This window comes from Bos grunniens, chromosome 3, assembly GCF_055505025.1.
Source record: "Bos grunniens cultivar Pamir isolate PY7600 chromosome 3, Bosgru_T2T1.0, whole genome shotgun sequence".
Taxonomy (NCBI): Eukaryota; Metazoa; Chordata; class Mammalia; order Artiodactyla; family Bovidae; genus Bos; species Bos grunniens.
Genome location: NC_141167.1, coordinates 111,093,104 through 111,212,662, shown reverse-complemented (window position 1 = coordinate 111,212,662; position 119,559 = coordinate 111,093,104). Strand labels below are relative to the sequence as shown.

The 119,559-nt window shown below is 39.6% G+C and overlaps 1 protein-coding gene across 4 annotated transcripts; it reads left to right on the top strand.

Annotated features, from left to right (window-relative positions):
* Positions 1 to 3,272: 3,272 nt before the first annotated feature.
* Positions 3,273 to 116,195, top strand: LOC147376807 (interferon-activable protein 203-like). Of its 4 annotated transcripts, none has more exons than XM_086393518.1 (9): positions 3,273 to 3,642; positions 90,300 to 90,584; positions 91,494 to 91,621; positions 94,231 to 94,392; positions 95,875 to 96,042; positions 100,303 to 100,497; positions 106,527 to 106,943; positions 108,544 to 108,735; positions 115,895 to 116,195. In XM_086393518.1, the coding sequence occupies exons 2-9, from the start codon at positions 90,320 to 90,322 to the stop codon at positions 115,931 to 115,933; spliced, it is 1,566 nt and encodes a 521-aa protein (XP_086249644.1). In that variant the 5' UTR covers positions 3,273 to 3,642; positions 90,300 to 90,319; the 3' UTR covers positions 115,934 to 116,195. The 4 variants fall into 4 exon arrangements, with proteins under 4 accessions (XP_086249644.1, XP_086249643.1, XP_086249645.1 ...); XM_086393517.1 differs by lacking the exon at positions 3,273 to 3,642 and adding an exon at positions 71,402 to 71,685; XM_086393519.1 differs by lacking the exons at positions 3,273 to 3,642; positions 106,527 to 106,943; positions 108,544 to 108,735; positions 115,895 to 116,195 and adding an exon at positions 71,423 to 71,685 and having other exon boundaries at positions 96,483 to 100,336.
* Positions 116,196 to 119,559: the final 3,364 nt, after the last annotated feature.

Sequence of the window (119,559 nt, the reverse complement as noted above, 5' to 3'; positions counted from 1 at the left end):
CTGGACATATAATAATGCTCAAGGCCACACCTCCCAGACAGCTTCACCTGGTACCCTAGCAGGGATGAGTCCAGAGAAAGGGAATAGAGAGTCAATGAAAGTTGTGGGGGTTGGGGTAGAGAAGGAATTTCCCTTTAATACTCATCAGACAGTAGCTTCATCCCTAGAGTCTGTGTTCCTGGAGATCTGGTAGCTCCATAAAGTACATCCCAGATAAGAAACGTTCTGTTCTTAAGAAGGAATGAGATAAATGGTCAGGTTCAGGCCTACTCATCCTTCCTTTCAACGTTCTTAAGACCATGGCTTTGGATACTAGTTTGTAACTATAGATCCCATGTAAAGTGGGATTTCAAGCCATTGGAAATACTTTCTATATCCATCCTGTTCGTTGGGGTCAGCCACCTACTGAGCCCATTCGCACACTACAGGGTCCATCCCTCTGAGATCATACATGTAGCACTCCATGTGAATGAACTTTCATCTATCGTATGACTTCTTTTTGAACTTCGACATCCTGGCTAAAACCCTATGCCAAGTTCATCTCCTAGCACTCCATGCTCTGGAGCTTCACCAGATTCACTGTTATCAGTATTATCTATTGTCACAGTCAGCCACCCTTCTTGTTTTATAGGTATCTGGGTATTAACAAGTCATATTATTACTCAAGGGAGAGGTCTTCTCACAACAGGATGTAGACTTACCCTCACTTTAGATTGTGGCTGTGCCTTTGATTATGTGCAGTGTTTATTCTTGGAACCAGAAGAAGGGCTCTCCTGGGATTATATAGATAAGAATGTTTAATCTTAAAACAGATTTGTGTGCCTCAACTAATCCTGCTGGGATTGCTGAGCTCCTCATGAAGAAGAAGGATGGAAGTTCAAACCATGATAGTATTGCTCTAGCCTTATATGATGACAATATGTGCCCACTGTCCATTTTCACCCATTGGGCTTTTATAGCTGTGAGGCTGGAGTATTCATGAAGTTCAGTCTTGTGGAGGAAAACAGCCAATTAAAAGTGGGATAATGGCATAGGTAAAGCCTTCCAGACACTCTTAGGGACACAGAAATATTAAGTAATGTGTTTCTTTTCAGGACGGAACTTCAGTATCTTAGCAGCTAATAAGTGTGACTTTTCATAATCCAGTAGATTGAGTGACTGTTATCCAGAAGATCTATCAAAAACTCCTCACACTGTACCTCACTTACCCAGGCCTTGGTCTGTTTGGGGCTGGGCCAACTAGCACAGCACACATTCTGTGAGAGCTTAGAGGCCTCACTTCTGGGTGTTATATTCTCCAAACAGGTTTATCTCTATAATGTAAGATGATATATCTTCTATATTTAATGGTAAGCCCCCAAGACTAAGGAGTATAACTCCTTTGGGAGTTCAAAGGCACTCCTAGAAGATCAAATCCCTTTAATCACTTCATTATCCATTCTCCAATTTCCTTAAGAAAGGTCAGGTTTACCTGAAACTTGGCTGAAGCTTCTGTCCATGCTCAGTCATGTCAGCTCTTTGTGACCCCATGGACTGTAGCCCACCAGGCTCCTCTGTCCATGAAATTCTTCAGGTAACAATACTGGAGTGGGTTGCCATTTATTCCTCCAGGGAAACTTGGCTACACACCAGCTTTTTTTTTTTTTTTTTCTTTTTCAGGATATCTTCCTTCTCAGATCTTAGCTTAACTCAGTACATCATGTCCTCTCTAATTCTTAAAGACAGATATCACACTAGTAAAGTGGCTAAATTTACATTTATCTCTTTCAAGATAATGCCACTGCGAGACCGCTACCCTCAAACTTACTTGTTCATCTGGTTTTCCCAGGGTCATCTACTCAGGATGGGAAAATAACTGCTTACTTTTAAATTGGCATAGAGACTCTTACCTTGAGGGGTCTGCATTCATAACCCTGAGGCATGATCACTATAGTGGCCAAGAAAAGCTCAGTTCCTCCCAGATGTGATATTATTTTTTTAATAGGGATTTTAATTCCAGATAATGTACATATATGTGGCCCAAATGTCAAGATCCATAGTGCTATGACAATCCAAGTGCTAGTACTCAATGCCTAGCAGCATAACTCAGCTTATATAATAATATAACCTCATTGCATTCATTAGATTCATTGAATTCATTACAGTTGATAGAATTCACTCAAAAGCAATGTTAAAATATGCCTAGGTCATGGGACTTCCCTGGTGGTCCAGTGGCTTAGACTCTGTGCTCCCAAAGCAGGGGGCCGGGATTCAATCCCTGGTCAGGGTACTAGATGCCACATGCTGTAACTAAGAATTCATGTGCCACAACTAAAAAAAGATCCCACATGCTGCAAATAAGACCCGGTGCAGCCAAATAAATTAAAAAATATGTATCTAGTTTAGCACTCTCTAAAAGAACCATAATTGCCTCCAAGAAATTTCTGAAGAATGGAGAGGTCACTATAACAGTTTAGCTACTTAAATTTTTAAAAATGACTATATGACAAAAAATGGCTATATGCAAATACTATAGCAGTTCAGCTACTTAAAATGTGTTTGAGCACACAGATGCTCAACGAACATACTTTGAATGAGTGCATAGATAAATGAATAAATAAGAGCTGATTTGTAGGTCTTCTGCTTCTTCCAGGTGTCAGCCTGGTGACCACCCCCTCCCAATGCTAATTTCCTATCCTTCATGTGGTCTGTCAGATCTTCTTGTACCTTGTATCTGAGCTGATACTGTGTTAGACATCATTGCATGAAAGCTCCACTACTGGTGTTGGGAGTGGTCCTAGGGGAACCAAGATATTACTACTTTATTTGCTACCAGCCCTGGAGCTGAGAGATTATCTAGATTCCATAGTAGACCTGCCCATGCCTGCTCCAAGAGCCTCAGTGGGGTACTAATGTGACTGTGCTTCTACTAATATCTCTTCCAGTCACTTCCACTGCCCTGCTTCTCTGGCAGGATTTATCTGCTCATTCACCTCTCTACTTGGCAGTCTGGTTAAAACTGCAACCTGAACCTCACCCAAGGCTATAGGAATTTATTGGCCCACCTGGCAGACGGTTAGACAGGAATGGTCTGAGTAATGGTTTTCAAAATTTATTGTACATCAGAGTCACCCTGGAGAGCTTGTTCAGACACAGCCTGCTCATGTCACCCCTCAGAGTTTCAGGTTTATTTGATCTGGCTTGAGGCCCAAGAATTTGCATTTCTAACAAGTTTCCAGGTGATGTAGATGTTGCCAGGCCAAGGGCCACACTTGGAGACTCACTACTCCAGGTGTGAATTCCTTGAAATCAGGAAACAAAGGAAGACCTTTTCGCTTTCATTTCCCTCTACCTAAAATATCTTTGGCTGATTTCTCAAATGGGTAGAAAAACTATTCAGATTTGACTGAAAAAGGAAAGAGAAAACTCAATAGTGCCTTTTCTTTCCAGGGGCTTAGCACCCAGGTGACAGCAAGGGCCGCTCCAGTTTCTAAGTGAAAGTGGCCAGGGGCACTTTTCCTTGTTACCTTTTAAATCTTCTTCTTATCATGTTAATACATGAAGAAATTTACTTGCTGTATCTTTCTACCCTAAGAAGACTAACAGTCATCCCTGCAACTTTGACTCAAGGACTAGTTTGTTGTGGAAATAGATTGCAATGAGGTAAGGCTTGTGTGAATTTTTCTTGAAAAAGCTCAGGCAGAACCACTTGCTCATCGAAAAACTAGAAAGAAACAATGGTTGTGGGTTTCTGCGGTGGGAAACGCGGTGGTATTGACAATATTCCAGAAAAAGAAAATCTGTGGGTAGTTTGATTCTAAACCTCCAGTTGACTGAGGGAACAGAAGTTAGCTTTTATTTCACCACAACTGAGATTTTAACAAAAGGAAATGCATTTGGCTGTGGCAGGAATTAGAATGTATTGTGCAGGAGGTTGACCCAGACTGAGTCTAAAAGGGATTCTGATTTTCTGGGTGTGTTGGTCTGCAGGTGTCTTATTGATGTGAGTTTATTTTTAGAGGCTTTTGATTTCTGGCCAAAGGAGGGAGAAACTTTAGGGCTGGGGATCTGTTTCTAAGAAAAAGACGAGAACAATGGCATGACAAAATGCCTATGATGTAATATTAGGTTAAAAACATCAGATTACGAAACTGCATTATGTATTATTCCTGAGGTTAAAAAAGTACCTAGGAGATAAACTCTTCATAGATTCAGAAGGGCAAGAGTATATAGCCTTTAAACTTTTTTTTTCTATTGCACATTTTAATTTCTATTTCTTGTAGTATTACATGACAGAATATTTGTTTCCGTTCACTTAAGATTGAACCCCCTTTCCTCTGCATTCACAGCTAGATTCTTTGAGTTTGAGGACTAAATTAGATTCATGTGACAACTATTCTTTAAAATAGGTTGAGACATCTCTTATAGCCTTATTAAATATATAATAAACATTTCTAAATGTCCCATCAGATGAAAGTTGTTAATTGTGTTATTCAGCACTTCTATATTTTTGCTGAATTGTTTTGGTTGCTTGAATCATAATTTATTGAAAAAAACATGTGCTATAATCTCCCACCATCATGGTGATTTTTCAGTTTATTTCTGCAGGTCTTTTGACTTTTGTTTATGTCTACTGAGTCTACCTATTTAATAATACATCTACATGTTTAGAATTGTTATGTTGCTTTAGTTACTTTAATTTTTAATCATTGTATAGAAACTCTGTTTAATGATATTATTTGTCTTAAAGTCTTCTTTGACTGATTTTAATTTATCTATAATGGCTGTCTCTTAGCATTTGACGTATTACTTCTCATTCTTTTCAACTTTTCATTATTTTCATGCTGTAGGTGTGTCTTTTGTAAGAAGCACAGAAGTCGGATTGTGTTGTAATCCAACCTGATATTCTCTTTTAACTGACAAGTTTGATTTACATGTGTTGAGATAATTGATATATTTGGATTTGGTACAATTAATTTTATTTTCATATTATACTTCTTTTATGTTTGCTTTCTCCTTTTTAAACATCTTTTTTTTAGGATGAATATTTATATATTTCCCTTCATTTAAAAAAAAAGTATTTATTTTTAATTGAAAGATAATTGCTTTGCAGTATTGCATTGTTCTCTTGCTTCTTGTTTCATAAGTCCTATGTCATTAAGTCTGTGAGGACAAGGCATTTTCTTAGAGTCCAGGTAAATTGCTACCAGATGTTTTCTCACTCCTTTTAAAAAATGGAGGTGAAATTCACGTAACATAAAATTAACCAGTTTAAAGTGAACAATTCTGCAGCTTCTACAATGTTCATAATGAGTATGCAAGCACAAGTCTATCTAGTTCCAAAATATAACAAGGTCTCTTTTGCTTTGCTCTGCAAGATGTTTTATTAGACCTCAGGCCAGGTTGTTTTACTTTTCTTGTAAGAAAGAGTTCTTTCTATGTACCTCCTGTGCTGTGCTGTGCTTACTTTCTCTGTCGTGTCCAAATCTTTGCGGATTCCATGGACTGCAGCCTGCCGAGCTCCTCTGTCCATGGGATTCTCCCTGAAAGAAAACTGGAGTGGGTTACCATGCCCTCCTCCAGAGGATCTTTCTGACGCAGGGATCGAACCCACATCTCCTGCATTTCTGGTGGATTCTTTACCTCTGAGCCACCAAGTAAGCCTCTATGCACCTTCAGTTCAGTTCAGTTCAGTCGCTCAGTCGTGTCCGACTCTTTGTGACCCCATGAACTGCAGCACTCCAGGCCTCCCTGTTCATCACCAACTCCCGGAGTTTACCCAAACTCATGGCCATTGAGTCCGTGATGCCATCCAACTGTCTCATCCTCTGTCGTCCCCTCCTCCTCCTGCCCCCAATCCCTCCTAGCATCAGGGTCTTTTCAAATGAGTCGACTCTTCGCATCAGGTGGCCAAAGTATTGGATTTTCAGCTTCAACATCAGTCCTTCCAGTGAACAACCAGGACTGATCTCCTTTAGAATGGACTGGTTGGATCTCCTTGCAGTCCAAGGGACTCTCAAGAGTCTTCTCCAACACCACAGTTCAAAAGTTCAATTTCACCATAGTTCAATTTTTCAGCACTCAGCTTTCTTTATAGTCCAACTCTCACATGCATACATGACTACTGGAAAAACCATAGCCTTGACTAGAGGGACCTTTGTTGACAAAGTAATGTCTCTGCTTTTTAATACGCTGTCTAGATTGGTCATAACTTTCCTTCCAAGGAGCAAGTGTCTTTTAATTTCATGGCTGCAATCACCATCTGCAGTGATTTTGGAGCCCCCCAAAATAGTCAGCCACTGTTTCCACTGTTTCCCCATCTATTTCCCATGAAGGTATGGGACCAGATGCCATGATCTTAGTTTTCTGAATATTGAACTTTAAGCCAAGTTTTTCACTCTGGTCTCTCACTTTCATCAAGAGGCTCTTTAGTTCTTCTTCACTTTCTGCCATAAGGGTGGTGTCATCTGCATATATGAGGTTATTGATATACACCATCAGCACCTTCCAAAGCATACATGGACTGCCCTCAGCCTCATTCTCTGTCCACTCTGCTATTAGAGTGATCATTAGATCTGATTAGACAGATGATCTGTTAGACTGATGATCAGTCTAATAGCAGAGTGGAAGGGACCGAGGCTGCAGGCATTCCACATCTGCTTTGGAAGGTGCTGAAGGTATATAGAGGCTTACCTGGTGGCTCAGAGGTAAGAATCCACCAGCAATGCAGGAGACGTGGGTTCAATCCCTGTGTCAGAAAGATCCTCTGGAGGAGGGCATAGTCACCCACGACAGTTTTCTTGTAGGGAGAATCCCATGGACAGAGGAGCCTGGCAGGCTGCAGTCCATTGTGTGGCTTCTAATTGATCAGGCTTCCCTTGTGGCTCAGCTGGTAGAGAATCCGCCTGCAATGTGGGATACCTGGGTTCAATCCCTGGGCTGGGAAGATCCCCTGGAGAAGGGAAAGGCTACCCACTCCAGTATTCTGGCCTTCCATGGATTGTACAGTCCATGGAGTAGCAAAGAGTCAGACATGACTGAGCGACTTTCACTTTCACTTCTAATTGATCTGAATCTTGTCCTACTGTTTATTTATTCATTTATTATTTTTTTTAATTCAGATATAGTTGACATATAACGTTATATTAGTTGCAGGTGTACTGACTATTTATTTTAGATGCTGAACGCTGGATTACAAGGAAACCCCAATCCCTAGTAAGGATTGTTTGCTAGGGCTCTACCTGACTCTACCCACCTACACAGCGGGTTATAGTGAGAATGTAACATTCCCTGGACCACTAATGGAATGGAATATTGCCACAGCACCCCTACCCTCACCCCAAATTTTCCTTGATGTTTTCTAGATGTTGTAATTCCTGAATGTATGTTGAAAGAAGGAGGATGAGAACAGATAACACTTTGGCCACTAAAATATCAATATGCATGCAGAGAAGGGTTTGATCTCAGTTTTCTACTTGGCACAGACTCAATTTCTCTAATCCAGAGGGGCAACATTGCAGAAGGGACAAAGTGTCTCCACACTTTTTGGTTTTAGGTGGACAGGTTTTGTGTAGCAAGGTATATTAAGGCTACTGATTGCACTTACCAAGCAATTACCATCAGCTTTTCACATTAGGCTAATAGGTTGACTGATGGTGGTGTAAGATTTTTCTTTTTTCTTTGTAAATCTTCACATCTATCTTTGTCTTCATAGATAATTCGCTGGAAAGTCAGGAACATCTGCTTTGGAAAATCTTCACTGTTTTTTTTTTTTTTAATGACATTTTGGGGTTCATAGGCCCTCATATACCAAGGGCAGAGGAAGAACATCTGAGAAAACATAGAATTTGAGTCTTTTGTGCATAAATGGCACCTCCCAATTTGGTGACACTTAAGATTCTAGTTCTCAGAGTTCTCATCAAATAAGATATTATAAAAGGACTCCTGAAGCAAGTTTTATGTGGAAGTAGGGCCATGGTCTCGGAGAAGGCAATGGCACCCCACTCCAGTACTCTTGCCTGGAAAATCTTATGGACGGAGGAGCCTGGTGGGCTGCAGTCCATGGGGTCATGAAGAGTTGGACACGACTGAGTGACTCCACTTTCACTTTTCACTTTTACGCATTGGAGAAGGAGATGGCAACCCACTCTAGTGTTCTTGCCTGGAGAATGCCAGGGACAGGGAAGCCTGGTGGGCTGCCGTCTCTGGGGTTGCACAGAGTCAGACACGACTGAAGTGACTTAGCAGCAGCAGCAGCAGCAGGGCCATGGTCTTGGTCTCAACCATACTCAGGGATCAGGGAAGAGGCTGAAGGGAAACCCCCTCACTGCCTCAGCCTTGTCCTGTGAGCTGGTTACAGACAACTCTCTCCCATGGCTTTACAAAGACACCTGCCCTCGAGACACCTTGAGGTCCTGAAATTCTGTCTCCTTCATACCTTCTCTAATATGATTTCCTTCCTTGTTCTTCATGGGAGAATTTAGAGCAGCAGATTTGAATGACTTTCCTGGGTCTGCTTTGAGGCAATTTGGTATAGCATTGACTTTGATAAAACATAACAAAACAAAAAGTTGGTAAAACATAACTCACATGACCTGAGTTTAATGTCTGGCTCCATCATTTAGAAGCTCAATCATTTTCTTTACTTCATTTGTTTTTCATTGATGTGATCACTACTTGACACATATTTTTATTTGTTTGTCCCACTAGTGCATAAACCCAATGTGGGCATGGAATTTTTCTTTGAACTGTATCTCTACTGCTTCGTATACAGGCTAGCACACTGTCATTAATATTTATTGCATTAGGCTTGTTCCCTTTTTTTTTTCTTTTGCAATCCTAAGTAACTCTGAAATGAGCATCTTCAAGTTTTCATCATATGTAACTCTGATGTGGAATCTTTTTTTGAATTATTTCGCAAGATACATCACAAGTGCAATTGTTAAGTCAAAGTCATAACTATTTTTTGACTCAATATGTATTAACAAATTGCTTTCTAAGATGTCCTGCAAGTTTATCAGAGTTTCCATAAATAAATGTTACTAATTTAATAGGCATAGAATGGTAGAAATTAATTAAATTTAATTTATTTGATGAAGTTTCTATACTTCCTATAATGTACCCTAGTCTATCATAGGAGAAGAATCGTGTCACTTCCTTTTTTCTATGCTTAATTAAGAAGCACTAGGTATCATTAAGCTTCCCTGGTGGCTCTGAGAGTAAAATCATCTGCTTGCAATGCTGGAGACCTGGGTTCAATCCGTGGGTCGGGAAGATCCCCTGAAGAAGGAAACAGCAACCCACTCCAGTACTCTTGCCTGGAAAATTCCATGGATGGAGGAACCTCATAGGCTACCGTCCATGGGGTCACAAAGAGTCAGACACGACTGAGTGACTTTGCTTTTGCTAGGTATCTTGAGTATGTTGAGAAGATATTTGGCTGTTAAAGAAAAACTGTGGCATCTGGTTAAAAGGGAAAAATAAAGCAAACAGGGACTTATTTATGACATTTTCTCATTTTTTTCTGTTATCTTTCATGTATCTCATTTTTTTTTCTTGAAGCCTGGGTGAGATTACAATCACTCAAGTATGAATATGAAGAAATTTTGATGATTTTTTCTTTTCACCCTTTGTTTTGCCAAAAGTTTTCACTTTTGTCTCAGGTTCAAAGGATTTATTAACAAAATAAGCCACTTGTTATATAAAAATAAATAATATAGATATTTATTAGAGAATTATCTGCTTACTTTCAACATATTAACATTAAAAGAAAAGAAAAATAGAAAGAGCAGAGAATACATTACCAAATTGGGTTTTGACCAACATCCAGGCTTAATCAGTGCTGGGATGTCCCCGAGTCACAGCACACCTGGAACCCCAGTTGGTAAAGGGTCTCAGGCAGCAAGTCTGCTCCGTGGGTGAGACTTCAAAGACTGCAGTTCAGGGTTCCTGTTTATAATCCCAGGACAGAAGCAAACTGATACCATCATCAATCTGTGACCAAATTGCAAGCCTGGTTTCATGTTAATACTGTTTGTTTTGTCTTATAAAACTTGGAATGTTGCTAAGTGTGGGGCTTGGCTGACCAGGCCCCCTTCAGGGCCTCAACAATCTCAAGATTCCTCTCCCATCTTATTTAAGGTGTTGCAAGTCTTGCACTGTCAGCAGGCGGGTTAGAAGCAAGGTCAGAGACCTGCTCTGCTTTATCTCTGAAGCCTAAAAAAGACTATTCATTTAATTTCTGTAACACCCTCAAATCCTGCCTCTCTTCAGGTCACTAACCAGTTCTAGAGCATTGAACATTTTCTGGAAAGAAAAGGATTAAGGAGGTTTCTAGGGAAGATACAAGAACTAACTGACTGAGGCTCAGACATTTGGAAGTAGAGCAGTTGTGTGTGCTGGTGTGTCTGCGTGTGTGGGTGGGGTGGGGATGCTGGTAGGAAGCTAGGTTGAAGGGACCCTCTGGCAGCTTTGTGTGACACAGGAGAATAAGTAAACACAGTGTTATATTCCATCCTTTGTATCCACTCTTTCCCCTCTCTGCTCCATTTCCTGCGTTCATTTCTTCAATCTCATGTTCACCTTGATGTGGGAGTGTTGGGGGAGGGTTAGGAAATAATCTTGTCGAAAGATAGGTATGTGTTTACAAGCCCATTTATCCATGAAAATACCTTATGATATTAAAGAAAATCTTTTGAAAAATTTTTTTAAAGGGAGGTAATTTATGTGGCTAGTTTACTCATTTTCAAGAGGTGTGATTAGCATCTTTATCTGTGTACATTTTTTTGTAGAAAAATAATACTGCCTATTAGAAATGGTCAGGATACAACTGGAGAGTGTGGTCCACTTTGCTATTGGTTGGCACAGACTATATTAAAGCAACAATGATCCCATGAGAAAGAAGTTTTTTTTTTTTTTGTATTCAATTGAAAGGCACAGAGACTTGAATAAACAAAAAATGAAACAACATTGACTTAAACAGACATTTAATCCAAAGCTTTATTTTTATGTCTGCTAGTGAACCACCCAGGGCTGGTGTAGCAGCTTTGCAAAGCCATATGGGACTTAAGGCATGTCTTTTTTTTCTACTTAGTCACACATAGAGTGTGCTTGTCACCTTATGGCCACAAAATGGCTCTTTCAATTCCGTGTTAGTGTCCTATTTGAAGCAGTAGAAATGGGTGGGGAAAGGCATGAGTATGCCTCCCCTCCCACTTGTTCACAAGCTCTGCTGTGAGGTCCTCCCCACAGCTTTTGCTTCGTAAATATTGTGTCATATGGCTCTCCTTATGCATTGTGGAGGCTGGGGAAGGTGGGAGCTGTGGCGTGTTTTTCTTTCTCTTTGCTTGCTTGTAAACTGGGCACAACTGAGAGCACATGGGATGCTTTTAGAAAACGGAGTGATGATTTAACACTGAGTAACATTCCGTAACAGGCTCCCAGGTGGCGCTAGTGGCAAAGAATCCACCTGTCAATGCAGGAGATGCAGGTTTGATCCCTGGTTTGGGAAGGTCCCCTGGAGGAGGGCATGGCAACCCACTCCAATATTCTTGCCAGGAAAACTCCATAGACAGTGGAACCTGGTGGGCTACAATCCATAGGTCACAAAGAGTCGGACACAACTGAAGTGACTAACACACATACAAATACAACATTCAGTAACATTGAGCTGCCCTAGAACCTGAACACTTGGCCTTCAGAAGTATGAGTTTGTCAGCCATGTGATCTTCATCATCACTGGGATTTAAGTGAGAGATAATCATGGGTTTGTGGGTTTGTAATTCATGGGTACAGATGTGAGAGTTGGACCATAAAGAAGGTGGAGAGCTGAAGAATTGATGTTTTTGAACTGTGGTGCTGGAGAAGACTCTTAAGAGTCCCTTGGACAGCAAGGAGAGCAAGCCAGTCAATCCAAAAGGAAATCAATCCTGAATATTCATTGTAAGACTGACGCTGAAGCTGAAGTTCCAATATTTTGGCCACCTGATGCAAAGAGCCAGCTCCTTGGAAAAGACCCTGATGCAGGGAAAGATTGAAGGCAGAAGGAGAGAGGGTGACAGAGGACAGATGGTTGAATGGCATCACTGATTCAATGGACATGAACTCACACCATCTGGGAGATGGTGACAGACAGGGAAGCCTGGCGTGTTGCAGTCCTTGGAGTCGCAAAGAGTTGGACATGACTTGGTGACTCAATAACAACAACAACAACAATCATGAATTTAGAATAAACATCAAAAATAAAAAGGCAGGACTTCCCTGGTGGTCCAGTGGCTAAGAATCCAGCTTGTAATGCAGGGGATGCCAGTTTGATTCTTGGTCATGGAACGAAGATCCCATATGCCACGAGTGACTAAGCCCATGCACCGCAACTAGAAAGCCCATGCACTGCAATGAGAAGATCCTTTGTGACTCAATAAAGATGTTGTGTGCCACAGCTAAGACCTGAGGCAGCCAAAAGAAAAGAAAGCAATGGGAGTTCAGGTGATGAAAATATTTTGGTTATAAGTAGTGGTGACACATAAAATTGTGAGTGTATTTAATGCTGTTGAATTATAGACTTAGAAATGGTTAAAATGATAAATATTATGTCATACACATTTTATCACAGTAAAAATATGCAACAAGAGGGATGGCCATTAGACTGGGGGAGAGTTCTAAACTTCTCTGGGTGGAACAGAAGTGGAGGACCTAAAATGTAATATTAAATAAGATGGTTCTTTGAGGAGGGTTGACCATGATAGCAGTGAGGAAATAGTCTAAGAAAGAGTAAACAATGATTTCCTCTGCCCGTCTACTATTTCTTCTTGTTCCTCTTTCACAGGGCTGTCTAGCAGGCATCGCCTTCTTCCACATTTGCTGCAGCCTGCAGGCTCACCCTTCCTGCTCTGAGGAGTCATTTGCCAACTGTGTCAAGCAGTGTCTTCCCACTCACATCTGGAGGAAACCTGGCACACGATCAGTATTGACAGGAAAAGCAGAGGCTTTTGGAGTTGGAATTGGCTAAGTGTTAAGTTTCTCAAGACTGTTTTTCATCTAAATTACAAATTATCGCCCAGTTTCAACTTCAGGGCACACTGCTTTCTTACATATACCCCTTTCTTTTTATTTCTTTTTTTAAAAGATAAATTTATTTATTTTAATTGGAGGCTAATTACAATACCTTTCTTTTTATTTCTATTGGAGTATAATTGCTGTACAATCTTATGTTAATTTCTTCTGTACAATGAAGTGAATCAGCTATATGTATACACATATCCCCTCCTTCTTGGGCCTCTCTCCCACCCCTCTAGGTCATCACAGAGCACCAGGCTGAGCTCCCTGTGTTATACAGCAACTTCCCACCAGCGCTGTATTTTATACATGGCAATAGCACCTCCTGGGAAGCCCCAAATATGTATATGTCAATCCTATCCTCCCAATCGGGCCCATTCTCCCCTTCACCCTTGTGACCACATGTCTGTTCTCTATTTCTGAGTCTATATTCCTGCCCTGGAAATCCATTCATTTGTACCATGTTTCTAGATTCACATATACAATATTTTTCTGTTTCTGACTTCCTCTTTCTTGAGAGTTTCTCTCTCTAAACACTTGGTGTGGTTTCTGAATGTAGGATATAACTTCTCTAGATGTGATTTCCCATTTGCTTCAAAATAAAAGCCTGAGACCAGACAGCAGCTTAACAATTGGGCTACCAAGCATCCTGTTTTGTCTGGTTTGTGATTTTTGCTCCGGTATAATTATTAGTAACACCTTTTTTACTCTTACATGGGTTCCTGTCTGGACAATAAATTATATGGTCCTTCTACCTGTAAGGCTCTGCATGGTCTATCTCACTCTCAACATACATCTCTGACCTCACCTTGATTTACCTCCCTGCTTCTTGCTCTGAATTGCAGACTTACAAATGGATAAAATGATAAATATTATGTCATATGCATATTGTCACAGTATAAATAAGCAACAAGAGTGATAACTATTAGACTGGCTCCTCACTGACTCTTGAACTCATGTGTGTGCTCCTGCCCTAGAACCTTCACATGAGCTTTCTCTTTCTGGAATGCTCTTCCCCAGAGATCTATGTGGTCACCTCTTTCATGTCTTTGCTTAAATTTTACCTTCTCAAGGAGACAAACTGGTCACCCAGTTTATTGGGTTGGCCAAAAAGTTTCGTTCGGGTTTTTCCACATGAATGTATGGAAACATGCCATCACTCACTTCTGCTGCATCCCTGGGCCCCATTATTCTGCCCTGGTGTTTCGTAGAAGTATTCTATCTCACTTGGGGGCTTTCCGGGTGGTGCAGTGGTAAAGAATCTGCCTGCCAATGCAGGAAATGCAAGAGACATAGATTCGATCCCTGGATTGGGAAGATCCTTGGAGTAGGACATGGTAACCTGCTTCAGTATTCTTGCCTGGAAAATCCCATGGACAGAGGAGCCTGGCAGGCTACAGTCCATAGTTTTGTTAAGAGTCGGACATGACTGAATACGGCACACACACATTCTATCTCACTTACATATATTTGATATTTATACTGTCTCAGTTACAAATCTATTATGTTTATTGCTCCTCTCCCCTAGCTAGAATATGAGCTTCTCCAGGGCAGGGACCTTGTCTCATACGTAGTAGACACTCCATATATATTTGTTGAATGAATGAGAGAAGTAATAAGTGAAAAGAGATATGATTTGTGGCTCGTTTCCTCAAAATCTTGCAGGGTGACTTGATAGCTATAAAGAGCCTTGGTGTTAATAGCTGATGGTTTTGTGACTCATTAGTTTATTCCTAAACTGGATAACTTTTCATTTTCTTTTCCCAAAATAGTATTGGAAATTGTATGGCAAAGGGTTTGACCATTTTATCACAAATCAGTTTAGGGGTAATTTGGAAGATGGGTAGGTCTTCAGGATCCTTAGAAATAATCCCAGAGAAGCAACTATTTGTTTTGTCTAAGAGAAAGGCTAATTCTGCAGTAATGATTATGAAAGTAAAAATAAATTGATATTGGCACAATACTCTGTAGTTTATAGAGCTCTCTCAATCTTACTATCTTATTTAATCCTCATAATAACACTTTGTATTATCCCTATTAAATTTATGGGGAAACAGAGCCCAGAGAAATTAATGTCTTTCTGAAAGATAGATGGCTAATTTAGTGGCAGAGTGGTTAAGTGGCAAAGTGCCTTCACACTCCTAGTTTAGTGACACATTTTTTCTAATATCCCTCTCTAAGTTTTATCAGGACACTTTGATTTGTTGTGTCTTTTGGCATCCGGTGGGGAAGTAGACAAGAGACAGAGAACATCATAACCCATAGCCTAGGAGAGGATGTCCTCAGGTCCTAATGTGCAGCTGGACACTATGACATCCGGGCCATGGGCATTTTTCACCCAGATCCAAATGGACATTTTATACAAGGCTTTCATAAGACACAGGAAAAGACTTTCTTCATGATATTTTATAGTCTCCTCCCAGTTTTTTTCTTCTCTCCTCACTGTAACAACTATAGGCATAATAATAGGAACAATTGTTACTATATATTAAGCACACCATGTGTCCTGAGCTATTCTAAGTGTATTACATATGTTAATTCACTTGCATCTCATATCATTTCTGTGTAGCAGTTAGCAGCCTATTTTTCATAAATGGTCCTGAAGCACATTTGAGCTCATTTCATAGATAGAAAGTGGAAGAAATAAAATTTAAACTTATGTCCATGCTCCAGAAAAGTGCTAGCCAGTAGAGATATAATATGAGACACATGTAATTTTAAATTTTCTAGTACTTACATTAAAAAAGTAAAAAGAAAGAAATGAAGTAAATTTTAATAATGTGTTTGATTTAACTGAGTATATCCCATGTATTAACACTTCACCATGTAATCACTGTAAAATTAATACAAATTTCACTTTTTTTGTACTGTTTTCTAAATATGGTATATGTTTTATTTTAAAAAAATATTTATTTATTTGTTTTTTGGCTGTGGTGGGTCTGTTGCTGCACGAAGGCTTTCTCTAGTTGCAGCAGGTGGCGGCTGCTTTTCATTGTGGTGGCTTCTCATATTGCGGAGTACTGGCTCCAGGCACAGGCTTCCATAGTTGGCAGCACATGAGATCAGTAGTGTGGCTCATGGGCTTGTTGCTTAGTGGCATGTGGGATCTTTCTGGACCAGGGGTTAAACTGATGTCCTTTGCTTTGCAAGGCAGATCCTCCTTAACCACTAGACCACCAGGGAAGCACTGTACTTGCTCTTATAGCACATCTTGACTTGGATGCTAAATTTTAATCAGAAATACTTAATTTGCACTTATATTTCATACAATTTATAGCTGAAAAAGTAGATTTACATATCAGAGTTATTTCAATCATACTTAAGTTTTCCAATAGCTGAGTTGAATATGAATTTTTAAATTAAAATAAATACAGTGTAAAATTCATTCCTCTGTGGCACATTTTGAATGCTCCTTCACTACTATGGTTGTAGCTGCTGTTTTGGGCAGAGTGGCTCTGGAGCCCATGCCCATAACCACAACACCATATGACTTTGATTGTTAGGGGAGACAGTCCCAGAAAGAGCCCATCAATGTTCCTCTCTAATGTCTAGGTTCCTGAACTATGGATCTATTCTATGTCATGTTTAACAGCCTTTTTAAAATGTTTAGAAAACCTAGAGTTAAAAAATGGATTCTCCCATGTTGATGTTTTATATAGTAATTTAGGAACATTGACACAGCTGCAGGGTCATCTAACATGGTAGCAGTTCTGATTTGATTAAAGTTATTACCATGTACATTTATACCACAAAAGCAGTATACTGGGTTGGGTAAGTACACTTTCTACCCTAGAATGAGATTTTTAAAATTTCCTCTTGGCTTTGCATCATGTCCAAAGGGGTACTTTTGGGCAAAAAAGAGGGAAAAGCCTTTTTTTTTTTTTTGATACTTCAAAAGAGAAAGGGCTGAGAAACAATGGCCAATCCCTGATAGGAGGGGTCAGAGGTGTGTGTGTGTGCTGTGTGCTCAGCCACTCAGTTGTGTCTGACACGTTGCCACCCCATAGACTAGTCTGCCAGGCTCCTCCATCCATGGGATTATCCAGGCAAGAATACTGGAGTGGGTTGCCACTTCCTCTGCCCAGGGATCTTCCCGACCTAGGGATCGAACCCACATCTCCTATGTCTCTTGCATTGGCAGGCAGATTCTTTACCATACCCATGATGAAATGCTGTTACCCTTATGTTTATCCCAAATCTCTGGCTTCTCCATTCATTGACTTTGTTTGATTGACTCTCACTTCCCTTGAAGATTTAGTTAAGTTCAACCATATTCTGTCAACCTCCCCAGTTTCAGTGGAGTCTTTTATTTCTGGTTCATTATAACAAGAAATTGTCTCTCAATTTTTTAAAAAAAGCACTCCCAAACAAAAACCACTCTCCTTGCCAGAGAAGCCTTCCTGACACTGTGGTAATTTCTTTCTATCTTCTCCTCCTCAGCTTTTTAGATCTTATGACATTCAGCCCATAATCTTCACATTTAGCTTTGACATTCAAATGCCCTGAATGACACAAATCCTACATCCTACTTGGGGTATGGTGAGAAATTTTATGAAACAAAAAGAATATGTAGGTTTTTTTCTGCTCTGCTTAATATCTAAGAAAATTCAGGAAAAGGTAAGGCTATCTCTTACCAACTGTGGGAGGAAATAATAGCTAGAATAGACTTCATGTCAGACCCCCATTGCTTAATTGGGTTTCAAAATAGCTCCTTTGCATCCTTTTGGTTTTGGTGTGTGTGAATTTGGGAGAGGGAGATGATTGGTAAGAAATGGAAAAGTGAAAGCTACATCTAGAATTTCCTTTCATGTTTCAGAACTGACCTTCAGAGAAGACATTTTTGCCTCTCTTCAGCCAAGAAAAGAAAAGTATCTGTAAGGCAAATGAAAGGGGAAGGTTTTCTTCTCTCACATTTTAGTCAGGGAAGGGGGGGGACACTAAGTTAGGACTCTAGAAAATGTTAGCACAGTTGCCTTACTCACTTGTGCCAGGCCCAGAGCCACGAAGTTATGAACTAAGCAAACCTGCCTCCATCTTTTCTTCTCCAATTCTGAACTTGGTGAGGTAGAGAGAGATGGCTTTCTCTCTTTGACCAGGACAGGCTTGCTGCAGTGATGGACAGTCTCTCTGAGATGAACACTAAGCTGATGATTTTCATAAGCCCAACACTGTAGACTGGGAAAAGAAAATATGGTAAAAGTATGAGTATATGTGATATTCTCTAGCTAATGTATCATAAAAGCAAAGTACAGACCCTCTGCTGCACGTGGGTGAGACAGCCTATGACAGTCAGAATACACTTTGGCCTGGGGCAAGTTAGGCCTGGAAACCAAGTGGCGACAGTCAAGGATCTCATCCATTTCCGGTGCCCTTTAGATTTTACCAATATTTCAGTTCAGTTACCTCACTTAAGCATGGGTCACAGAGTAGATGTTAACAGCCTGACTCAGATTCAGAGGGGTTAGAGAGCTCAGGCTGGGCCACAGAGCCAGGAACCAGGTCATTGACGTCAGCCCCTTCTGTACCAACCACCCTGCCTTCTCTATAGCTAAAACCTAAGAAGAAGAGTGCATGTCTCCTGATTGATTGTTGTAAAGGAATATTCTATATTGGTCTAGAGCTTAGGCATGAACACAAGCTTAAGGAAGGGCCTTACAGGCATGTTTCTGCTTATTCCTGCCTCGCCCTTCGGTTACAGGAACATCCAACTTATCTCTAGCCTCAGTGTTTTTCTCCTTCCTAATTCATATATTCCTTCTTCTCTCTTTCCCTTTTCTTCTTTCCTCCCTTACGCCTTTATTAAGCATATTCTTTGTATTAGGCATTACCTAATGCTTTAGTTATCAGGAAAACAAAGGTGAATAAAATATTGTTCTTTGTTTCAAGAAATATGTGGTTTATAATGGGAAACAGATTAGAAAACAAATTGCAGTAAAAATAAACAGTGGTGGCCTGACGGTGAGAATGTTTTATGCAGGAAGATGGGGGAAGGTTTGTAAAGGTTTAATGAACATGGAAAGTCAATTAAGTGGGGTCCACAGGGGTAAGTCGGAGAAGGCAATGGCACCCCACTCCAGTACTCTTGCCTGGAAAATCCCATGGACGGAGGAGCCTGGTAGGCTGCAGTCCATGGGGTTACTAGAGTCGGACACGACTGAGCGACTTCACTTTCACCTTTCACTTTCATGCATTGGAGAAGGAAATGGCAACCCGCTCCAGTGTTCTTGCCTGGAGAATCCCAGCGATGGCGGAGCCTGGCGGGCTGCCGTCTATGGGGTTGCACAGAGTCGGACATGACTGAAGCGACTTAGCAGCAGCAGCAGCAGCACTGGGGTAAGTAGGAGTATCTCAGACATTATAAGATGTAGAGAGGACAATCTATGTTTCTGTAAAAAGTTTACCTAGAGTGATGCATTTTAACTTTTACCAGGTTTTATCTATCAATTTGGGGCTTTCCAGGTGGCACTAGTGGTAAAGAACTGCCTGCTAATGCAGGAGACACAAGAGACCTGGGTTCAATTCCTGGGTAAGAAAGATCCCTTGGAGGAGGGCATGGCAACCCACTCCAGTATTCTTGCCTGGAGAATCCCATGGACAGAGGAGCCTGGCTGGCTACAGTCCATCGTGTCGTGCAGAATCAGACATGACTGAAATGACTTAGCACACACACATGCATCTACCAATTCACTTTTTATATATTGCGGACGTGTGGTAAGTATTCATAATTTGATTTCAGAGTGTAGATCCATGGTAGAAGTCAATATAAACAGTTAAAACTGGGAGTAAGCATTACACTCTGCTCTTGTTTTATAAGCCCAAAGAAGGCAATTATTAAGGTCAATGTGTAAATAAATGTCAACACTGGTGGGGATATCAGTTGAGACTTGTGTACTTCTTTGCCATTGCTTAAATCAGTCTCCCTTAGTTCAGCTTAACCTTGTTTCTAAAGTTGTACTTATTGGTTGCCAGGTTAGAATTCTACTTAAGGCACACGAGGCTAAGATTAAGTGATCCTCTGACTTTTCTAGGGAAAGTGGGAGGAACCCAGAGCTGCAGGAAGTCCTTTACTAAGGAAAATCAATGTAGAACATGCCATGAGGACCTGGTGCACCAGACAGGTGTGGTTGTGTCCTTATTCTGTGTGTGTGTCTGTGTGTGTGTGTATGTGAGTGTGTGCATTTTGTCCTTGCTCTTGATTCAAGTAGATGATCTGAAAAAAAGAAAAGCAGTTAATATAATCAGATACAGTGTGATATAGGAGATCTAGCAGTTTGGGGGAGGAAAAAGAAAGCCAAAGCAGGTCTATGACAACCTCATGGAACATGGTTGTGAGCTGTACATCGTCAAGGTGAGTCAGAGTTTTGGATTCTATGTATTTCATCTATGTCATCTTTCACCTGTATTCTATTGTGTCCATCTGGTTTTATGGCCATTCCTATAGAGACCTTTTTTTTTTTTTCCTCTGAATAATAAAATTTAAACATTTTCTTCTGACCAAAACTTGATGTCTCTCTATCCTTGAAACTCTATTACCCAGTTGTCCCTGCCCTCTGTCTCCTTCTGATTCATCCAGATTTCCAATTTTGGGCCTATTTTCTCAGTGTCTATTAATCCCACCTCTTCAATGCTTTTTTCTTCATTTGAATTTTTGGTTGTGCTGGGCCTTTATTGCTGCATGGACTTTTTTTCTAGTTACGATGAGTAGGGTCTACTCTTGCGCTGCATGGTCTTCTCTTGTTGCATGGGCCCTCCAGTGCAAGGGCTTCAGTACTTGTGGCTCCTGGGCTGTAGAGCAGAGTCTAAGTGGTTGTGGTGCATGGACTCAGTTGCTCCACAGCCCTGGTCAGAGATGGAGCCCGTGTCTCCTGCATTGGCAAGTGTATTTTTTTTTCTTTTAATTATTGTTATTTTTAAAATTTTATTTTATTTAACTTTACAATATTGTATTGGTTTTGCCATATATCAAAATGTATCTGCCACAGGTATACATGTGTTTCCCATCCTGAACCCTCCTCCCTCCCCATACCATCCCTCTGGGTCGTCCCAGTGCACCAGGCCCAAGCATCCAGTATCGTGCATCGAACCTGGACTGGCGACTCATTTCACATATGATATTATACATATTTCCATGCCATTCTCCCAAATCATCCCATCCTCTCCCTCTCCCACAGAGTCCAGAAGACTGTTCTATACATCAGTGTCTCTTTTGCTGTCTCGTACAAAGGGTTATTGTTACCATCTTTCTAAATTCTATATATATATGCGTTAGTATACTGTATTGGTGTTTTTCTGGCTTACTTCGCTCTGTATAATAGGCTCCAGTTTCATCCACCTCATTAGAACTGATTCAAATGTATTCTTTTTAATGGCTGAGTAATACTCCATTGTGTATATGTACCACAGCTTTCTTATCCATTCATCTGCTGATGGACATCTAGGTTGCTTCCATGTCCTGGCTATTATAAACAATGCTGCTATGAACATTGGGGTACACGTCTCTTTCCCTTCTGGTTTCCTCAGTGTGTATGCCCAGCAGTGGGATTTCTGGATCATAAGGCAGTTCTATTTCCAGTTTTTTAAGAAATCTCCACACTGTTCTCCATAGTGGCTGTACTAGTTTGCATTACCACCAACAGTGTAAGAGGGTTTCTTTTTCTCCACACCCTCTCCAGCATTTATTGCTTGTAGACATTTGGATTGCAGCCATTTTGACTGGCGTGAAATGGTATCTCATTGTAGTTTTGATTTGCATTTCTCTGATAATGAGTGATGTTGAGCATCTTTTCATGTGTTTGTTAGCCATCTGTATGTCTTCTTTGGAGAAATGTCTATATAGTTCTTTGGCCCATTTTTTGATTGGGTCATTTATTTTTCTGGAATTGAGCTGTAAGAGTTGCTTGTATATTTTTGAGATTAGTTGTTTGTCTGTTGCTTCATTTGCTATTATTTTCTCCCATTCTGAAGGCTGTCTTTTCACCTTGCATATAGTTTCCTTTGTTGTGCAGAAGCTTTTAAGTTTACTTAGGTCCCATTTGTTTATTTTTGCTTTTATTTCCAATATTCTGGGAGGTGGGTCATAGAGGATCCTGCTGTGATGTATGTCGGAGAGTGTTTTGCCTATGTTCTCCTCTAGGAGTTTTATAGTTTCTGGTCTTACATTTAGATCTTTAATCCATTTTGAGTTTACTTTTCTGTATGGTGTTAGAAAGTACTCTAGTTTCATTTTTTACAAGTGGTTGACCAGTTTTCCTAGCACCACTTGTTAAAGAAATTGTCTTTAATCCATTGTATATATTCTTGCCTCCTTTGTCAAAGATAAGGTGTCCATATGTGCATGGATTTATCTCTGGGCTTTCTATTTTGTTCCATTGATCTATATTTCTGTCTTTGTGCCAGTACCATACTGTCTTGATGACTGTGGCTTTGTAGTAGAGCCTGAAGTCAGGCAAGTTGATTCCTCCAGTTCCATTCTTCTTTCTCAAGATCGCTTTGGCTATTCGAGGTTTTTTGTATTTCCATACAAATTGTGAAATTATTTGTTCTAGCTCTGTGAAGAATACCATTGGTAGCTTAATAGGGATTGCATTGAATCTATAGATTGCTTTGCGTAGTATACTCATTTTCACTATATTGATTCTTCCAATCCATGAACATGGTATATTTCTCCATCTATTAGTGTCCTCTTTGATTTCTTTCACCAGTGTTTTATAGTTTTCTATATATAGGTCTTTAGTTTCTTTAGGTAGATATATTCCTAAGTATTTTATTCTTTTCTTTGCAATGGTGAATGGAATTGTTTCCTTAATTTCTCTTTCTATTTTCTCATTATTAGTGTATAGGAATGCAAGGGATTTCTGTGTGTTGATTTTATATCCTGCAACTTTACTATATTCATTGATTAGTTCTAGCAATTTTCTGGTGGAGTCTTTAGGGTTTTCTATGTAGAGGATCATGTCATCTGCAAACAGTGAGAGTTTTACTTCTTTTTTTCCAATTTGAATTCCTTTTATTTCTTTTTCTGCTCTGATTGCTGTGGCCAAAACTTCCAAAACTATGTTGAATAGTAATAGTGAAAGTGGGAACCCTTGTCTTGTTCCTGACTTTAGAGGAAATGCTTTCAATTTTTCACCATTGAGGATAATGTTTGCTGTGGGTTTGTCATATATAGCTTTTATTATGTTGAGGTATGTTCCTTCTATTCCTGCTTTCTGGAGAGTTTTTATCATAAATGGATGTTGAATTTTGTCAAAGGCTTTCTCTGCATCTATTGAGATAATCATATGGTTTTTATTTTTCAATTTGTTAATGTGGTGTATTACATTGATTGATTTGTGGATATTGAAGAATCCTTGCATCCCTGGGATAAAGCCCACTTGGTCCTGGTGTATGATCTTTTTAATGTGTTGTTGGATTCTGACTGCTAGAATTTTGTTAAGGATTTTTGCATCTATGTTCATCAGTGATATTGGCCTGCAGTTTTCTTTTTTTGTGGCATTTTTGGCAGGTTTTGGTATTAGGGTGATGGTGGCCTCATACAATGAGTTTGGAAGTTTACCTTCCTCTGCAATTTTCTGGAAGAGTTTGAGTAGGATAGGTGTTAGCTCTTCTCTGAATTTTTGGTAGAATTCAGCTGTGAAGCCGTCTGGACCTGGGCTTTTGTTTGCTGGAAGATTTCTGATTACAGTTTCAATTTCCGTGCTTGTGATGGGTCTGTTAAGATTTTCTATTTCTTCCTGGTCCAGTTTTGGAAAGTTGTACTTTTCTAAGAATTTGTCCATTTCTTTCACGTTGTCCATTTTATTGCCATATAATTGCTGATAGTAGTCTCTTATGATCCTTTGTATTTCTGTGTTGTCTGTTGTGATCTCTCCATTTTCATTTCTAATTTTATTGATTTGATTTTTCTCCCTTTGTTTCTTGATGAGTCTGGCTAATGGTCTGTCAGTTTTATTTATCCTTTCAAAGAACCAGCTTTTGGCTTTGTTGATTTTTGCTATGGTCTCTTTTGTTTCTTTTGCATTTATTTCTGCCCTAATTTTTAAGATTTCTTTCCTTCTACTAATCCTGGGGTTCTTCATTTCTTCCTTTTCTAGTCGCTTTAGGTGTAGAGTTAGATTATTTGACTTTTTTCTTGTTTCTTGAGGTGTGCCTGTATTGCTATGAACTTTCCCCTTAGGACTGCTTTTACCGTGTCCCACAGGTTTTGGGTTGTTGTGTTTTCATTTTCATTCATTTATATGCAAATTGATTTCTTTTTTTATTTCTTCTGTGATTTGTTGGTTATTCAGCAGCGTGTTGTTCAGCCTCCATATGTTGGAATTTTTAATAGTTTTTCTCCTGTAATTGAGATCTAATCTTACTGCATTGTGGTCAGAAAAGATGCTTGGAATGATTTCAATTTTTCTCAATTTACCAAGGCTAGATTTATGGCCCAGGATGTGATCTATCCTGGAGAAGGTTCCATGTACACTTGAGAAAAAGGTGAAATTCATTGTTTTGGGATGAAATGTCCTATAGATATAAATTAGGTCTAACTGGTCTATTGTATCGTTTAAAGTTTGTGATTCCTTGTTAATTTTCTGTTTAGTTGATCTATCCATAGGTTTGAGTGGGGTGTTAAAATCTCCCACTATTATTGTGTTATTGTAAATTTCTCCTTTCATACTTGTTAGTATTTGTCTTACATATTGTGGTGCTCCTATGTTGGGTGCATATATATTTATAATTGTTATATCTTCTTCTTAGATTGATCCTTTGATCATTATGTAGTGACCTTCTTTGTCTCTTTTCACAGCCTTTGTTTTAAAGTCTATTTTATCTGATATGAGTATTGCTACTCCTGCTTTCTTTTGGTCCCTATTTGCATGGAAAATCTTTTTCCAGCCCTTCACTTTCAGTCTGTATGTGTCCCCTGTTTTGAGGTGGGTGTCTTGTAGACAACATATGTAGGGGTCTTGTTTTTGTATCCATTCAGCTAGTCTTTGTCTTTTGGTTGGGGAATTCAACCCATTTACGTTTAAGGTAATTACTGATAAGTATAATCCCATTGCCATTTACTTTATTGTTTTGGGTTCGAATTTATACACCATTTTTGTGTTTCCTGTCTAGAGAATATCCTTTAGTATTTGTTGGAGAGCTGGTTTGGTGGTGCTGAATTCTCTCAGCTTTTGCTTGTCTGTAAAGCTTTTGATTTCTCCTTCATATTTAAATGAGATCCTTGTTGGGTACAATAATCTGGGCTGTAGGTTATTTTCTTTCATCATTTTAAGTATGTCTTGCCATGCCCTCCTGGCTTGGAGAGTTTCTATTGAAAGACCAGCTATTATCCTTATGGGAATTCCCTTGTGTGTCATTTGTTGTTTTCCCCTTGTTGCTTTTAATATTTGTTCTTTGTGTTTGATCTTTGTTAATATGATTAATATGTGTCTTTGGGTGTTTCACCTTGGGTTTATCCTGTTTGGGACTCTCTGGGTTTCTTGGACTTGAGTTATTATTTCCTTCCCCATTTTAGGGAAGTTTTCAACTATTATCTCCTCAAGTATTTTCTCATGGTCTTTTTTTGTCTTCTTCTTCTGGGACCCCTATGATTCGAATGTTGTAGCATTTAATATTGTCCTGGAGGTCTCTGAGATTGTCCTCATTTCTTTTAATTTGTTTTTCTTTTTTTCCTCTGATTCATTTATTTCTACCATTCTATCTTCTAATTCACTAATCCTATCTTCTGCCTCTATTATTCTACTCTTTGTTGCCTCCAGAGTGTTTTTGATCTCATTTATTACATTATTCATTATATATTGACTCTTTTTTATTTCTTCTAGGTCCTTGTTAAACCTTTCTTGCATCTTCTCAGTCCTTGTCTCCAGGCTATTTATCTGTGATTCCATTTTGATTTCAAGATTTTGGATCAATTTCACTATCATTATTCGGAATTCTTTATCAGGTAGATTCCCTATCTCTTCCTCTTTTGTTTGGTTTGGTGGGCATTTATCCTGTTCCTTTACCTGCTGGGTATTCCTCTGTCTCTTCATCTTGTTTAAATTGCTGAGTTTGGGGTGTCCTTTCTGTATTCTGGCAGTTTGTGGAGTTCTCTTTATTGTGGCATTTCCTCACTGTGTGTGGGTTTGTACAGGTGGCTTGTCAAGGTTTCTTGGTTAGGGAAGCTTGTGTTGGTGTTCTGGTGGGTGGAGCTGGATTTCTTCTCTCTGGAGTGCAATGAAGTGTCCAGTAATGAGTTATGAGATGTCTATGGTTTTGGGGTGACTTTGGGCAGCCTGTATATTGGAGCTCAGGGCTGTGTTCCTGTGTTGCTGGAGAATTTGCTTGGGATGTCTTGCCCTGGAACTTTTTGGCCCTTGTGTGGTGCTTGGTTTCAGTGTAGGTATGGAGGCATTTGATGAGTTCTTGTCAATTAATGTTCCTTGGAGTCAGGGTTTGGACTTAAGCCTCCTGCTTCCAGTTATCGGTCTTATTTTTACAGTAGTCTCAAAACTTCTCCTTCTATACAGCACCATTGATAAAACATCTAGGTTAAAGATGAAAAGTTTCTCCACTGTGAGGGTCACCCAGAGAGGTTCACAGCGTTACATGGAGAAGAGAAGAGGGAGAAGGGAGTTAGAGGTGACCCGAATGAGATGAGGTGGAATCAATAGAGGAGAGAGCGGGCTAACCAGTAATCACTTCCTTATGTGCACTCCACAACTGGACCTCTCAGAGATGTTCACGGAGTTATACAGAGAAGAGAAGAGAGAGGAAGGAGACAGAGGTGGCCAGGAGGATAAAAGGGGGGGAATGAAAAGGAGAGAGACAGATCCAGCCAGTAATCAGTTCCCTAAGTGTTCTCCACCGTCTGGAACACACAGAAATTCACAGAGTTGGGTAGAGTAGAGAGAGGTTAGGGAGGAGACACAGGCAACCTGGTGGAAAAAAAAAGGAGAGTCCGAAGGGGGAGAGAGCAGTCAAGCCAGTAATTTCACTCTCTAGTAAAAAAATGGGTACTGAAGATTGGGTTCTTAAAGGTACAATATTGGTAACAAATACCTAAAAGCAAAAATTAAAAATCTAGAGTAGAGTTTGGAATTTCAAAAATACAATGTTAAAGAAAAGAAGAAGGAAAAGAGAGAAAAAGAAAAAAGAAAGAAAGAAAAAAAAACAAAGTCACAAATTATAAAGAAAATATAGGTACAAAATTGATAACAAATACCAAAAAGCAAAAGTTAAAAATCTAGAGTAGAGTTTGGAATTTCAAAAATACAATGTTAAAGAAAAGAAGAAGAAAAAGAAAGAGAGAAAAAAAAAGTCACAAAAGTTATAAAAAATATATATAGGTACAAAACTGATAACAAATACCAAAAAGCTAAAATTAAAAATCTACAGCAAAGTTTGGAATTTCAAAAATACAATGTTAAAGAAAAGAAGAAAAAAAAAAAAAAAAAGAAAGAGAAAAAGGAAAAAAAAAAACAAAACAAGGTCACAAAAGTTATAAAAAAAAAATATATATGAAGTTTGCTTTTTTAAAAAAAGGGTCTTTTTTTTTTTGCAAAGTAATAGTAGATCATAAAAGTGAAAATTAAAGGAGTAATAGAGGACTTAAAATTTTTTAAAAAGTTAAAAAAAGAAAGAAAGAAACAATGATCGTAAAAATAGTAAAAAAATATATAGGACTTTCTCTGATGTTATTGTGGGTATTGTGGGTTCAGTTCATTTTCAGCTAGTTCCTTGTTCCGGCTTGTATTTCTCAAGATCTATAGGCCCCTTCCTATGTAGTCGGTACTAACCATGGGGTTTTAATCTATTGCCTGTTGCTTCCAAGGCGGTTCCCTCTGTTATAGCTTCTTCTGTTTGCTGGTCTCTTCAGTGTCTGGTTTCTGCCCTGATACAAAGGGGGCCATGGTGGACACCTTTTTTTTTTTTTTTTTAAGGCTCACTTGTTCAGTCCTGCTGTGGGGAGGGAGGGACGCTGCAAATAAATAAGACTGGCGTGTGCTTGCAGTGCCTCAGCCACACTGGGCCTGCCCCCGCTCACGGCGCGTGTAGCCTCCCTGCCCACACTGCTCAGGCTCTAGATTGCTCCACTGGGAAAAATCCGTGGCCAGCCCTGGGCTGCTTGCACCTCCCAGGTCTAAGCCGCTCAGGTTCAGGCACTTGGGTAGTCCTCAGAGGCACAGACTCAGTTGGGCCTGCGTTTTGTGCCCTTCCCAGGTCCGAGCAGCTCAGGTGATGAGGTGTTTGGCGAGTGCGGTTGCTGCGACTTATCACCTCCCCGCCGCTCGGTTATCTGGGTGTATAACCGGCACACCTTCTCAGGTGGATGTTGACTGTCCAGAACCCCAAGAAGTCTTAGTTAGCAAAGAAGCCTGCTTACAGCTTTGTAGATATTGTCTCTCTGGGGCTGTGATTGCCCCCTTCCGGCTCTAGCTGCCTGTCACCAGAGGGGGACGGTCTGCAGCCGGCTATCTCTGTACAGTCCTTTGTTCTGTGCGTGGGCCTGGCAGTGTCTTAGGTTAGGGCTGGCTTTTCGCGTGGTAGATATCTCACAGTCTGGTTTGCTGGCCCAAATTATTTCACTCAGGTAGCGCTTGGGGTATTCAGGCCAGATCTTTACTCTAAGCGATGCAGCCTGCACCGTGCCTCCCTGCCCAGCCCCCGCTTGCTAATGGCGGATGCAGGCGTCTGCGCTGCTTCTCCGCTGGGGGAGTTACCCTAGGGCTCGCAATGTGCGGGTTTTAATTGTTTATTTATTTTTCCTCCCTGTTATGTTGCCCTTTGTGCTTCCAAGGCTCGGCACAGACTCGGCAGTGAGAAGGTTTCCTGGTGTTTGGAAACTTCTCTCTTTTTAAGACTCCCTTCCCGGGATGGAGCTCTGTCCCTCCCTCTTTTGTCACTTTTTTTGTCTTTTATATTTTTTTCTACCTCCTTTCAAAGACAATGGGTTGCTTTTCTGGGTGCCTAATGTCCTCTGCCAGCATTCAGAAGTTGTTTTGCGGAATTTACTCCACGTTTAAATGTTATTTTGATGAATTTGTGGGGGAGAAAATGTTCTCCCCATTCTATTCCTCCGCCATCTTAGCTCCTCCTCGGCAGGTGTATTCTTTACCAAGAATCTTTACCAAGGAAGCCCTTTCACTGCTTTTTCTATAAACTTGAACTGCATGGTCAGAAACTTCAATAACCTTCCCTTTATCCTGAATTCTATTGTCATCTGTCTATTCTATAATCATCCTGTGCTGCAATATCCCAGCTGTCTGCTTTTTTTGAAACTACTCTTGGGTTGCTGAGCACTGGTTAAAAAAGATGATATATTTAAGTTTCTCAAACAACTGGATTTTCACTTCTCAACAAACTGAAGTATCCTCTGTTTTTTTTTTTTTTCCTGCATAGCTTGTGTCACAGACAGAAATTTTTTGCAGAGTATATTTGTTTATTGATTGTCTTCATTAAGGTTCTGTGAAAAAGAGTCTCTGTTTATATTGCATGCTCCTCTACTCCTGGTACTTGATAAACGCTTGTTAAATAGATGAACATGTCTCAGCTTGGATGTCACTATCTCTAAAAATTGTTCCAGCATCAATATTTCCTATCGGTCTGAGTTAGGGATTATCCCCTTAAGTATCCTATTTCTGTTACAGCATTTTCTGTGCCATATTCCCTTTGCATGTTCAGCACCTTCCAATAGGACTTTTCACAAGGATGCTGCTGCTAAGTCACTTCAGTCGTGTCCGACTCTGTGCGACCCCATAGACGGCAGCCCACCAGGCTCCCCTGTCCCTGGGATTCTCCAGGCAAGAACACTGGAGTGGGTTGCCATTTCCTTCTCCAATGCATGAGAGTGAAAAGTGAAAGTGAAGTTGCTCAGTTGTGTCCGACCCTAAGCGACCCCATGGACTGCAGCCTACCAGGCTCCTCCATCCATGGGATTTTCCAGGCAAGAGTACTGGAGTGGGGTGCCATCACCTTCTCCATTCACAAGGATAGGTATAGTCTATAGTCTATCTCTGTGTTTTCCAGTGCAGTACCTACTAAGTATATGTGACTACTTAACACTTAGAAAGTGGCTAAGGACTTTCATGTTGGTCCAGTGCTTCTGACTCTGAGCTTTCACTGCTGAGGGTCTGGGTTTGATCCCTGGTTGGAAAACTAAGATCCCACAAGCTGCATGGCATGGCAAAAAAAAAAAAAAAATGTGGCTACTATGACTCAGGAAATACACTTTCATTTGATTATAAATAATTTTAAATTTAAATAGTCATACATGCTTTATGGCAGCCACATTGGAGAGCACATACAACTCTAAATTTTAAACTTTATGAGCTGAGGGAATGTATTTGTCTCATTTTCTGTTACAAGCATTCAATAAAAGGGCATATAATCTAGATTGTGTGTCTAGATCATAGATTGTGTGTCACTTGGGGGTTGATGCCTTCTATGTTGAGAGTGAGGGGGAATGTGAGAAAATTCTGTTTCAGAAAGGCTTGGATATCTGTGCTGATGATTTTAAGAGATTAAGTTCTTATTATTGTGTGTAGCTCACTTTAAAAGTGAGCTAGCAATGGTGGCTAGGCTTCAAGTAGCTGGATTTGTGATAGAATTGCTTATTCTGTCTCAGTGCTGAACTAGACCATAGAGACTTTTAACAGATGTATTTTCATAAATTGTCTGAAGATCCACAAAATCAGAAAAATGAAGGTGATCCCTCCTGGGAATGAAAGACTACCTCAGAACAAAGTGAGTATCTTTTATTTCTCTTTTATGAGTGAGTGGTTGTAGCACTTGCTCTTCTTTTCTTTAAATAAATATTTACTCTTTTAATTTTTAATTATCATTTTTAAATTTTGGCTGCACTGGGTCTTCCTTGTGGCATGTGGGCTGTTCATGTGCACTTATCTGCCTCACAGCATGTACGATTTTAGTTCCCCCACCAGGCATTGAACCCACGTCCCCTCCATTAGAAGGTGGATTCTTAACCACTGGACCACCAGGAAAGTCCCACACCTGCAATTCTTGAGTTCTAAAATTGATTTGCTGACTTAGTGATGTGAGCTAATAATTTGTGTCATATACCAAGCACTAACCTGTTTTCTATGCATTGATTTATGTGATAACCAAGTACTACTCTCGACTTTAGAGACAAGAAAGTTAAAGCATAAGATTAGTGACTTACCCAGTGTTAGTTCAGTGGGGAAAGGAGGATTTGAACACAAGCACTCAGTTTCAGAATCCACTCTCACCTGTATTGCCTCTTGTATAATCATTTGTGTCTCTCTATACTTCTGTGTTCTTACTTATGGAGTTTTGGGAAAATATCACTCACCTCATTTGGTTATTAAAATTACATGTACTATGTATTTGAAAGGGCTTTGTAAAGTATAACAGACTTCATCAGTTTGGGTGCCCAAGAATCTAAAATATCAGCACAGTGACCTTTAAGAAATGCCAGCTCTCAGAGATAACACAGCTATAAGATTTAGTGGTTTGCCTAAGAACTGGGGAGAATTTTCATTTTCCTACATCCTGTAGTTCAAGGATTTTTGCTTTTGGAGTGTAAGAGGCCTGACAGCTTTCCTGCAATTCCAAGTTTTCAGTGTCTTAGAGTTGCTTCAGTCCTAGAACAACCTAATGTCTTTGAAATCACAAGTAGGAAAGGGATTCAAGGATGAAGAGAGGTAGTGGTGTGTGTATGTGTGTGTGTGTGTGCATGTGTGTGTGTGTGTGTGTGTGTATGACTAAAGGCCAATGCAGAACATTTATAGACCCTCCAGGAGGTGAAATCTTCAAGCAGCACATTTATATATACCCCTACTCTCATGGCTGCTAATACTTACAAAGATTTACATGCATTCTTGGCTGGTTCCAGCTGTGACAATTTAGTGAGTAGTACTCTGTCGCCATGACCTGTTTGCCTGAGAGTCTGCTTGTTGTTCTGATTGGATTCATACTTCGAGGTGCCAGTATCCATGCATGTGTGTATATTAAGTTGCTTCAGTCATGTCCGACTTTGTGACCCTGCAGGCTCCTCTCTCCATGGGATTCAGATTCTCCAAGCAAGAATACTGGAGTGGATTGCTATTCCCTTCTCCAGGGGATCTTCCAAATGCAGAGATTGAACCCATGTCTCATATGTCTCCTGCATTGGCCGGCAGGTTCTTTGCCACTAGTGCCACCTGGGAAGCCCATTAGTAGGCCATGCTGCTGCTGCTAAGTTGCTTCAGTCATGTCTAACTCTGTGCGACCCCATAGATGGCAGCCCACCAGGCTCCCTTGTCCCTGAGATTCTCCAGGCAAGAACACTGGAGTGGATTTCCATTTCCTTCTCCAATGCATGAAAGTGAAAAGTGAAAGTGAAGTCACTCAGTCATGTCTGACTCCTAGCGACCCCATGGACTGCAGCCTACCAGGTTCCTCCATCCATGGGATTCTCCAGGCAAGAGTACTGGAGTGGGGTGCCATTGCCTTCTCTGTTAGTAGGCCATAGAAGTCAGGAAATTTTAGAGAGGCTGTCTTAGGAAGCAATAGTTTTAAAATGTCTCTTAAAGGTGGAAAGGAAGACTGGATAAATAGCATCAAAATCCATTAATTTTTTTAAAATAAAAGTAAATGGTAATTTATTTATTAGATCAGTTCAGTTCAGTTCAGTTCAGTCGCTCGGTCGTGTCCGACTCTTTGTGACTCCATGAAGTGCAGCACCCCAGGCCTCCCTGGAGTCCACCCAAACCCATGTCCATTGTGTTGGTGATGCCGCCTAACCATCTCATCCTCTGTCGTCCCCTTCTTCTCCTGCCCTCTATCTTTCCCAGCATCAGGGTCTTTTCAAATGAGTCAGCTCTCCTCATCAGGTGGCCAAAGTATTGGAGTTTCAGCTTCAACATCAGTCCCTCCAGTGAACACCAAGGACTGATCTCCTTTAGGATGGACTGGTTGGATCTCCTTGCAGTCCAAGGGACTCTCAAGAGTCTTCTCCAACACCACAGTTCAAAAGCATCAATTCTTCTGCACTCAGCTTTCTTTATAGTCCAACTCTCACATCCATACATGACTACATCTAGCCTTGACTAGATGGACCTTTGTTGACAAAGTAATGTCTCAGCTTTTTAATATGCTGTCTAGGTTGGTCATAACTTTCCTTTCAAGGATCAAGCATGTTTTCATGGCTGCAATCACCATCTGCAATGATTTTGGAGCCCAGAAAAATAAAATCAGCCACTGTTTCTACTGTTTCCCCATCTATTTCCCATGAAGTGATGGGACTGGATGCCATGATCTTAGTTTTCTGAATGTTGAGCTTTAAGCCAACTTTTTCACTCTCCTCTTTCACTTTCATCAAGAGGCTCTTTAGTTCCTCTTCATTTTCTGCCATAAGGGTGGTGTCATCTGCATATCTGAGGTCATTGATATTTCTCCTGGCAATCTTGATTCCAGCTTGTGCTTCCTCCAGCCCAGCGTTTCTCATGATGTACTCTACATAGAAGTTAAATAAGCAGGGTGACAATATGCAGCCTTGACATACTCCTTTTCCTATTCGGAACCAGTCTGTTGTTGATACTTGATTATTATTCCCCTGATATACACAGTATAGCTGACTTTGATTGAACTCATACCACTTTAACTTTACCATCACTTTATACTTTCTTTCACTTTATTATTATAACAGCCTTGACTTGAAAATGAACACCTATGGTGCAGAATAAAGTACAAATTGAAGCTTAATGCTTTCCTTTCAGTGCTCCTACCTCCTTCATAGGGAATACTTGTTAGTACACAGTGTATGTTATGCCAATTAAGTTATGAAAATTTTAAATGCATCTAGCCATTTTAGATTTCCATCATCCATTAAGATATTTTAAGCATAGCTTTTCCACTTCAAAGAAAGTGTGGTACCTTAAGATCTCAATTTACATACACTTTCAATATTACACACAGTAAACTAGGTAATTTCAATATAGGCTACTAAGGAGGAAGACAAAGAAAGGTGCAGAATATAGTAGAGATTATTCTAGAGCACCTGATTGGGAAGATAGAGCTGGCCAAGAAAACTGTCAGATAAACAGAGAGGCCCTGGAGGCTGGGATGGCAGACACTGGGCGTGGGTGCTTCTTCCTCCTTTCTTCCTAAGCTCTTGGCACAGACAGAGTTCACAGCTTAGCTCCATTCGCATAAAGTCTCTCAAAACAGAGCTCACACAGCCACCAACAACTAACTGATCTGATCGGTGCTGACACTCATATAATGAACGCTGTTCTTTATCCAGCCTCTGTGATTTTTATTGCCTTGAGGGAAGGATTCAGAGTTTTCTGCTCTCTGATGTGGATTGACTAAATTATGGTAGATTATAAAACACGTATAAAAAAAGTACTACTCTTTCCATTATTGTAGTAACTCAAAGCCAGCAAGGAAAGTGATCTGAAAGAATTTTCACAGATGTGTCAGGAGTGCTTGCCTCTCTGGGTTTATGAAGGATTTTTTTTTTTTTTTTTTTTTGGTCTACTTTTGGTTGGCTACATTTTCTGATGTTTCAGTAATGACTTAAATTGTTCTATCACAGTAACAAAAAGATAAAACAACTGGAGCTTAATCAAGGAAATAGTAAAATGTATATTTTTTATAGTCAGGTTGTTTTTTTTTTTTTGCTAGCATAAGCAGCCTAGAATGAGAATAGCACTGAAAATAAATTAGACACACAAAATGAAAAGGTAGACCAAAATCCTCAATTTTGGAAAAATTATTGTAAAACTTTAAAACACCATAAACAATTGTAAAAGAGCTTCAGGGTGTGCCTAGTTAGCCATACCAAAAAAAAAAAAAAAAAAAAAAATTCACTGAGAACACTTGATGTCTTGAAATTAACTATTGCATAGATACACAAAACAGTATTTATAAGCACATGTTTAAGATACAGACATATAAAAGCACAATAAATACCTGTGTGCTTACCACCCAATTAATTTATGAAATAGAATATGATCATTATTTCCAAAGCCCCCATGTACCTCTCCAGTCTCATCCACTTTTCACTCCCCTCAAGCAACTACTCTTCTGAATTTAAGGGCTGTATCCCTTTGCTTTTCTTTTAAGTTTTATACCAATAAATAATAATTGTTTAATGTGTACATTTTATGCTTTAAATACATGAAATCATATTATGTATATTATGTAACTTGCTAAGATTCTTTCATGTTATTATTTTAACTGTAGTTCAATTTTGAAGTTGTATAATATTCCACTATATGAATACACAACAATTTATTTTTACATCCATTTTACATTTGGTCACTTTTGATTTCTTTACTTCTTTTTATTTTTTCTTTTTGCTTGAACAAACAGTGCTCCTAAGAAGTTTATCTAGCATGGGGCATGCTGTATCATAGGATATATATATCTCTTCAAAAATAATACTAGTGCCACATTATGATCCAAACAACTTATACCTCTTTATGTTTTTACAGTGAATAAAATTACTTTCCAGAGGACTTCCCTGGAGGTACAGTGGTTAAGACTTCCAATGCAGGGAGTGTGGGTTTAATCCCTAGTTGGGGAACTAAAAGCCCCCCATTCCGTGTGGCATGGCTAAAAACAATAAATAAATAAACAAATAATTTCAAAAAGACTGTAAAAATGAAAGTGTTAGTCGCTCAGTTGTGTCCACCTCTTTGCAACCCAATGGACTGTAGCCCATCAGGCTCCTCTGTCCATGGAATTCTCGAGGCAAGAATACTGGAGTGGGTTGCCATTCCCTTCTCCAGGGGATTTTCCCGACCCAGGGGCTGAACCCATATCTCTTGTGTCTCCCGCATTGGCAGGTGGATTCTTTACCACTAGTGCCACTTTCCATTTATCCATGTCGTCACTAATATTTGCGTTTGTCAGATTTCGACATTTGCTTTTCTGGTGGTGGTGCAGTAGCACCTCTGTGGCTTAAAATTTCATTTCTCTGGTTACCATTGATAAATGTAAGCACCTTTTGCACGTATTAGTTTGCCAGTTGTGTTTCTTCACATAGAAAGTGCTGCTCTCACCTGTGCTCATAAATCTACTGGGTTGTTTGTTTATTTCTTATGGGTTTACAGAACTTCTTTGATTGTTCTGGATTAAACTTCTATTGGTTATACGGGCCTTTGTACATCTTCTCCCAGTTTTTAGCTTGTTTCCCCACTTTCTCTGATGTTTTAGTCAACAGAAGGTCTCAATTTTAATACAATGTACTTTGTCAACTTTTTCTCTCATGATTTTCATTGTGTACCTTTTACAACTCCTTCATAGTGAATTTATTGTTATATGTGTTCTTCTTAGAGCTTTAATAATATTTTCTTTCTCATTTAAGTTTTCGATCCACTTGAAGCTGATTTATGTATAATGTTTTTTCATTTCATATGAAAGTATGAGAATGACTATTAATGTAGTTCCCTCCTGTCAAATATACATTTATACATTTGATGTTTTCTCTCTATATTCCAAAGCTTAAATTTATGAAAACTGACTTCGAAAATTTATTCTGCATATTTTTCTGGTTGTCTGATAGCTCAGTTGGTAAAGAATCTGCCTGCAATTCAGGAGACCCTGGTTCTATTCCTTGTTTTTGAAGATCCACTGGAGAAGGGATAAGCTACCTACTCCAGTATTCTTGGGCTTCCCTTGTGCCTCAGCTGGTAAAGAATCCACCTGCAATGCAGGAGACCTGGGTTTGACCCCTGGGTTGGGAAGATCCCCTGGAGAAGGGAAAGGCTACCCACGCCAGTATTCTGGCCTGGAGAATTCCATGGATTATAGTCCATGGGATCGCAAAGAGTCGGACACGACTGAGCAACTTTTACTTTCTTTCTTTTAGGCTGTGTAAGATATCTATTATGTTAACCAATAGATGTAACCTTTCCCTTGATTCTTTGTGCTTTCAAAAAATCTAGTATTTTCTCTGCTTCCAAGTGAATGATAAAAAAGCTCTGCAGAACAGAATCCCGAGGCATGTCTCTCCAGATTGTTCTTCCAACTGAATTCTGTTCACAAATCAAAATTCTAGAAATGCACCTTTTAAAGCAGCTACAAATCCACCAATAAATATTATCAACTTATTCTTTCCAGGTAATCTGTTTTTGTTATCATGGTTATTCAGTTGCTAAGTCATGTCTGACTCTGCGACCCCATGTACTATAGCCCACCAGGCTTCTTAGACCTCCATTATCTAAAGGAATTTCCTGAAATTCACGTCCATTGAATTGGTATCTTCTGTCACCCACTTCTTCTTTTGTCTCCAATCTTTCCCAGCATCAGGGTCTTTTCCAACAAGTCAACTCATCACATCAAGTGGTCAAAATACTGGGACTTCAGCTCTAGCAACAGTCCTTCCAATAAATATTCAGGGTTGATTTCCTTTAGGATTGACTGGTTTGATCTCCTTGCTGTCCAAGGGACTCTCAAGAGTCTTCTCCAGTACCCCAATTCAAAAGCATCAATTCTTCAGTGCTCAGCCTTCTTCATGGTCCAACTCTAACATATGTACATGACTACTGGAAAAACTATAGCTTTGACAATATGGACCTTTGTCAGCAAAGTGATATCTTTGCTTTTTAATACACTGTCTAGGTTTGTCATCATTTTCTTTCCAAGGAGCAAGTGTCTTTTAATTAGCAAATATTAAATTCATTCACCCTCCCTAGAATCTAATGTGTCTGGCTACACACCTCCACTGACCCTGGGGAAATTTGAATATCCTTTAATATTATATATAGAAAGCAAAGAGGAACTAAAAAGCCTCTTGATGAAAGTGAAAGAGGAGAGTGAAAAAGCTGGCTTAAAACTCAACATTCAAAAAGCGAAGATCATGGCATCTAGTCCCATCACTTCATGGCAAATAGATGGGGAAACAATGGAAACAGTGATAGACTTTATTTTTTTGGGCTCCAAAATCATGGCAGACGGTGACTGCAGCCATGAAATTAAAAGACACTTACTCCTTGGAAGAAAAGCTATGACCAACCTAGACAGCATATTAAAGAGCAGAGATATTACTTTGCTGACAAAGGTCCATATGGACAAAGCTATGGTTTTTCCAGTAGTCATGTATGGATGTGAGAGTTGGACCATAAAGATGTTCGAGCGCCGAAGAACTGATGCTTTTGAACTGTGGTGTTGGAGAAGACTCTTTAGGGTCCCTTGGACTGGAAGAAGATCAAACTAGTCAATCCTAAAGGAAATCAGTCCTGAATATTCATTGGAAGGACTGATGCTGAAACTGAAGCTCCAATACTTTGTCCACTTGATGCAAAGAACTGACTCACTGGAAAAGACCCTGATTCTGGAAAAGATTGAAGGCAGGAGGAGAAGGGGATAACAGAGGAGGAGATGGTTGGATGAAATCACCAACTCAACGGACATGAGTTTGAGAAAGCTCCAGGAGTTGGTGATGGACAGAGAGGCCTGACATGCTGCAGCAGTCCATGGGGTTGCAAAGAGTCAGACATGACTGAGTGACTGAACTGAATGGAACTGATAGCCAAGGAGGTGAATTGAAATAACATGTTAGACCTTGTGGAATTATATATGCCATCAATAATACTCCCTCTATTTGTGAATGTCATGAAGCTATGTGTGTGAGTGTATGTGTGTGTGTTAATGTCTTTCCAGTAATTTATTTATGCAGAAGCAAATTGATATTTGGTTAAAATTTTAGGCTCTAGAGAATGATTACCTAGGATCAAATTCTTACACCGTACTCATATCTTTGTAACCTCAGGAAAGTTACCTATCCTCTTTATATCTTAGCATCTCAGTCTGGACATAGACACTATGATTGTTTCTATCCTTAGGGCTGTGGTTGGGCCTGGAGAACACAGGGACATGAAGATACACCTTTCCCCTCTCAGCTGCTTGCACGGGGCTGTATTCTCACTCCTCATCCCCCCTTCACTGTGTTCTGCCCCTCCCCCAGATTAGAGCTTCAGCCTGCTTCAGTCTGATAATGTGGGGTAGGCAGAGAGTGGGAGCCAATCTCTGATCTATATGATTGTGGGGCATGTTTTGTGGGGCTTGACTCATGCCTAGTTAGGGCTAAAACTGTTACATGCCATCACAAACTCCAGCTGCACATATGTTCATGAAATTTGGTACTTGTATATATTATGTAGTATTTTTCAGATAGCACAACATGGTGAACCGTTTCCTATGTTATATTTTTCAATAGCAGTCTGATGACTGGTCTCTTAGTTTTGTTCAGAAAATATTTTTGTATTTTACTGTTAAAACTGTGTTAGGATGAATAGTCATTTCTTTAGATCTTTAAAGATTCACATTTTTTGTTTCTTAAGGTGAATTTTAGAAAGTGGATTGCTAGATTATAATTATTTGCTCTTTTTTGTCAAGAATCTTTAATTCATTGTAAAATGCAGACTGACCTAATTGTTGTGGCCTAACAATTTCACCTTTTAATTGTTTCCTTCCTTAATTTGAATGAAAGGAAAAGGGCTATCTTTAGGGTGAGCATCTGTAGACAAATCACCCTCTTTACTTATTGTTATCTTGTGTAACATCAGGGATGCCATTCACTTTCTCTTCTTTGTGTCCTTGAAGCCACTGCATGACAGAACACTTATTTTTTTTTAATATAAATTTATTTATTTTAATTGGAGGTTAATTACTTTACAATATTGTATTGGTTTTGCCATACATCAACATGAATCTGCCACAGGTATACACGTGTTCCCCATCCTGAACCCCCCCTCCCTCCTCCCTCCCCGTACCATCCCTCTGGGTCATCCCAGTGCACCAGCCCCAAGCATCCTGTATCCTGCATCGAACCTGGACTGACGATTCATTTCATATATGATATTATACATATTTCCATGCCATTCTCCCAAATCACCCCACCCTCGCCCTCTCCCACAGAGTCCAAAAGACTGTTCTATACATCTGTGTCTCTTTTGCTGTCTCCCATACAGGGTTATCATTTCCATCTTTCTAAATTCCATATATATGTGTTAGTATACTGTATTGGTGTTTTTCTTTCTGGCTTACTTCACTCTGTATAATAGGTTCCAGTTTCATCCACCTCATTAGAACTGATTCAAATGTATTCTTTTTAATGGCTGAGTAATACTCCATTGTGTATATGTACCACAGCTTTCTTATCCATTCATCTGCTGATGGACATCTAGGTTGCTTCCATGTCCTGGTATAAACAGTGCTGTGATGAACATTGGGGTACACGTGTCTCTTTCAATTCTGGTTTCCTTGGTGTGTATGCCCAGCAGTGGGATTGCTGGATCATAAGGCAGTTCTATTTCCAGTTTTTTAAGGAATCTCCACACTGTTCTCCATAGTGGCTGTACTAGTTTGCATTACCACCAACAGTGTAAGAGGGTTCCTTTTTCTCCACACCCCGTCCAGCATTTATTGCTTGTAGACTTTTGGATTGCAGCCATTCTGACTGGAGTGAAATGGTACCTCATTGTGGTTTTGATTTGCATTTCTCTGATAATGAGTGATGTTGAGCATCTTTTCATGTGTTTGTTATCCATCTGTATGTCTTCTTTGGAGAAATGTCTATATAGTTCTTTGGCCCATTTTTTGATTGGGTTGTTTATTTTTCTGGAACTGAGCTGCAGGAGTTGCTTATATATTTTTGAGATTAGTTGTTTGTCAGTTGCTTCATTTGCTATCATTCTCTCCCACTCTGAAGGCTGTCTTTTCACCTTGCTTATAGTTTCCTTTGTTGTGCAGAAGCTTTTAAGTTTAATTAGGTCCCATTTGTTTATTTTTGCTTTTATTTCCAATATTCTGGGAGGTGGGTCATAGAGGATCCTGCTGTGATGTATGTTGGAGAGTGTTTTGCCTATGTTCTCCTCTAGGAGTTTTATAGTTTCTGGTCTTACATAAACCCTAGTGAAAGGAATCAAAGAGGACATTAATAGATGGAGAAATATACCATGTTCATGCATCATAAGAATCAACATAGTGAAAATGAGTATACTATGCAAAGCAATCTATAGATTCCATGCAATCCCTATCAAGCTACCGATGCTATTTTTCACAGAGCTAGAACAAATAACTTCGCAATTTGTATGGAAATACAGAAAACCTCGAATAGCCAAAGCAATCTTGAGAAAGAAGAATGGAACTGGAGGAATCAACCTGCCTGACTTTAGGTTCTACTACAAAGCCACAGTCATCAAGACAGTATGGTACTGGCACAAAGACAGAAATATAGATCAATGGAACAAAATAGAAAGCCCAGAGATAAATCCATGCACCTATGGCCACCTTATCTTTGACAAAGGAGGCAAGAATATACAATGGATTAAAGACAATCTCTTTAACAAGTGGTGCTGGGAAAACTGATCAACGACTTGTAAAAGAATGAAACTAGAACACTTTCTAACACCATACACAAAAATAAACTTGAAATGGATTAAAGATCTAAATGTAAGACAGAATACTTTTAGAGGTAACATCAGTTTAATTGGAGAAGGAAATGGCAGCCCACTCCACTGTTCTTGCCTGGAGAATCCCATGGACAGAGGAACTTGGCAGGCTACAGTCCATGGTGTCGCAAGAGTTGGGCACGATTTAGTGCCTAAACCACCACCACAACCAGTTTAATGGTCACCTCTTAAAGAGGGTATTTTCAACGGAGAGGGACAAAGCCACTTTTGTTTTGGCAGTTACTGGCATTTGATGAACACACACACACATACACATTTGCACATCATTTATTGGATATCTCTTATACTTCACAGGGTTTCTCTGGTGGCTCAGACTATGAAGAATCCGCCTGCAATGCAGAAGACCTGGGCTTGATCCCTGTGTTAGGAAGATCCCCTGGAGGAGGGTGTGGCAATCCACTCCAGTATTCTTGCCTGGAGAATCCCCATGGACAGAGAAGCCTGCGGGCTACAAAAAATCAGACACAACTGAGCGACTAACACACACACACACACACACACACACACACTTATACTTCAGCCTCCTAAGTTACTTTCCAAATAAAAGGGTGTCTGGAGAGGAAAGCCTTGATCTGGTTGCTTTGGTTCATGCTATCCAGGTTGCTCCAAAAATGGAGATAATCAGGATACAAGTAATGATTTTGTTTTATAAGTATATAATTTTATTCATGCTTCCCACCCTCAGGCATATATGATGGTACTGTAATTTGTGAATCTTTAAGGATCACAATTCTTCCTCTTCTTCCCTTATGGGATCAGTGAAAGGCCCTTAGTAATATGAAAAAGGAAAGATGGAACACAGGAAGGCATACCATGAGGAGCATGTCACTGTGGACTGATTCTGCCCTGCTTTTTTCAGGGGTCACAACAACGCATAGTATTAATCTGACTGAAGAAAAAATTTTCTATCCTCCTCATCCATGAGACCAAGAATGTCTGAATATAGAAACTTTAACCTCTATCCCATCATTCTTTTCTCTGTGTTATTTAAGTTACTTAATCTTTTGTTAATTATTGTTATTATTATTATTTTTACTGTCTTCCTAAGTTTAACATTTCCTTAGGACAACACAAACTAAGCCCTATAAGTTTAACATTGGTGTTGAGGTTTCTCACTTAACAGTGATTTATCTTTCCTGATGACAGTCTGTATCTTTACTCTCATGTTTTCAATTAAAGAAGAGACTAAAACAGAAAGAAGGTCAATAAGAAGTTCCTGAATAACAGGGATCCCAGGAGGAGTTTGGGCTTGAGTTTTTGAGACTGAGACACTTTATGCTAATGTGGTTAATTAAAGTGAGTTTCTCCTAGTGAAAAATTTTATCATCAACTTAAAAGAGAATTTTACCCCAAAGTGGGATCAAAAGCTGTTGTCCCAATGGTTTTCTAAAGTTGAACCATGTGTAGCACATGTCTGATGTTGATACTGATCGAAAAAGACCTCTGTCTAATCAACATATCAGAACACTAGATGAGTAGCTCAAGGTCAAAACAAAAACAAAACTTTCAATCACAACCTTGTAAGAAAGACTAACTATTTTCACTATGAAGATTTCAGGTAAAATTTTGGCCTTGGTCTAAAGGAGTGAAAGGAAACATCTAATTAAGTCTTATTAGAGATTAAAATACAAAACTGAAGGGCAGGGAATTTTTATGGTGTGATGACAATTACAAAGTTATGAAATGTGAAGTGGTCACACACTTTAGCAGCATATGACAACAGATTGATTGATTCCCAATTCACATATGACTTTTACTTCCTGGTGTTTTTCTGAACTGTATATCCATATGCTTCGCTGATATATATCTTTGCACTCTTGCATGTTATTTAAAGTGACAATGTTTCTGGTGAATTTGAAGTTCTTGCTTTGTCATGAAAGAATTCAGAGATGAAGTGATAGGTAATAAGTGGATTTATATAGAGAGAAACACACTTCACAGACAGAGTGTAGGCTATCTCAGAAGGAGACAGAGTACAAGAGTCCTGAAATATGGGGTGGTTAGTTTTTATAGGCTGAGTAATCTCATAGACTAATAGGTGGGAGGATTATTCCAATTGTTTTGGGAGAAGGGTTGGGGATTTTCAGGAATTGGGCTACAGCTCACTTTTTGACCTTTCATAGTTGGCCTCAGAACTGTCATGGTGGGAATCTACTGCCATCCTGGACCTAGTTGCTTCTAAACAGTCTTTGTCATGTCCTATGCACCGGTGGCTCAGCAGTAAAGAATCCACCTGCCAATGCAGGAGGTGCAAGAGACACGGGTTCAGTTCCTGGGTTGGGAAGATCCCTTGGAGAAGGAAATGGCAACCCACTCCAGCATTCTTGCCAGGAAAATCACATGGACAGAGCATCCTGACAGACTCCAGAGTCAGAGACAACTTAGCAACTAAGCAACAACAGCAGCAACAACAACAATGGCTATGTCATTCTTTTAAAGGTTGTGCACTAACCCCTTCCCTTCTGTTTCAACAGTATCTGTGAATATCACTGACGCTGAGTTGAGTATTGTCTTAGGTTGGGGGTTCCCTGAGAAAGATTCTGAGATTTGCCTGCAGGAGGCTTGTGCAAGGATGTTCTTGTAACTGAGCAGGACCCTATGGGGCCTCCCTAGAACAAGCCTTCCCGCAATATCCTCTGCTTTAGCTCCTCTATTTAGTACCCAGATAATAGTATTTGAGGCACATTTCCTGAGCTGTTTTGCAGATGTGAAATCCCCTCTCCTCTCACAAATGGAAGATGTTAACTGCTCGATGGCCATAAGCATATAGCCCTAGGCCTTCTGGAGCCTAAGAGCTGATAATGTTACCCACGTGACACAACCTGCTACCCCAACATCAGCCAGTCAGAGAATTGTGCACAAGCTGATCACATACCTTCCAAACCCCACCCCACCCCCCAGCTTTTAAAAGTGCTTTGTGGAAACCCTTGGGGAGTTCAGGACCTTTTAGAACAAGAGCCACCTTGTCTCTTTACATTGCCCTGCAATAAACCTTTCTCTGCTCCAAACTGATGTATCCGTTTGTCTGGCTTCACTTTGCTTTGCGGATGGAGCTAGCCGAGCAGTCTGTGCCTGGTTGACCCCAGGCTGGTGGACTCCCTTCTCTGAGCCCCCAACAGCAGCCAGAGTACATTTGGTTCTGGGGGTTTTAGAAGGACTATCCCTGACAGGTGCTGGCTGCCCATGGCATGAAGTTGTTTGGAACCAAGAAACATCTGGAGCTGTGGTCCACATTTGGTATTGTTGGGTGAGTTGCTTTGTTGCAGCAAAAATCTAAATGAAGCTTTTTCTCTCTTGAGAACTAGAAAAGTAAGGGGAACAGTGAACAGGCTAGAGAAGAAACATAATCAGGCCTGAAAAGGTTAATCACTTCTAGTTTCATTTTAACCGTTGCTAATCTGTGGTGTCTGTAACTAGATTTGTCCTTCATGAAGCTAAACTATCACCTCCTCCTAATACTATGTCAACTGTATCTTGCACCTGGTGTTTGCTCTCCTTTCTCTCTCTTGTAGCAATTCACCCCCTATAACTGTTTGTATTTCAGAAATAAGGTCTCAGGCTCTTAACCCAGAGACAAACAGACCCAGTTACTGGGCTGCCAGATGCCAGTTGTGACTGTTTTGAAATAAGGCAGGAAGAGGAAGAATACAAGAAATTCATTACTTTGAGCTATATGATCTGCCTTAGACCACGAGACCCAGGATACATAACATCTCTCAATTCCCCTAGGAAGTGGGCATAGTTCTTGAGTCACTAGCCTGTTTTGTTCTCTCCCCTTGTTCAGGAGACAGAATAAAAGCCACTCTTTCTATTTCTTCCAAATCTGTCTCTGCATTTCTGACATTGGGCAGGGAGCCAAGATTGGCTTGCACAGGCTGGGGATTCTCTGCACTCCATTTGGGAGGCTTCCTTTGCAGTGAGTGAGTCACTCCATCCACTCTTTTGAGAGCTGGGCCGATTTATTTGGAGGCCTCCATCTGGGAGTGGAAATGGGCATTCTAGACTACACCTTCTCTGATTTTCTGTCTGTGTCAGCATAGCTTAGTTGTTGTTTGTGTTTTTCTGTGTATTATGTTGGGGTGGAGACCTCCATTTGCTTGAGGGTATGTCACTCTCCTGAGTACAACCAGGAAAAATTTCCTCTCTCAATTTGGGCTCTCCCTCTATGAGACTAGCCAGTTTGTTGATTGGGGTACCCTGTTGGAGAGGGAAACTGTTGCAGGACTCTACCCATTTTGAGAACGGATTCATTTGCTTCTGTTTTGTGTGCATTTATGTTGGAATTTGTACTTTTAATTGCTATTTGCTTGATATTTAATAATACTGGTCATGAATAATTAAGTGTGGATGATCAGAGCTCTGTTCCATCTTACAGTCCCCTGGGGTACTTTTGCAAAACTGAGAGATCTTTAGCTATGATCTTTCACTAAATGAAAGAAAATACCTCAGTACTCCTGGAGATCTGGAGAGTAAAGTCCCTTGATGGCTCCACTATTTTATTGAGGTGTGCCTTTTGCAATTGCTTTTATCTTGGGGGTATATGTATGTATATGTGAATAGTGTCTTGGTACCTATGTCCAAATCCCTTCCTGATTTGCTTCAAGGGGTGCAAACTAATGTGAGAGGATGATATGTACTATTTTTTGTCTATTACTGTTATTTGTTTGTTTGAACTGAGGTGGATATTTGGGAATGGGAAAAAAGAAAGTTCCCTGAAAATAGCCCAAGATGACTGGATTTTGTATAAGCAGATACAAGAGAAATCTGAGATGTAAATGATCTACTTGGGTTCTCTGGAGCTCACTTAATCAATCTGAGTTGCTTGGACTTGAAGAGTATCTATGGCAAATTTGTTAGCAAGAAATATAACTTGGTATGATGAAATTTTTATGAGTGAACTAAATGCAAATGTGATAAGAGCTTTTAGATAAACTCTATAGTAATAATTATGTTCTGAAAATTATCTAAAATAGCCTCTCGATTTTGATAACAGTTATTTGCCTCTTGGTTTTCACAAAAGTTCCCTGGAGAAGGAAATGGCAGCTCACTCCAGTCCTCTTGCCTGGAAAATCCCGTGGATGGAGGAGCCTGGTAGGCTGCAGTCCATGGGGTGGCCAAGAGTTGGACAAAACCTAGCGACTTCACCTTCATTTTCACTTTTCACTAAAGTTAAGGTTTTAATAGGGATTTTCATTTAAATATATAATTAAAGTTACTGAATAAAACATTTCACTACACAGTAGGAAATTGGGATATATGTTTTGAGTAAAAGGAGTTGTGTGCATGGTCAGGCTGAGACTAAACTTAATTGGTCAAATGGATTCTGTTATTAAAATTAGACTGGTGAAGGACTAGATTTTCTTTCTCTCTGCTAAGAGAACCAGTGTACAAGAATGCTGCTTTTGATAATAGATTGTGTGAACTTTCTTGCCTTTAACTGATCTCTGTGTGCTCAGTCACTTCAGTCCGACTCTTTGTGACCCCTGGACTGTAGCCCACCAGGCTCCTCCATCTGTGGAATTTCCCAGGCAAGAATACTGGAGTGGGTTGCCACGCCCTTCTCCAGGGGATCTTCCTGACCCAGGGATTGAACATGTGACTCCTGTGTCTCCTGGATTGCTGGCAGATTCTTCATCCACTGAGTCACCAATGAGGGTTTAACTGATCTATATTTGTTTTTAAATATTCACAGTGACCTATGTATGATTCTATCTGACCAAATGTTTTTTCTTTTTTAACTTTATGATAATTTTGATGAAAAGTGAAAGTCGCTCAGTCATGTCTGACTCTTTGTGACCCCATGAACTATATAGTCCGTGAAATTCTCCAGGCCAGAATACTGGAGTGGGTAAGCCTTTCCCTTCTCCAGGGGATCTTCCCAACCCAGGGGTCAAACCCAGGTCTCCCACATTGCAGGCGGATTCTTTACCAGCCGAGGCACAAGGGAAGCCCAAGAATACAGGAGTGAGTAGTTTATCCCTTCTCCAGTGGATCTTCCCAACTGAGGAATTGAACCGGGGTCTCCTGCATTGTAGGAGGATTCTTTACCAGCTGAGCTATGAGGGAACTTCCTATCAAATTCTAATTAAAGTTCTTTTGATCTCAGCTGCAGTGTAGGAGACCTGGCTTTGATCTCTGGGTTGGGAAAATCCCCTGGAGAAGGGCATGGAAACACCCTCCAGTATTCTTGCATGGAGAATCCCATGGACAGAGGAGCCTGGTGAGCTACAGTCCAGAGGGTTGTAAAGAGTCAGACATGACTGAGTGACTAAGCACAGCACACACAGCTTTGGCATGCTTCAGCGGGCCTCTGAGGCACCTCAGGGAGAAAAATATATATATATATTACTATTAAACTGACTAGAATTTGTGGGTATTCTAAATTACACAGAAAGCATTGTCAAATGAGTGATAAGCCTCCTCAGATTATACTGTATGAATCAGTTCAATTCAGTTGCTCAGTCATGTCCGACTCTTTGTGACCCCATGAATTGCAGCACGCCAGGCCTCCCTGTCCATCACCAACTCCCAGAGTTCACCCAAACTCATGTCCATCGAGTCGGTGATGCCATCCAGCCATCTCATCCTCTGTCATCCCCTTCTCCTTTGGCCCTCAATTCCTCCCAGCATCACAGTCTTTTCCAATGAGTCAACTCTTCACATGAGGTGGCCGAAGTATTGGAGTTTCAGCTTTAGCATCAGTCCTTCCAATGAACACCCAGGACTGATCTCCTTTAGAATGGACTGGTTGGATCTCCTTGCAGTCCAAGGGACTCTCAAGAGTCTTCTTCGACACCACAGTTCAAAAGCATCAATTCTTTGGCACTCAGCTTTCTTCACAGTCCAACTCTCACATCCAGACATGACCACTGGAAAAATCATAGCCTGGACTAGACAGACCTTTGTTGGCAAAGTAATGTCTCTGCTTTTGAATATGCTATCTAGGTTGGTCATAACTTTCCTTCCAAGGAGTAAGCATCTTTTAATTTCATGGCTGCAATCACCATCTGCAGTGATTTTGGAGCCCAGAAAAATGAAGTTTGACACTGTTTCCACTGTTTCCCCATCTATTTGCCATGAAGTGATGGGACCAGATGCCATGATCTTCGTTTTCTGAATGTTGAACTTTAAGCCAACTTTTCACTCTCCTCTTTTACTTTCATCAAGAGGTTTTTTAGTTCCTCTTCACTTTCTGCCATAAGGGTGGTGTCATCTGCATATCTGAGTTTACTGATATTTCTCCTGGCAATCTTGGTTCCAGCTTCTGCTTCTTCCAGCCCCGCATTTCTCATGATGTACTCTGCATAGAAGTTAAATAAGTAGGGTGGCAATATATAGCCTTGATGTACTCCTTTTCCTATTTGGAATCAGTCTGTTGTTCCATGTCCAGTTCTAACTGCTGCTTCCTGACCTGCATATAGGTTTCTCAAGAGGCAGGTCAGGTGGTCTGGTATTCCCATCTCTTGAAGAATTTTCCACAGTTTATTGTGAAATGTTATTAATATAAGCAATCTAGAACTTTTATAAAGTTTCTGAAGTTTGGATATGTCTTGGTATTATTTTTTACTTTTAGTTGTTATTTTAAAATGCTGTATGTCACAACAACATGGATAAGCTTCTTTGCCAAAAATCAGATCTTTAACCTTGCCTTTTTAAGAACTTTATCATTCATAGGTAGCAAAGGTGATACTTAGCAAAACTACCACATCTTCAAGAAGAGTCATTGAAAGAACATTTTTACAAAAACAGATTTCTGATAACTTTTAAAATATTATTGCTAAACTAGGTAAGATATTTTAAAAGTCTAATGGAAAGAGGGTTATTTTTTACATGTGGTGTATGGGAATCATATAATTAACAAATGTGCATCCAAGTCTTACTAGATTCCAGTCCCAGTGATGATTTTTTTTCTTTCATTTTTTAGACAGGATAGATTCAATTTCTACCCCTATAGAGTTTATATCTCAGTGAAAAAGGCAGATATTAGGCCTCATAAAGCAATATGATGAGAGTGACAATACTGACATTAATAATAATGTACAGTGTTTGCCAAGTGTTTTTTGTCTTTTGTGTCTTTCACTTCACTTCATGCTTTAAATGTGTGAACTCAATTTTCACAGCACCAACATGGACCGGGGTCCTACTGGTCCTCAGTAGGGTAAGAGATATTTCCAAGCTCACACAGGTATTGGAGTAGGGATTTTAAATTTGTGCAGAACCAGAGCCCAGGCACTTCTTTGCACAATGTTAATATGTAGGAAATCCTAAGTTTCATGGGGATTGGCAGTAGGATTACATAACCCAGATTTAGGCTGGGAGGACTTGAAAATAATTTTTGAGGAAGTAAAATATAAAGAAAGACCTGGAGGTGAATAGGAATGAACTAAATGAAGGATGAGGAGGAAATGGAGGGGAGGTATGATAAGGGTAGCCTGAGCTTAGTCTATTGGGGCAGAGAGATATGGGGGAATGCCTGACCACAGAGCATTCTGGATAAGATGGCCAGGAAGAGAATAGAAAGCTGTCCACACACCACAAAGGGCCTGTCTTCATGAGACAGGAAGAGGAGGAGGCACTGAGAATACAGGGGAAAGAATATGATTCAGAAGTTGGAAGAGCATTAGGATCAGTTCTCAAGTTTTTATTGTTGCCTCAGCCATGTTGTATTTTTACCTACTCTGTTTCAGTTTATTGTGACCCAACATAAGAGATCAAACCAGACTAAAGTTATGGAATGAGGGATAAAATTTGGAGGAAATGAATAATTACCTAATAACTGATTCTACAAGGGTCTGCTGGGTCTGAACCCTACCCTTCTTGAAATGTGCTGTGCCTTGTCTTCCAGAACCCCATTAACTGTTGCTTCTTTTCCATTCTGCCCTGACTTTCTTTGTCAGTTCTGTTTGCTGACCCTTCCTCTTCTGCTCAGCTACTTCCTATCTGAGCTCCCTATGGCTCGAAGGCCTACTCTTTCCCCACTCAGCATGCCCTGACTATCTCATCCTGTTCTAGAGGATCAACTGTCATCTGTATTCTGACTCTGTTCACGTTATTATCTAGAGTTCTGACTTTTCATCTAAGCTCCAGGGTCATATATTCAATTAAGCATCTCCATTTATATCTCACAGGAACCTCAAGTTCAACACTTCAAGCATTAAAACTACATCTCTTCACCTATTCTGATGTACTCCTCCTCCAGTGCTCCCGTTCTCTGTAATGGGCCCATCATTTATTCACCTACGATCTTGAGCTAGAAATCTGTGAATGATGTGGCTCCTATGTCTTTTGAATGGGTTTACAGTATAAACCCATTTTTGTCATATTCATGGCTACCCAACATCTTTTAAACAATCCACTTGTAGCAATTCACACCTTCTAACTCAGAAGTCAAACTCTCAAGTTCTGTTGAAATCCAGCTGGATACATGTGGCATAGGTTTGCCCTATCACCTGCTTCCAAGTGAGGTTTGATTTAGACGTCATCAGCAGAAGAACCAAGATATACATGGGGCTTTGGTCTGGTGGATACAGCTGGTGTCAAATATGTGAGGGTATTAGGTAACAGCAGCAATCACAAGGTCAAATTCCCTATATGGAAGTGGCACTAGTACTGCAGATTTAGTGAATAAGGTGAAATCAGGTCTTGACATCTTGTATGCAGTAGCAGTGAAACAACAGACTGGTTCCAAATAGGAAAAGGAGTACGTCAAGGCTGTATATTGTCACCCTGCTTATTTAACTTATATGCAGAATACATCATGAGAAATGCTGGGCTGGAGGAAGCACAATCTGGGTCAAGATTGCCTGGAGAAAGATCAAGAACCTCAGATACCCAGATGACACCACCCTTATAGCAGAAAGCCAAGAAGAACTAAACAGCCTCTTGATGAAAGTGAAAGAAGAGAGTGAAAGTTGGCTTAAAGTTCAACATTCAGAAAACTAAGATCATGGCATCTGGTCCCATCACTTCATGGCAAACAGATAGGGAAATAGTGGAAACAGTGGCTGACTTTATTTTTTGGGCTCCAAAATCACTGCATATCACTGTGATTACAGCTATGAAATTAAAAGATGCTTACTCCTTGGAAAAAAATTTATGACCAACCTACATAGCATATTAAAAAGCAGAGACATTACTTTGCCAACAAAGGTCTGTCTAGTCAAGGCTATGGTTTTTCCAGTAGTCATGTATGGATGTGAGAGTTGGACTATAAAGAAAGCTGAGCACAGAAGAATTGATGCTTTTGAACTGTGGTGTTGGAGAAGACTCTTGAGAGTCCCTTGGACTGCAAGGAGATTCAACCAGTCTATCCTAAAGGAGATCAGTCCTAGGTGTTCATTGGAAGGACTGATGTTGAAGGTGAAACTCCAATACTTTGGCCACTTGAGCAAAGAGCTGACTCATTTGAAAAGACCCTGATGCTGGGAAAGATTGAGGGCAGGAGGAGAAGGGGATGACAGGGGATGAGATGGTTCGATGGCATCACCAACTCAATGGACATGTGTTTGGGTGGACTCCAGGAGTTGGTGATGGACAGGGAGGCCTGGTGTGCTGTGGTTCATGGGGTTGCAAAGAGTTGGACATGACTGAGCGACTGAACTGAACTGAACTGAATGCAGTGGCAGAAGTACTGAGCTTGCTCATTCAGAACAGTTTTGCTGCCTTGTTTGGAGTGTGTGAATGTGGATGGGATGAGGAGGTATGAACCATGGTGGAATTTTTTTGTGTGAGGTTAGACTTATTTATTTATTTACTTTACACTATTGTATTGGTTTTGCCATATGTTGACTTGAATCCACCATGGGTGTACATGTGTTCCCCATCCCAGACCCCGCTCCCACCCCCTCCCATCCCTCTGGGTTATCCCAGTGGACCAGCCCCGAGCACCCTGTATCATGCATCAAACCTGGACTGGCAATTTGTTTCACATATGATAATTTATTTGTTTCAATGCCATTCTCCCAAATCATCCCACCCTCTCCCTCTCCTACAGAGTCCAAAAGACTGTTCTATACATCTGTGTCTCTTTTGCTGTTTCACATACAGGGTTATCATTTCCATCTTTCTAAATCCCTATATATGTGTTAGTATACTGTATTGGTGTTTTTCTTTCTGGCTTACTTCACTCTGTATAATAGGCTCCAGTTTCATCCACCTCATTAGAACTGATTCAAATGTATTCTTTTTAATGGCTGAGTAATATTCCATTGTGTATATGTACCACAGCTTTCTTATCCATTCATCTGCTGATGGGCATCTAGGTTGTTTCCATGTCCTAGCTGTTATAAACATTGCTGTGATGAACATTGGGGTACACGTGTCTCTTTCAATTCTGGTTTCCTCGGTGTGTATGCCCAGTAGTGGGTTTGGTGGGTCATATGGCAGCTCTATTTCCAGTTTTTTAAGGACTCTCCACACTGTTCTCCATAGTGGCTGTACTAGTTTGCATTCCCACAAACAGTGTAAGAGGGTTCCCTTTTCTCCACACCCCGTCCAGCATTTATTACTTATAAACTTTTGGATAGCAGCCATTCTGACTGGCGTGAAATGATACTTCATTGTGGTTTTGATTTGCATTTCTCTGGTAATGAGTGATGTTGAGCATCTTTTCATGTGTTTGTTAGCCATCTGTATGTCTTCTTTGGAGAAATGTCTGTTTAGTTCTTTGGCCCACCTTTTGATTGGGTTGTTTATTTTTCTGGATTGAGCTTCAGGAATTGCTTGTATATTTTTGAGATTAATTCTTTGTCAGTTGCTTCATTTGCTATTATTTTCTCTCATTCTGAAGGCTGTCATTTCACCTTGCTTATAGATTCCTTTGTTGTGCAGAAAGTTTTAATTTTAATTACATCCCATTTGTTTATTTTTGCTTTTATTTCCAATATTCTGGGATGTGGGGCATAGAGGATCCTGCTGTGGTTTATGTGTGAGTTTAGACTTAAAAAGTTTTTTAAAATTTATTTAGGCTGCACTGAGTCTTCGTTGCTGCATGTGGGATTTTTCCTAGTTGCAGCAAGGAGGGGCTTCTTTCTCTTCATTGAGGTCTGCAGCTTTCTTGTTGAAAGCAAGCTTTTCCTATTGAAAAGCACAGTCTCTATAGGGTACAGGGGCTTCACTTGTTGCTGCACGCAGACTCAGTACTTGTGGCAAAGGAATGGGCTAAGTTCCCCTGCTTCATGTGGAGGGATTGAACCCTTGTCCCCTGCATTGCCAGGTGAATTCTTAGCCACTGGACCACCAGGGAAGTCCTGAGTTTAGACTTGATTTTGCTCCTTCAGCTTTTACACAGATCAGAGAGATTAATATCCTTTACTGAAACCCATTTGATTCACTAAATCATTACATTATACAGCAAACTGGAAAAAAACAAAAAAAAAAACAGAAAACACTAGTTACAATTTCCGGTAAGGATCTTGAACAGTCTGAGGTTGTTGCTTCCTCTCCGGTAGAATGTTTATCTCTGTGTTGAGCTGCGTGAAAAATGAAGTGTGGTGAGAAAGGCCTAGAAAGGGTGGATGTGGGTGAATGTGGGTGTTCAGTTCAGTTCAGTTCAGTTGCTCAATCATCTGCAACTCTTTGCAACCCTATGAATTGCAGCACGCCAGGCCTCCCTATCCATCACCAACTCCCGGAGTTCACCCAAACTCATGTCCATCGAGTCGGTGATGCCATCCAGCCATCTCATCCTCTGTCATCCCCTTCTCCTCCTGCCCCCAATCCCTCCTAGCATCAGAGTCTTTTCCAATGAGTCAAGTCTTCGCATGAGGTGGCCAAAGTATTGGAGTTTCAGCTTTAGCATCACTCCTTCCAAAGAACACCCAGGACTGATCTCCTTTAGAACAGACTGGTTGGATCTCCTTGCAGTCCAAGGGATTCTCAAGAGTCTTCTCCAACACCATAGTTCAAAATAATCAATTCTTTGGCGCTCAGCTTTCTTCACAGTCCAACTCTCACATCCATACATGACCACTGGAAAAACCATAGCCTTAACTAGACGGACCTTTGTTGGCAAAGTAATGTCTCTGCTTTTGAATATGCTATCTAGGTTGGTCATAACTTTCCTTCCAAGGAGTAAGCGTCTTTTAATTTCATGGCTGCAGTCACCATTTTTAGTGATTTTGGAGCCCAAGAAAATAAAGTCTGTCACTGTTTCCATTGTTTCCCCATATATTTGCCATGAAGTGATGGAACTGGATGCCATGATCTTTGTTTTTGGTATATTGAGTTTTAAGCCAGCCTTTTCACTCTCCTCTTTCACTTTCATCAAGAGGCTTTTTAGTTCCTCTTTGCTTTCTGTCATAAGAGTGGTGTCACCTGCTTATCTGAAGTTATTGATATATCTCTTGGCAGTCTTGATTCCAGCTTGTGCTTCATCCAGTCTGGCATTTCATATGATATACTCTGCATATAATTTAAATAAGCAGAGTGACAATATACAGCCTTGCTGTACTCCTTTCCCAATTTGGAACCAGTCTGTGTTCCACGTCTGTTTCTAACTGTTGCTTCTCATCCCACATACAGGTGTCACAGGAGGCAGGCAAGGTGGTCTGGTATTCCCATCTTTTTAAAATTTTTCCATAGTTTGTTGTCCTTGAGCAGTTGCATTAACCTTTTTCAATTTCAGTTCCCTTATCGATGAGATGTAGTTAATGTTTAATGTCTTTACCACATAGTATGTTGTGAAGTTACTTGAGAAACTATTTGGAAGGCCCTAGGACTAGATGGGGAAACAGTGGAAACAGTGTCAGACTTGATTTTTCTGGGCTCCAAAATCACTGCAGATGGTGACTGCAGCCATGAAACTAAATGATGCTTACTCCTTGGAAGGAAAGTTATGTCCAACCTAGATAGCATATTCAAAAGCAGAGACATTACTTTGCCAACAAGGGTCCGTCTAGTCAAGGCTATGGTTTTTCCTGTGGTCATGTATGGATGTGAGAGTTGGACTGTGAAGAAGGCTGAGTGCCGAAGAATTGATGCTTTTGAACTGTGGTGTTGGAGAAGACTCTTGAGAGTCCCTTGGACTGCAAGGAGATGCAACCAGTCCATTCTGAAGGAGATCAGCCCTGGGATTTCTTTGGAAGGAATGATACTAAAGCTGAAACTCCAGTACTTTGGCCACCTCATGGAAAGAGTTGACTCATTGGAAAAAACTCTGATGCTGGGAGGGATTGGGGGCAGGAGGAGAAGGGCACGACAGAGGATGAGATGGCTGGATGGCATCACTGACTTGATGGACGTGAGTCTGAGTGAACTCCAGGAGTTGGTGATGGACAGGGAGGCCTGGCGTGCTGTGATTCATGGGGTCACAAAGAGTCGGACATGACTGAATGACTGAACTGAACTGAACTGAGGACTTAGTGGCTAGAGATAAAGTTTAGCTCTCTGTGCCAGAGGCAATCAGAGACTCCAGGATATATATGGCTTATTGACTACTTATTGTAGATAGTCTTTGGAATTGACTATTTTATTCTGTTGACCCGGGATTCCATTTTTTGTATTCCCTCTTACTAAAATATAATTCTTTCTCATAAGACCATTCCAGTGTCTTTTTCCTTAATGGAAGCTTCCCAAATTCTCTTAGTTGTAAGTAATTAAATCTACTTCTGAAATAGTAAGTAATTAAATCTACTTCTGAAATATTATTATGTCTTAATGTAAGTTGTGTTTGAAATTTTGTGTAAAATTAATAGATCCTTAGGATGAGCGAGTGGGAAGGTACTATAATCAGCATCTAGTAGAGCCCATTATGTTTTAGTTTAGTCTTTAAAAAAAATTTGTTATTTTTTAAATTGAAGTATAGTTGATTTTTACTTCCTCTAGATAGTCAAGTTCGACAGTCTTCTCAGCGCTCCGCCAGGGCTGTGGGCCGACCCCGGTGGGGCCGATCCGAGGGCCTCACTAAACCATCCAATCGGTAGTAGCGATGGGCGGTGTATACAAAGGGCAGGGACTTAATCAACACAAGCTTATGACCCGCACTTACTGGGAATTCCTCGTTCATGGGGAGTAATTGTAATCCCCGATCCCCATCACGAATGAGGTTCAACGGGTTACCGGCGCCTGCTGGCGTAGGGTAGGCCCACGCTGAGCCAGTCAGTGTAGCGCGTGTGCAGCCCCGGACATCTAAGGGCATCACAGACCTGTTATTGCTCAATCTCGGGTGGCTGAACACCACTTGTCCCTCTAAGAAGTTGAGGGACGCTGACCGCTCGGGGGTCGCGTAACTAGTTAGCATGCCAGAGTCTCGTTTGTTATCGGAATTAACCAGACAAATTGCTCCACCAACTAAGAAAGGCCTGATGTTCAAGCTGGTTTTAGAAAAGGCAGAGGAACCAGAGATCAAATTGCCAACATCCACTGGATCATGGAAAAAGCAAGAGAGTTCCAGAAAAACATCTATTTCTGCTTTATTGACTATGCCAAAGCCTTTGACTGTGTGGATCACAATAAACTATGGAAAATTCTGAAAGAGATGGGAATACCAGACCACCTGATCTGCCTCTTGAGAAATTTGTATGCAGGTCAGGAAGCAACAGTTAGAACTGGACATGGAACAACAGACTGGTTCCAAATAGGAAAAGGAGTTCATCAAGGCTGTATATTGTCACCCTGTTTATTTAACTTATATGCAGAGTACATCATGAGAAACGCTGGGCTGGAAGAAACACAAGCTGGAATCAAGATTGCTGGGAGAAATATCAATAACCTCAGATATGCAGATGACACCACCCTTATGGCAGAAAGTGAAGAGGAACTCAAAAGCCTCTTGATGAAAGTGAAAGTGGAGAGTGAAAAAGTTGGCTTAAAGCTCAACATTCATAAAACGAAGATCATGGCATCTGGTCCCACCACTTCATGGGAAATAGATGGGGAAACAGTGGAAACAGTGTCAGACTTTATTTTTCTGGGCTCCAAAATCTCTACAGATGGTGACTTCAGCCATGAAATTAAAAGACGCTTACTCCTTGGAAGGAAGGTTATGACCAACCTAGATAGCATATTCAAAAGCAGAGACATTACTTTGCCAACAAAGGTTCATCTAGTTAAGGCTATGGTTTTTCCTGTGGTCATGTATGGATGTGAGAGTTGGACTGTGAAGAAGGCTGAGCACCGAAGAATGATGCTTTTGAACTGTGGTGTTGGAGAAGACTCTTGAGTGTCCCTTGGACTGCAAGGAGATGCAACCAGTCCATTCTGAAGGAGATCAGCCCTGGGAGTTCTTTGGAAGGAATGATGCTAAAGCTGAAACTCCAATACTCTGGCCACCTCATGCGAAGAGTTGACTCATTGGAAAAGACTCTGATGCTGGGAGGGATGGGGGCAGGAGGAGAAGGGGACGACAGAGGATGAGATGGCTGGATGGCATCACCGACTTGATGGACATGAGTCTGAGTGAACTCTGGGAGTTGGTGATGGACAGGGAGGCCTGGCGTGCTGCGATTCATGGGGTCGCAAAGAGTCGGACACGACTGAGCAACTTATCTGATCTGATCTGATAGTTGACTTACATTGTTGCACCAAACTCTGCTGTATAGCAAAGTGACTCAGTTATATACAAATAGAAATTATTTTTAATATTCTTTTCCATAAACAAGAATGAAATAATGTCATCTGTAGCAACATGGATGCAACTAGAGAATATCATATTAAGTGAAGTTAATTTAATGTTTCTTGTCATCAAATGAATGCTACTATGGATCAGATTTCAAACAGTGTTACAGGATGATAAAAAGAATTATGATAGATAGCATTCTTTAGATGGGTTGATACTGAGTCCATGGGCCCAGTCACATAGTCACCCTGGTCCTGGAATTTGTGGCCATTTGGGATTTATGTCCATTCACACAAGTCAGAAGGGGGATCTAGGGGAACTGACTAACTGATAACATGAGAGTCAGAGGGGCTGGTTTTCTTGATGTTGTCAAGAGGCCAACCTGCCTAAGAAAACAAACTGACCCAGTGTTAACTGGGTTAACAGTTAACCAATCCTATTCAAAAGCTATTAACAAGTCAAAAGGTATATAATGAGACATCTTAAAGGGTGGAGGGGTCTCTTCCTACCCCTTTAAGATGTTTATGTCAGAAGTTGTCTCTGTAATTTCTAACTTCAAGTAAAACTGCTACTTTGCTGCAAAGACCTGAGTGACTGCTTTCCTTTGGTCCTGGAGTGAAATTTTTTTCCTTGTGAGACTGTGAACCAACACCAAATGTCTCCGAACACTAATCCTTGTATGTGATCTATTCCCTCCCCCCGCCCCACCCGAAACTTTAAGACTTGCTCTCTTCTTGGTGTTTTGTGATTTTAAAAATGGTGTGCTTTTATAAGCACATTCATCAAGCTAGATATTATTTCTTTGATTTTTTTTTTTGTTCCATATTGTCTTGGTTCACTCTTGCTTGGCACCTATTATATATAACCATTTTGATCTGGTTCATATTCACCAAGGCATAAACTTCTACATTTCTCCTTTTCTCTGTCTCATCGTTTTTTAGGTATACACTGAAAAAGAACTCTTCAAATTTATCCTCTACCACTCTATTACATGTAAATTTGTTCTATCACATTTAAAAGACTCATCTCTAAAAACTCTTCTGTTAATTAAAAATTTTTTTTCACATTTGTTAGCATTATCTTTTTGTTTCAGTGATACAGTCTCTTCTCCTGTCTCTGGTGATTAAATATGTGTGTGTGTGTATGCAGTTTCCTTCTGTCTCCTCTGTTTCTTTCAAGTTCTTTTCTCTGAATGCTTTGTTCTTTGTCTTTCACTTTAGAGGTTTTTCTGAAGGTGATTCATATTTAAGAGTGTAAAGAGTTAAAAGTTACCTATTTTTGTAAAGAAGCTTAAGATTTAATCTCCTGGCAAACTTCAAGTATACATTACAGTATTATTAGCTATAGTCACCATAGTGTATTTTAGATGCTTAAATATTACCTATTGTTAAATATTTTTTGAATGAAAAAAAATAAGACAGAAGAACTTTCTTCTAAGCATACAAAACCAAGAGAATGATTGGCTGTCTCTGTGAATATGTATGTACATGATGTATGCTAATGCATACATGTATGTGTATGTATATGTACATATGTGTGTGTTTGGGCCATAAAAGCCAAACCTAAAGGGTGAGATGAATATTATTCAGCTGAATTGCCAAAGCCAAAGATTGATTTTAATCTGCAAATTGATTATTGTCATTTCCTCTAATATTGAATCCACTGAATTTCCAAGCCGGTTGTGGCCATGGCATGAAATAACTAACTCCCCCCTCAGAGGAGTCTAGAATTTGTCTTGCTGTCATAGAACCAGTAACAAACATCTTAACTGTGCTGACATTTCCTCCTCCCTTCCTATCTCTCCTCTCTAACTGAATTATCTTGTTTTGTACAACTGAGTATCTGTCTCTGTTTCCATCCATAAGTTTCATCCTCCTGAGAGTGCAATTCTATAAACCTTAACTAGCTTGGCAAACTGAAGGGTTTTTAGCATTCCTTTGCTTCATGTATTAAAATGCCAAACTGCACAGTAAGAATTATTTCTGGAGTTATTTCTCCACTGATCTCCAGTAGCATATTGGGCACTTACCGACCTGGGGAGTTCATCTTCCAGTGTCCTATCATTTTGTCTGTTCATACTGTTCATGGGGTTCTCAAGGCAAGAATACTTAAGTGGTTTGCCATTCCCTTCTCCAGTGGACCACATTATGTCAGACCTCTCCACCATGACCCGTCTGTCTTGGGTGGCCCCACATGGCATCGTTTAGTTTCATTGAGTTAGACAAGGCTGTGGTCCATGTGATCAGATTGGCTAGTTTTCTGTGATTATGGTTTCAGTGTGTCTGCCCTCTGATGTCCTCTCACAACACCTACCATCTTGGAGCCAAGGCAAAAACAATACCCAGCTGTGGATGTAACTGGTGATAGAAGCAAGGTCCAATGCTGTAAAGAGAAATATTGCATAGGAACCTGGAATGTTAGGTCCATGAATCAAGGCAAATTGGAGGTGGTTAAACAGGAGATGGCAAGAGTGAATGTCGACATTCTAGGAATCAGCGAACTAAAATGGACTGGAATAGGCAAATTTAATTCAGATGATCATTATATCTACTACGGTGGGCAAGAATCCCTTAGAAGAAATGGAGTAGCCATCATGGGCAACAAAAGAGGCCAAAATGCAATACTTGGATGCAATCTCAAGAACCACAGAGTAATCTCTGTTTGTTTCCAAGGCAAACCATTCAATATCACAGTAATCCAAGCCTATGCCCCAACCAGTAATGCTGAAGAAGCTGACATTGAACGGTTCTATGAAGACTACAAGACCTTTTAGAACTAACACCCCCAAAAAGATGTCCTTTTCATTATAGGGGACTGGAATGCAAAAGTAGGAAGTCAAGAAACACCTGGAGTAACAGGCAAATGTGGCCTTGGAATATGGAATGAAGCAGGGCAAAGACTAATAGAGTTTTGTCAAGAGAATGAACCGGTCATAGCAAATACTCTCTTCCAACAACACAAGAGAAGACTCTACACATGGACATCACCAGATGGTCAACACCAAAATCAGACTGATTATATTCTTTGCAGCCAAAGATGGAGAAGCTCTATACAGTCAGCAAAAACAAGACCGGGAGCTGACTGTGGCTCAGATCATGAACTCCTTATTGCCAAATTGAAGAAAGTAGGGAAAACCACTAGACCATTCAGGTATGACCTAAATCAAATCCCTTATGATTATACAGTGGAAGTGAGAAATAGATTTAAGGGACTAGATCTGATAGATAGAGTACCTGATGAACTATGGAAGGAGGTTCATAACATTGTACAGGAGACAGGGATCAAGACCATCCCCATGGAAAAGAAATGCAAAAAAGAAAAATGACTGTCTGAGGAGGCCTTACAAATAGCTGCGAAAAGAAGAGAAGTGAAAAGTAAAGGAGAAAAGGAAAGATAAAAGCATCTGAATGCAGATTTCCAAAGAATAACAATGAGAGATAAGAAAGCCTTCCTCAGTGATCAATGCATAGAAATAGAGGAAAAAACAGAATGGGAAAGACTAGAGATCTCTTCAAGAAAATTAGAGATACCAAGGGAACATTTCATGCAAAGATGGGCTCGATAAAGGACAGAAATGGTATGGACCTAACAGAAGCAGAAGATATTAAGAAGAGGTGGCAAGAATACACAGAAGAACTGTACAAAAAAGATCTTCATGACCCATATAATCACACTGGTGTGATCACTCACCTAGGGCCAGACATCCTGGAATGTGAAGTCAAGTGGGCCTTGGAAAGCATCACTATGAACAAAGCTAGTGGAGGTGATGGAATTCCAGTTGAACTATTTCAAATCCTGAAAGATGATGCTGTGAAAGTGCTGCACTCAATATGCCAGCAATGTTGGAAAATCAGCTGTGGCCACAGGACTGGTAAAGGTCAGTTTTCATTCCAATCCCAAAGAAAGGCAATGCCAAAGAATGTTCAAACTACTGCACAATTGCACTTATCTCACACACTAGTAAAGTAATGCTTAAAATTCTCCAAGCCAGGCTTCAGCAATACACGAACCATGAACTTCCTATGTTCAAGCTGGTTTTAGAAAAGGCAGAGGAACCAGAGATCAAATTGCCAACATCCGATGGATCATGGAAAAAGCAAGAGAGTTCCAGAAAAACATATATTTCTGCTTTATTGACTATGCCAAAGCCTTTGACTGTGTGGATCACAATAAACTGTGGGAAATTCTGAAAGAGATGGGAATACCAGACCACCTGACCTGCCTCTTGAGAAACCTATATGCAAGTCAGCAACTGTTAGCACTGGACATGAAACAACAGACTGGTTCCAAACAGGAAAAGGAGTACGTCAAAGCTGTATACTGTCACCCTGCTTATTTAACTTCTATGCAGAATACATCATGAGAAATGCTGGGCTGGAAGAAGCACAAGCTGGAATCAAGATTGCCGGGAGAAATATCAATAACCTCAGACATGCAGATGACACTACTCTTATAGCAGAAAGTGAAGAGGAACTAAAAAGCCTCTTGATGAAAATGAAAGAGGAAAGTGAAAAAGGTGGCTTAAAGCTCAACATTCAGAAAACGAAGATCATGGCATCTGGTCCCATACCTTCATGTGAAATAGATGGGGAAACAGTGGAAACAGTGTCAAACTTCATTTTTTGGGGCTCCAAAATCACTACAGATGGTGATTGCAGCCATGAAATTAAAGATGCTTACTCCTTGGAAGGAAAGTTATGACCAACCTAGATAGCATATTCAAAAGCAGAGACATTACTTTGCCAACAAAGGTCCGTCTAGTCAAGGCTATGGTTTTTCCAGTGGTCATGTATGGATGTGAGAGTTGGACTGTGAAGAAAGCTGAGCACCGAAGAATTGATGCTTTTGAGCTGTGGTGTTGGAAAAGACTCTTGAGAGTCTGTGCAGGGAGATCCAACCAGTCCATCCTAAAGGAGATCAGTCCTGGGTGTTCTTTAGAAGGACTGATACTAAAGCTGAAACTCCAATACTTTGGCCACCTCATGGAAAGAGTTGACTCATTGGAAAAGACTCTGATGCTGGGAGGGATTTGGGGCAGTAGGAGAAGGGGACGACAGAGGATGAGATGGCTGGATGGCATCACCGACTCAATGAATGTGAGTTTGAGTGAACTCTGGGAGTTGGTGATGGACAGGGAGGCCTGGCGTGCTGCAATTCATGGTGTCTCAAAGCGTCGGACGGGACTTAGAAACTGAAGTGAACTGAACTAGGTCGGTCATAACTTTTTTTCCAGTGAGTAGGCGTCTTTTAATATCATGGCTGCAGTCAGCATCTGCAGTGATTTTGGAAACCCCCGAAATATAGTCAGCCATATTTTCGATTGTTTCCCCATCTATTTCCCATGAAGTGATGGGACCAGATGTCATGACTTTAGTTTTCTGAATGTTGCGCTTTAACCCAACTTTTCCCTCACCTCTTTCACTCTCATCAAGAGGCTCTTTATTTCTTCTTGGCTTTCTGCCATAAGGGTGGTATCATCTGCATATCTGAGGTTATTGATATTTCTCCGGAAATCTTGATTCCAGGTTGTGCTTCCTCTCGCCCAGCATTTCTCATGATATATTCGGCATATAAGTTAAATAAGCAGGGTGACAGTATACAGCCTTGACGTACTCCTTTTCTGATTTGGAACCAGTCTATTGTTTTATTTCCAGTTCTGACTGTTGCTTCCTGACCTGCATACAGGTTTCTCACGAGGCAGGTCAGGTGATCTGGTATTCCCATCTCTTTCAGAATTTTCCACAATTTGTGGTGATCTTCACAGTCAAAGGCTTTGGCATAATTAATAATGCAGAAATAAATGTTTTTCTGGAAGTCTCTTGCTTTCTTGATGATCCAGCATATGTTAGCAATTTGATCTCTGGTTCCTCTGCTTTTTCTAAAACCAGCTTAAACATCTGGAATTCACGGTTCATGTATTATTGAAGCCTGGTGTGGAGAATTTTGAGCATTACTTGACTAGCGTGTGAGATGAGTGTAATGTGCAGTAGTTTGCACATTCTTTGGCATTGCCTTTCTTTGGGATTGGAATGAAAACTGACCTTTTTCCAGTCTTTTGGCCACTGCTGAGTTTTCCAACATTGCTGGCATTTTGAGTGCAGCAGTTTCACAGCATCGTGTTTTAGGATTTGAAATAGCTTCACTGAAATTCCATCACCTCCACTACCTTTGTTCATAGTGATACTTTCTAAGGCCCACTTGACTTCACATTCCAGGATGTCTGGCTCTAGGTGAGTGTGAGTGATCACGCCATCATGATTATCTGTGTCATGATGATCTTTTTTGAAAGGTTCTTTTGTGTATTCTTGCCACCTCTTCTTAATATCTTCTGCTTCTGTTAGGTCCATCCCATTTCTGTCCTTTACTGAGCCCATCTTTGCATGAAATATTCCCTTGGTATCTCTAATTTTCTTGAAGAGATCTCTAGTCTTTCCCTTTCTATTGTTTTCCTCCATTTCTTTGCACTGGTCACTGAGGAAGGCTTTCTCATCTCTCCTTGCTGTTTTTAAGAACTCTGCATTCAAATAGGTATGTCTTTCCTTTTCTCCTTTGCTTTTTGCTTCTCTTCTTTTCACAGCTATTTTAAGGCCTCCTCAGATAGCCATTGTGCTTTTTTGCATTTCTTTTTCTTAGAGGTGGTCTTGATCCCTGTCTCCTGTACAATGTTATGTAACTCCAACCATAGTTCATCAGGCATTCTGTCTATCAAATCTAGTCCCTTAAATCTATTTCTCCCTTCTACTGTATAATTGTAAGGGATTTGATTTAGGTCATACCTGAATGGTCTAGTGGTTTTCCCTACTTTCTTCAATTTAAGTCTGAATTTGGCAATAAGTTGTTTGTGGTCTGAGGCACAGTCAGCTCCCGGTTTTGTTTTTGCTGACTGTATAGAGCTTCTCCATCTTTGGCTGCAAAGAATATAATCAGTCTGATATTGACGTTGACCATCTGGTGATGTTCATGTGTAGAGTCTTCTCTTGTGTTGTTGGAAGAATGTGTTTGCTATGATCAGTCCGTTCTCTTAGCAAAACTTTATTAGCTTTTGCCCTGCTTCATTCCATATTCCAAGGCCAAATTTGCCTGTTACTCCAGGTGTTTCTTGACTTCCTACTTTTGCATTCCAGTCCCCTATAATGAAGAAGACATCTTTTTTGGGTGTTAGTTCTAAAAGGTCTTGTAGGTCTTCATAGAACCATTCAACTTCAGCTTCTTCAGCGTTACTGATTGGGGCATAGGCTTGGATTACCGTGACATTGAATGGTTTGCCTTGGAAATGAACAGAGATCATTCTGTCATTTTTGAGATTGCATCCAAGTACTGCATTTCAGACTCTTTTGTTTACTATGATGGCTACTCCATTTCTTCTAAGGGATTCTTGCCTACCGTAGTAGATATAATGTTCATTTGAGTTAAATTCACTCATACCAGTCCATTTTAGTTTGTTGATTCCTAAAATGTTGATGTTCACTCTTGCCATCTCCTGTTTGACCACTTCTAATTTGCCTTGATTCATGGACCAAGGTTCCTATGCAATATTGTTTTTTACAGCATCAGACCTTGCTTCTATCACCAGTCACACCCAGAACTGGGTGTTGTTTTAGCTTTGGCTCTGTCTCTTCATTCTTTCTGGAATTATTTCTCCACTGATATCCAGTAGCATATTGGGCACTTGCTGACCTGGAGAGTTCATCTTTCAGTGTTTGAAAGCGTCTCCTGTGGAGGTACGGGTCAGCAGTGGACTGCCACAGGGAAAGGGGCTCTGGATGCAGCGGACTTGATATGGCATAAGTCATCTTGGAGGAGGTAGCCATTAACCCCACCACAGAGCTGCCAGACTTTACACAGGACTAGGAAAAAGACTCTTGGAGGGCACAAAAAGAACCTTCTATGCACCAGGACCCAGGAAAAAGGAGCAGTGACCCCACAAGAGACTGAACCAGACTTGCCTGTGATTATGTAGGAGTCTGCAGTGGAGGCGTGGGCAGGTGGTTGCTTGCTGCATGGTTGGGGGCAGTGAGTGTAGCAGTACATGCATGGGATCTTTTGAAGGAGGTCGCCATCATCTTCATTACTTCCACCATAGTTTGAAAGTGAAAGTGAAGTCGCTCAGTTGTGTCCGACTCTTTGCCACCCCATGGACTGTAGCCCAACAGGCTCCTCCATACGTGGGATTCTCCAGGCAAGAATACTGGAGTGGGTTGCCATTTCCTTCTCCAGAAGATCTTCCCAACCCAGGGATCGAACCCGGGTCTCCTGCATTGCAGACAGACGCTTTACCATCTGAGCCATCATAGTTTGGCCTCAGGTAAATAACAGGGAGGGAACACAGTTCTGTTCAGCCGCTCAGTCATGTCCGACTCTTTGCGACCCCATGAATTGCAGCTCACCAGGCCTCCCTGTCCTTCACCAACTCCCGGAGTTCACTCAGACTCACGTCCATTGAGTCAGTGATGCCATCCAGCCATCTCATCTTCTGTCGTCCCCTTTTCCTCCTGCCCCCAATCCCTCCCAGCATCAGGGTCTTTTCTAATGAATCAACTCTTTGCATGAGGTGGCTAAAGTACTGGAGTTTCAGCTTTAGCATCATTCCTACCAAAGAACACCCAGGACTGATCTCCTTTAGAATGGACTGGTTGGATCTCCTTGCAATCCAAGGGACTCTCAAGAGTCTTCTCCAACACCACAGTTCAAACGCATCAATTTTTCAGCGCTCAGCTTTCCTCACAGTCCAACTCTCACATCCATACATGAGCACTGGAAAAACCATAGCCTTGACTAGATGAACCTTTGTTGGCAAAGTAATGTCTCTGCTTTTGAATATGCTATCTAGGTTGGTCATAACTTTCCTTCCAAGGAGTAAGCGTCTTTTAATTTCATGGCTGCAATCACCATCTGCAGTGATTTTGGAGCCCAGAAAAATAAAGTCTGACACTGTTTCCACTGTTTCCCCATCTATTTCCCATGAAGTGATGGGACCAGATGCCATGATCTTAGTTTTCTGAATGTTGAACTTTAAGCCAACTTTTTCACTCTTCTTTCTCACTTTCATAAAGAGGCTTTTTAGTTCTTCTTCACTTTCTGCCGTAAGGGTGGTGTCATCTGCATATCGGAGGTTATTGATATTTCTCGCAGCAATCTTGATTCCAGCTTGTGCTTCTTCCAGCACCACGTTTCTCATGATGTACTCTGCATAGAAGTTAAATAAGCAGGGTGAAATATACAGCCTTGACGTACTCCTTTTCCTATTTGGAACCAGCCTGTTGTTCCATGTCCAGTGCTAACTGTTGCTTCCTGACCTGCATAAAGGTTTCTCAAGAGGCAGGTCAGGTGGTCTGGTATTCCCACCTCTTGAAGAATTCTCCACAGTTTATTGTGATCCACACAGTCAAAGGCTTTGGCATAGTCAATAAAGCAGAAATAGATATTTTTTTGGAACTCTCTTGCTTTTTCCATGATCCATCGGATGTTGGCAATTTGATCTCTGGTTCCTCTGCCTTTTCTAAAACCAGCTTGAACATCAGGAATTTCATGGTGCACGTATTGCTGAAGCCTGGCTTGGAAAATTTTGAGCATTACTTTACTAGTGTGTGAGATGAGTGCAATTGTGAGGTAGTTTGAGCCTTCTTTGGCATTGCCTTTCTTTGGGATTGGAATGAAAACTGACCTTTTCCAGTCCTGTGGCCACTGCTGTATTTTCCAAATTTCCTGGCATATTGAGTGCAGCACTTTCACAGCATCATCTTTCAGGATTTGAAATAGCTCAGCTGGAATTCCATCGCCTCCACTAGCTTTGTTCGTAGTGATGCTTTCTAAGGCCCACCTGACTTCACATTCCAGGATATCTGGCCCAAGGTGAGTGATCACACCATCGTGATTATGAGTTGTGAAGATCTTTTTTGTACAGTTCTTCTGTGTATTCTTGCCATGTCTTCTTAATATCTTCTGTTTGTGTTAGGTCCATACCATTTCTGTCCTTTATCAAGCCCAGCTTTGCATGAGATGTTCCCTTGGTATCTCTAATTTTCTTGAAGAGATCTCTAGTCTTTCCCATTCTGTTTTTTCCTCTATTTCTTTGCATTGATCGCTGAGGAAGGCTTTGTTATCTCTCCTTGCTATTCTTTGAAACTCTGCATTCAGATGCTTTTATCTTTCCTTTTCTCTTTTACTTTTCACTTCTCTTCTTTTCACAGCTATTTGTAAGGCCTCCTCAGACAGCCATTTTTCTTTTTTGCATTTCTTTTCCATGGGGATGGTCTTGATTCCTGTCTCCTGTATAATGTTATGAACCTCCTTCCATAGTTCATTAGGCACTCTGTCTACCAGATCTAGTCCCTTAAATCTATTTCTCACTTCCACTGTATAATCATAAGGGATTTGATTTAGGTCATACCTGAATGGTTTAGTGGTTTTCCCTACTTTCTTCAATTTGGCAATAAGGAGTTCATGATCTGAGCCACAGTCAGCTCCTGGTCTTTTTTTTTGCTGACTGTATAGAGCTTCTCCATCTTTGGCTGCAAAGAATATAATCAGTCTGATTTTGGTGTTGACCATCTGGTGATGTCCATGTGTAGAGTCTTCTCTTGTGTTGTTGGAAGAAGGTATTTGCTATGACCAGTGCGTTCTCTTGACAAAACTCTATTAGTCTTTGCCCTGCTTCATTCCGTATTCCAAGGCCAAATTTGCCTGTAACTCCAGGTGTTTCTTGACTTCCTACTTTTGCATTCCAGTCCCCTATAATGAAAAGGACATCTTTTTTGGGTGTTAGTTCTAAAAGGTCTTGTAGGTCTTTATAGAACCATTCAACTTCAGCTTCTTCAGCATTACTGGTTGGGGCATAGGCTTGGATTACTGTGATATTGAATGGTTTGCATTGGAAATGAACAGAGATCATTCTGTCATTTTTGAGATTGCATCCAAGTACTGCATTTTGGATTCTTTTGTTGCTCATGAAGGCTACTCCATTTCTTCTAAGGGATTCCTGCCCACAGTAGTAGATATAATGATCATCTGAGTTAAATTCGCCCATTTCAGTCCATTTTAGTTTGCTGATTCCTAGAATGTTGACGTTCACTCTTGCCATCTTCTGTTTGACCACTTCCAATTTGCCTTGATTCATGGACCTAACATTCCAGGTTCGTATGCAGTATTGCTCTTTACAGCATCGGACCTTGCTTCTATCACCAGTCACATCCACAACTGGGTACTGTTTTTGGTTTGGCTCCATCCCTTTGTTCTTTTCCATCAACAGAAAATTGGATTAAAGATTTACTGAGCATGGCCCTGACCATCAGAACAAGATCCAGATTCCCCCTGTCAGTCTCCCCCATCAGGAAGCTTCCATAGGCCTCTTATCCTTCTCCATTGGAGGGCAGATAGACTGAAAACCACAATCACAGAAAACTAACCAATCTAACCACATGGACCACGGACTTGTCTAATTCAATGAAACTATGAGCCATACTGTGTAGGATCACCCATGATGGACAGGCCATGGTGAAGAGTTCTGACAAAATGTGCTCCACTGCCGAAGGGAATGGCAAACCACTTCAGTATTCTTGCCTTGAGAACCCCATGATCAGTATGAACAGAACAGTATCAGTGATTTGCGATTCCTGAAAAATAAAGTCTGTCACTGTTTCCATTGTTTCCCCATCTATTTGCCATGAAGTTATGGGACCAGATTCCAATGATCTTAGTTTTCTGAATGTTGAGTTGTATGTTAACTTTTTACTCTTCTCTTTCACTTTCATCAAGAGGCTCTTTAGTTCGTCACTTTCTGCCATAAGGGTGGTGTCATCTGCATATCTGAGGTTACTGATATTTCTCCTGGCCATCTTGATTCCAGCTTGTGCTTCATCCAGCACAGTGTTTCTCATGATGTAGTCTGCATATAAATTGAATAAGCAGGATAACCTTGACATACTCCTTTCCCGATTTGGAACCAGTCTGTTGTTCCATGTCCGGTTCTAACTGTTGCTTCTTGACCTGCATACAGATTTCTCAGGAGGCAGGTCAGGTGGTCTGGTATTCCCATCTCTTTCAGAATTTTCCACAGTTTGTTGTGATCCACACAGTCAAAGGCTTTGGCTTAAGCAATAAAGCAGAAGTAGATGTTTTCTGGAACTCTCTTGCTTTTTCAATGATCCAGCAGATGTTGACAATTTGATCTCTGGTTCCTCTGCCTTTTCTAAAACCAGTTTGAACATCTGGAAGTTCATCATTCACATACTGTTGTAACCTGGCTTGGAGAATTTTGAGCATTACTTTACTAGCGTGTGAGATGAGTGAGATAAGGGTGAATGTTTTAGGTTCTATTTAAACCAATAGATAGCTTATAGAAAATCACTCCCAGGAGTTTCAGACCAAAAAAAAAAAAGTAGAAAGATGGCTCTTCCAACTTCTCTTGCCACTGCTACACCAACAACAGGAAACAAGCATTAAGTAGCTGTTGAGGTCCTTTAATGGACCGGAACCTGGTGGTCCGGAGTCGACTGATAAGACAGTAAAGGAGAGAGAAAAAGTCTGTTTTTTTGGTTTACACAGAAAGCCAATAAAGCCCCTGGCATGGGGCTTGCTCTGTTCACGGCGGCCTTAGGTGCCCTCTCGATGGGGTGAAGGTGCAGAGCGCCTTCTTGAGAGGGTCTTAGAAGCCTGGGAAGGAAAGTGAACTCAGAAAGTCTCTGTACTCCAAAGAAATAGCCTGAGAGAGGGAGGGAGGGAGGGGGAGAGAGAGAGAGAGAGAGAAAGAGAGAGAGAGAGAGAGAGAGAGAAAGAGAAAGCAAGACACGGGACCAAAGCTCTGATGGAGCAAATGTGTTTTCAGCAACAAGGTGTGGGCATATATACTGTAGTTATTATCAGCAAAGATAAAGATTAAAATTCCAGACTTCCAAACATAGGTGATCCATATTAAAAATAGAGAGAAAGAGTTGTAAATAATCACTTTTACCATATGGTTCACAAGAAGGAAGAGGGTACTTATCACCTTACAGAAAAACTAACGAAGGATATACCTGGATTCTTCAGCCCCAGGGAGAGGCTTGCCTCTCCTTTTAATTCCTGAATATTCAGGAATTAATAAGGAACAGAGGATTCCTGACAGATACAAAACAGCACACAGGAAGCCTCCTGTTAAATGCTTTCTGACAAGTAGCCAGATGACTCATCTTACTTCTCTTATATTTGAGAATCATTCAAGTGAATATAGATTTTTAATGACCCACATGTAAGTCTTCTGGATAAAAAAGTTCTAATCTTGGAACTCTTTTCATCTACCAACATTTATAATAAAAAAAAATTAGAGTGTAACCTTGCCATAATTTGTTGTTTTTGAGTAAGATATTTACAGGAAATAAACTGTTTTCTCTGACTGAGGAAATCGAAAGCTAAGAACATTGGTGGGAGGAGTCTGAATACTGTTTCATAACGTTCTCCTCTCTGGGAAAGCACCGTATGAGGCAGCCAGCACTAAATCAAGGGTTTTGACTAGTCAGTTCCCCTTTTCCCTGTTATCTTTTAAAATTTATTTTCCCTCTGCCCGTCAGGAGATTATACAATTCTGCAGTTCAGTCTCTAAGAGCTTTACTGATTTATTATCCTACTTAAAATAAACAGTGATTCTTGTATTTCTAAAGATAACCTCAAGATCTGGACCACTGTGGAAGACATCCCACTGAGGTAAGATGAGTAGGAATTCTTGTTGAGAGCTCTGGGTATCTGGTTGGTAACCTCAAGAGGACAAGGGGAGCTTTAGTCATAAAGAATTTGGGGGGAATGGATTGGTATCAACTATATTCAGAAAAGTGAAAACAGCAGTAACTTGATTCTAAACATTTACTGCCTAGGCAAATAATAGACATTTCATTCTACCACAACTGAAGCCTGAACAAAGGGAGATGCATGTTGACAATAGAAGATATTCAAATGTACTCCCCAGGCAACTATCAGCGTGAGTTATACTTAGAGACAGTACTTACTTTCCTTCCCTAAAAGATGCACAGGAAACTTAGTGGCTGTGGTGGGGGCCTGGGTAAAAGTCCAGATAGGGGCATGATAAAATATCATAAAATAATATTGAGTAAAAAACAGAACCAGATATAAAACTATATTGTGTGATATTATCCTAATTTTTGAAAACACACACACACACACACACACATACACAGAGCAGAGCAGATAAGTTTCAATTTCACAAATGCAGTTATACAAAACATGGCTTCTTTACCTCCCTCAAGACAGTTAATTTTTCTTTCAGACTTCTGTACCTGCTGCCGGAGTTGTTATTTCACTCTCCTTTAGAATTACTTTCTGCTTTCCTGAAAATTAATGACTTTTTTCTGGTGGCACAGCATAGGAGAGATGCAGGGAGAGGCAATTACAAGCAGATTTCTATTGTCTACTTTTAGAGCTGTTTAAAGACTTTCTGAATGACCTGGTGCAATAATATTTTATATGTGCTTGACTAGAATATAAGATTTTTAATATTCATTTCAGAATCTTCTGTATGTTAGACAATTAAAACTGTTTTATCTCCCTAGGAGTTGTACCTTTTATCATTGTGTTGTGCTCTGATGATATTTTTTATTTCAGATCTGTTTAAAGCCAGATTACATAGATAGATTGCTTTTCTTTTAGGTACTCTTTACATATTTTAGGTAGTCTTTTCATATTTAGGTACTCTTTATCATATTATATCTCCGGGAGTTGGTGATGGACAGGGAGGCCTGGCGTGCTGCGATTCATGGGGTCGCAAAGAGTCGGACACGACTGAGCGACTGATCTGATCTGATGATAAAATATTTTTCTTTTATTTTCCCACCATCAAATAATCTTCTGTTAAAAATACATTGGCAGATTTCCTAAATTCAAGTTGACCAAGTTTTCACTTAAGTTTAACCACTTAGATTCTTTGTGTCTATGCTGACAGTTAACATATATTTTCTTGTTTCTTCTATTCATTTCAAAGTATGATACTTCTATATTCTTTCTTGATTTTTTTTTTTTTTTCTGAGGGGGAGGAGTTAGCATTTTTGGTTTGGCTTTTTACTCATACCCCTATCTTACTTAACGTTTAAGACAAATATGTTAGTGTACTGTCATATTCTTTGTCTTTCCTCCCTCCCTCCACCATGTTGATATACTTCCTGCTTCTTTTTTCTTTAAACTGAGCTTATTAATTTTAAGGCATAGATAGACACACCTGATCAGGTTAAGTTTTCACTTTTATTTACCTTTCAGCTTACAGTTTTTCTTGACTTCCTTATATGTGGTGTGTATGCTCAGTTGCTCAGTCGTGACTTTTTGTGATCCCATGGACTATCACCCACCAGGCTCCTCTGTCCATGGAATTTTCCAGGCAAGAATACTGGATTGGGTAGTCATTCCTTTCTCCAGGGGATCTTTATGACCCAGGAATCAAACCTGTGTCTCTTGCGTCTCCTGCACTGGCAGGCAGATTCTTTATCACTGAGCTACCTGGGAAGCTCCAGCTTCCTTATATATTAGCCTTTTATTGACTAGTTACTTCCAATAGATGTCTCCATGTGATCTTTGCCTGTCAAAACTACTAAGGCCTTGAATACAGGAAAATAGTTTTTGAAATCCTCATATTTAAATATCATTTTGACTAGATTAAAAATCCTACTCTAAAAATTATTTTTCCCTTGAGGTAGATGGGCAGTACCTTGTCTAATACCCCTGGGACTAGATATGTTGTAAAATTCCGATCTGGAAAGTTCAGAAAATGCTATTTAACTACTGAATCTTATTTATTATTTGGGGAGAAGGGGCTAAAGTTTGCATTTTATTATTTTTCTTCCAGTTTTTTTGAGCCATTATTGACATACACCACCGTATAAATTTAAGATATACTGCATAGTGATCTGATTTATACACTGCTGCTGCTGCTGCTGCTGCTAAGTCACATCATGAAGTAATAAGCACAATAACTTTAGTGAGCATCCATCATCTCATATAGGTGCAAAATTAAAGATGTACAAAAATTTTTTTTTCTTGTTATGAGAACTCAGTTTACTCTCACAATAACTTTCATATATAACATGGAGCAGTCATAATTATATTTATCGTATTGTACATTACATCCCTAGTACTTATTTATCCTATAGCTTTGAAGTTTGTACATTTCGCCTACCTTCATCCAATTTCCCTTCCCCCACCACACCCTGATTACTGGTTACCATCTTTTGCTATGAGTTTGTTTTTGCAATATAATTGACCTAAGAAATTGTGTTGGTTGCTATAACATGACATAGTGATTCGATATTTCTTTTTTTATTTTAAGTGTATTTATTTTAATTGGAGAATAATTACTTTGCAATATTGTGATGGTTTTTGCCATACAGCAGCATGAAACGGCCACAAGCATACACGTGACCCCCCATCCTGAACCCCACTCCCACTTCCCTCCCCACCCTGTCCCTCTGGGTTGTCCCAGACCATTGGGTGTCCTGCTTCATGCATAAAACTTGCACTGGCCATCTATTTACATATGATAATGTACATGTTTCAGTGCTATTCTCTCAAATCATCCCAACCTCACCTTCTCCCACTGAGCCCAAAAGTTTACTCTTTTTCTTTTCTTTTTCCTTTTCAGTATTCTTGCCTAGAGAATCCCATGGACAGGGGACTGTGGCAGGCTACAGTCCATGGGGTCTCAAAGAGTCATACACAACTGAGCGACTAACACTTTTCACTTGCTTCTTAGAAGTATTTTTTAAATCATTTAATAATTTTTAATCCCTTTAGATTGATAGTTATTTAATCCAAATTTCTAGGCTAGTTTTTTGTTTATATGTATGTGTGTGTTTAATGTATATATATATATATATATATATATAATACACATATAACTATATATATATACACATATATGGCTTTTTTTTTTAACCTTTTTAGGATCTCTTGCACTTAAATTACACACATAACAGGATTAATCTATTTAAAGCTGAAATACGGGTGCATTATTCTCTTTCTTCAAATGGCTACTAAACACCTGGAGCCAGGCCACAGGGTCACCATATGTTGGTTTTCAATTTTCCTTTGGGTGATACAATGATAAGTAACCTTTCTAATCAGCGATGCTCCTTCTTGACCTCTTTAGTGCTATGCTTTCCCCCTTGGCCATTAGGATCCTTTATTGCAAACAGCTGTTGAGAAATGTTACCAATAGGATAATGAGGACAAAGAGAATGTTTCATATCCAGAACCAGGGACCCAAGATGTTATACCCTTAGGATTTCACAAGGGCAGAAAATTTGTGTATGTCTCTTAATTGATCTTTAGAGTTGTTTAAGAAATTAAAAACAAAAACCATCTAGCAGTAAAAAAAAAAAAAAAAAAAAAGTTTACTCTTTACATCTGTGTCTCCTATGCTGCCCTGCATGCAGGATCATCGGTACCATCTTTCTAAATGATATTTCTATACATTTCAAACCAATCACCATAAGTCTAGCTATGATTGTCACCATACATACTTGTCACCATATTACATTCTTATTGATTATATTCCCTACACTGTACATTTATATTACATTATGTACATTATTACATTATATGCATTACCTACACATGACTCATTTATTGGCAACTGGAAGTTTGCACGTGCTAATCTCCCTCACCTATTTCTTTGCTTCTGCTATACTCTGCTTCTGGAGAACATCTATTTGTTCTCTGTACCTATAATTGTTTGTTTTTGATATGTTTGTTCATTTGAATTTTTTAGATTGTACATCACATGAAATCATAAAATATTTGTCTTTTTTTCTGTCTGGCTTATTTCACTCAGAGTAATATCCTCTAGGTCCATCCATGTTGTTGCACATGGCAAGATTGCATTTTTTTTTAATGACTGAGTAATAACCCATCATATATATTTGCCATGTCTTCTTTATCTGTTCATCCACTGATGGGCATTTAGGTTGTTTCTGTATTTAGGTTATTGCAAATAGTCCTGCCATGAACATTGGGGTGTGTATATGTTTTCTAATAGTATTTTTTTTTCTAATTTTATTTTATTTTTAAACTTTACATAATTGTATTAGTTTTGCCAAATATCAAAATGAATCCGCCACAGGTATACATGTGTTCCCCATCCCGAACCCTCCTCCCTCCTCCCTCCCCATACCATCCCTCTGGGCCGTCCCAGTGCACCAGCCCCAAGCATCCAGCATCGTGCATCGAATCTGGACTGGCAACTCGTTTCCTACATGATATTTTACATGTTTCATTGCCATTCTCCCAAATCTTCCCACCCTCTCCCTCTCCCACAGAGTCCATAAGACTGTTCTATACATCAGTGTCTCTTTTGCTGTCTCGTACACCGGGTTATTGTTCCATCTTTCTAAATTCCATATATATGCGTTAGTATACTGTATTTATGTTTTTCCTTCTGGCTTACTTCACTCTGTATAATAGGCTCCAGTTTCATCCACCTCATTAGAACTGATTCAAATGTATTCTTTTTAATGGCTGAGTAATACTCCATTGTGTATATGTACCACAGCTTTCTTATCCATTCATCTGCTGATGGACATCTAGGTTGCTTCCATGTCTTGGCTGTTATAAACAGTGCTGCGATGAACATTGGGGTACACATGTCTCTTTCCCTTCTGGTTTCCTCAGTGTGTATGCCCAGCAGTGGGATTGCTGGATCATAAGGCAGTTCTATTTCCAGTTTTTTAAGGAATCTCCACACTGTTCTCCATAGTGGCTGTACTAGTTTGCATTCCCACCAACAGTGTAAGAGGGTTCCCTTATCTCCACACCCTCTCCAGCATTTATTATTTGTAGACTTTTGGATCGCAGCCATTCTGACTGGTGTGAAATGGTACCTCATAGTGGTTTTGATTTGCATTTCTCTGATAATGAGTGATGTTGAGCATGTTTTCATGTGTTTGTTATCCATCTGTATGTCTTCTTTGGAGAAATGTCTATTTAGATGCAGAGAAAGCCTTTGACAAAATTCAACATCCATTTATGATAAAAAAACTCTCCAGAAAGCAGGAATAGAAGGAACATACCTCAACATAATAAAAGCTATATATGACAAACCCACAGCAAACATTATTCTCAATGGTGAAAAATTGAAAGCATTTCCTCTAAAGTCAGGAACAAGACAAGGGTGCCCACTTTCACCATTACTATTCAACATAGTTTTGGAAGTTTTGGCCACAGCAATCAGAGCAGAAAAAGAAGAGGAACCCAAATTGGAAAAGAAGAAGTAAAACTCTCACTATTTGCAGATGACATGATCCTCTACATAGAAAACCCTAAAGATTCCACCAGAAAATTACTAGAAATAATCAATGGCTATAGTAAAGTTGCAGGATATAAAATCAACACACAGAAATCCCTTGCATTCTTATACACTAATAATGAGAAAACAGAAAGAGAAATTAAGGAAACAATTCCATTCACCATTGCAATGGACAGAATAAAATACCTAGGAATATATCTACCTAAAGAAACTAAAGACCTATATATAGAAAACTATAAAACACTGGTGAAAGAAATCAAAGAGGACACTAATAGATGGAGAAATATACCATGTTCATGGATTGGAAGAATCAATATAGTGAAAATGAGTATACTACCCAAAGCAATTTATAGATTCAATGCAATCCCTATCAAGCTACCAACAGTATTCTTCACAGAGCTAGAACAAATAATTTAACAATTTGTATGGAAATACAAAAAACCTCGAATAGCCAAAGCGATCTTGAGAAAGAAGAATGGAACTGGAGGAATCAACCTACCTGACTTCAGGCTCTACTACAAAGCCACAGTTATCAAGACAGTATGGTACTGGCACAAAGACAGAAATATTGATCAATGGAATAAAATAGAAAGCCCAGAGATAAATCCACGCACATATGGACACCTTATCTTTGACAAAGGAGGCAAGAATATACAATGGATTAAAGACAATCTCTTTAACAAGTGGTGCTGGGAAATCTGGTCAACCACTTGTAAAAGAATGAAACTGGACCACTTTCTAACACCATACACAAAAATAAACTCAAAATGGATTAAAGATCTAAAAGTAAGACCAGAAATTATAAAACTCCTAGAGGAGAACATAGGCAAAACACTCTCCGACATACATCACAGCAGGATCCTCTATGACCCACCTCCCAGAATATTGGAAATAAAAGCAAAAATAAACAAATGGGACCTAATTAACCTTAAAAGCTTCTGCACATCAAAGGAAACTATTAGCAAGGTGAAAAGACAGCCTTCAGAATGGGAGAAAATAATAGCAAATGAAGCAACCGACAAACAACTAATCTCAAAAATATACAAGCAACTCCTACAGCTCAACTCCAGAAAAATAAACGACCCAATCAAAAAATGGGCCAAAGAACTAAATAGACATTTCTCCAAAGAATATATACAGATGGTTAAAATTTATTTATTTTTTAATTGGAGGTAAATTGCTTTACAATTTTGTGTTGGTTTCTGCCATACAACAAGGTGAATTGGTCATAATTGTATGTATATCTCTTCTTTCTTGAGCCTCCTTCCTCCCCCAACCCCACCCCTCCAGGTGGTCACAGAGTGCCAGGCTGGGCTCCCTGTGTTATGTAGCAACTTCTCACCAGCTATCTGTTTTACACACGATACTGTATATATGTTGATGCTACTTTCTCTATTTGTCTCACTATCTCTTTACCCCTCTATGTGCACAAGTCTGTTCTCTACATCTGTGCTTTCATTCCTTCCTTGTGAATAATTTCATCGGTACCATCTTTCTAGACTCCATATATATGTGTTAACATATGATATTCGTTTTTCTCTTTCTACTTCACTCTGTATAATAGGCTCTAGGATCATCCACCTCATTAGAACTGACTCAAATGAAGAGTTAGAGCTTGAGCAAATTCCGGGGGATAGTGAAAAACAGGGAAGCCTGGCATGCTGCTCTTCATGGGGTCGCCAAGGGTCAGACATGACTTAGTGACTAAATAACAGCAAATGGTGTTTAAAAGCGTTCTAGTTTCAACAATTTTTTTTGTTCTATTCTGTGAAAAATACCTTTGGTAGTTTGATAGGGATTGCATTGAATCCGTAGATTGCTTTAGGTAGTATAGTCATTTTTAAAATATTGATTCTTCCAGTTTAGGAATATTCATCTGTTTGTGTCATCTTTGATTTCTTTCATCAGTGTGTTATAGTTTTCTGCATACAGGTCTTTTGTGTCTCTTTAGGTGGTTCATTCCTATTGCATTTTATCCTTTTTGTTGCAAAGGTGAATGGAATTGCTCCCTTAATTTCTCTTTCTGATTTTTTTTTTCTTTTTGGTTAGTATATAGGAATGCAAGGGATATCTGTGTATTAATTTTATATCCTGAAATTTTACTATATTCATTGATTAGCTCTAGTAGCTTTCTTGTGGCATCTTTAGAGTTTTCTATGTATAGCATCAGGCTTCCCATGTGGCGCTAGTGGTAAAGAATCTGCTTGCCAATGCAGGAGATGTAAGAGACACAGATTCAATCCCTGGGTTGGAAAGATACCCTGGAGAAGGGCATGACAACCCACTCCAGTATTCTTGCCTGGAAAATCCCATGGACAGAGAAGCCATGTGGACTACAGTTCATAGGGTCACTTAAGAGTTGGATTCAACTAAAACGACTTAGTATGCATGCTTGCATGTATAGTATCATGTCTTCTGCAACAATGAGAGTTTTACTCCTTTTCCAATCTGGATTCTTTTTATTTCTTTTTCTTCTCTCATTACCGTGGCTAAGACTTCCAAAACTATGTTGAATAATGGTTGTGAGAGTGGGCACCCTTGTCTTGTCCTGATCTTAGAGGAAATAATTTTAGTTTTTCACCATTGAGAATAATATTTGCTATGGGTTTGTCATTTATGGTCTTTATTATGTTGGGATAGGTTCCTTCTATGCCAACTTTCTGGAGAGCTTTTATCATAAATGGATATTGAATTTTGTTGAAAAGCTTTCTCTGCTTCTATTGAGATGATCATATAGTTTTTAACTTTCAGTTTGTTGATATGATGTATCACATTGATTTGCATATATTGAAGAATCCTTGCATCCCTGGGATAAACCCCACTTAATCATGTTGTATAATGCTTTTAATGTCTTGTTGGATTCTGTTTGCTAGAATCTTGTTGGGGATATTTGCATCTCTGTTCATCACTGATATTGGCCTATAATTTTCTTTTTTGGTGGTATCTTTGTCTTGTTTTGGTGTCAGAGTAATGGTCACCTTGTAGAACAAGTGGGACGTTTCCTTCCTTGGCAATTTTCTGGAAGAGTCTGAGCAGGTTACATATTACCTCATCTCGAAGTGCTTGGTAGAATTTACTTGTGAAGCCATCTGTCCCTGGGCTTTTGTTTATTGAAAGATTTTTGATTATGGTTTCGATTTCAGTGCTCATGATTGGTCTGCTAATATTTTCTATTTCTTCCTGGTTCAATCTGGAAGGTTGTACTTTTCAAAGAATTTGTCCATTTCTTTCAGGTTGTCCATTTTATTGGTGTATAGTTGCTCATAGCAGTTTCTTATGATCCTTTGCATGTCTGCATTGTCTGTTGCAACTTCCATTTTTTTCATTCTAAATTTTACTGATTTAAGCCTTCTCCCTTACTGTCTTGATAAGTCAGGCTAACAGTTCGTTAATTTTTTTTTTTTAAATCTTCTCAAAGGACCAGCTTTTAGTTTTTTTTTTTTTTTTTAATCTTTGCTATTGTCTCTCTCATTTCTTTTTCGTTTATTTCTGCTCTGAGCTTTATGATTTATTTACTTCTCATAACTGGGCTTTTTTGTTCTTCTTTTCCTAGTTGATTTAGGTGTATGGTTAGGTTATTTAATGTTTTTCTTGTTTTTTGAGTTAGGCTTGTATTGCTGTAAGCTTCCCTCTTAGCTGCTTTTGTTGCATCCCATAGGTTTTGAGTTATTAAGTTTTCATCATTATTTGTTTCTAGGTATTTTTTATTTCCTCTTTGATTTCCCAGTAACCACTTGGTTATTCAGAAGCATATCATTTAACCTTTATGTGTTTGTGTATGTGTTTGTGGTAGTGTTTACAGTTTTTTTTTTTTTTTTTTCCCTTGTAGTTGATATCTAATCTTATGGCATTGTGGTCAGAAAAAACATGCTTAATGCAGTTTTATTTTTTAAAAATTTATCAAGGCTTGATTTGTGATCCAAGGTGTTATCTATCTTGGACAATGTTCTGTGTGCACTTGAGAAAAAACATGAAAACTGTTTTTGGATGAAATGTCTTATAGCTATCAACTATAGTCCAGTGTATCATTTAAAACTTGTATCTCTTTATAAATTTTCTGCCTGGATGATCTGTCTGTTGGTGACTGGAGTGTTAAAAGTGTTTAAAAGTCCCCCACTATTACTGTGTTACTGTTGATTCCCCATTTTATAATTATTAGCATTTTCCTTATGTACTGAGGTGCTCCTATGCTGTGTGTGTATATATTTATAATTATTATATTTTCTTCTTGGGTTGATCCCTTGATCATAATGTAGTGTCCTTCCTGTCTCTTGTAATGATTTTATGTTAAAGTCTATTTTATCTTATATGTATATTGCCACCCCTACTTTTTCCATTTTCATGAAATACTGTTTTCCATCCTTTACTTTCAGTCTGTATGTGTTCCTAGGTCTGAAGTGGGTCTCTTATATATATAGGAACCTTGTTTTTTTATCAATTCAGCCAGTTTGGTTGAAGCAATTGGTTCATTTACATTTACACTAATTATAGGAAATGGCAACCCACTCCAGTGTTCTTGCCTGGAGAATCCCAGGGACGGGGGAGCCTGGTGGGCTGCCGTCTCAGGGGTCACAGAGTTGGACACCACTGAAGCGACTTAGCAGCAGCAGCATGATCCTATTACCATCATTTACTTTAGTTTTTTTTTTTTTTTTTTTTACTTTGTTTTTGTAGGTCTTTTCTTTCTCTTGTGTTTCTTGTCTAGAGAAGTTCCTTTAGCATCTATTGTAAAGCCGGTTTTGTGGTTCTGAGTTGTCTTAACTTTGCTTATCTGTAAAACTTGATTTCTCCATCAAATCTGAATGATAGCTTTGCTTGGTAGAGTAATCTTGATCATAGATTATTTTTCCTTTCATCATTTTAAGAATATCCTGCCACTCCCTTCTGGCCTGTAGAGTTTCTGTTGAAAGACCAGCTGCTAGCCTTATGGGAATCCCCATATATGTTATTTGTTGCTTTTCTATTGCTACTTTCAATATTTTTTATTTGTGTTTAATTTTTGTTAGCTTGACTAATATGTATCTTGATGTGTTTCTCTTTGTGTTTGTAGTGTATGGGATTCTGAGCTTCCTGGATTTGGGTAGCTATTTACTTTCCCATGTTTGGGAAATTTTCAACTATAAACTCAAATATTTTTTTCATACTGTTTTTTCTTTTTCTTTTCTTCTTCTAGGATCCCTATAATTCAAATGTTGGTGTGGTTAATGTTGTCCCAGAGGTTTATGAGGCTGTCCTCATTTCTTTTTTCTTTATTCTTCTCTACTTCAGTTATCACCACCATTCTATCTTCCAGTTCACTTACCTGTTCTTCTGTCTCAGTTATTTTTTGGGTTCCCTTGAGTGCATTTTTAATTTCAGTTATTGTGCTTCTCATTGCTGATTGTCTATTCTTTATTTCATTGAGATCCTTGTTACACATTTTTTGTGTCTTCTCAGTCTGTGCCTCTTCTATTTATCTGTGCCTCCATTTTTTTTTGGAAGATTTTGGATTATCTTTACTACCATTACTCTGAATTCTTTTTTAGGTAGATTCCCTGTTTCTTTATTTGTTTGATCTTATGGGTTTTTACAATATTCCTTCATCTGCTGCCTGTTTCTCTCTCTTTTCAACTTGTTTGATTGATTGTATTTGCCATCTCCTTTCTACTGGTTGCAAGGTCAGGTTTCTCTTATTTGTGAAGTCTGCCCCCAGTGGGTGGGGATGGATCTGTGCTTGTGAAAGTTTCCTGTTGGGGAGACTGGTGTCTGTCCTGGTGAGTGGAGCTGCATCTTGTCTCTCTGGAGGGCAGTGCCGTGCTCAGTGGTTTGTTTTTTGGGGTGTCTGTGGGTTTGGTATGGCCTTGGGCAGCCTGCTGCTAATGGGCAATGTTGTATTCTTGTTTAGCTGATGGTTTGGTATGAGGCATCTGACACCGAACTTGCTAGCCTTTGGGTGGTGCCTGGTCTTAGTGTTGAAATGGAGACCTTTAGGAGACTTCCCACTGATTAATGTTCCATGGGGTCTGAAGTTCTCTGGTGATCCAATGTCCTGTACTCTGATCTCCCACCTCAGGGGTTCAGGCCCAAACCCTTATTATCACCCAAGACTCCACAAGGTATACAGCACAGAAAGAAAGAGATAGAAGGAAAAAAAAAAAAAAAGTGTGTGTGGTATGTGTGTGTGTGTGTGTATATATATATATATATATATATATATATATGGATATATATATAGATATACATATATAAAGATATACTATATATAAAGTGTGTATATAAAGAGTGATAGTAAGAAGAATGTCCTCCTCAGTCTTCTGTCATCCTCACCACACAGTGAGCATCAGCCAATCTGTCTACTCAGGAAGCCCTCCAATATTTCTAGGAAGCTGGTCTCTGGACATGCTGTGGGCACTGTGGGGTCAGTTCACACTCACATCTGGCCTAATTCCAGCTTGTACTTGCTTCCAAATCCCATAATTGCCCCCAAAGTCCACACTCTCAAGCTAATTGTAGATACTTAATCCATTGCACCTGTGGCTGCAGAAATAATTTCCTTCTTCTTCCTTGGTCACACAACCTCTGGTACTCAGCTTTGGTTTTGGCCCTGCCTCTGGTGCCTCTTTAGTTTTAAGTCTAGATTTAAGGGACTAGATCTGATAGACAGAGTGCCTGATGAACTGTGGCTAGAGGTTTGTGACATTGTACAGGAGACAGGGATTAAGACCATCTGCAAGAAAAAAAAAATGAAAAAAATCAAAATGGTTGTCTGAGGAGGCCTTACAAATAGCTGTGAAAAGAAGAGAAGCAAAAAGCAAAGGAGAAAAGGAAAGATATACCCATTTGAATTCAGAGTTCCAAAGAATAGCAAGGAGAGATAAGAAAGCCTTCCTCAGTGATCAGTGCAAAGAAATAGAGGAAAACAATACAATGGGAAAGACTAGAGATCTCTTCAAGAAAATTAGAGATACCAAGGGAACATTTCATACAAAGATGGGCTCAAGAAGGACAGAAATGGTATGGACCTAACAGAAGCAAAAGATATTAAGAAGAGGTGGAAAGAATACACAGAAGAACTGTACAAAAAAGATCTTCACGACCCAGATAATCATGATGTTGTGATCACTCACCTAGAGCCAGACATCCTGGAATGTGAAGTCAAGTGGGCCTTAGAAAGCATCACTACATACAAAGCTAGTGGAGGTGATGGAATTCCAGTTGAGCTATTTCATATCCTAAAAGATGATGCTGTGAAAGTGCTACACTCAATATGTCAACAAATTTGGACAACTCAGCAGTGGTCACAGGACTGGAAAAGGTCAGTTTTCATTCCAATCCCAAAGAAAGGCAATGCCAAAGAATGCTCAAACTACCTCACAATTGCACTCATCTCACACACTAGTAAAGTAATGCTGAAAATTGTCCAAGCCAGGCTTCAATAATACATGAACTGTGAACTTCCAGATGTTCAAGCTAGTTTTAGAAAAGACAGAAGAACCAGAGATCAAATTGCCAACATAGGCTGAATCATTGAGAAAGCAAGAGCATTCCAGAAAAACATCTATTTCTATTTTGTTGACTATGCCAAAGTCTTTGACTGTGTAGATCACCACAAATTGTGGAAAATTCTGAAAGAGATGGAATACCAGACCACCTGACCTGCCTCTTGAGAAACCTATATGCAGATCAGGAAGCAACAGTCAGAACTGGACATGGAACAACAGAGTAGTTCCAAATAGCAAAAGTAGTACGTCAAGGCTGTATATTGTCATCCTGCTTATTTAACTTCTATACAGAGTACATCATGAGAAATACTGGGCTGGAAGAAGCACAAGCTGGAATCAAGATTGCCAGGAGAAATATCAATAACCTCAGATATGCTGATGACACCACCCTTATGGCAGAAAGTGAAGAGGAACTAAAGAGCCTCTTGATGAAAGTGAAAGAGAAGAGTGAAAAAGTTGGCTTAAAGCTCAACATTCAGAAAACTAAGATCATGGGATCCAGTCCCATCACTTCATGGCAAATACGTGGAGAAACAGTGGCAATTGTGTCTGACTTTATTTTTCTGGGTTCCAAAACCACTGCAGATGGTGACTGCAGCCATGAAATTAAAAGACACTTACTCCTTGGAAAAAAAGTTATGACTGACCTGGACAGCATATTAAAAAGCAGAGACATTACTTTGCCAAAAAAAAAAAAAAAAGTCCATCTAGTCAAGGCTATGGTTTTTCCAGTAGTCGTGTATGGATGTGAGAGTTAGACTATAAAGAAAGCTGAGCACTGAAGAATTGATGCTTTTGAACTGTGGTGTTGGAGAAGACTCTTGAGAGTCCCTTGGACTGCAAGGATATCTGACCAGTCAATCCTAAAGGAAATAAGTCCTGGGTGTTCATTGGAAGGACTGATGTTGAAGCTGAAACTCCAATACTTTGGCCACCAGATGCGAAGAACTGACTCATTTGGCAAGACCCTGATGCTGGGAAAGATTGAAGGCAGGAGGAGAAGGGGATAACAGAGGATAAGGTGGTTTGATGGCATCACTGACTCAGTGGACATGAGTTTGAGTAAACTCTGGGAGTTGGTGATGGACAGGGAAGCCTGCTGTGCTGCAGTACATGGGGTTGCAAAGAGTCAGATGCGACTGAGACCCTGGTGTCTGTTCCCTCCCCATACACAACAGGGTGGAAGTAGCAGCTTATTAAGCCTCACTTACCCAGTTGGACTGGGAAGAGGGAGAGGTATTCAGACATAGTTATGGTATGTGGGGAGTGCCCACTGTGGCTGAGATCTGCCACAGTGTATTTCCCCCCCATCGCCACAGTCTGAGGTGGAATGTGTATTTCCCCCCCATCGCCACAGTCTGAGGTGGAATGTGTATTTCCCCAGGGGAATTGGTCCCAGGTCTTTGGTCCCTCAGCAGGGCAAAGTTGCACAGATTCCCAGGAAGGTATGAGCAGTGACTTGTACCTGAATGCAGCTTGATGGCGGCTGTAAGCCCTGAGGTCAAGACTGCAGTGGCCTCCTGTCCCCTACCTCTGGCATCTACACTGGTCAATCCCTCCTCTGGGATCACAAATGCCGTGATGTGTAGTCTCACCTCTGGCACTTATGCCGGCTTTGGGATATCTATCTCTGGGGTTGCGGTCCACAGCCATGGCTCATGCCACTTACGGCACTCACAAAGGTGACGTCCTATGATCTGCGAGCATGTAGTGTTGGAGGGTCTCTTGCCTCTGTGGCAGGCCCAGGATTTTCCCTGGACTTCCTAAGCTGTCATACTAACCCCCTCAGAGTATCTTCATAGCAACTCAACCCCAGTAATCTCCATAGGGTCCAACCCCCAAAACTTGAACCTCAGCACCCAACCCGCACTCACTGCAGTGAGCGTGCAAACAGTCTCGACTGGAAAGTGCTGATCAGCAATGATATCTGGGGTGAATCATCTCCATTCTGCCTGCTGAGGACCTTTTGATGTGTTTCTCTCTGAGGTTCTGAAGCTCTGTCCATCCCTGCCCATGAAGGGGTTTCCGAGTATGAGGAAACTTTTCATCCTTCTTGGCTGCTCCCCAAGGCACAGGTCCCTGTCCCAAGTCCTTTGTCTCTTCATTTTTCTATATGTTCTGTCCTACCTCATTCTGTGGAGGTTAGCTTGCCTTTTTGGAAATCTGGGGTCTTCTGCCAGTGTTTAAAAGTCTTCTTCAAGAGTTGTTCCATATGTAGATGTATTTTTTTTAATATATATATAAATGTGGGGAGGAAGGTGATCTCTCCATCTTGCTCCTCCACCATCTTGAAAGTTCCTCCTGTATATTAGTTTTGTATCCTTCAACTTAAGTGAATTCATTGATGAGTTTTAGTAGGTTTTTTGTGATGTCTTTATCTCATCTGCAAACAGTAACCATTTTAAATTTACCTTTGCAATTTGAATTCCTTTTATTTCTTTGTTTCTAGTTTGATTGTTGTGACTAGGACTTCTAATAATACGTTAAATAAAAGTGGGGAGAGTGGACATCCTTGTCTAGTTCATATATATGTGATTATTATAAGTTGCTGATCTAAGTTTAAATACATTTTAACAACACTGCATTTCCTCCCCATTACCATGTTTAAAATTTTGACATCATAGTTCACAACTTTTTGTTTTGTATATCCTTTAACATCTTATTGCATATATAGATGATTTGACAAATTTTATCTTTTAACCTTCCTACTAGCTTGATATATTACCTTTACTGTATATTTACCTTTACTAATAAGATTTTACCTTTTATGTTTCTTTACTTTTTACTTGGAAAAGTCCCTTTAGCATTTATTTTAAAGCTGGTTTGCTGGTGCTGAACTCTTTTATATTTTGCTTACCTATGGAACTTTTAATGTTTCTGTGAAATCTGAATAAATGCTTTGCCAGCGAGAGTATTCTTGGTTATAGAGTTTTCTTTTTCATCATTTTAAACATATCACGCCCCTCTCTTCCTGTCTGCAGAGTTTCTGCTGAAAATTCAGCTGATAGCCTTAAGGAAATTCCCGTGTATGTATGTTGTTTTTCCCTCTCTGATTTTAATATTTTCTCCTTACTTTTAATGTTTGCCAACTCAATTACAATGTATCTTAGCATGGTCTTCTTTGGGTTTACTCTGTTTGGGACTCCATATGCTTCCTGGACCCAGATGTCTGTTTCCTTACTGAAGTTAGAGAATTTTTTAACTACTATATCTTTAAATATGTTCTTTGCCCCCCTTTCTCTCTATTCTTCTCCTGGGACCCACTGTAATGATATGATGAATGATAACATGCTTGACGTTCTTCCAGAGTTCTCTTAAACTGTCCTCAATTTTTTTCTTTTTTTATTCTGTTCCGCTTCAGTGATTTCCATTATTCTGTCTTCCAGATCAATGGTCTTTTCCACTGTACTGTTTAATCTACTGTTGACTCCTTCCGCTATATTTTTCATTTCAATTATTATACTTTTTGTCTCTCTTTGATCTTTGTATTTTCTAATTTTTTGTTAAAAACTTCTAACTTCTCACTCTGTATATCCCATCTTCTCCCGAGTTTTTTTTGAGTGTCTTTAAGATTGCCTATCTCCATTTCACTGACTTCTTTTGAGGTTTTAGCTCATTTCCTCACTTGAAACACATTCTTCTGTAGCCTCATTTTTCTAACTTCCTCCTTTATTTCTGTGTATTTGCTACATTTGTTACATTTCCTGACCTTAGAAAAATAGTCTTTTGTTGAACATACCCTCTTTGTCCCTCCAGTGCATCCCTTCTGGTCACCAGAGCTATAAGCTCTGGGAGCACAAACCCTACTGTGAATTCTGTTTGTGAAGGGTCCAGGTTGTGTTTTCCTCATGAGACTCTAACGCCTGATGATCTGAGGTGGAGCTGAGATGGTGACACTAGTGCTGCAGAGCGGCTGCAAATGCAGACTATCTTTAGCAGAGAGGTTTGACTGCACAGAGACCATAATAAATCAATTGCTTGCAGACGTATCAAAACCCTTTTAGTGAATGGCAAAAGACAAGCTGCATCTGGTGGCAGGTTTTATAGTGGTAAGTGAGTTGATGTACTTTAAGTCAGAATTCAACACTTCTTTTAGTCCTCATGTGGCCTGCCCAGTATTTTATTTACCACTACCAACCAGGTCTCTTTTCCTCACTGTGTGCTAGTCTTGGTCACAATTTTTGTAAGTCCATAAGTTAACCCTTGCCAAAATGATTGAAATACAAATGTCACTGGAGAGCCCCTTTGAAAAGTTGGAAAGACCCAATGATGAGACAGCAGAAGAATCTTAAGATTGTAGGCAGAAAGAAAACTGGATTTAAAAGAAAGTACCAAGTCATCTTAAATTACAAGCTCATTGCACAGGTAATTCACATTCTCCAAGCCTGCTTTGTATAATATGTGGTGACTAACTATCCAACGAAGCCATGAAACCTTTAAAACTTCCTTGCAACATAGAGAAAAAACACCCTGCATTAAACATCGCCTTTGGATTTTTTCAAAAGAAAAACATATTACACAAAGAAAAGAAACAATTTTTGTAGGCCAGCACTTCATCAAATATGTCTGAACTGAGAAGATCATTCTTAGTGGCTAACCACATTGCTAAAGCTATAGTGGCTAACCACACTGCTAAAGCTAAGAAGCCCTTTACTGTATTATTGGTGAAGAGTTGATCCTGCCTGCTGCTAAAGACATTTGTTGTGAACTTTTAGGAGAGGCTGCAGTTCAAAAGGGGACACGTGTTCTTCTTTCAGCTAGTATCATAACTGGATGAGCTGATGAAATAGCAGAAGATATTGATGCACTATTGTTAGGATTAATGAGTCACTCTGGTACCTAATCCAGACTGAATTGTCTACTGGAGTGGGTTGCCATGCCCTTCTCCAAACTTCAAATCTCCATACATTCTGGTGGAATATCTGGAGATTGCCTCAAAAGCATTGAAAAGCCTGCTTCCATTTTCAACATCCTATCTTTGTGGAGCAGAGTTTTCTACAGTGACCAGAACCAAAATGAGATTACAGAGTAGACTGAGAATAAGCAACACACTCTGAGTGTCACTGTTTCTCATCACTTCCAAATGGGACTATCTATGTACTAATGTGCTAAGTTGCTTTAGTCATGTCTGACTCTTTACAACCCTATGGACCATAGCCCACCAGGCTCCTCTGTCCATGGGATTCTCCAGGCAAGAACACTGGAGTGGGTTGCCATGCCATCCTCCAGGGGATCTTCCTAACCCAGAGACTGAACCCATATCTCTTATGTCTCCTGCATTTGTAGCACCACCTGGGAATCCCCACTAGCACCACCTGGGAATCCCCAGTTAGTTGCAGGAAAACAAGCTCAGTTCTCCCACTGATTCTGCATTATGGTGAATTATATAATTATTTCGTTATATATCACAGCATAATAATAATAGAAACAAAGTGCACAATAAGTGTAATGTGCTCAGATCATCCTGAAACCATCCCTCCACTCCAGTTTGTGGTCTATATAAAGGTATAACACTATATGTTATTTTTCTCTTGTAGGCACATCCCTAATTTGAGAGATGGGGAATGACTACAAGAAAATTGTCCTGCTAAAAGGATTTCAGCACATCAATGACAAATGTTTTAACATGATTAAGTCTTTACTGGCCCACGATTTAAAACTGACTAGAAAAATGCAAGATGAATACGACAGAGTTAAAATTGCTGACTTGATGGAATTGAAGTTCCGAGGGCCTGACTGTGTTGACAAGCTAATAGAGTTGGTCAAAGAAATAGATGAAATTAAAGACCTTGCCAAAGTTCTTAGAAAGGAGAAGTTAAAAGGTAACTGGAAGAACCCTTATTTCTCACTCTCTCTCACTGACCTCAACTTTGACCTTGAATTGGTCAAAGTTTAGACCTCTCTTTCCCAACTTGAGACTCAGCAGCCATGACAATGGTAGCATTTTAGATGCCAAGAATTAACAACTTAGAGGATGTGTTTCCTACAAAGAGATCTGATGTGTTTTAGAGGGTGTATTTTGGGGGTGTGGGCAAAGAAAATACTAAGAGTTGATGAGAAAGTCTGAGGCTTCCATGCATTAGAAAGTTTAGACAATGAAGAAACAAAGTTAGAACATGTAGGTTTTTGAAGTATTTAAATCAGTTAATATGCATGCTCTATCATCACATTTACTTCATCATTTTTATACTTTCTAGAAATAAATATGAAACAGTACTTAAGCAAAAACCTACCTCTCAGAGATGTGAAGAACTCACCTCTTATAAAACCACCAGATTAGAAAACATATTTGAAAAAGTGGAATCCAGTATCACCATTTTGTCCCATCACAAGTTAGACTACATTTTCCTTCTTTGGTTTCAGTAATTCAAATAGATCTTCTATAGGTGTTGACCCATGACTAGCATCATGAAAGTTTAGTTTATTAAGAGGAAGATAAAGAATATGAGAGTTGTAAAAGGATTTGACTGAGATAGATGAGTCCAGAGGATAGGATGAATATGCTTGTTGTACAGGGGACAAGAAAGGAAACCACTGAGGATGTTTGAGACAGAATCTGTATCTATGTTGCTACTTTTGGCCACCTTTGGCCAAGTGAGGCTAATGCAGTAGAGGTAGATACAGCCATACCAAGATCCACCAGCAGGAACTGAGAGGAAACACTGTTGAAGGTGCTTCATGTATCTCGACCAGCTTCTTTGGATTTACCATGTTCTCTTTTATGACATCAGTTATAAAGAAAAACAAGGCAAAAGGAGCAACTCCAGCACAAAACCAGAATACGTCCAGTCTTGGGCAATCCACATCCACTGCAAATGAAGCTTTGGGATCCGAATCAGTCAAGGATACACCTGTGAAGGTAGGATGGCTAAGGTTCCACAGAAGGAGTTTTTACTATGGCTTTTTTTAATGAGCTCTTAGTTCTTTATTCATTTCTCAATGTAAATAGAAGAATCAGAGAAAAGGGGAACCGGGGCAAAGTGAAAATGAGTTTCAGAGTCAGTAAATTAATAGGTAGTGACTACCCACTATGTTTCTGAACTACTGTGCACTTTAACTTATATAATATAATTCTGATTGATGGAAATATGGAATCATTACTCCTCTTCTAGAAGTATATTAAAACAGCAATCATATTAGGAAAACAGTTTACCAAAGTTTGCCAAAGCTTACCCAGATAACCACGATGGTATGGTCACTCACCTAGAGTGAGACATCCTGAAGTGTGAAGTCAAGAGGGCTTAGGAAGCCTTATTATGACCAAAGCTAGGAGTTGATGGAATTCCAGCTGAGTTATTTCAAATCCTTAAAGAAGATGCTGTTAAAATGCAGCACTCATTAGGCCAGCAAATTTGGAAAACTCTGCAGTGGCCAAAGGACTGGAAAAGGTCAGTTTTCATTCCAATCTGAAATAAAGGTAATGCCAAAGAATGTTCAAATTACTGTACAATTGCACTCACTTCACATGCTTCCAAGATTATGCTCAAAATCCTTCAAGCTAGGCTTCAGCAGTATGTGAACCAAGAACTTCCAGATGTACAAAGCAGATTTAGAAAATTCAGAGGAACCAAAGATCAAATTGCCAAATACTGCTGGATCATAGAAAAAGCAAGAGAATTCTAATAAAAAGAAACATCTCAGATGGTAAAGAATCTGCCTGCAATGCAGGAGACCTGAGTTTGATTCCTGAGTTGGGACAATTTTCTGGAGAAGAGAGTGGCAAACCACTTCTGTATTCTTGCCCAGAGAATCCCATGGACAAAGGAGCCTGGTGGGCTACAGTCCATGGGGTCAACAAAAGTTGGACATGACTGAGTGATTAACACTTTAAACTTTGAACTGTGCTTCACTGACTATGCTAAAGCCTTTGTGTGCATGCTCAGTCACTCAGTCGTGTCCAACTCTTTGTGGCCCTATGGACTGTAGCCCACTAGGCTTCTTAGTACATGGGGTTCTCCAGGCAAGAATACTGGAGTGACTTGCCATTTCCTTCTCCAGGGGATCTTCTTGACCCAGCAATTGAAACCGTGTCTTCTGCATCTCCTGGATTGGCAGGCGGATTCTTTCCACTGTGCCACCTGGGAAGTCCTTGTCCCACAGCCCTTGCTGTACATGCATGCCATCCCTCTCTGTCACTGCCAGCCCTCCCCAACTTTGACTGTGTGAATCATAACAAACTGTGGAATATTCTTAGTGAGATGGGAATACCAGACCACATTACCTGCCTCCTGAGAAAACTGTATGAAGGAAAAGAAACAATAGTTAGAACTGGACATGGAACAAGGGGCTGGTTCAAATTTGGGAAAGGAGAACCACAAGGCTGTATGTTGTCACCCTACTTATTTAACTTATATGCAAAGTAAATCATGCGGAATGCCGGTTGGATGAAGCACAAGATGGAATCAAGATTGCCAGGAGAAACAAATAACTTCAGATATGCAGATGACATCACCCTTATGGCAGAAAGTGAAGAGGAACTAAGGAGCCTCTTGATGAAAGTGAAAGAGGAGAGTGAAAAAGTTGGCTTAAAGCTCAACATTCAGAAAATGAAGATCATGGCATCCTGTCCCATCACTTCATGGCAAATAGATGGGGAAAAAGTGGAAACAGTGGCAGACTTTATTTTCTTGGGTGCCAAAGTCACTATGGATGGTGACCATAACCATGAAATTAAAAGATGCTTGTTCCTTGGAAGAAAAGCTATGACAAACCCGCTGCTGCTGCTGCTAAGTTGCTTCAGTCGTGTCCAACTCTGTGCGACCCCATAGATGGCAGCCCACCAGGCTCCGCCGTCCCTGGGATTCTCTAGGCAAGATCACTGGAGTGGGTTGCCATTTCCTTCTCCAATGCATGAAACTGAAAAGTGAAAGTGAAGTCGCTCAGTCGTGTCCAACCCTCAGCGACCCCATGGACTGCAGCCCACCAGGCTCCTCCGTCCATGGGGTTTTCCAGGCAAGAGTACTGGAGTGGGGTGCCATCGCCTTCTAGATAGCCTATTAAAAAGCCAAGACATCACTTTGCCGACAAAGGTCCTTATAGTCAAACCTATGGTTTTTCCAGTAGTCATCTACAGATGTGAGAGTTGGACCACAAAGATGTCTGAGTGCTGAAGAACTGATGCTTTGAAATTGTGGTGCTGAAGAAGACTTTTGAGAGTCCCTTGGACAGCAAAGAGGTCAAACTAGTCAATCTTAAATGAAGTCAACCCTGAAAATTAATTGGAAGGACTGACGCTAAAGCTGAAGCTCCAATACTTTGGCTACCTGATGCAAAGAGCTGACTCTTTGGAAAAGACCCTGATGCTGGGAAAGATTGAGGGCAGGAGGAGAAATGGGCAACAGAGAATGAGATTAACTAGAATGAATACAACTAGAATCTAGTAATAAAAAGTTGATTTTCTCAGTAGTGAAGATGTATTTCATTTCTCATTGAAAACTACTAACCAGACAGGGGAAATCCTACTTTCAGAAAAAGAAAACCACTAAAACTAATGAATCTAAGAGGAGGAAGCTAACCGAGGAGCAGAGTCAGCTTCCAGGATCATCAGTAATGAGCATAGAGTCAACTAAGGGCCTTCTTCAGACTCCTCAAATGCCTCCATCAAAGCCATCCAGCAGTTCCTCAACCAAGGTACCATTTTCCTGTTCCTAATACATGTCCCTCCCTACAACATATTATAAGAATACTCATTACCCCGAAAGAATCTCTCAGTATTCCTTTCCTAGATACAAACTTCTTTATGCAATCAAATCACCCAAAAACTTATCAAATAAAATATTGAGGCCAATTAAATCAATGAATTAAAAAAATGTTGAGGCCTCAGTGTATTCTAAGTCCTTGGACTTTTGGACATTTTTACATTTATGAATAATTGCTGACCTTACAAATGTGACAGGCCTATGGAGGTGGCCAGGCAATTAGACAGGAATATAAGGGTATGTTTATCCCCAACATTTCTGTTTCCTTTCACCTCTTTTCTCTTAACTGCACCTCTAGATTAGTTCTCAGCACTCTATGCTCCTTCCCATGTCAGGTATTTGCACACAGGCTAATTCCTTGATTTGCATTCGTGATTCATGTTGCTTTAATGGCTAAATTAATTCAACCATCAGGTACCAGCCTGAATTCCTTCCTCAGCATGTCCTCACTGAGACAACCCTCCCCAAAACTTATAGATAGTCTCATTTTTTATTGCCATTACAGAATCCTTTACTATTCCTTTATAGTATGTATCACAACTGTAATAAATTTGTTTTTCTTCTCTTCTGGACAATGATCTTGGAGTATAGATACTCTATCAAAAAGGAATACAAGACAGGGGTGGGAAAGTGAGTCCACAGCTGTAGGCATCAACCTCTATCCCAACCTGCTTTTTATTTTGCTCTGGGTTACATGAAACCTGGAACTACGGAGCATGTGTCTGAGATGAATGGGAAGGAAAAGATTCCCCCAAGATAAGTGTCAAGGGTAGGCAAGGGCAAGATTTAAACCACAATCTCTAACACAGTTTCTTACCCAAGACCCAAGTTGCCCTCTAACTCAGTCTATATCTTCACCACCACCCCACACATTCCACTTGAAGACAGAACTAGATAAGGGGACTTTAAATTTGTGGTTTTGTTGTGGTTGTTGTCATTGTTCTTATTAGTCACAAGAGTCCATATTTCTCCTAGTAATCTTCCTCAGAAGATCAGTAGGTTTGTAGAAGCCTATAGAATGGATATTAGAAACCCACTTGTGTCTTTTCTTGATGAAAAAGTCATAGTTAACAGACATCCTTAAGTGCAGCCAACTTTGGGCTGAGATTTGCTTCTCTTATAGCCAGGGAAGGTTATCTACTTGCTTTGGCCTGTTCACATCAGATGTAGGATCCAGATTCCATCCCCAAACCAATGAAATTTTGTCTGAGCTTTTAGTATTTGGAGAGTGAAATTTGTAATCATAGTTGAGGTAGGTAAAGGATAAGTAATACAGGTATCTGAATATGTGCTATTAGTCCAGAAAAAATTGAAAAGTTCAGATTGAACATTTAAAAAGACAAAGGATGCTGTATTCTCTGTGATTTTGAAAGTCATTTTCAAGAACTAAGAAAAAAAATCTATTTTTATCTAGAAAAAAAGTGACACAGCCACCAAACCTAAGGACGTAAAAAGGAAGATTATACCTTATAACCAGAGTCAGCTTCCAGGAACTTCAGCAACCAGCTTGTACCCAACTGTGAGCAGTGACCAGAGGACTCCAATTGTTCTACCAAAAGAATTCAGCAATTTCTCAATCAAGGTACTGGCTTTTTGATCCCATTCCTTGTACTTCTTACAACATAAGTACAAGAATTATCATCATCGAATTTCCCATTTATTCATTGATTATAATTTCTCCTTCATTTATCAGTGTTTAGTCTGTGATCCCACTCTATTCTAACTCCTTGTTAATTTGGCTATTTACCAAAGCATGAGTTCATGAAACCTCCAATTTTGAGAGGTTTACTGTCTTGTATTGAATAGAAAGAGGAGGGAAAGATGACTAAACAAGTCAAAATGAGCGTGTCTTTACTTCATACATTCCACTTTCCTTCGGCCCTCTTCCCGTTTGCTCACTGACCACATGGCAGGGTTTATTTTCAAAGTCCGGTGCTCCTTCTCAGGTCAGATGTTTTGACATAGACACTTTCCGTGTTTGAAATCACTTGTCTTGAGTTGCAAACTTTAATCTCTTCCTAGGGCAAGTCCCTGCTGATACCTGCCCACTCTCAGAATATATTAGGTATTCCTCTTGTTTGCTTTCAAAGGTCAGTTTACTTTCTCTTTTTTAGCACTTACTGAAACTATAATAAATGTACATTTTTATTTGTTACTGGACTATAATATAAATTATAAGGTGCCTGTCAACTGAAAAAATGCACAATCTAAAAGTTAAGAGTTGTTTTATTCAGCAGACAAATATGAGGACTTAAGATGAGGACACGGATTCTCAGATAGCTCTGAGAGAGCTGCTCTGAAGAAGCAAGGGCGGGGAGGCAGGTTATACAGGAATCTTGTAACAAAGACCAGGCAGTCAGAACATCAAATGTTACTGTTTGTAAAGAGAACCTGATGTCTCAAGAAATTTAACACATTTTTATATACAGAAAGATGCAAGGGTCTGGGCTCACTGAAATAATCCCTTTGCTATAAAGTTCAGCTATCTGGGGACAGTATCTTGTGCTTCCTTACCCTGAGTCTCCTGAGGGGACACCGTCAGGATTGGCTGAAGCAGTTGACTGCTTGCTGGAGGGCATTTTGCTTCTATCCTGAGTTCCCTCAGGGCTTATAGTGCGGGCAGCTGTAATGCGATGGCTTGATGGCCACAACATCCTCAGTTTACTGATACAGCAGGCAGCGTTTTTCATTCAAAGTGCCCTATTCCCAGGATAAGACCAGATCAGGATGGAAAAGTGAGCGCGCTCACACATGTGCATCAACTCCTATCCTCGCCTGCCTTTATTCTGTCCTGATATGACCCTGTGGTTACCATCACACTGGGGTACAACACCTATTCCTGCAGCAAATAACCAAGTGACCGGAGGAATAGGCCAAAGCAGCATTTAAATCACGAAAATATTTTGTCACCCAAGTTCCAGGCTGCCCAGGCTGAAGCCCGCTATACGAATCCAAGCATAGCAGTTGAAGACATTTCTTTTGACATAGTTGTTCAAGTTTTATCATGTTATGGTTTTTATTACTGTTAACTCTGATAATTAGTAATGCCTCATGTAGTCTCTCTTTGCTTTATTTATGGGATAGAGCTAGTAATCTGTGCCTGTTTGCCTCTAGGTCCAGATGGCCTTGGTCTAGTCATTGAAACCTCAGACCCGCTGTCAGTCTGCTTGTGACAATAAGATGCATGTACATCACAAGTCAACTCTGCTTTTCTATGCATACAGGCTTAGAATTGACACTTTCTAAGGTCCCACCTGCCTAAATTTGTGAAATAGTCATTTCTACTTTCATATGAATCATTCTGCTGCCCCCCAAATTCCCGGGAGCATAGGAATCCCAGAGAGGCCCATCTATCCCCTTGGCCTCATACACCTAAAAACACCTTGCAATCATTTCTCCTTTGGGGCCCAGTCACTTCAATAGGAGGCATGAAACAAAAAGGATCTGGCCATTCTGCTGGGAAAGAGCAGGAAAGCCTTGCTCCCTCATCATAGGGTTTCCCAACTATTTTTTTCTGTGATATGCAGGCTATGTTTGGGATTCAGAGACAGAAGCAGACCAATATTTTCTTTGATTCCTACTGCGGTGTCTCCCTGAAAGCAAATACCACATATTGGCATGATTTAAGAACCAGGTGGAGTTGTGAAGGATACAAGACAAGGGAAAAAAATCCATTACTATTTTTAAATACTATCCACCCAAATAGTATATTTTAGGGATCTAAATCCTGCTTCTATGATGGAAGTTTTTGTTTAACTGATTGTGAAAACCAATCATGATGCTCTTGTCAATGTGATTAAATTAGTAGTAGAGGTGAATAGCGGAGAAGGCAATGGCACCCCACTCCAGTACTCTTGCCTGGACGTGACTTAGCAGTAGCAGCAGAGGTGAATAGAAAAGTTTCTTTAATAAAGTCCTTCCAATACCACCTCTATCTGGGATTTCCATTGAGAAGACCAGAATTAAGCATGAAACATCTGTGGATCAGAGCAGAAATAGAAACTCCCTGTGTCTACTGTAAAATAATAATGCAGTGATATTTCTATGTATGAAATACACTCAATGGTGCTAGACTTTTAAGATATGGGTTCTTTGTGTACATTATCTCATTATTCTTCATAACACCTCCTGAGGATGCTATTGTTAATCCCACTTGACATATGAAAATGCTGAAGTTCCTAGGGTTAAAAATCTTCTCCTAAGTCATGCAGAAAATAAATATTAGAGCCAGGATTCAAATCTGCTGCTGCTGCTGCTGCTAAGTCACTTCAGTCGTGTCCGACTTTGTGCGACCCCGTAGACTGCAGCCCACTAGGCTCCTCTGTTCCTGGGATTCTCCAGGCAAGAACACTGGAGTGGGTTGCCATTTCCTTCTCCAATGCATGAAAGTGAAAAGTGAAAGTGAAGTCGTTCAGTCGTGCCCGACTTTTAGCGACCCCATGGACCTCAGCCTACCAGGCTCCTCCGTCCATGGGATTTTCCAGGCAAGAGTACTAGAGTAGGGTGCCATTGCCTTCTCCAGGATTCAAATCTAGCTTAACTGAATTCTAAAACGTGAGCATTTAACAGCATATATTGCTCCCACAGTCAGAGCATAGACTGCTTCAATATCTGAAATTTACCTCTAAAAATTTATATCAGATAATGTTATGTCTCAGATTTGTTTTCATATCCTAGGCTCTCAAGCCTTCTAATGAGAAATGAGGTGACAAGGGAGGTGAGAGAGTATCCTAATCAAGAAGCTACATGTCAGAGACAGTCATTTTAATCAGGTCCCTCATCTAAAGTTTTATCAGCAACTGGTACTTTATGAATTGGTTAAATGGATGCTCGAAGTGGTAAGAACTGTGGCAATTCTACACTGTGCATGTTAAGTCGCTTCAGTCATGTCCAACGCTTTGCGACCCCATGGACTCTAGCCTGCCAGGCTCCTCTGTCCATGGGATTCTCTAGGCAAGAATACTGGAATGGGTTGCCATGCCCTCCTCCAGGGGATCTTCCTGACCCAGGGATAGAACCTGCGTCTCCTGCAACTCCTGCATTTCAGGCAGATTCTTTACCACTGAGGCACTGGTGAAGCCCTCTATACTGTAGAATGTTAGAAATAGTCTTTCATGGGTAAAACCAGAGATGGTCAAGATACATTATTTCATAAACACTTCCTGCCCTGGCTTAAACAATTGTAAAAATTCAAGTACTAAAATTGTATATGTATGGGTCTGTACCCTGGGTGAAATTGCAAATGGGTTTGTGCATTGTTCATAGCGATGAAAGATTTGGTTGCCTGATAGAGACTAGGCAGACAACAGAATCCCTCCTAAGGGTTTATGAATTTGAGGTAATATCTCTGGTATGTTGACAAACAGAGCATTGAAATGAATGGAGACCTGGGTTTCCTAGATTTGAAGAGCAGAGGATAGAAACCATTTTGCTTATTTGGTAAATACATGAGGTAATGAAAGACTTAATGAGTAAAAATGTTCATGAATGCAGCCTATGTTGTTCCGAGACCATTATAACCTGATAGAATTTCAAGTGTTGTCTTAGTAAAGTTGCAACAGAGGTAGAGCCAGAATTCCAAAACAGACCAATGACATTGCAATTACCTGAGTTTTAACATTGCAGAGAGAAGTTTGCAATCCTAGTGAGGGGCAAAGCTGGGGAGGTATTGGGAGTGTCAGAAGATGTGCTCTTATTCCAGAGAAATTTATTATTCCAGAGAAAATTGGCAGAGTGTGGATACTGTGGTGTCTGTGACAGAGAAAGACAGACAGATACAGAGAAAGATGGAGGGTAAGAGAGAAACATTATTGTTCATATGATATTGAAAATCATTAACCAGAAAGAAGAAAATGCACATCTTTCAGTTGGAAAAATAGAAGACATGACCACTAGAACTGCTGACCCCAGGATGAAACTATCCCTGGAGCAGAGTCAGGTTCTGGGAATTCCAGCATACAGCACAATCCCAACTGAGAATTGCCTCCAGACTCCTCAGAAGCTGCCACCAACTACATCCAGCAGTTCCTCAACTAAGGTACCAGATTCTCATTTTCAGTATTTCCCTCTTCCTACAATATAATGACAGGGACCAATAGAACTATAAAAGAACTTCTCGCTAATCCCTTACAGTATCCAATTCTTTATTAATTAGGTCACACATGTTGTTACTGAGTGTGTACTTTGAGATCCTACTGGCATTCAAATTCTGAATCTCACTATGCTGTGCTTTGCTTTAGGATAATCTATGGCCGAGTGTGCACCTAAATCATTCCTCTTCAGTAGTGGGTATAATTAGTAATTTGTTTAATTTTATTTTTGTGTTTCCTTCAATACTATGAAAGAGAGAAAGTTTCCTTATAGTTTTCTCACTATGAAAGAGAGAATTTAGGGTGCAATAGGGTAGAGAAACATAGAAACACAGCACTATTGTCTTTTTCTTTTGGAAATAATATCATCCATATTAGGATGCAGAAGTTTCGGGAATGAAGATACATGGACAAAGATAATTAATGTTAACTGTCTGAAATCTCCCCTCTATCAAATGCTCTCTTTTGGTAAATAGACTTTCTCATTGTATCTTTTGTTATGTATATACAAAGAATATCAATTTGTTTCAGGTTGATCACATTACACATATTTTTCTATAATTCATTCTTTTTCTTTCATCTTGAAATTCTATTCAAGAAATGTAGATTTAAATTATTATTTTAACATAAAAGAGTAATTTCATGATTATCTTATAAATTAAACAATAATTCTTTGCTATTTGACTTTAGGCTATTTCAGTATTCCACATACATACAATGAACATAATAAGAACCTGTGTCCATCAGGTCTACTTTCATGACCCTGTGTATACAATATAATTTTTTTCTCAAGTCCTGTGTACTTCTTCTCAAGATTCTGCTCATATTACTAGTAAGAAATTTGTTGTTACTGGTTAACTTGTCCTGGGAATGAGCATTTGGATATGGGGAGAATTGGCCACAGTGATGAAAATGTTATCAGAGTTGAGCCCTGTGACCCACAGGTCATGGCTTATATGATTGTACGGGTCAGACCACAAGAAGCACTGCTGATCTGTAGAGGCAGCTGTCCTGTCTCCATGAACTGGTCCCTAGGGCTCTCATAGCCACCTTTGCCTTCATACCTCCTCTTACACATCAGTGGCCTCCCTTCCAATTCAAAATGATCTCCTAAAACTCAGAAATGGTGCAACCACTGGGTAGATAGGAGGTCATAGAAAAGCCCCTGGCACCTGACTTCTCTTTTGACATTCTTCTCCTTAGGTCCTGCCATTATTCTACCAGGAGTGTGTAGAGGAGGAAAAACAATTTGCCCTCTGCCCTTCTGAGGTCTTAGCTGAGATCCCTTTTTTAAAACAAAGATCGTTGTTGTTCAGTTGCTCAGTCGTGTCTGAATCTTTGTGACCCCATGGATTGCAATACTTCAGGCCTTCCTGTCCCTCACTGTCTCCTAGAAGTTTGCCCAAGTTTTTGTCCATCCAGCCATCCAGCCATCTTATCCTCTGTTGTCCTCTTTTCATTCTGCCCTCAGCCTTTCCCAGCATCAGGAACTTTTCCAATGAGTTGGCTATTCACATCAGGTGACCAAAATACTGGAGGTTCAGCTTCAGCATCAGTCCTTCCAATGAGTGTTCAGGGTTGATTTCCTTTAAGATTGACTGGTTTGATCTCCTTGCTGTCCACGGACTCTCAAGAGTCTTCTCCAGCACCACAGTTCAAAGGTATCAATTCTTTGGCACTCTGCCTTCTTTACGATCCAGCTCTCAAAAACATATGTGACTATTGGGAAGACCATAATCTTGACTGTATGGAACTTTGTCAGCAGAGTGATGTCTCTGCTGTTCAACACACTGTCTAGGTTTGTCATTGCTTTCTGCCAAGAAGCAATCATCTGATTTCATGGCTGCAGTCACCAACCGCAGTGATTTTAGAATCCAAGAAGAGGAAATCTGTCACTGCTTCCTCCTTTACCCCTTCTATTTGCCATGAAGTAATGGGGCCAGATGCCTTGATCTTAGTTTTTATTTTAATATTTAGTTTTAAGCTGGCTTTTTCAATCTCTTTCATATTCATCAAGACGTTCTTTAGTTCCTCTTCACTTTCTGCCATTAGAGTGGTATCTTTGTTAAAACCGAGATTAACAAGAAAAAAAAAAAAAAAAAAAAAGCGGAAGTTCCCTAACAGGTGTATCTCATCTATACATAGAAGATACCCGGAAAAATAAATAACTCCCTGAGGTGGCCTAAGCCACCAACTTAAAATACCATCTTTAGTGAAAGACAGTAGAAAGAAAAGTGTGGGAGGTCAGTTATAAGAAAGTTACCAGGAAAATCAGGGTAAACAAGGATAATGTTTGTTATGCAGGTTTAAGTCAGTTTCTAGTCTAGTGATAATATTCTCCCAAGGTTTAGAGTCCGCCTTCTCTTCCTGGTACACAGAAACAGACACGCTTAGAAATGGAAATTTAATTTATAAATACAAATTTCCCTTACAAAAAGGCATCTTCCTCTCTGGTTTTAGAGGTGTTTTATAAAAATAATCAGTTTAAGATAATCTTGTACCAAGGAAACATATTTTGGGGTGGCTGATTTTGTTACTCTTCAAAATGTCCTTTATCCAGGACATTTCCACATTCAGAAAATTCATGAGATTCTTCCAATGACTGTCTTATTAGTCCTTTTTCAATATAACACTGCTTTCCTGAAGAAGGACTGTCTAATTTTGGTCTTTAAATTGTCACATCTACTGGAGTGTATAGGAGGCAGTGTTCAAAATCATTCCAAAGAAAAAGAAATGCAAGAAAACAAAGTGGTTGCCTCAGGAGGCTTTACAACTAGCTGAGGGAAGAAGAGAAGTGAAGGGCAAGGGAGAAAGGGAAAGATATACGCAACTGGTTGAAGAGTTCTGGAGAATAGCAAGGAGAGATAAGAAGGCCTTTTAAAATCAACAATGCAAAGAAATAGTGGGAAAAAATGGAATGGGAGAGACTAGAGATCTCCTCAAGAAAATTCAAGATATCAAGGAAATATTTCATGCAAGAATGGGCACAATAAGGGACAGGAAGGATAAGGACCTAACAGAAGCAGAAGAGATTAAGAAGAGGTAGTAAGAATACACAGAAGAACTACACAAGAAAGATCTTAATGACCCAGATAACCATGATGGTATGGTCATTCACCTAGAGCCAGACATCCTGAAATATGAAGTCAATTGGGCCTTAGGAAGCATGCTACAAACAAAGCTAGTAGAGGTGACAGAATTCCAGCTAAGCTATTTAAAATCCTAAAAGATGATGCTGTTAAAGTGCTGCACTCAATATGTTAGCAAATTTGGAAAACATAGCAGTGGCCACAGGGCTGGAAAAGTTCAGTTTTCATCCCAATTCCAAAGAAGGGCAATTCCAAAGAATGTTCAAACTACCATACAATTGCAGTCACTTCACATGTTAGCACAGTTATGCTCCAAATCCTTTAAGCTAGGTTTCAACTGTACATGAACTGAGAAATTCTAGATGTAGAAGCTGGGTTTCAAAGAGGCAGAGGAACCAGAGATCAAATTGTCAACATTCTTTGTATCATGGAAAAAGCAAGGGAATTCCAAAAAAAATATCTAATTCTGGTTCATTGACAATGCTAAAGATTTTGACTGGATCACAGCAAACTGTGGAAAATTCTAAAGAGTTGGGAATACCATACCACTTTGCCTGTCTCCTGAGAAACCTGTATGTAGGTCCAGAAGCAACGGTTTTTATAGAACTGGACATGAAACAACTAATGGGTTCAAAGTTGGGAAAAGAGTATAACAAGACTGTATCCTGCCACCCTGCTTATTAAGTTCTGTGCAGAGTGCATCATGCTAAATGCCAGGCTGGTTGAAGCACAAGCTGGAATTAAAATTGCCCAGAACAATATCAACAGCCTCAGATGTGCAGATGATACCACTCTAATGGCAGAAATTGAAGAGGAAAGATCCTCTTGATGAGGGTGAAAGAGGAGAGTGAAAAATCTGGCTTAAAACTCAACATTCATAAAACTAAGATCACGGCATCCAATCCCATCACTTCATGGGAAATAGAAGGGGAAAAAAATAGAAGAAATGACAGAATTTATTTTCTCGGGCTCTAAAACCACTGTGGATGGTGACTGCTACCATGAAATACACTTGTTCACTGGAAGGAAAGCTATGAGAAACCCAGACACTGAATTAAGAAGCAGAGACATCACTTTGCTGCCAAAGATCAAAGCTATAATTTTTCCAGTAGTCATGTATGGATATGAGAGTTGGATCATAAAGCAGGCTGAGTGCCAAAGAATTGATGCTTTTGAATTGTGGTGCTAGAGATCTTCAGAGTCCCTTGGACAGGAAGAAGATCAAACCAGTCAATCCTAAAGAAAATCAACCCTGAATATTCACTGGAAGGACTGTTGCTGAAGCAGAAGCTCCAATATTTTGACCATTTGGTGCAAAGAGCTGACCCATTGGAAAAGACTCTGATGCTGGGAAAGATTGAAGGCAAAGGATAAGGTGGTGGCTGAGGAAGAGATGGTTAGATAACATCACCAACTCAGTGGACATCAGTTCAGTCACTCAGTCATGTCCGACTCTTTGCGACCCCATGAATCGCAGCATGCCAGGCCTGCATTTGAGCAAACTCCAGGAGGTAGTGAAGGACAGAGGAGCCTGGATGCTGCAGTCCACTGGGTTGCAAAGAGTCGAACGTGACTTAGTGCCTAAATACCAACAGGGATGACATCAGTGGATTCTAACTGGAGCCATTCTCTACTCTCAGTGCTACTGATGCAGAACACTCAACTTCTCTGTTCACCTGTGCTGAACCAAATCTCAGAGACAGAATTTTGGGTGACGTAGAAAAAGATAGCTTTATTGCTTTGCCAGGCAAAGGGGGACACAGTGGGCTAATGCCCTCAAACCCATATGTCTCAACTTGAGGAAGACAGTGACAAGTTTTATAGTAAAAGAAGGCATGATAAGCTCATGGACATTCCTCTAATGGGTTGGTGATGAGCTAAGTAAGAGTCAGCACCAACAACCTTCAAGTCCAGCTGGTCTGGGATCTACATGCTTGTAGGCAGCATATCATTGTTAATCATTAATTAACTTCTCCCATCTGGAGGAGGATTCAGTGTCTTCAAAATAGATTAAAGATATTTTTGTTTGTATCCTTTGATGGGGAAACAGGATCTTGCCCCAAGGCTACTCTTGACTCTTTCTTCTTGGTCTCCCATTCACTTCCTTCCTCAATTAACAGTTGTTTGAACTCAGGGAAGGTCATGGAGGTTGAATGAAGGCTGCTTCCTATAGTCAAAGAAATGGGGGACACAAAAGCCTTGTGCCCAGGAGCCCCTCAAGGCCTACATAGTATCACTATTTCATCACTGAAATGAAGTTGCTCAGTCGTGTCCAACTCTTTGCGACCCCATGGACTGTAGCCTATCAGGCTCCTCCGTCCATGGGATTTTCCAGGCAAGAGTGCTGGAGTGGATTGCCATTTCCTTCTCTAGAGGATCTTCCCGACCCAGGAATCGAACCCGGGTCTCCCGCATTGCAGGCAGATGCTTTACCATCTCAGCCTTTGTATCTTAATTCGTGCACTAAAATAAGTTAATGGGATAATTTAAGACGATTTTTTTCATTCTTATCTCTACTAGGAATCACTACACAGCAACATTGCTACTGTCTACTGCCTCTGTACTCTACATAGCTTTTCTTGGGGAAAAAAATACTTTTTCTTTTGAGCTAACACTTTTTAAAGAAAAATATTCTTCCTACCACACTCATAAAACAATGGAAAAAAAAAAAAAGAGAGAGAAATCACCAATTAAATCTTCTCCATTATTCCATTCGTTTATTTATACCATGTTAGTGACCTTTGTCTTTTTTTTTTTTTTTCCTCAAGCTCTACCTGATTATGTTCTTTATTGAGGTTCAACATTAAGCCATAGATGGTTTTCATTAGGGAATGAAACTGCATTCCTTTTCTTAATTGTGCCTGTTTTTGGTGTGTACTTCTAAGTAGAAACCAAGATTGAAGTCTGTACCTAAAGAAGCTTCCAGAGAGGAGGGCTTCCAGAGGGGCCCCAAAGAAGTGATGGTGCTGAAGGCAACGGAACCGTTTACATATGATGTCATAGGAGGCAAGAGGATGTTTCATGCCACAGTGGCTACTGAAAGTCAGTTCTTCCAAGTGAAGATTTTTAATGCTGCCCTGAAGGAGAAGTTCATCCCCAATAAAGCCATTGCCATATCAGATTATATTGGCCGCAATGGGTTCCTGGAAGTGTTCAATGTCATATCTGTGTCTGATGTTAAGCCTGACCGAAAGATGGAGATCTCTAAAAGCCTAATTCAAAAGGCAAAGGCAACTCCTAAAATCAGTCATCTTTATCTGCAAGACCTAGGAACATTTGTGAATGGGGTTTTTGTGGTGCATAAGGTAAGTCCACATCATTGTTTTGCAATATTTCTTTTGCAATCCCAGAATTCAAGTCTTAACTGCCAAATGAATATAGTTAACTTCATAAATATAGGAACTCAAAGCCCTTCTGACCAGGGATAGTTGGGTGCAGTCTTTCATTTCAGAATATAGGGCTGATAATTTCTTAACATTCTTCTTGCCATAACAACATGCAAGTTTTTAAGAAAGTGATTCACCAGAAATCATAGTATTTTATGAGCTGTACTGACCCATTCACAGCCATCCTGTGCAGAATTTATATTTATATTTATCTATTAACATATTATTAACATGTTAACACAGAGAGAACACTCCTTTCAGTGACAGTTTAAGTTAATTTGTGAATAAAGAATTGTTCTTTCAAGCTTGGATTTCAACTGTGACAAACAAGATGAGAAATCAATAGACTGCTTTGCCCTAGAATCTGCTCTTATCAACAATTAGCTAAGATTCTGATCATCTGAACTGTACAGTATTCTCACATCTTCACATTCTTTCATCAAAAAATTGTTGAGCCAAAAATTTTAGCATTAAGATGAGAAATATGGATATTGAAAAAATGTGAGAAACCAAGTCATTTCATTTTAAAATTTATTATATGGACAATAAAAGGTAGAATTTAGGTGAATTCTTAGAATCAGAGTAGGTATTTTAGTCCCAACACTTCATAGAAGTACTAAACTTAGCTGACCTAACTTTTATGTTAAGTATGTTTCATATTCCATTATATATGTCTTCTAGGGTGGCTTTTTACTTATACCCTGTTTTTTGTGCACTCTATTATAAAGAATGTGCATACATGAGCATTAGCAGAATTGATGAGTAAAGTAAGTGACATAGAAACTAGAACAATGGAACGAGATGATCTAGAGTCAAGATTTGGGCAGATTAGGGAAGAATGAATAGATACAGAAGATAGAGGAAAGAATTACATATTGAAATAACAATCAACTGAAGGAGGAGTTTTAGCAATCTTTTTTAGACTCATCATAAGACAGGAATAGCCTTTCTTCTCTGTTCTTCGTCGTGAAGTCGCTCAGTCGTGTCCAACTCTTTGCGACCCCCATGAACTGTAGCCTATCAGTCTCCTTTGTCCATGGGATTTTCCAGGCAAGAGTGCTGGAGTGGATTGCTATTTCCTTCTCCAGGGGATCTTCCTGACCCAGGAATCGAACCCGGGTCTCCCGCATTGCAGGCAGACCCTTTACCGTCTGAGCCACCAGGGAAGCCAGGGAAATCCAAAAAAGCCTCTGATGCTTATCAGACCACATCACATCTAAGTTCCTTAAGAAATCTCAGCTATTCTTAGATGGAAGCAGCAAAAATTAGGGAAGTAATCCCTTTTTCTAGAATGACCCAGCACACAAACACCTAAAGGAAGAAAAGATAGAGAATTTATATGGGAGGATAAACTGAACAAGATATCTTACACTGTTTGATACCTGTAATACTAGACCTCCAGCTAGTATTAACTGTTCTGAGAGAAAAGTTTCCACTAACACTCTTGATTTTTCAAAGTTTTCAAAGCGGTAATTCCTGATCCAGTTCTCAAAAGATGAATGCTAATTTTCTTTTGCAGAAATCGGTATATAATGAATTCATATATTATGAAATAAAAGATGATACAGGAGTGATGGAAGTCGTGGTTTATGGACAGCGACTAACCAGTGTCAACTGTGACGAGGGTGACAGACTTACACTCGTGTGCTTTGAATTGGGAGAAAGTGGGCCTAAGAGGCAGCTGAGATCTGTAATTCATAGTTTCATCAAGGTGAGATCTTCTGGTGGGTCATCATTGTTCCAAAGTAGAAGTCTTTAAGAAAACTATACTGCTGCTATTACACAGAGAGTCTAGCAGGTGAAATAACTAACCCTTGTCATTTAGTGTGTGTGAAGTTCCTTTTCTTCATTCTTATTTTTAAGGATATTTTAAAATGTAGGTTAGTTTAAAGTGTACAGCAAAGGGATTCAGTTACATACACACACACATATATTTATATATTGTATTCACACACACACACACACACATATATATATTCATTTTAGATTCTTTTCCATTAGAGGTTATTATACAAAATCAAGTATAATTCTCTGAGCTATACAGTAGGTCCTTGTTGTTTACCTATTTTATATATTGTAATGTGTATATGTTAATCCCAAACTCCTAATTTATTTTCCCTCCCCCCACCACTATCCCCTTTGGTAACCATAAATTTTTTTCTGTGTCTGTCAGTCTTTTCCTGTTTGGTAAGTTCATTTGTATCTTTCTTTTTTTTTTATTTTTTAGAATTCACATGTAAGTGATATCATATGATATTTGTCCTTTGTCTGACTTACTTCACTCAGTATGACAATCACTAGGTTCATCCATGTTACTGCAAATGGCATTATTTTATTCTTTTTATGGCTAAGTAGCATTCCATTGTTACCCTATTCATTCATCTGTCAATGGGAGTATAGGTTACTTTCATGTCTTGGTATTGTAAATAGTGCTGCTATGAACATTGGGCTACATGTGTCTCTTCAAATTAGTTTTCTCCAGATATTTGCCCAGGAGTGTGATTGTAGGTAACTCTATTTTTAGTTTTTTTAAGGAACCTCCATACTGTTCTCCAGAGTGGATGCACCAATTTATGTTCACTCCAACAGTGTAAGAGGGTTTCTTTTTCTCCACATCCTCTCCAGCATTTGTTAAAGACTTTTTAGTGATTGCCATTCTGACTGGTGTGAGGTGACAGTCATTGTATTTTTGGTTTTCATTTCTCCAATGGTAAACAATATTGAGCATTTTTTCATGAGTCTGTTTTCCGTCTATATGTCTTCTTTAGAGAAATGCCTATTTAGTCCTCTGCCCATGTCTTGATTGGGTTTGTTTTTTGATATTAAGCTGTATGAGCTGTTTCTATATTTTGTAAATTAATCCCTGTTGTTAGCATCCATTGCAAACACTTTATCCCAGTCTGTGGGTTGTCTTTTTGTTTTATTTATGGTTTCCTTTGCTATGCAAAATCTTTTAAATTTAATTAGGTCTCATTTGGTTATTTTTGTTTTTATTTCCGTTACTCTTGGGGACTGATCCAAAAAATATTGCTTCAACTTACTTCAAAGACCATTCTGCCTATATTTCTGATAGGAGTTTTAGTGTATCCAGACTTACATTTAAGTCCTTAATCCATCCTGAGCTTAATTTTTAATGGTGTTAGAGAATGTTCTGGTTTGATTATTTTAGACATACCTATCAAGTTTTCCCATCACCACTTACTGAAGAAACTATCTTTTCTCCATTGTATTTTTTTGCCTTGTTTGTCATCAATTAATTGGCCATAAATGTGTAGGCTTCTTTCTGGGCTTTCTAGCCTGTGCCATTGATCTATATGCCTTTTTTTTTCTGTGTGTGGCAGTACCATACTATTCTGATGACTATAGCTTTGTAGTATTGTCTGTAGTCAGGGAGCATGATTTGTCCAGCTCCATTTTTATTTCTCAAGATCATTTTGGCTATTTGTGGTTTTTTGTGGTTTTATGCAAATTACAAACTTTGGAGTTCTATAAAAAATGCTACTGGTAATTTGATAGGGATTGCATTAAATCTATACATTGCCTTAGGTAATATAGTCATTTGAACAATATTGATTCTTCTAATCCAAGAACATGGTATATCTTTCCATCTGTTTGTGTCATCTTCAGTTTCTTTCATTAACATCTATTAATTTTCATTTAAGGATATTTTTAATCATATTAAAGAGAGAAACTTCAGAAAGTCTATCAAAAGCTATATCTAAGCTAAATATTATAAAGTTGTTTGAATTTTCAGATCAGGTGGATTAATTATTAAATTTTGACTTTTTAAGGCAAATTTATTTTGAATACTGGTTATACAATTTGCTAGTTGACTAACAACTTAAATGCTAGAAACTTCTGATTCATCATCTATAAAACGGAGGAAATATCTTTTATCTCAGAGGATAGTTACTTGCCCATTTCAGATCTATTAATAAATGATCAAGGATGCCTCTGAGCCTTTCAGAACACAAAGTTACCTGCCTTTGGTGAGATACATATGCTGGTCAACAACAGAGGTAATTGGTCCTACAGGACAAATTCCATGGTTTTTGTCAAACTCACACATTCATTCAAATCTTTGAATACTAACAAAGGCTACTATGGGCATACTTTGCTTTATTATACTTCATTTTCTTGTGCTTCATAGATTTTTGCTTTTTCTTTGGTTTATTGTACAAATAAAGGATTTATAGCAATCCTATGTAGAGCAAGTCTCCTGGAGTTGTTTTTCCAAAACATTTTTCACTTTGAGTGTCTGTGTCATATTTGGCAATTTTCCCAATATTTCAAGCTTTTTCTTGAATTCTTGTATTTGTCATTTTGATCTGGGGTTAGTGATCTTTGATGTTACTATTGAAATCATTTTGGAGTGCCATGAACTGCACACTTGTATGAGACGGGGAATTTCTTTGATAAATGTTATGTGTGTTCTGACTGCTCCACTGATGGATAGTTCCCCCATTTCTCTCCCTCTCCTTGGTCTCCCAATTCCCTAAGGCAAAACAATGTTGAAATTGGGCCATTTAATTACTCTATAGAAGCTGCTAAGTGTTCAAGTTAAAGGAAGTGTTATACATGTCTCACATTAAATCAAAAACTAGAAATGATTAAGCTCAGTGAGAAAGGAATAAAAAAGCTGTCAAAAGTTAGGCTTCTTGTAACAAATAGACAAGTTGTGAATGCAAAAATTTTTTTAAAGAAATTAAAAATGTTATGCCAGTGAACCTATGAATGATAAGACAACAAAACAACCTTACTGTTAACATGGAAAATTTTTGTGGTCTGGATGGAAATCATTCTTAGGGAAAAGCCCTAACATTTAAATACCATGAAGGCTGAGAGACATGAGAAATCTGCAGAAGGAAAGTTTGGAGCTAGCAGAAATTGATTCATTAGGTTTAAGGAAAGAAGCCATCTCTAACATAAATGTACAAGATGAAGCAGCAAGTGTTGCGTCTATAGAAGCTGCAGCAAGTTATCCAGAAGACCTAGCAGAGATGATTGATAATGATTGTTACACTCCACAACAGATTTTCAATGAAGATGAATCAGCCTTATATTGTAAGAAGGTATCATCTAGGATTTTCTCAGATAGAGAAGAGAAGTTAGTGCCTGGCTTAAAAGCTTCAAAGGACAGACTGACTCTACTGTTATGGGCTAATGGAGCTGGTGACTAAGTTGAAGCCAATGCTCACTGACCATTCTGAAAATCTTAGGGTCCTTAAGAATGCTAAATCTTTTCTGCTTTTGCTCTTATAAATGGCACAATAAAGCCTGGATGACAGTACATCTGTTTACAACATGTTTTACTGAATATTTTAAGTCCACTGCTGAGACCTACTGTTTAGAAAAAGAAAAAAAAAAAAGATTCCTTTTTAAAATATTACTGCTCATTGACAATGCACCTGATCACCCAAGATGTCCTATGGAGATACAGGAAGAAATTAATGTTGTTATCATGCTAACATAACATCCATTCTGCATCCCATGGATTATGATTTAAGAAATACATTTCACCAGGCTATAACTGCAGTAGATATGATTCTTCTGATGGATCTAGGCAAAGTCAAATAAAAACCTTTTGGAAAGGATTCAGCATTCTAGATGTCATTAAGAACATTCATATTTCATGGGAAGAGATCAAAATACCAAGATGAATAAGCATTTGAAGGAAATTAATTCCATCCCTCATGGATGATTTTGAAAGGTTCATGACTTCAGTGAAGGAAGTAATGGCAGATGTGGTAGAAAATGAACTAGAATTAGAAGTGGAGCAAGAAGATGTTACTGAATTGCTGGACTTTGATGATAACTTTTGGAGAAGGAAATGGCAACCCACTCCAGTGTTCTTGCCTGGAGAATCCCATGGATGGAGAAGCCTGGTAGGCTGCAGTCCATGGGGTTGCACAGAGTTGGACACGACTGAAGCGACTTGGTGGCGGCGGATGATAACTTTAATAGATGTGGTGTTGCTTCTTGTTGTTCTTGTTCAGTCATTAAGTCATGCCAAATTCTTTGTGACCCAATGGACTGCAGCACACCAGGCCTCATTCTCCTTCTCCCAGAGTTTCCTCAAATTCATATCCATTGACTTGGTTATGCTATCTAACCATCTCTGGGTGAACAAATAAAAGAGCTTCTTGAAATGTCATCTACTCCTGAGGATGATGCTGTGAATATTGTTGAAACAACAAAGGATTTAGAATGTTATACAAACTTAATTGATAAAACAGTGCCAGGGTTTGAGAAGTTTGGCTCTAATTTTGGAAAAAAGTTATACTATGGCTATTGTTGGTGAGAAAAGAAAATTTCTTCTACTCTTCTAAGTTCTTTAGACTGGTATAAGAATTAAAATGAGATAGATTAACAAGAGAAATGCAAACAAAAGTTTAATAACATGTGTACATGGAGAGGACACATGTCATACTTGCTTGCTCCCTGGAAGAAAAGTTACGACAACCTAGACAGCATATAAAAAAATGGAGACGTTACTTTGCCAGCAAAGGTCTGTATAGTCAAAGCTATGATTTTTCCAATAATCATGTATGGATGTGAGAGTTGGACCATAAAGAAAGTTGAGTGCCAAAGAATTGACGTCTTTGAACTGTGGTTTGGAGAACACTCTTGAGAGTCCCTTGGACAGCAAGAGATCAAACCAGATAATCCTAAAGGAAATCAGTCCTGAATTGGAAGGACTGATGCTGAAGCTGAAGCTCCAATACTTTGGCCACCTGATATGAAGAGCTGACCCTGATGCTGGGAAAGATGGGAGGCAGGAGGGGAAGGTTATGACAGAGGATTATATAGTTGGATGGCATAACCGACTTGATGGACATGAGTTTGAGAAATCTCCAGGAGTTGGTGATGGACAGGGAAGCCTGCGTTGCAGTCCTTGGGTTCACAGAGAGTCAGATGCAACCGAGCAACTGAACTGACTGATTCATGAGAGACCCAGAAAAAATGAATAGCTCACCAAAATGGCTGAAACCCTCAATTTAAATACGTTTTCAGTTAAATACCATAGCAGTTAATGATAAAAGAGAATGTCAGGGGTAGTTGTTTGAGACCTCCACTGGGGAGAAAGGCAATTCACATGGAGATGGAAAAACAAATGTTATAGCAAACAAATGTTTGCTGGACATCCAGAGAAGATGGGACAGAGAGTGAACTCTACTCTATGGGCCCTGCAAAGTTTCCTCTACCACACTTAGCCCATATTCTTTGCAGATACCTCTTATGAGACCTTTATTCTGGGAACAGCCTCTTTAACTAAATTCTTTAGGTAGCTAAGTTCAGTTTAGTTCAGTCACTCAGTCATGTCTGACTCTTTGAGACCCCATGGACTGCAGCACGCCAGGCCTCCCTGTCCATCGCCAACTCCCAGAGTTTACACAAACTCATGTCCATTGGGTCAGTGATGCCATCCAATCATCTCATCCTCTGTCATTCCGTTCTCCTCCTGCCTTCAATCTTTCCCAGCATCAGGGTCTTTTCAAATGAGTCAGTTCTTCACATCAGGTGGCCAAAGTATTGGAGCTTCAGCTTCAACATCAGTCCTTCCAGTGAATATTCAGGACTGATTTCCTTTAGGATGGACTGATTGGATCTCCTTGCAGTCCAAGGGACTCTCAAGAGTCTTCTCCAACACCACAGTTCAAAAGCATCAATTCTTTGGTGCTCAGCTTTCATTATAGTCCGACTCTCACATCCATATATGACTACTGGAAAAACCGTATCTTTGAATACACAGACTTTTGTTAACAAAGTAATGTCCCTGCTTTTAAATATGCTTTCTAGGTTGGTCATAACTTTCCTTCCCAGGAGCAAGCATCTTTTAGGTACTAAAGGGGATGTGAAAAGAAAGATTTCCAGAGGCTTCTGTTTCTTAAAAAATAATCAATATAAGTTAATCCTCATGCCTGAAAGACATCTTTTGGGGGTGATAAATTTCCTCTACACTATCAAACAGCATTGCATACTACAGACAGATTTTCCATGAAAGGAAATGTCAATCATTCCAACAAAATCCATCATTGTCTTATTTAAGAAATTGCCACCACTAACCCAAGCTTCAGCAAACATCAGCTTCATCAGTTGGCAGCCATCAATATCCAGGCAAGATCCTCCTCCAGAAAAAAAAAAAAAAGAAAAAAAAATATTATGACTCACTGAAAATTCAGATGACAGTTAATGTTTTTTAGTAATAAAGTATTTTTTGATTCAGTTATGTACATTGATGCTCTTGCACAGTTAATAGACTGCAGTATAGTATTGTATAAACATAACTTTTATATGTACTGGGAAAGCAAAAAAAAAAAAAAAATGTGTCATTTTATTGCAATATTCTCCTTGTCACAGTGGTCTGGAACTGAACCCATATTATCTCTGAGGTGTGCCTGTACTGGAATGCAAACAGATCAGATACAAAGGCTGACATATCCAAGCACTCAGAAATGCACATCCTCTTTAGTCTTGCCAGTTCTTAGGCTCTCAATGAGACATCCCAATCTTTCCTTCACAGCATGGCACCAGGAATACCTTTTGCCCATTCCTTCCACCTTTCCTCCCAGTAAGAACTTTCCCTTCAACTCTTGGCCTTGAGTATAATTCCTTCTTCTTTTCTCTTGTTCTCCAAAACTCCTGCCTGTCCACATGCACTTATGCTGGGTATGAGTGCCTATCTCATCTGAGGGTTCCAACAAAGAACTAGGGGTGGTGGCTCAAAAGATGGGAATTCACTAAATAAGCTAGGTGAGAGTCGGAGAAGGGCCTCTGAGGTGGGAAGAGGAAAAGGGATGTGACAGTGTGAATGAAGGGAGAAATGTATAATCAGGTTCATCTCGTTGTTTATCTTTTTCTTCTTCAAGGTCACCAAGGTCAAGCAAAGAACAACCACACAATCCTGATTCATATATGGAAACCTGCTCAGAGCTGTTCTTCTAAAAACCTGGATGTCATTAATATTGATGTTTATGGAACTAAGATACAATTAAAGGAAAAATGTATATATAGACACACATATAGTGTACTTTATTAGCCATTACTTCTTAGAAATGAAAAGCTTTTCATTTTTTTAATACTTTTCTGTAACATCTCAATGTCCCATTTTGCATCTATAACTTTTATAACTTGGAAAAAATAATAAATATTATATTTTTCTTTTCTGAAGGTGTGTATCCCTAGGAGTTGATTTGCTGCTTAAAAGGAAATAGTCATCTGTGGCCTGAAAATCAGATAGAGACACCTAAGCCTCAAGCAATATTTGAATTTATACTTTGGGTGTGATCTTTACAGGATATAACTCTGGTCAAGAATGAACAGGCTGAGCAAGCTGTGCTCAAAGAACCCAGGAGGAAGGCAGACAAACTGAAATTCCATCTGTCCTTCAATTGCCAACCCCCATCCCAGGGTGGAGTTGCTTTAGTCTAAAACAATGTTATCTTTTCAGAATTGATCTCCTGGAGGGGCCATAATTGGGTAATTTGTGTACCAAATAAGGCAGCTTTTGGCTATTTGCCTGAAGTCACTAGTACATTTTGAAAGTAACTGTAGCCCCTCTGATGTGAAATAACTGGTTCCACTTATTTATTCAGGTACCAACAGCTCAGTAGTTCTCCAGTTATACTTCATGGTCCGCACATGTGTGGATTCTATGAAAAAGTTGCTCCAGGCAAAGACCTGGATTAGGCAAACACTGAAGAATAATTAATTTACAGAACAGTGACTTCCCTGGTGGCTCAGAGGGTAAGCATCTGCCTACAATGTGGGAGACCCGGGGTTCAATCTCTGGGTTGGGAAGATCTCCTGGAGAAGGAAATGGCAACCCACTCCAGTATTCTTGCCTGGAAAATCCCGTAGATGGGGGAGCCTAGTAGGCTACAGTCCATGGGGTCGCAGAGTCAGACACGACTGAGTGACTTCACTTTCACAGTGGCAGAAAGTAACTAACACTGATTTAACAGTGTGTTCTTTCACATTTATTTTTTTGAAGTACAGTTGATTTATAATGTTAGTTTCTGCTGTACAGCACACTGATTCAGTTATACATAATATATAAATAATGTATTCTTTTTTGTATTATTTAATAAACCACTATGGTTTATTACAGGATATTGAGTATAGTTTTCTTAGAGTGTTATTTGTTGATCCCACATTTGGTACTTGATATTTTGCAATTACTTTGTATCACTTAATCTTATACCAGCTCTAGAGGGTTGATAGGATTCTTTTTTTTTTTTAACTTTTCTAATAAGAAAAATAAGACACAGAATGGCAAGATCATGTTTTTAATGATTAGAACAGTTCCATCATAAAAATAATTTCCCCCATGCCACTTTATTGTTGATGCTTTCTCTAATCCAAGCTCCTGGAAACCACTGATATAGTTTTTTATTTTTATTTTTAGTTATTTTATAATAGGAGGGAAATTGCTTTCAATGCTGTGCTGGATTCTGTGTACAACAACTCGAGTCAGTAATAATTATACATAGCCCCTTCCCTCATCCCAACTGTCTAGGTCATCAAGAAGCACCATCTGGGCTCCTTGTATTATACAGCAGCTTCCCACAGCTATCTGTTTTACACTTAATACTGTATATATTCGATGCTACTTTCTCAATTCATTCCACCCGCTCCTTCTCCTGTTGTGTCCATAAGTCCATTCTCTGCTTCCGTGTCTCCATTCCTTACCTGAAAGTAGGTTCATCAGTACTACTTTCCTAGATTTTGAAAACAAAAAACAAATACATATTAATGCATATGTAGGGAATCTAGAAAAGCTTAAAGTGGAAGTCGCTCAGTTCCGTCTAACTCTTTGTGACCCCATGGACTGTATAGTCCGTGGACTTCTCTAGCCCAGAATACTGGAGTGGGTAGCCTTTCCTTTCTCCAGGGGATCTTCCCAACCCAGAGATTGAGCCCAGGTCTCCTGCATTGCAGGCAGATTCTTTACCAGCTGAGCCACCAGGAAAGCCCAAGATTACTGGAGTGGGTAGCCTACCCCTTCCCCAGTGAATCTTCCCAACCCAGGAATTGAACCAGGGCCTCCTGCTTTGCAGGTGGATTCTTTACCAACTGAATTATCAGGGAAGGCCCTCTTAACTTAAACTTTCTCATTTTCCAAAGTTTCCTAAGATGGAATTTAAAATGGGTATAGCATTTTGAGTCTGGCTGTTTTTACTTTGTATAGTGTAGTTGTGTGTATTGGTTTTTTCCTTTTTATTGCTGTGTGGACTTTTATTTAACGTGTGGACTCACTGAGGTTTATCCATTCCCCAAGTGAGGAATGATTGGATTGTTGACACTTTCGCATAGTTACAAATAAAACTGAGGCCAATACTCACATGCAGATTTTTGTGTGAACCTATGTTATCATTCAATGAATAAAACTTTTGGGGTGACATTGTTGGTTTATATGGTAAATGTATTTCAAGTATGTAAGAAATTGCCAAACTGTTTTCTAAGATGACTATAAAATTTTCATTCCCTGGAGCAATCTGTGGGAGTTTCAGCTGCTCTGCATCCACCTCAGAATTTAGCATTGTAGGTGAATGTTAATTTAAAAAAACAAACAAAACTGTCCAACTCTTTTGCAAAGCAGTGTACCATTTAATGTTCCTGCTACCATTGTATGACAGTCTTAACTTCCCCTTATCCTTATCTGTCACTGGTATGGTCAGTCTTTTAAAATTTTAGTCGTTCTAATTTCTGCATAGTGGTGTCTTACTGTAGTTCTAATTTGCATTTCTCTAAAGATAAATTAGTTTGAGCATCTTTTTATGTGTTTATTTGCCACCTGTGTATCTTTTTTTTTTTTTTTTGCTCATCTTAAAAATTTAACTGTTTGTTCTCACAATACTGAGTTTTGGGAATCCTTTATAAATTACAGTTTTAGGATCCTTAGTAGCTATGTGGCTAGCAAATATTACCTCTCAATCTATGGCTTGTCTTTTCATGCTTTTAAGGTATCTTTTGAAAAGACATGTTTATTTTGATGAAGTTTAAATTATCAAAATTTTTCTTATGAAGATCTTTTAATACTTGGGGGGAATCAAAAGACGAATGTGACAGGAAAATTACATAAAATTCAAATTTCAATGACTACCATGCAGTTTTATTGGGACACAAACACGCTCATTCATCTATGGATTGTCTATGGCGGCTTTTGTAGCCAATGCAAAGTAAGCATCTGTAATATAGACTATCGGGGTCATATAGATGAAAACATTGGGTTGGCCATGAAGTTTGTTCAGGTTTTTCTGCATTACCCTACAGAAAAACCCAGAATAACTCTTTGGCCAACCCAATATGTACTATTGGATGTTTTACTGAAAAATTTTTCTAATCCTTCTTTTTGAACCTTAGTTATCTTGTAGAACAGTTAAACATGAGAAAATAAATTTTATATTAGCTTCATTTTTCAAATTATCAGTGAGACTGACAATCATTTCATGCTCTAAACCTTTGATATTTTTGCTGTGAATTTGGTTATTTATAGTGTATATTAACTTATATAGCTACAAATAGTACATAT

What these genes read in the sequence shown, in the direction of transcription:
- LOC147376807 (XM_086393518.1), top strand. Translation starts at nt 90,320, where the DNA reads ATGGGGAATGACTACAAGAAAATTGTCCTGCTAAAAGGATTTCAGCAC. An exon ending in TCAAGGATACACCTGTGAAG is followed by an intron (nt 91,622 to 94,230) that starts GTAGGATGGCTA and finishes TCCTACTTTCAG; the next exon opens with AAAAAGAAAACCACTAAAAC. An exon ending in TAATTCATAGTTTCATCAAG is followed by an intron (nt 108,736 to 115,894) that starts GTGAGATCTTCT and finishes TTCTTCTTCAAG; the next exon opens with GTCACCAAGGTCAAGCAAAG.